Here is a 144,179-nt window from a genome sequence, read left to right as displayed (position 1 = left end):
CTTCCACCCACAGGAATGAGGTAGATATTCCCTCTGCTTTTGTTGCCACTTTCAAAAAAGCTTCCAGCTACATCCAAGTACATGCATCAGACTCTGATATGTGATACACCTTCTTTGTTTCAGATGCCTGTCATCATCCAGGTTGCTTCCTCTTCTTCATCTTTCTCTTTACCACCAGCTCTGCGTTAATATTCTGGGAATTCCAATGCCTGTCTAACACGTGATGACTTGGTTCATTGACATCCCACTCATCCTATGCTGTTCTTCTACCACAGCCGTAAACCAAGCTAAACTATGTAATGTTTCCCATATATGCCCCGTGTTTTCCAGTCAAGGAATAATTGCTTAAGCTCTTTGTGTCTGCCATGGAGCACTATCCTTTTCTTTTTCTATCTAGAAATTTTCTACTCATCATTCATTGGCTACCCTTAATAACATTTTCCTCATGCAGCTTTTCTTAATCATTTGGTTGTGAATTCTCTTTCCTTAAAATCTTGTGCCATTGTTATTAAAGTTAGTTTTTAATTATACTCTTTTGTACTCTTGCCTTATCTCCCTATGTCTTATACAGATGTTTGCTTTATAGTAAGCCCTTAGATGGGGCTTCCCTGGGCAGCACTAGTGATAAAGAAGCTGCTTGTCAATGCAGGAGACATAAGAGATGTGGGTTTGATCCCTAGGTTCAGGAAGATCCCTAGAGGAGGGCATGGCAGTCCCCTCCAGTATTCTTGCCTGGAAAATCCCATGGACAGAGGAGCCCAGTGGGCCACAGTCCATAGAGTCACAAAGAGTCAAATAAAACTGAAATAACTTAGCACACAGTCTTGCAAGCCCTTAGACAGTAGGAATTAGTTCTTACCCATGGTGGCATTACTTGATACACCTAATTCAAACATTTTCCTAAATATATGTTCAAGAACCCTTAATGATAGTTAATAACGTAAATGTTTTTTATCTTAATAAGCTGCTGGTTTCCATAAAGAAGATAGAGTCAGGAAAAGGCTAGAGTAGCATCTTTTTCAGATTCTGGTTGCCTACAACAGTGCTTTTATATTAAAACAACTTTTGCTGAATAAATGAATTGCTCTGTTTTCATAGCTCATGTTTTCCATGCACAATAAGCAAGACAGACCCATGCAAGAGGCAAACAATCTGCAAAAGTCTTGCAAGAAAAACAATAAACCTGAGTGAAAATAGTGGCAATTCTCTAAAATTATAATTCAAAACTTGATCAGTTATAAGAATCATTTTCACAATATGTAATGTCTACCAAAATGTAAATGTCTAAGCCCCAGACATACTAATTAAAATTTTAGCAAGTGAAACCACTGTTCAAATAACTTACAATCTGGGGCTGAGACAATTTTGGAAACATCTCCTGCAGGAGACATGACTGATAGCTGGTTGCATTTCCTACCAGTAGATATAATCTCTACACGCCATCCAAAGTAATTATATATAACATATCTTTTAAAAATCCGAGTGTTTGTAATCTGTGCATTAAGTAAACATCTAGGAAATATAATTGAGGCAGAATAATTAAATTTGCAGGTCAGTGATAATTACAAGTAAATACTTCAAAAATGAAAAATTTCATGTAGTTCTGCTTCATTTAAAATAGATTTAGATAATATTTTAAATGCTGGATGTCCTGGTGGTTCAGAATCTGCCCACCAATGAAGGGGCACAGGTTTGATTCCTGGTCTGGGAAGATCCCACAGGCCATGGAGCAACTAAGCCCACACACCACAACTCCTGAACCTGTGCTCTAGATCCAGCAAGCTGCAGCTACTGAGCCCGCGTGCCACCACGCCTGAAACCCGAGCACCCTAGAGCCTGTGCACCACAAAAAGAGACGCCCATGCACCTCAGCTAGAGAGTAGCCCCCACTCTCTGCTACTAGAGAAAGCCAAGCACAGCAACCAAGACCCAGTGCAGCCAAAAATAAATAAATATTTTTTAAAATGCAAATTTGGTATATGAGAGAAGATTTCCAACCTAGTGTTTTTCTGGAGATTTGCTGAATACAAAAAGACTAGGATATGTTAGTATGTATTTTATATTGTCTTTTCTTGGCTTGTCACGTATAATTGTGTCATGTGAACAAGTCCAAGCCAAGCAGAGATAATTTAGCAATGTAAAAGTAACATGACAGCTAAGGAAGATTATGTACAGTTACGTAAGACAGCCAATTGGAATTTCTGTTTTTCATCCGTGGAACTAATCACAGTGGAATAACACTAACTTTTACTTAGCTAATCCACATCTCCTCTAATTTCAGAGAAAACTGAGCACCACACCTTGTTCTCAGAAAAGATTTAATAACCGAGAACTGAAGTGAGGTTGAAATGTCAAGTTGTATTTCTCATATTAAAATTAAAAGCGGTTGGCAAGGAGCAAAAACACTGGACATTGTTGACTCAACTGATCTAAGTTCTTGTGCTAATTCTACCCCTGAATTGCCGCAGGGAAAATGAAAGCTGTTTCAAATACTGCCGATATATTTTTATTGAAATAGCAATTAATAATGATAATAAAGGCAAAAGTAAAACTTTGTTTCATATGTGATAGACATAGGAAACTCTGACCTACAAAGATAGAACAGAAGTCATTCACTCAACAAAGATAATTTGGGTATTAAATGATTGCAGTAGACACTCAGAAGACAAAAAAAAAAAAAAAAAAGATGACCCTCCAGCCCTTTGGATTCATGGTCTAACAGAGAAGAGATAAGCAATGAATATTTTATTAAACATCTATTGTGCAGTCATCTAACATGGGATGAGTTCTTGGTAGGCTTTTGTAGCCATAAAAAACTTGGACGGAAGAGAGCAAATTTAGCTAGGTTTGAATATTAAATGAAAAGATAATAAGGCATCAGAAAGTATTATAAAAAATGTTCTGAAGTAATAAACACCATATTTGCAATCACAAGACTTTGAGTTCATTGAGAGTCATGGGATTTTTAAAAGCCACTTCAGTTCAGTTCAGTTCAGTCGCTCAGTCATGTCCAACTCTTTGTAACCCCATGAATCGCAGCACGCCAGGCCTCCCTGTCCATCACCAACTCCCGGAGTTCACTCAGCATCACGTCCATCGAGTCAGTGATGCCATCCAGCCATCTCATCCTCTATCGTCCCCTTCTCCTCCTGCCCCCAATCCCTCCCAGCTTCAGAGTCTTTTCCAATGAGTCAGTTCTTTGCATGAGGTGGCCAAAGTACTGGAGTTTCAGCTTCAGCATCATTCTCTCCAAAGAAATCCCAGGGCGGATCTCCTTCAGAATGGACTTAGCCTTTCTAAAACTCTGGTTTCTCGTGTTAGAAGTGGGGAAAATAATATCTACCTATCTCTCATGATTATTGGAAGGATTGATAATACCTGCAGAAGTGCTGTGAAAGATGCAAAGAGCCATGAATAGGCTTTGGGTTCTTTTAGTTGGGGAAATGATGTAACTGGAAGACCCAGAGTCCCTGGGAGCCAAATGTTTGGAAGATGGAAATGGACAGTAAGAAACTCAACTTGGTTGAAGTGAAGACTTTTTGGAAGTAATGTAAAGTCAAGTCAGATAGACAGAATTAGGGTCAAATTATTTTGTTTGCAATCTTGAAAAGCTGTCGGGAGTTGTTTTAGTAAGCAATGTTAAAGCACTCTAAGCCCTTGAAGTTGAGGGGAAAGGGGGCAAGTCCAACCTGAATTATTTTCTCACAAAGCTATGCAGATGGCTCAAAAGAAGGAAAACATATCAAATAGTGAAAGACTGCCACATTTTAGAAATGATTTCTTTGTGATCTGTGCTAGAATATTGTCTCTGATAATGGAAAAGAAGAGCTGCGTAATGACAGAATCAACTTGGCAGAGTAGCTGACATGTTGTAAAAGTGTGATATTCCAATAGGATACCCAAGATTCCATACTGTTGTTGGATCATGAATACAAGTGGAATATAGAACAATAAAATCACTTTAAACGTTTAAGGGCATAGAGAAACAGACAGGCAAGGGACTGCCAAAATGACAAAGTGTGTTTTAATCACACTGATATACTGTTAAAAATGAATGCAAAATTTGAGTATAATAGGAACATGGAAATCATGAGTATAGAGTTGATAATGGAAATGCTAAGAAATTTGATTCATATGTATGATGGAGAAGAGCATAGGATATTCATATGTATCAGGGAGTTGGTAAAAATGAGAATGCTTAAGAACTAACAAGAAACAAGAGACAGCAAGTAAAGGTTACAACTCTTTTAGTTATTTTAGCAATTTAAAAATATTCATATTAAAATTATTAAAATACTAATAATTAATAAAACCGTTAGCGGTATTAGGACAACAAATTGTAATGCTATTGAGCATATTTGCAGACAAAGTGGAAACAGGAAATTAAAGAAGTTCCCAAGAGGGACTGCAAGATGAGACCAATTTTTCCATTTTGTTTAGATATAAACACTTCCTATTCCTTTCTCTCTTTCCTTCTAAGTAATGTTTATGTTTTCATAGTGGTGCCATATGAGGGGGCATTTGAGGAAGGGAAAAAACAGGCATTGCCACCCTCTTTAGCAGAGTGGGACAAATCTCCAATAAGCATGGGGAGCATTGCTGATTGTGGAGGTCAGAAGACCTGAGGAACTTGGTGAGGTGGAACTCCAAACTGTTTTATAGAGGATCAGGCAGTTAAGTAGGAAGGAAACTAATTTTTATAGAATGCTTATTAGATAGCCAGAGTCATTCTAACTGTTTTCCATATTCTTGCGCTGCCCTTGTGGCTCAACTGGTAAAGAATCTGCCTGCAGTGTGGAAGACCCGGGTTCAGTCCCCGGGTTGGGAAGATCCCCTGGAGAAGGGAAAGGCGACCCACTCCAGTATTCTGGCCTGGAGAATTCCAGAACTATACAGTCCATGGGGTCGCAAATAGTCGGACACAACTGAGCGACCTTCACTTTCACTTTCAGTGAGCCAGACAGTGCTATTCTCATTCACAGAATAGCCTCACAGAAGTCAATTTTCCAAAAACCAAGTATCAAGTAAGTGGCAAACATAGGCAGAGAAGGCAATGGCACCCTACTCCAGTACTCTTGCCTGGAAAATCCCATGGACGGAGGAGCCTGGTAGGCTGCAGCCCATGGGGTCGCTAAGAGTCGGACACGACTGAGTGACTTCACTTTCACTTTTCACTTTCATGCACTGGAGAAGAAAATGGCCACCCACTCCAGTGTTCTTGCCTGGAGAATCCCAGGGATGGGGGAGCCTGGTGAGCTGCCGTCTATGGGGTTGCACAGAGTCGGACACAACTGAAGCGACTTAGCAGCAGCAGCAAGCATAGGGATTTAAATGTGATCAAGTCTGACTCCAAAGCTTGTTACCACTCTCTCTATTCCACTTTCTCTTTATCCATAAGAGGAAATTACTGGACTAGATACTCTCTAAGGCCTCTTCCAATTCTAACATTCTCTGCATTTCCATCGCGTAACCACTTCACTGGACAACTCACTTTATTTTTTCCTTGCTGGCAAAGCGAGGTTTTAAAATTAGTCCTTTGACTGATACTATGAGGGTGTGAGGGCTTCCCAGGTGGCTCTAGTGATAAAGAACTCGCCTCCAATGCATAAGAGACATGGGTTTGATCCCTGCTTCAGGAAGATCCCCTGGAAGAGGACACAGCAACTCACTCCAGTATTCTTGCCTGGAGAATCCCATGGACAGAGCAGCTTGACAGGCTACAGTCCATAGGGTGCCAAAGAGTCAGACAGGACTAAAGAGAGAGCACACATGCCTGAGTGCCTGATCTTCCTTAACTTGCGTTTCTTTCATTTAAAAATGCATCCTTTATTTAGTATATGAAAGAAAGTGTTGGTCACTCCGTCATTTCCGACTCTTTGCAACCCCATAGACTGTAGCCTGTCAGGTTCCTCTATCCAAGGAATTCTCCAGGCCAGAATATTAGAGTGGATTGCCATTCCCTTCTCCAGGGGATCTTCCTGACTCAGGGATCGAACCCGGATCTTCTGCATTGCAGACAGATTCTTTACCACCCAATTCACCAGGGAAGCCCTATTTAGTATCTATGTCATATTTAATTTGTAAAAATTCCCTATCTGAATCTTTGCCTGCTCTTTGAAAAGTACTAGCAGGTTAGACATTACACGAGAAATGATTCAGATGGTAACAAATATATGTTGGGAAATTCAGGTGATATTTTCTCTTTTATTTACTCCATTGATGTAGAATACTCAAAGTGTGCTTTAAGAGTTCTGCATTCTGCAGCAAAATTTCTAAAACATCTACAGAAATGTGGAGTTTGAATGAAGTTGAGATTCTACCTTAATCATTTCATTTTATAGGTGGAATAACCAAGGCCCAGAAACATAAAAGCAATAGAGTATTCCGTAAACACATGGGCTTCGGAATGACACAGCTAAGACTAAATCTTGGCTCCCAATAGCTATGGTTTCTCGGACTCAGTCTCGGTCTGATTCTCATATAATTATCTAGAAAATGAGGATAATTTTACTATCTACCTGATAGAGTAGTTGAGATGATTACATAATTTAATATATATAAAGCCATAGTGCCTGACCTAGGATAACTGCTCAATTAAAAGTTTTTGTTATTCCTACTATCACCTTCATTATCAACAACACTGTCAGTATCCGCAGCAGCAGCCTTGTTATTCAGGGCTGCTGCTGCTAATCGCTTCAGTCGTGTCCGACCCTGTGCGACCCCAGAGATGGCAGCCCACCAGGCTCCCCCGTCCCTGGGATTCTCCAGGCAAGAACACTGGAGTGGGCTGCCATTTCCTTCTCCAATGCATGAAAGTGAAAAGTGAAAGAAGTCGCTCAGTCGTGTCCGACTCTGCAACCCCATGGACTGCAGGCTCCTCCATCCATGGGATTTTCCAAGAAAGAGTACTGGAATGGGGTGCCATTGCCTTCTCCGTATTCAGGGCTAGTCAGAGGCAAAGCTCGAACCTAGGTCTCATGAGTCCTATCTCAGTATTCTTTCACTTGAGTTTCAAGATACTCCACAGAATTGTAAGTTAATAATATTGCATAAAACTGCTTAAAAAATGCCTTCTTCTTGGATACCTCTCTCAAAACTAGCAATTCTGTTTCAGTAAACATCACCACATATGTACTTTCCCCAAGCCTGCCCTGACCATAGCCAATTAGGATGAATGTCCTGATAAAAAGCAATAACAAATAAATCTTCATTACAAGTGCAAATAGCAATATTAGAGAGCTGAGACAATGAAAGGCATAATCACTGAGTGACAACATGAAGTTGACATTTTTGATCAGTCTGGCTGTCTGTGGCACAACTCTTCCCTAATTGTCCCACATTCTTCAGACGGTAGAATCTTTGCATAGAGCTATACAGTTTTTAGAAAAGTTTTCAACTCATATCTTCCCATTTGAGTCTCATTATTCCATTTTACAAGTGAGGATAGTGAAGCTAAGAAGTGACTTGCTGTATATTACCATATGTGAAATAGGTGACCAGTCCAAGTTCGATGCATGAAACAGGGCACTCAAAGCTGGTGCACTGGGATGACCCTGAGGGATGCAATGGGGAGGGAGATGGGAGAGGGGTTCAGGATGGGGGACACATGTACACCCAGAGCTGATCCATGTCAATGTATGGCAAAAACCACACAATATTGTAAAGTAATTAGCCTTCAATTAAAATAAATAAATATTTAAAAAAAAAAAAAACGTGACTTGTTCTAGGTGATCCAGTTGGTAAGCAGCTGAGCCTTCACTGAAACCCTGAAATTCTGACCACAAGTGCATATATGCCCTTCAATTAGAAAGTACTCTCCCTTTAGCTCGATCTCTTACATAGACAATTATCTACCAGACCATCAAAATGAGAGGCTTCCCCAGTGGCTCAGCAGTAAAGAATCTGCCAGCAGTGCAGGAGCCACCAGAGACATGGGTGTGATCCCTGTGATGGAAAGACTCCCTGGAGAAGGAAATGGCAGCCCACTCCAGTATTCTTGCCTGGAGAATCCCATGGACAGAGGAGCCTGGCAGGCTACAGTCTGTGGGGTCTCAAAGAGTTGAACATGACTGAAGCAACTTAGCACGCACACAAAATGGGATTTCTATTTTCAGACCAGGTCTCAAGTACAGAGTTGCCAAGTGCATTCTTAGAGTAACTGAAAGATACTAGCATCCTACAAAATAAGTTAGTCTTAAACAGACAGAAATATTAGTATGGTTTTCTGAGGGGTTCGTAGCTGTACTCCTTCCAGACAGAACTAGATACCTATGAAGATAAAGCTATGAATCTTTCTTTAAAGCCTGGAAACATACATAGTAACATTTCCAATGGAAAAAAAAGAAAACAAACTTAAAAGAGCAAGCAAGCAATGGCCATCTTTCTAAGTTGTTATCAAGACTTCTGTGCAACATCTGATTCTGCACTCTGTCATTGCCTAAAGCCAAGAAATAAAGAGACAGTGGGAGTCAAGTCCTTTGTAGAAATTAGTGGAGCTGTTGGGGGCTTTGTTCCCTTCCTTCTGCCAAATGGGATGGGACTCTGGCAGCAAAACTTTATAAATCGTGAAAACAGTTCTAAGGGCCAAGAAATTACTTCATAAGGGAGAGGGGAGGCAATGGAGAAGGAGATGCTGGATCCCTGGAGCATCAACTTACGTGCTGCGATATGAAGTTTGATTATCTCTATCTGATTTTTATTACTTCAAATGCTATTGGTCACCAAACACCTTGTATTTTTAGGATCTCTGATTCACTTTTTAACCTGGTGACCTGTCTCTACAACCTGGGTATGTGTTCAGTTTTTCCCAAGAAGTTCAGTTTGCAATACCTCCACACTCCCTGAGGGTATTATCTTGTCTTTTGTTGACTGGCATTGGTTTTCATTTTTTATTCTTTGATTCTAATTCATTTTTCAATATGAAGCTAAAATAATCACAGCAGGTTACCATGGGGAAAATGCTGAATTTAATGTAGGGAGGCTTGAATTGAGGTCCTGGTTTTGTCATTAATTGTATGACTGTATTAAGCTTAATTGTATCAAGCTATTGTTAACCCTTAGGAGCTCAGTTTTCTCCTTCATTCAGAAAAAAAAAAAAGTTTCTTTCTACTTTCTAAGGCATTAGTACATTCTATAATTCTACAAATTACTGAGTTCCAAACAATCCATAGAAATTCCTATGTAGCCAAACACTGAGGCAGTATTTCTAAGTAAAATACACTCTCCTCCCACTCCAGTAGGAGACTAGAATTTATAGGCTACAGCACACATAGCTAAGGCCACATTTTATTCCAAAATATTTCTGTCTAGTCAAATTAAATAAGCAGATACAAAAGCAGTTAAGATTTTATGTATTTGTTCATATCTTGTTTTAATTTGTAACTTTAAAATATATATAATAATATGGAAATATTAACACTGAAGAATTAAGGAAAATTCAAGTTGAATAGAAGATCATGACCATAATGGTAGACAGAAAACAGTGTGTGTGGATTGACAAGGCCTTTAATTGTTATTAACATTGATCTTCATGTCAATCCTCACTCTATGTTTTCCCCTTGCTTCAAGATCACAAACTTTTTTATGGGGCAACAAAGTCAACGTTTATTATTTCTGAAGTCAAGTATATTTAAATATTTGTGGTCTTTCCTTACAAAATATCTATCTCATTCTGAAAAAACTCTGTCTCACACCATATTTCATAGGTCCCAGATCATATCTAAAGCACTCAGGATTGGACAATTTTACATGAAATTTACATATTATGAAAATAATGTGTTCTCTATGCTTTTTACAGCATATATATCTGATCCATAATTAAATAGGTTTTAAATCCAAGGTCTGGATCTTTATTGAAATGGTTTTCAAGATATACCTCCCAGTTATATATTACTATTTGATTCTTTCAACCCCACTGTCAACCCAGAAGACACACACGAAGTAAAAGCTTGATGACCATCTGGTGGGGATCTTACAAAGAGTGTTCATGTTTAGGGGCAGAGCCTGGCTTCTTTTCATAAAAGCTGGTGAAAACTGAGTGTGGACTTCAAGCCTGTGGACCAGTTCTCAGGAATGAGATAGAATCTTGGAGGCCTGGCTAGAAGAGATGTGTTTTGCAGAGTACTGGACAGCAGATATAAACCAAGGAGTAAGCACTAGTTTTATCACAAGGATTATCAGTCACTATTGGAAGAATTTTATTAAACAGAAGATCCAAGAAACAAATGTAAAGACATAGACAAGAAATAAGGCAAAACTCAGGACCTAAAGAGATTGTGAGCAAGTCTGAAATCAGAGTGAATGCTGTCATATAGTGACATGTTTATGATAAATGCTATCTTGTCCACAAACAAATGAAGCAAGGCTGCCAGGACCTTTTTTGGGAGGGAGAGTGGTACAGGGGATGTCTAATGGTAAATAGATTAGTCAGCTTAAAAGAGCATTATGTTGGATATATACGTCCACCTCCCCCAACCCCCCACAGCTACCCAGTAGAGAAGACAAAAGTGTCAAACTCTCTTCAAACATTCTGGACCCTCCGCAGCCACCGTAGCACCATTTGCCCTGGGAAACTAAATGTAATTAGCCTCTCAGATCACTCAATAATTTAAGTGCAAGATATCTAGAGGATAAGCATGTTTTTGTCAAATTTTATTTGAGGAGAGAGTTCTCCTTAAGCCTCTTCCATTCTTCCACATCTTGGGAGCAGAGGTAGTTTCTATCGTTCTTACAGACCATCTTTTCAAGGATATTTGTATAACAAAGAGCCTTTGGAAAATAAAGACAGGTTACACACCAGAGCAAAGAGCAGATCTGTCTTTTGTCCCATATAATAAAAAGTATGTCCCTTTCCAGACTAAAGAGCAAGAATGATAACTGTCCATTATAAAAGATTCAGGTTTCCTAATTTCAGGACCTTTCTCCTTTAATACAACTCACTGCATGGACAAGTATTACCTAATCTTTTGTACTGTCCAATAAGAATAGGGTGTGGGGAAACAGCACGAGAAAAGGCTTGGTACTCTGGCTTTGGTGTTGTTGATAATAAGGTCCTTTGTCTCAGAAGCAGGAGTCCTGTGTCATCTGCCAGCATCTATGAAAGTATGACAGGTTAGCTTAATTTGCAAGGAGTACAAAATCTCATACAGAATAAAGATTAATTTTAAATAACTTGCTTATAAAAGAATTATCTCTGTTAACTGCCTCCAGGTGAAAAGTGATTCTTTACCATAAACGCTGAAGAGTTTGAAAGCTTAAACTAACCACTGTATGTACCTTATGTGGTAGTTGTCTATTATATTTTATACACCAAAAATACTGGCTTTATATAACTTTACTTCAAGAGGCCTATGCATAACTACTGAAAAGAAACCCATTTATACCTAAAGAAACATTGAGTACATTCTCTCTAACATACTAAATGAGATTTCCTCTTAATTGATAAAACTTGGATTTAGAAAGAGGCTTACCTGGTGGCTCAGATGGTGAAGAATCTGCCTGCAATGCAGGAGACCTGGGTTCAATCCCTGGGTTGCCAAGATGCCCTGGAGAAAAGAATGGCAACCTACTCCAGTATTCTTGCTTAAAGAATTCCACGGAAAGAAGAGCCCAAATCCTATGACTTTCCCCCCTTGAGCTTCACCTCAGTTTTTCTTGATCTCTACTCCAATTTGCACTGAATCTTTATTTATGTCTTTGATATATTCAGTACATTTGCAGGGCGTGAATGGTAATCATTTATAATTATACCAACCGGTTGTTTTCCAGTTATCACATCTACAACATTCATTGGTCCAGGTCAGTACTGTAAGCCTTTCATTAAAAACTGGAGGAAAAATGAACTATATTTACATGGTACTCCTTTTTTTTTTTTTCTTTTAACATGGTACTGTTTACAAAGGTCTCTTGGAATTTTTTAACTCGTTTTTTATATGTTATTGGCATTATGGCTAGATTGGGTCAGTCATCCTAGAATATAGTTGGAGAAAGATGCAGTGCAACCAGAGAGAATGAAGGATCATACTATATACATAGAAAGGAAGAAACAAAATGTAGAGAATTACACTGAGTTTGAGTCAGAGAGGTCAGTAAATTCAAAAGGAGTCCAGGAGGGGAGGAGATAGAAGGAACGGAGGTGACGGGACAGGCTGTGTCCTAAGGCAAACATGCTAGTGCATCCCAAGCTTAGATTATTTTGTTTTATCACTTCCTTGTCCCAAACAATTCCATCCATACAAATGTACCACCCTATTCACTTCAGCAAAGCTTGCCAACACTCAGTAAGTTTCAGTTTAAACACATCACACAGATGTTTACATTCAGCAGAGAAATTTGAGAATTTTCATCAGGATATACAAAAATTGAGTCTGGAAGTCTGTGGTCTAACAAGTCCTCCTACTTAAAGGCATTATGGCTAAAAAGGCTGTTGATGAGGGGACAGAGGACTGAGAGGTTTTACAGACCACGGGAAATATCACACTCATCCCAGCTAATTTGTGTTATGAATCAAGTCATCTTTCTGGCCACACCAAATTATCCAAGACCAGATTTCTGTGTTTCCTCGATTTAGTGTCATAAAAAAAGGGGAGCTGTTTATTTCAAACACTACACAATGGAATTCATGGTTTTGGTTTTTTCAGGAATGCATGCTAGGACCCTGAGTAAGCGGGTCTCTTATTTCTATCAGTGGAAGTTTTCCCCTAGAATGTAAGTTCTAAATTGTCATTTCCCTTTTAGTCTCTCATTTTTCACTTTCTGCTATTTATGCAATAAAAGTCATTGATGACCTACTATATTAAAAGCATTTCACTCAGCACAGAGTACCCAATGATGAATAAAACAAAATCTTTGCCCTTAAGGAACTTAAAGTAGACAGTTATCTTTGGAAACAGACCATCATAGAAACAAACACATACTGCCATGCCAACAAAAATATTTAGGTTGTGAGTTGGTTTAACTTGCCGCATTTATTAAGTGATCTCACCTATCAGAATAAAATATATTATATATATTTACATGTATATAAAATTGTTACTATACTTTTAGAAAGTTGGAAGTGGTGCAAAATCACAAGTGGCTAGGCTCATTCTTGTCATGCATTTCCATTAAATATTAAAGTAGCAAAGGCACCCCACTCCAGTACTCTTGCCTAGAAAATCCCATGGACAGAGGAGCCTGGTAGGCTGCAGTCCATGAGGTCGCGAAGAGTCAGAAACGACTGAGTGACTTCACTTTCACTTTTCGCTTTCATGCATTGGAGAAGGAAATGTCAACCCACTCCAGTGTTCTTGCCTGGTGAATCCGAGGGACGGGGGAGCCTGGTGGGCTGCCGTCTGTGGGGTCACATGGAGTCGGACACGACTGAAGTGACTTAGCAGCAGCAGCAGCAGAAATATAAAAACTAGCTTGAATTAAAATATAGTAACTATAATGACTTGTGGTTTTTCTATACAAAAACCACTACGATCCCCAGTCTGCAGTCATGCCTCGGCACTGGGTCACTCTTTCTCACCTTGTAAAGGAGCAGCTGGGTCATTCTTATCTTATTGTGAATTCACTGCCATCATGAGGGTTGTTTTTTTTTGTTAAGTAAGTCCAAAGAAAGTAATTCAAGGAAAGTTTCAGATAGCATGCTCAGGACAGAGATAATACAGGCATTGAAGACCCATCCTATAGCCATCAATCAGCATCACATAGTCATCTGATAAACTTACTGTTTGGGTTTAGCCTTTCAGCAGCCACCTCTGCTTTAGCACACAAGACAATTATTACATTGACATCTATGGGCTTCCCAGGTGGCTCGGTGCTAAAAAGTCCACTTGCCAATGCAGGAAGTGCAGGTTCAATCCCTGGGTCAGAAAGATCCCCTGGAGGAAGAAATGGCAACCCACTCCAGGATTCTGGCCTGGAGAATAACATGGACAGAGGAGCCTGGTGGGCTGCTGTCCATAGGGTCACAAAGAGTTGGACACAACTGAGAGACTCACCACGCACACAGAGGCTGTACAGAAACTGCAGCTAAGAAATCTGTATCAGATCTACTAGGAAATAAGGATAAAAATTGAATAATCATGTTTTCCAATGTCCTTCTATCCTAACACCCTCTGCATCAGAGAGTAAAGCCACCTTATGTTCAGTCATATATGGTCTGCACTTAATATTTGGAGAAGCAGCCCTAGGGGAGGAGGGAATAAGCAAATAAAATCTAAATACAAACGTCTGCACTATTGATACCATGTACAAAATAGGTAACTAATGACAACCTACTGTATAGTTTAGGGAACCCTACTCAATGCTCCGTGGTGACTTAAATGGGAAGGAAATCCAAAAAAGAGGGGATATACACATATAGCTGATCCACTTTGCTGTACAGTAGAAATTCAACGAAGGCTTCCCCAGTCGCTCAGCAGTTAAGAATCCACCGGTGGTGCACAGCCCTCTTCTCTGTAATCTTCTTATGAATGTTCCAGTTTTGTCATTTTGGGTTAAAACTGTGAATGTATCCTACTGATTCTTCTTTCTTCCTCAACCTCACTTCCTATCAATGCTCCTGCCATGGTGATACCAGAGCAATGTTTCTAAAACATATATAGGTAATTCAGTATGAAAGGGCTAGAAGTCTGATAAATCTCGCCACTCACCATTCAGTTCAGTCACTCAGTCATGTCCAACTCTTTGTGACCCCATGAATTGCAGCACGCCAGGCCTCCCTGTCCATCACCAACTCCCAGAGCTTGCTCAGACTCATGTCCATCACGTCAGTGATGCCATCTGACCATTTCATCCTCTGTCGTTCCCTTTCCTCCTGCCTTTCCCAGCATCTGGGTTTTTTCAAATGAGTCACTTCTTCACATCAGGTGGCCAAAATATTGATGTTTCAGCTTCAGTATCCTTCCAATGAATATTCTGGACTGATTTCCTTTAGGATTGATTGGTTGGATCTCCTTGCAGTCTAAGGGACTCTCAAGAGTCTTCTCCAAAACCACAGTTCAAAAGTATCAGTTCTTCTGCACTCAGCTTTCTTTATAGTCCAACTCTCACATCCATACATGGCTACTGGAAAAACTATAGCTTTGACTAGACAGATCTTTGTTGGCAAAGTAATGTCTCTGCTTTTGAATATGCTGTCTAGGCTGGTCATAGCTTTTCTTCCAAGGAGCAAGTGTCTTTTAATTTCGTGGCTGCAGTCAGTCACCAACTGCAGTGATTTTGGAGCCCAAAAAATACAGTCTTTCACTGTTTCCACTGTTTCTCCATCTATTTGCCATGAAGTGATGGTATTGGATGCCATGATCTTAGTTTTCTGAGTGTTGAGCTTTAAGCCAACTTTTTCACTCTCCTCTTTCATTTTCATCAAGAAGCTCTTCAGTTCCTCTTCACTTTCTGCCATAAAGGTGGTGTCATCTGCATGTCTGAGGTTATTGATATTTCTCCCAGCAATCTTGATTCCAGCTTGTGCTTCATCCATCCTGGCATTTTGCATGATGTACTCGTCATATAAGTTAAATAAGCAGGGAGACAAAATACAGCCTTGATGTACTCTTTTCCCGATTTGGAACCAGTCTGCTGTTCCATGTCCAGTTCTAACTGTTGGTTCTTGACCTGCATACAGATTTCTCATGCTTTCTCATACAGATTTCTTATGTTGAGTACCTACCATGTGTCAAATCATCTAGTGGGTCTTTAGACAGTAATTCAATTCATCACAATCCACTGGATGTGAAGTGTACCATCCAGAAGGAAGACCTAAATATCCCTGGTGGTGTGTGCTAAGTTGCTTCCATCCTGTTGACTCTTTGTAACCCCCTGGACTGTAGCCCCACCAGGCTCCTCTGTCCACGCTATTCTCCAGGCAAGAATACTGAGGTGGGTTGCCGTGCCCTCCTCCAGGGGATCTTTCTGACCCAGGGATCAAAACCGCATCTCTCATGTCTCCTGGAAGGGAGGTTCTTTACCACTAGCCCCACTTGGGAAGCCCATCCCTGATGGTAGGTGCAGGTTTTTGAAGCAGGCAAGGGGCTTCTTCCCACTTCCACTTCCCAAATCACCAGAGACCTCCCTTTCTACATCTTGGTCTAATCCCGCAAACTCTAGAAAAGCTGGGTAGGGATAGAATGTAAACACAGTAGTAATGGCATATTTATTTCTAGAAAAGATAATTCTTACAAATAAGATATTTTTACATTTCAGACATAGTTACAGACAAGAGCATATTAAAAAGCAGAGACATTAGTTTGTCAACAAAGGTCCATCTAGTCAGGGCTATGGTTTTTCCAGTAGCCATGTATGGATGTGAGAGTTGGACTATAAAGAAAGCTGAGTGCTGAAGAATTGATGGTTTTGAACTGTGTTTTGGAGAAGACTCTTGAGAGTCCCTTGGACTGCAAGGAGATCCAACCAGTCTATCCTAAAGAAGATCAGTCCTGGGTGTTCATTGGAAGGACTGATGCTGAAGCTGAAACTCCAATACTTTGGCCACCTGATGTGAAGAGCTGACTCATTGGAAAAGACCCTGAAGCTAGGAAAGATTGAGGGCAGGAGGAAAAGGGGACAATAGAGGATGAGATGGTTGGATGGCATCACCGACTCCATGGACATGGGTTTTGGTAGACCCTGGCAGTTGGTGATGGACAGGGAGGTCTGGCATGCTGCGGTTCATGAGGACGCAAAGAGTCGGACACGACTGATCGACTGAACTGAACTGAACTGAACAGACAAGATTTGTGGAGTATATTAAAGATTGTAGTTTTTAATGTCCTTCCTTATGTGTTCAAAATGACATACAACAGGCAGTGGAATATAAAGACAGATCAAATTTTTTATAGTGACACTAGATAAACAGTTGCAGTTAGTGAAAATTGAGAAAGAATTCCCTGTATTAACCAGCCATTAAGGCCAGAAGTCTGAGAGGTAGACTTAACCATCACTAAAGTAAATCGACTCTGAAGCCCAAGGGCAATGCACACAGCCAATGTGTTAGCAAATACCAAGAGTAAATAAATAGAAAAATAAAACAAAAATAAAGAAAGCAAACTGGACTTCTGGAGAAAAATAAAAAGCAATGACAACCTGGGAGAAGTTACATCAAGTTTAAGGCCCAGTGAAAGAAAGACAACTTTGAAAAAATATATTTAAGATGTGCATATTTGGTGTTTTATTTTAGACTCAAGGACTTAGAACATTTATGAAACAGAGGAGAAACCCATAAGGGAGAGATGGAAAACCAGCAGAATATGAAAAACAAGGAAATAGGTAAGAAGAGATCACTTTCTTAAACTAAAATGTAATAACAGAATTTAAATTCACCTTGGAAGACATACATTATTATATTAGCACTGTGAGAAATCAAATCAGTGATGTAATATACATACCTGAAGCAGTCTTCCAAAATACTTTGAAAAAAGAAAAGACTAAATGGTGGTGTGTAAGCAAAGCAATAAATATCTAAAACATGCAGAGAAACTTTCAAAGCACTTGACATGCATCCCACTTTCTCAGTTCTGCCAGCAATCCATTCCATATTTATAGATTTAGCAACTGAGGGAAACAGTGACTAGCCCAAGATCACCAAGCAAACAGGGAAAGACTTACAACTGAGGCCATTTGACATAAAAGTCTGCTAATTATTAGTTGGTATGGACTTCCCTGGTGGCTCAGATGGTAAAGCATCTGTCTACAATGCGGGAGACCCGGGTTCGATCCCTGGGTTGGGAAGATCCCCTGGAGAAGGAAATGGCAACCCACTCCAGGACTATTGCCTGGAAAATCCCATGGACAGAGGAGCCTGGTAGGCTACAGTCCATGGGGTCGCAAAGAGTCGGACACGACTGAGCGACTTCACTTCATGCAATAATATCCAGGGGAAAAAAAGTCACATAAAAAAGAGAATTTAACTGATAAGGGATTTGAAAAGTTATATGTGGATTTATTACCCATAAAGATAAACCTAGACAAGAAATTTACATGATGACTATAAACAAAAGGAATAGCTGATATAAATTTTTTTTTCTGTAACAATAACTGGCAAAAAGATCTAAGGGTAAACTTCTTGTCCCAATAATTTAATATTCAGACAAGTTAGTATTCATCTGTGAAAGCAACTTAAGCCATTCAAAGGTTCAGAAGCATACCTTCCTTGTAACACTTATCAAAAAATATATTGACATGTTTAACAAATGTTTACATCATACAATTGTGGAAAAGTAAATTATAAAATAACAGGTATTATATGTCATTTTTAAATATATATATCATTATATCTTAAAAGTTATATAACAAATATTAACATATATGAAAGTGTTTTTTATCCTTGTGAATTTCCATATTTGTAGTTTATAATTGCTTGTGTCATAAAGTAATAATAAAAGTTAAAGTTTAAAAAGATTTCTGAAAGCTAAAAATCAAAACTTCATAAGTAATCATATTATTTAGAAAGATTATAAGTGCTGAACTCTGTTAAGGATAGGCAGGAAGTTAGCTGAGAGCAGCAAGAGTTGGCCCCTTCAGCTAACTGTCCAAGAGCTACCTAATCCCACCAAGCAATTTGCAAGCCCCACCCTTAACATGCCCTTGTCAGCACTCCAAAAATAGTCAGAGGAGGCATGAAAACCACCCCCAACATCTTCACTGGCAAGACTTTCCCTACTCTAACACATGAGCAAACCTCACACTATTCTGTACTAAAGTAACCTTTGGTGGCCATTGGACTCATTAACTGCTCACAATTATTCCATGAGTACATACATCTAGTTATAATAGACTGAATTATGGGAAGGACAGCCATAGTAGAGCATCTTGTTATATAACCTGCAGCGGTCAATCAAGGCTGTCAATCAAGGCTGTCAATCAACAACCCCCTGGATTATGCAAATAACCTTGCCTTAAAAACTCTGTACCCCAGCCCTCCAGCGCCATTTGACTACCTTGGCGTGGTCCACCTCTCTCTTGCAGTGTTCTCTTTGTTCTTTCTCTGTGTCTGCTCAGTCACTTGGTCCCGTCCAACTTTTTGCAAGCTATTCTTTCTTTCCTTATTGTTAATGAACTTACTTGCAAGGGCTAAGACCTTAGATTCTTCTTTGTGTCCTAAACAGGAACTGATGCCAGCAGGAGGGAGGGTCTTCAGACTCTCCTTCTGCTAACAGAATCAAACTGAAATATTTGATAATAAAACCTAATGAGAAACTATATGAAAAAATAAGTATTTGCTAATAATCTTACATAAAAGTCAGTATTTATGAAAAATAAGTACCTCAGTAGCAGGAAAGGCTGAAGAGTGAAATATTCCATAACAGTTCATAACACATGTGGGCCCAAAAGCTATCATGAGGAAAGAATAAAAGCAGGCACTTTTAGAAGAAGCAATTTTAATGGCTGGGGAAACATGGGAAGCTATTTGTCCTCTTTAATTAGGCAAATATAAATTAAAACAACAATGAAATTTTTTTCACATATGGGCTTGGCATAAAGATTTATATTATCCAGCGCTGTTGAGTTTGAAAATTGTTGAAGTTGATCACAGTAAAAATATGTGCAGATGATGGAAGATGTGGGATTTGGGAGTAACAAGTAAAATTTACAATGTGCATGACATTCATCTCCAGCAATCTCACTCAGAACTTCTGTATCCCTGAGAAATATGTGAACATGGACACATAGCACATAGAAGCACCTGCAAAATTTTTATTGCAACATTATGTGTACCAGCAAAAAATTGGAAGCATGTAAACACAAGTTAAAAGGGAATGGCTTAGACCTTTAGGTTCATCCATACTGTGGAATACTGTGTTTAAAAGAATGATATAGAACACGATGTACTGGCATACAACAATGTCCAAAAATCATGGCTTTACGAAAAGACCAAATCTCAGGAAAATGTATACAAGATAATTTCATTTCTTACAAAACTCCACAGAGAAAAAAATATATATATATGTATATATATATATATATATATATATATATATATATATATATGTATTACCATCTGTCCTAAGTATATGAAAATGTTTACTAAAAGTCTGGAAAAGCAAAGCTTCCTTGATGGCTCAGTGGTAAAGAATCCACCTACCAATGCAGGAGACACCTAGTCAACCCCTGATTCGGGAAGATCCCACATGCCTCTGAGTAACTAAGCCCCAGCACCATGACTACTGAGCCTGTGCTCTAGAGCCCGTGAATGGCTGTTACTGAGCCCACACATGGCAACTACTGAAGCCCACGGGCCCTAGAGCTCATGCTCCACTACAGGAGAGACCACCACAGTGAGAAGTCCCACAGCAAAACCAGAGAGTGCCCCCTGCTCACCACCACTAGGCAAAAGCCTGCACAGCAACAAAGACTCAGGACAGACAAAAACAAGTAAATAAGCAAACAAAAAATATTTTTTTAACTAAATGTTAAAAAAAGAAAGAACCCTTACAACTCAGTAATAGAATAAATAGCCCAATTTTTTTTTAATCTAGAAAGTGAAAAAAAATAGGAATTATTTTTTTAATTCCTACATTTTATATTTCAATATAGGGCTTAACTTAAAACAAATATATATCTGTCAAAACCAAGATTTCCTATAAACAGAGGCTAAGTTAAAGATTAAATCTTAATAGCTTCACTTGGGAAAAGAATGCAATCAGTGGCTATAAGAATGAATGAGAGAAACCAGCAGATGAGACAAGGAAGCAAGGAAGCAAAAACAACATGGGACTGGCACAGCTTCACAGGAAAGTGTGGCTGGGGCCATGTCCTGGCAGGCCACATGGAACATCCGTTCGCACGCTGCAATAGTTGGGGATGAGATGAGAGTGAACTAGAGAATCAGCTCTCTCTCATCTCCTATTCCTCACTGGTCAACTATCCCTTCACAAGTTAACTCCTCTGTCCTGCCGGGTTGTATTAGTCATCACATCTGAAGAGTCTTTGGGAAAGGCATATCTCATGCCCACTGCTCAGCACTCAGCGGAAAGCAGAACCAGTGGGAAGAGGGAAGCTTGTCGTGCGTTTAGCCCAGTTGAGCCTGCTTTACCTGCTGCTGAAGCTCTCCGCCATCAGGTGCAGTAAAATCTGCCGTCTTGCCAGGGGAATATGAGACAAAAGTGATATTTGGGAACGAGGCAACACTATAGTGTAATGGTCAAAGAGCTCCACTGAGCAAACAGCCAAGACCCCAGAAGCACATGGCATCAGGTGAATGTGAGAAGATACATGAGTGTTTAATTCTACCACAGATATATTAATTATGTAAATATAGTAATTACAAAAATAAAAATAAGTAACCTGAACAAATGAGTTATTAATATATGTTTACCTCCAATATAAGAGACACTAATAAACGAAAGCATTTTTGAAAGTATTTTAATTCTACTAGCTAAGCAGGAGTAAAATTTAAAATGGGATGCTTACTTTCCAAATCCCTAGACAAGTCAAAACCAAAATATAACTCATCACTAATAAAAGGAGACTCCAAGGGAGCACAAAATCAGGAAACATCAGACAGAATACTAAAAAAGAAAGATTTAAATTATGCTCCATGGTCAACCTCCCTATTAAAAGGCAAAAATACACAGTATTAAAGCAAACAAATCAATACCCAAATATTTATTGGAAAAACATTCCTCATCAGTTCTGAGACCTCTCAGAGCACACAAATGAGGAGCTATTAATTTTATTTAATGTAAAACATCTCCAACTGTCAATAGAAAAAGTTAGTCCCCAAATGAGTAGATGAATACAGATGTCTATGCATAAAAATCTAATGGCCAGAGCTAATTTGGAAGTTTGAATCTAAATGCTTCACTTAATTATTTTTAATGGAATGCATCTTGTCTATAGTAGTAGAAACATGGCTATATTTCCTTGTTTTCTAATATGAAAAAAATTGTCATTTTATAAATCGTGGAAACCACAGTGGCGTGGAGATGTTTTGATGGGGTGAGGAGAGACAAAGCACAGGGGAGTGCGAATCCTCAGGCTTACGGAGAAGATCCTTCGAGAGCTTTACTTCCCTATATGTTTTGCATTTTTTAAAGTCTTGGCATGAAACTGAACAGAAGTATAAAGGCAACAAGAGAAATCCACCAGTAATAATTCAGATAAGGTTTTAAGAGAGCTCATTACGATTAAGACAAGTCCCTTATTTCTGTGCCTCTGCTGCAACATAACTTTTTTCCCAATAAATATTTTACATATTTTTCTGCATTATTGTAAATGAAACTTAATCTTTTTTCTTCCCAACTTCAAAGACATTTAGTGGGTTTCCCAAAGCCATATCTAAATGTTTGAGATAATTGTTGCACCACAGAAATTTACATATGTTGTCGAAGTCCTAACCACTTACCCTCAGGAAATTTTGCAGTTAAAAGGTAGTTTTTTCTGTGTCATCATTGCTATCCTTGATATAAGCTGCACCCCAAAACATAAAATATGAAGGATAAAAAACCATATAGGCAGGATAAAAGCAAAGACTTATGACTCTAAGTAATGCATAGGTTACTATGAAGACTACTCTTCGGACACTAATTTTTTCCCAAGGAATGATCTTGGCACTGCCTGTTTATATATCTTTATAGATAAACACATTAGCTATGATCTGTTTAGTTCTAGATTCTGAACATTTTTATGACATTAGTGTCTTTCTTTCAAGATATTCAAGCACTAGTTTTATCAGTCATTCATTTTAAGAGTTTCAAAAAAGACTTGGGTCCAGTACACATGAACACATCAGTTTGTCAGTTAATCTATACTTTCCAGCCATTAAAAAGAAATGAAGAAGGAATAAAAGAAAGAAGGGAGATGATAACACAAATCTACAATCCTGAAATATTGAGAGCAGTTCAATGCTATGGAAACATCATAAAATTTATTCACTTTATCAATATTGGCCATATATATGTTATACTTTACCAGCAACTTATATCATTATCAATAGCATGAAGTGCCAGCCTGAAATCCAAGCCAGCTCTGAAACCAAGAGAAGAGAAAGACACCAACCACTTTATGAGGGCAGAGAACCAGCTGCTCCTTAGTAGAGTCACAATGGCTTTAATACTCAAAATATTCCTCTATCATTTAAAGGCATACCTTAAACTGCAAAAGGAATCATCAAAGAAGACACAGAAACTAAGCCTCTAAAATCATAGATGATACTATCTCTATTATGAAATTCTGTTCAGATTTTTGATGTAAAGGATAAAAATATGTTTTGTTTTCTGCCATATCAATAGTTTGCTTCTTAAATGAAAACATCTTCCTTCTACAAGGAAAACCTAGAAATTAACCTGGATTATAAGTTATCACAAAGTCTCTGCAATCTATGTTAGATATTGCACACTCCACACTGCTCAGCCTTCTGGAACACCAAAAAAAATCAGTTGAACAAAACATCAACCCAAGGGACAGAACTCAAATACAGAGTGCTATGAACTCCTACCAGAGCTCATCTTTGCAAATGGCATTTATCCCTCTTTAATGCTGTTAGGGGAAGCACACTGATTGAAACTGCCCACCCTGGCCAGGCACCATAGTAACCATGTGCATGAGTTATTTTATGACAGGAGATCCTGATAAAGAATACAGAACTAATAAGCCACCACCAACCGGAAGAGTTCGGGAAAGGTCTAAAGGAGACACCGCGTGTCGGTCTACTTCCCAGAATCCCTCTCGCTAGCATCCATCTTGGCTGAGAGATGCGTGCATCACCAGGAAAAACTCTGAATTAGAATAATTGGCCAAAGACCACCCAGAAACTAATCCCATCACCATAAAACCCGAGACTGCGAGCCACACGGCAGAGCAGTTCTCCTGGGTTCCCTTACCCTACTGCCCTCCACCTGGGTGCCCTTTCCCAATAAAATCTCTTGCTTTGTCAACACATGTGTCTCCTTGGACAATTCATTTCTGAGTGTTAGACAAGAGCCCAGTATCGGGCCCTGGAAGGGGTCCCTCTTCCTACAACAATACTGTTTCAACCTGGCCTTTAACATCAACCTTTTCGACACTTCTGATTCTAGTATATGATACAATGATTAATATAAGATGTAATTTTCTAAAATATATATTTAAGTGGAGATAAAGTTTTCTTACCCTGGTCATCACACCAGTCCAGAAGAGGCACAAAGAACTGTGGCGGAAGGATGAGATAGAAATTAAAAAGAATGGATCAGAACTCTGCCTTCAGCCCTGCACTGAGCTCAGAGGTGAGGAGGCCTAAGTGAAAGAGATTCAACATCAGGGTAGAAGGAATAACACTCTGCCACACCCACTGATAAAGCCTTAAATGTTCATGGTATGATAACGTGAAGGACATGATGAGGCACAAGGCCCTCAGGTCCAGAAATCTCAACCCTGCCACTCAATATTTTATCATCAGGGACTTATGCCTTTGCAATACCAAGGGAGGGTATCCCACAGTGTAAGCTAATGGCCAACAGGAATGAAATGGTAGCCACTTGAAGAAAGAAATACAGAAGAGCTAAAATACAGGATGAAAAGTTTGTGATGAAAAAGGCCACTAAGAAGGCAGGTAATTTTGCAAGTTATCAAAAAAAAAAAAAGAAAAGAAAGATAAATTCTACATGCATCACTCGTTTCCCTGGATAAAATTCCACTCCCTCATAGAGGAAAATGACTAGGAAGAATCAAAACAAATAAAACATGTATTGAAAACCTAGCATATAAATGTCTTGTCATAGCTGTGGGCTGTAAGGAAGAAACAAAATGTGGAAATCGAAACAGGAGGAAAAGACAGAAGCATAATAACCGAAATCAAAGTTGCAATGATTAAGAAACTGTGAAGCAAAAGTCTATACACATTTTGTACTAAATATAAGAATTTCTAATTTCACGTCCAGTTCTACTTGGAGATGTGAGCCTGTTGTGGTATGGAAATAAATTGGTATCTGATGAGAAAAATGCTGGCTACCCCTCATCCCCAAGGGCTACATTTACAAGAATGAACTATATGAAAATGTTCTGCAGATCTTAAAAGCATTCACTCAAAATCTGCTTTGAGTAATACCAACTTATAGCTGCCAGAGAATAAAATCGAAACTATAATTTCTTAGAAATAAATATGTAAAGTACACCAGAAAAAGATATTCAAAATAATTTTTCCTCCCTTGATCCCTAAAGAGAAAATTTCCTAAAACTATTTCCTCAAAAAATGTAGGAGCTGTCTCAGCATTCGAAGAGGAAACGTGAAGAATTGCAATTACTGATGCTAAAACGAACTCCTTGTCTCCTTAAATAAGTTTCTAAAACTAGGTGTTTTTTTTTTTTTATTCAGTAGCATTCTTTTATTCATGTTTGAGTAAATATTTGAGCATTTTCTATGAGCCAGTCATGCTACTTAAAATGAAGAATATAATCAGATCTACACTTAAGGAGCTTTAAGATGTGCTGAAGATCCCTGGATAGGGAAGATCCCATGGACTAGGAAATGGCACCTCACCCCACTATTCTTGCCTGGAAAATCCCACGGACAGAGCATCCTGGTGGGCTATAGTCCACATGACCACAAAGAGTCGGACACGACTGAGCACGAAGAGGTAAGCCACGTCCAAAAAACAATTATGAGGCAAGATAAAAAATGATAATGCCAGAAGAAAAATGAAAGCAAAATGCCAAGAAAGTTCAGAGGAAGCAGAAATCATTCCCATAATGTTGGAAGGCACAAGGTGTTTTTCATGGAGCACACATCAGCTGAGTAGGGCCTTGAAGAACACACAGGATTTCTATAGTTGCAGAGAGCAGCTGGAGGAATTCCAGATTAAAAAGAAAAAAAGGCATAAAAGGAGCAAAGAGCCCAATAAGTGTTTAGGAGAAGAACATGTAGTCCAGTTATGTACGTTCAGTGATGGTCCAAGTATTTTAAGAACAAAACACTGGACATCCACAATTTATCTAGAAGTTCCTGGCTCATTCTCAGATTTTCAAGGCAGGCTTTTATACGAATGGTAAACTATCTTCTGTTGAAATAATATCATAAAATTTAGATCTGGATCATTGAAAACTGACTTTTGAAGAGGATAATAGCATTTCCAACTTCATACAGCTAATTAATGGCAATGTTAAGACTCATAGTGGAGCTTATATTTTTATCTGGAAGGAAGAATTTCCCTGATTCATAAATACATTCTCACTCCACTCGTTACCTACCCATTCATGCCAAAACATGCATCGGTTCACAGGCTGACCCATGCAGTCTGTAACGAAGGACAGGATATTTTCTCTGTAAGATGCTACCTGGTTCATATAGGGAGTCAGTCCCCACTTTGGGCTCCTTAGCTCCAGGTTCTCATCACCTCCTGGACTGGACCTTTATTAACTAAGAGGGCCAAACAACGATGTCACCAAAAAAAGGAATTTCTAAAAAGAACCAATAGCAGTTGAAATGCAGGAAGTATAACTTTCTTAGATTTGACTCCCTCTAGAGTATGTTGGAGGAAAAGACTTGATCTAGTGAATTCTTTTTCAGGACACATTTTAAAGCAGGAAAAGCTCTTGATACAATATTCTCCCCTTCCCCCACAAAATCTACAAAGTTTCTTAAAGAAGAAAAGCCATAACAATTCGGTTATTCTTAATGGATAGAGCTAAAATGTTTCTGCCGAGTAAACTATTGATTTATATCTCTAACCTGCTGGTACCAGGACAAGAGATCTCTAAAGTCAAGTCATTAAATACTGGCTTTGTGATTTACAGTATTAAAATTCCAAATTCCCAATAATACCTTTAGTGTGAGGCAGCTAGTGGTTTTTTCCAATGGGCTAGCATTTAATAAATGCTATCAAGTAAACCTACCTTGAAGCCTTTATTTCTACAAATTAAAGTTCACTAACCAAATTCAAATATATTCAGCTTTTTCACATGTATAATGAACATACAGTTACTTGTAAATGTGAAAATGTTATGCATTTTATTATGGCAAGATATATATGTATTAGTTCCATACTGCAAAAACAAAAATCAGGGAGTTGCTTAATTCTCCTAATATCTTAACATTTGGATACCTTTAAGAGATTTCTTTCACCTGTTTTGCATTTTCAATGTCAAGTAGGCTTGTTAAAGAGAGAAATTTTCTCAAGGTCATTGAAACATTAAGTATCATACATTGATAACAATCGATGTAACTATGAAACCCCTCAAAGGAATAATACTTATGCTAGGATAATCAAATTGCATCTAACCATTTTTGTTCTTTACAGCAGGAACCCTACATAAAGTACGTCTATATATGTGTGCGTGTGTACTTAGTCTCTGCACTCGTGTCCGACTCTTTGCGACCCCATGGACTGTAGGCTCCTCTGTCCATAGGATTCTCCAGGCAAGAGTGCTGGAGTGGTTGCCATTTCCTTTTCCAGGGCATCTTCCTGATTCACGGATCGAACCCAGTCTCCTGCATTGCCAGACTGATTCTTTAACACTGACCCACCAAGGAAGCCCATTTATGGATATAGATAGATATTTTAGTGACCTGTTTAGTGAACTTCTGCTATTCTAGGTTGGTAAATGCTATTTTAATGTTATTTTATTATCTACCACCCCAAAATTTAAATAGTGCATTTGAGGGGGCAGGAGGCGGTGGTGTGGGGGAGCGTGTGTGCCGCTTGCCAAACCTTAGTTCCCGGACCAGTGATCAAACCCAGGCCCTGGTAGTGAAAGCATGGGGTTCCAAGCACTGGACTGCCAGGGAATTCCTGAAGAAACCATAAAATCTTAATTTGAAAATGCTTTAATACTCATCCGAATTTACGTAGGAATTCTACTCTACAGGAAAACATATTCCACTTTAGGCAACTCTTTTGGTCCAAAGCAACCCTTATGTTCTCTCTCAACAAAGCTCCTATCAGTAAAGAAATCTCTCTTTAGGCCTTGGGTCTCTGGCTACTAGTTAGTAAAGTACTTTGGCCTGTCAACTAATATTAATAATTAACTTGATTGACTAATATACATTAAAGAGGCAGAGGAAAGGCATGCTGGTGAGAACCTGTACGAATTGGTTATTTATTTGAACACTACGGTACATTACGAGTTCATTTTGACTTCATTGCATACGGCAAAGCAGATGACTGCTCACTTTCTGCAGGATTTAGAGGAGGAAAAAAACTTTTTCATAAGTTGCAAAATGCAGTGACTAATCTTTATTGTATTATATTACACAGTTGTATGATCACTCATGATGTCAATAGACCATTTCCCATTCCACAGACTGGACTCACTTGACTTTCTGTTTATTTAAGTGACACTTTTGTTTGAAATTCTGGGTGCTTCTTATCCCTTTGAGTCACACACCACGTCTGGGAGCCTCTGCTCTGGCACTTTTAGCACCTCATTAATTACTAATTGTAGCAAAGTCCTGCTGTTTTGCAACTCCTCTGTCTTTGTTGGGAAATCACTACCCCTTGCTGGAAGGAGAAGGCAGGACAATAGTTATCTGCCAAATGTCCAGTTTGGAAGCATATTACAACGGCTAATTATCTTAAGGTCTTGTAACTTCCCTAGGTATTCAAGTTTAGCAAGATAACTCATTGTGTCTCTGAAGTACCTTTAAACTTAGCGCCAGAGACACACCTAAGAAACCTTTGCATTCAGCTAATTGTTTTTAAGAGAAGTTAAACAATTATTAAAGCTCTAAGTGAGAAAATGTGATGAAATAGAATAAGTCTCTGAGTTCACACAGACATCTTTTAGAGAGAGAAGCCCAAAGCATAATATCCACAAGCGTCAGAGAACCCCCAGCTTCTTTAGCACTTGTCTGAATCTCCCATTTGGCTTTCAATATGTGCTCTGCTTCGCAGCTGTTTAGGTTTTCGTGCACACAAGCTCTGACCCTCCCACTCCCCCCACTTCCAGTGAATTTTAAGCCCTTCAGAGGCAGGGGTGGTATCCTTTAATATTCTTCCCATCTTCAGCACCTAGCAGAGTACTCTGCACATTTCTCTATGTAGGTATTTAAAGTACACAGTATTTTCCTACTACAAAAATAAAACAAATAAAATCTAAATTGTTCTATAAATGGGTACAAGGTCTTGAATGACAACTAACAATCCTATGAAGGATTCATCTTAGATACCAGTTTGGTGCTGTACGTCAAGATGGTTGATGTATTGAATGAATGCAAGGATCATATCCACACCAGTGTTAGAAAAGTATTGTTGCCCTTTGTGTCAGCAATAAAAAAACTACACACTTTTGAAGTCAGTATTCCTCAACTTGGTGACAAAATAGTAAAAGAAATCCACAGAATAGCTTTCCACAGTACTGAAGAACACCTATTCATTCCTTTCCTATTGAATCCAAAGACTCTCAATCACATTATCCATTCTGATTTGCTCTCTGTCTTCCTCTAAATACTCCGGTTATCTTCTCTGAAATGTTACCTTCAACACCACCCCTTTCCCAAACAAAGAGATTCAGAGTTGTTGAAAATCATTCACTGATCTAGGTGCAGCAATGACTCTTGATTAAGATAAGGGGATGCAAACTGATTTGAGCCCCACCCACCTCCACCTCTGCTTCAGTTCAGTTCAGTCAGTCCTGTCCAACTCTTTGTGACCCTATGGACTGCAGCACGCCAGGCTTCTCTATCCATCACCAACTCCCAGAGCTTGCTCAATCTCATGTCCATTGAATTGGTGATGCCATCCAATGATCTCATCCTCTGTTGTCCCCTTCTCCTCCTGCCTTCAATCTTTCCCAGCATCAGGGTCTTTTCCAGTGAGTCAGTTCTTTGCATCAGGTGGCCAAATTATTGGAGTTTCAGCTTCAACATCAGTCCTTCCAATGAATATTCAGGACTGATTTCCTTTAGGATGGACTGGTTGGATCTCCTTGCAGTCCAAGAGACTCTCAACAGTCCTCTCCAACACCACAGTTCAAAAGCATCAGTTCTTCGCTGCTCAGCCTTCTTTATAGTCCAACTCTCACATCCATACATGACTACTGGAAAAACCATAGCTTTGATTAGATGGACCTTTGTTGGCAAAGTAATATCTCTGCTTTTCAATAGGCTGTCTAGGTTGGTCATAGCTTTTCTTCCAAGGAGCAAGCTTCCTTTAATTTCATGGCTGCAGTCACCATCTGCAGTGATTCTGGAGCACAAGAAAATAAAGTATCTCACTGTTTCCATTGTTTCCCCATCTATTTGCCATAAAATGATGGGACTGGATGTCATGATCTTAGTTTTCTGAATGCTGAGTTTTAGCCCCGCTTTTTCACTCTCCTCTTTCACTTTCATCAAGAGGCTCTTTAGTCCTTCTTCACTTTCTGCCATAAGGGTGGTGTCATCTGCACATCTGAGGTTATTGATATTTCTCCCGGCAATCTTGATTCCAGCTTGGCCTTCATCCAGCCCAACATGTTGCATGACGTACTTTGCATATAAGTTAAATAAGCAGGGTGACAGTATATAGCCTTGACTGACTTCCCCAATTTGGAACCAGCCTGTTGTCCCATGTACAGTACTAACTGTTGCTTCTTGACATGCATACAGATTTCTCAGGAGGCAGGTCAGGTGGTCTAGTATTCCCAACTCTTGAAGAATTATCCACAGTTTGTTGTGATCCACACAGTCAAAGTCTTTGGCATAGTCAATAAAGCAAAAGTAGATGTTTTTCTGGAACTCTCTTGCTTTTTCAATGATTCAACAGACGTTGGCAATTTGATCTCTGGTTCCTTTGCCTTTTCTAAATCCAGCTTGAATGTCTGGAAGTTCACAGGTCACGTACTGCTAAAGCCTGGCTCAGAGAATTTTGAGCATGACTTTGCTAGCATGTGAGATGAGCACAATTGTGTGATAGTTTGAACATTCTTTGGCATTGCCTTTCTTTGGGATTGGAATGAAAACTGACCTTTTCTAGTCCTGTGGTCACCGCTGAGTTTTCCAAATTTGCTGGCATACTGAGTGCAGCACTTTCACAGCATCATCTTTTAGGATTTGAAATAGCTCAACTGGAACTCCATCACCTCCACTAGCTTTGTTGGGATGCTTTGTAGTGATGCTTCCTAAGGCCCACTTGACTTCTCATTCCAGGATATCTGGTTCTAGGTGAGTGATCACACCATCATGGTTATCTGGGTCATGAAGATCTTTTTTGTATACCTCTGCTTAGACCCTATCAGATATTTTGAAACATATATCTTATCCCATATTCTCTCTTTCCCATGTTTACCTCCCTGCTTTGTGGGTCTATTCTGTCTTATCATCTGGTAAAAGGATACAGGGGCATTGACTAGAAGAAGGGCAATGCCAAAGAATGTTTGAACTACCACACAATTGTACTCATTTTGCATGCTAGCAGGATAACACTCAACGTCCTTCCAGCTAAGCTTCAGCAGTACATGAACCAAGAACTTACAGAGGTAGCAGCTAGGTTTAGAAAAGACAGACGAACCAGAGATCAAATTGCCAACATTTGTTGGATCTTGGAGGGAATTCCAGAAAAATACCAACTTGTGCTTTATTGACTGCACAAAAAAAAATCTTCAGAAAATTCTTAAAGAGATAGGAATACCAGATCACTTTACTTGTCTCCAGTCAGTTGTTCCATATCTGGTTCTAACTGTATACGGGTCAAGAAGCAACAGTTAGAACTGGACATGGAACAACTAACTGGTTCCAAATTGGGAAAGGAGTACGTCAAGGCTGTATATTGTTATCCAGCTTGTTTAACTTCTATGCAGAATACATCATGTGAAATGTTGGGCTGGATGAAGCACAAGCTGGAATCAAGATTGCCAAGAGAAATATCAAAAACCTCAGATATGCAGATGATACCACTCTAATGGCAGAAAGTGAAGAGGAACTAAAGAACCTCTTGATGACAGTGAAAGAGGAGGGTGAAAAAGCTGGCTTAAAACTAAACATTCAAAAAACTACGATCATGGCAGCCAGTCCCATCACTTTATGGCAAGCAGAAGGAGAAAAAGTGGAAGTAGTGACAGATCTTATTTTCTTGGGCTCCAAAATAACTGCAGATGTGACTGCGGCCATGAAGTTAAAAGACGCTTGCTCCTTGGAAGAAAAGCTAGACAAACCTAGACAGCGTATTAAAAAGCAGAGATGTTACTCTTTCTTCACAGTCAAGGCTGTGGTTTTTCCAGTAGTCATGTACAGATGTGAGAGTTGACCATAAAGAAGAGGAGACCATAGAGAAGAATTGATGCCTTTGAATTGTGCGTTTGAATTGTGGTGCTGGAGAAGACTCTTGAGGATTCCTTGGACTGCAAGGAAATCAAACCAGTCAATCCTAAAGGAAATCAACTTTGAATATTCACTGGAAGGACTGATGCTGAAGCTTCAATACTTTGGCCACCTGTTGTGACGAGCCGACTCATTGGAAAAGACCCTGACACTGGGCAAGATTGAAGGCAAAAGAACAGGGGAGCAGAGGATGAGATTGTTAGATAGCATCACCGACTCAATGGACACGAATTTGAGCAAAGTTCGAGAGATAGTGACCGTAGTGCCTGGTGTACTGCAGTCCATGGGGTCACAAAGAGCTGGACATGACTTAGCAACTGAACAAGAAGAAGAAGCACTGACTAGAACCTCCCGGGAAATGTTTCAATCATACAGATGCCCAGTCACCAGAGATTCTGATTTAACTATGTTGAAATAGAGCCCACTAATTAGTACTTTGAAAGTGTGTTAGTTGCTCAGTCACGTCTGACTCTTGGTGACCCCAGATACTGGAGCTTACCAGGCTCCTCTGTCCATGGATTCTTCTGGCAAGAATACTTGAGTGTGTTGACATTCCCTTCTCCAGGAGACCTTCCCAACACAGGGATAGAACTCAGGTTTCCTGGATTGAAGGCTGATTCTTTACCGTCTGAGCTACCAGAGAAGTACCTTGAAAAGCTCCTGTAAATGACTATATTGGGAAGCAGCTTCTCAACCCTGAATGTTCATGCAAATCACCTAGGAAAATGGTTGAACTGATTCAGTAGACTGCTTCAGCACATCTCGGGCGGGGCCTGAGATTTGGCATTTCTAATAAGGTGGTCTCTGGGGTGGTGCTCTGTGGACCACATGTGAGCAGCAAGGCCTATTAAATTGACATCTTCAGGAACAGAGCGAGAGCTAGAGCTAAGGCTTAGCCACCCGCCTCTCCTTCCCTTCTCCCTCTCCCCTACACACATCACTTATATGTTTAGATTCCAGTGGTGGGTAAGACTAATAGCATGGAGGGGGAGATTGAGAATAACCTGCCAACCTGCCTCGATGGAAAAACAATTAGGTGAACGAATGGGACAACATGCCAGAGCGCTTTACATAGTCGGTGGAACTGAGCTCTCAGGAATTGCTGCTGAAAAAGAACCTGAATGTTCTAAAGGAGCAGGTGCACAGACTGGGTCATTCAGTTAGTCTCAAAGGAGAGACAGAAAAATTCGAGCCCAAGAGTTCCCTTTGAACAGTGAGAACTTCAGCACCTGAACTACCCTCTCCCTATATCTTCCTCAGATTTGCTTCAAAATCTGGCTTAACACCCAAATCTTCAAACACTGACACCTTGACTGACTGACCTAGTTCTTCTCATTTCTCTGTAGTCTAAAGAGTAAACTTTTTCTAGGGATAAGAATATATCCAGAGCATCAGATTTTCATGGTTCTTATATTTCTTTATGTCTTCTTTATAACTAAATTATGAGTTCCTGGGGACCTAGGTCCATCATTTCTTTGGTATAATTTTCACAAGAGTAATAAATTCATGTTTATTGCTCACCAGGCAGACACAGTATTCTCACTAATCAGCAGTGGGAAAGCAGAATCCAAGTGACTTTTTTATACATGGAACTAATTTGAAAATAAATGACAATTTCATCAGTACAAGTATAGGGTAATACATGGAATAAACACATGGCCTTATTTAACTGTGGACGTTATACTTTTTTTTCCCTTAAGTGCAACTGAAAAAACAGGGCCACTTGTATAGCAAATTCATATTAGAATCTTATATTATAAAAACAAATATGGGCCTCAGGAAAATAAAAACAGAAATATTAGATCTCCCTTCTATTATATTCGGAATTCATCTGACCCTAGATTTTGCAAAGTCTATGAAGAAATATTCAAAGAATCAGAATTAAAGTGTTAAACCCAACGGAATTGGTAAATTCGTACTATTTTCTGTATGACGAGTTCTTCCTTTGAAAGTAGTAATGAGGATCAATACAATTTCCAAAGAAGGGAGTAAAGGAGCATTGGATAAATGGAAGTACACACAAAAAGGAAACTAGTTAATGAATGCGCTGTTCTAACCCTAGTGACGTGAAACAAAAGGATACAAATTTCTAAACCAGTGATGAACACTGAATGCTGAATGAAACTACATGCAGAATCTTGGTGTGGTCAAAAACATCCTAGAAATGAGAGGGGATGGGCTTTAGCCTCAGCTTTGCCAGTGGGATTTTGGGCAGGTCATCTAATCTTTCAGGCCTCAGTTTCCTCATCTACAAAACAAAATAATATATACTGGGTGATCTCTAAGAGCGCTTCCAGTTCTAGAACGCCATGTATTTTGCAAGTCAAATTAAACAAACATTTTCATTAAGGACTGGAAGTTTTACCAGCTTCTGGGCAGGTTTTGGTTTGTCTTTGAAATTTCAATTCAGGACAGAAGCCTCATGCTGGTGTAAGTGGCGTTAGTGTCAGTTGCTCCGTCGTATCCGGCTCTTTGCGACCCCATGGACCGCAGGCCTCCGGGCTCCCCTATCCACGGGATTTTCCAGGCAAGAAATCTCGAGTGGGTGGCCATTTCCTCCTCCAGGGGATCATCCCACCCAGGGATCTAACTTACCTCTCTTATGTCTCCTACACCAGGAGGTGGATTCTTTACCACTAGCACCACCCAGGAAGCCCATAAGCTGCATTAGAGTGAAATAAAATTTGTTCTGAACTTTTTTAAGCTTGCAAAGAAGACTGGAAATCCCTCCCACCAAGGTCTTTAACAACAGTGCAGTCTCAGGGAATCCTTAAGCATTCTGCCTCAGGTTCTAGTGCCAACAGGTTTCTCTATTGTATCCCAGCTCCCATCTAATGGCAGTCACAGCATGGTGCCCTGTATACACAGGAATCCTGAAGCCCCTTAGGGCTTGGTGTTCCAAAGTGCCACAAGCACAGTCAAGGCGTGCACTTCAGAGGGCGGGAGTTATAGAATTAGAGCGAAATATTTGCCAATGTGAAAAATTAGAGTAACTACCAGACCCTTCAAATTCTCTAAAACGTGTATACAGCAAACATAGCCTACTCCAGGGAATCAGCTATGCAATCTTTCAGTCAATTTTGCCCATTATCAGTAAGAAACTATTGAATCTTACCTTGTAAAAGATCCATTATTATTATTTTTATCGAAATTGTCTATTTTAATTCTCTAATTTATTCTCCTTCTGCACACTTATTTTCATTCACATATGCTAGGACCTATGTTGACTGAAGGAATCAAAATCCGACTGTAGGGAAATCTGAGTAGCCCACTAACTACAAAGGTTTGTTTCTCACTCCTGCTGCATGTCCAACACAGCCATCAACAGGTAGGGAGAAAGAGAGCTGGCCACCATAGTCCGCCAGGGACCTCGTCTGATGAAGGCTTCATTTTGTCAAAATTATTTTTAGGACAATCCATTGTTTAATCTTTGACACAATCTTCTCCTGTGGTAAGGGGATTGCAAGAAGGCATCTAACTTAAATTTTCATTAACGCTTCCTTTGCTCACCTCTAGAAAACTAAGTTCATCCTTGAAACAGTCACATCTCCCCTTCTGCTGCTTTTTCTTGCAGCTTCTGTTTCTGTCCTTACTTTTCAACCTCCCATAGCCACTGAGCATCCTTATTAGACATGCCTCCCACATACTCACATTTCATAATGCCCTGCACACGCTGATCTTCCCTTGCCACATGTCAGAGATCTGTTAAGAAAAAACAACCTAATTAAAATAGTTTACTTGTTCTTAACTTTCTTGGGGGTATGTGCATTTAAAATTAATTTTTAATTATGATGATTTCAAGTAGTATACATAATGTTGTGAACAATTTCAGCAATGGGATTAAACAGGTGAAAAAAATATATAGTCATGAGCACACATAAGGTAAAGCAAGCTATATATACTATATAATTACTTGAGGGAGACATCCTCAGGTTATTACTTATCTATTAGAAGCTGAGCTGGCATCAAATTTCTAACTACTATACCACATCTTTAACAAAAACATGGAAGACACCATATTTTACATAAATTATGATGTTACTAAAAATATTAATTCTTATGACCACAGATGATAAAAATTCACCATGAAGTCAGGCAAAATCACCGTGCCATTCTTAAGTCAGAGAATCAATGAACACCGAGGGAGTAAAGATCGTGGCTTCACCTTATTAAATTCCTTACGTTCCTGTGCACGAACATAAGTCTATTTGTTAGTGTTAGCAGGCAAAAGGAAGGCTCTCAGGAAGAAGGCATTTAAACAGTGGTTCTTTTTAATGAGGGGCTTCCCCTGGTGGCTTAGAGGGTAAAGCGTCTGCCTCCAGTGCAGGAGACCTGGGTTCGATCCCTGAGTCAGGAAGATCCCCTGGAGAAGGAAATGGTAACCCACTCCAGTATTCTTGCCTGGAGAATCCCGTAGACAGAGAAGCCTGGTAGGCTACAGTCTACGGGGTCGCAAAGAGTCAGATATGACTGAGCGACTTCACTTCACTTCTTTTTAATGAAGAGCTCTCTAGGCTGCATTCACAAATCTTAAGAAACACTTATCTTAGCCCGTGAGACAAGAAAGAAAGGTAGGAAAATAACAGGCTCGAGTTACCTCCATATAGGGAAGTTCTTATGACTCCTCCCAAGACTACAATGTCCCAACAAGTTTTTCCTCCATGAGTTCCAAATGATAACAGCTCTCTACTTATAGACTTAAGTCCAAACTTTTATCCTACAAGTGTCCTGGAACTCTGTTGCTGTTGTTAGGTGGCTAGGTCGTGTCCAACTCTTTGCAACCCCATGGACGGCACCATGCCAGGCTTCCCCGTCCTCCACTATCTCCCCCACCTGCCAAATGGGAAAAAGTCAAAAGCAGGCTAGCATCCACATGCCAGAACCACCAGCAAACCGGAAACTTTTCTATTCGTTATACAGGTTTTAAAATCCCTATATCTGGGGCATACCCCCCAGACCAATGTGAAATCAAAATCTGTTTCTAGAAAGAAAGGCTTCTGTGAGGGAAGAGAAGAAGGGGACAGTGGCAGAGCTAAGTCAATTCTTGATCACTAATGTGTCAATTAGACTTAGGTTTCAGAGTAGGGTGCTTCTGAAGCAGGGGAGGGTTAGAGCAGCCAGTGGATGAGACTCAGCAGGGGATGTTTGGGCAAAGCTGGGTGACCGAAACACCGTCTGAGAGAACATGTTGCAAAGAAATACTTGAATGTGTATGGAATGGTGGAACGTGGGGGTGGGGCAGGAGAATGAGAGCAGCCAGACCCCAAGGAAGACTGACTTTCATTTGTTGTTGGTGGTGATTATTATAAATATATTCAAAATACTTATAAGAAACTGGAGAAATGAAATGTCATTTTTCTCACATGAGTGAAATCCACCCACAGTGCAGCTTTAATAAACTGGTCAAATCATTAACCCACAAAGACCCCTGCATAGGTATCAGCCATTAACAGCACTCCCACACCGTCAATACTGAGCCACATTGAATTGCTGGAAGAGGAGGAGGCCTGATACCACTCCAGGAGCATGGCCTCCTCCCTAGCAAGCAGGCAGCCAACCTTGACCACCGACCTTCACAGAGCAAAATAGAAGGAGAGCTTATCCCTCCACCTCTGAGTTAGGGCCAGTCTAAGCAAGGGAAGGAATCCTTCCTTATCTGCATTAAGATTCACTATTAGTCCTTTAAATGTTGCCCATCTTAGGCACAGAGCTTATCACACCCCACCTTCCCCCAAAGCATTGTTTCTCTTTCCTCTTCCCACAACACGCCACCAGCCTTATCACACAGCATTTATCTCCTGGAAGCTTTCATGGTGTGTGTGGCTCTCTCCCTCACTGAGGGACTTCCTGGTGGCTCAGTAGAAAAGAATCTGCCTGCAAAGCAGGGAACTGCAGGAGACAGCGGCTCAAGTTTGATCCCTGGGTCAGGAAGATCCCCTGGAGAAAGGCATGGCAACCCACTCCAGTACTCTTGCCTGGAGAATCCCATGGGCAGAGGAGCCTGGTGGGCTACAGTCCCTGGGGTCGCAAAGAGTCAGACACAACTGAAGCAACTTAGCACACAGGCTCCTTCACCGAGTGTTCTCTACTTGAGGGCAAGGTCCTAGTGTTCAGAGTTTTGTATCTCTAGAGCCTAGAGTGGTGCTTACCCTATGTTCAATGAATGCTGAAATAAGGGTGACCAGTTGACCAAAATCAGCTACCTAATTGTATTGGTTAACAACTAATGTAAACCAGAAGCAACAGGTAAATATATAGATGGAGAGAGATTGTTTTTGTTATGTTGTTTTGCTTTTTAATAGAGCTGCTTGGATGAGACATTTCCTTAAAGCTTGTTGAACATGCCCTTATGTGTCTCTCCATGTCATTTTATTTCTGTCATAAACCATCACATTGTTTTTAACCCAAATGCCAATACAACCTACACGGTCATCACTTCCACATTCTGTCTTAAAGACCATGCATGAATCTCTGTCTCCTTGTCCAGCCCGCTGTCCTTCACAGGAGGCACGATCAACATACACTTGTGGAACAAATGAGTACCTGATTTACCTTTCCTGTGTAATCATCTTACTTCTGATGCCCAGTATAATTTTGTACATGAATTTCACTTTGCTCATTGCCATTCTGATTCTAGTTATTCACTCTGGTTTAACCCACAACTTTGCTCCAAAATCTGTTGTATGCCTGCTTGTTTACATCAGAAGCCTTCCTGGCTTGGAAACCTGCAACTTCCCCTATTATCCGCCCCTTTACCCACCTCAGTTTTAATCAGAGTACGTTCCTCTGGATAGGGCTGATGACATGGTAGAAAAAGCACTGACTAAGTCAGATGACCTAGTTTCCAGTCTCAGTTCTGACACTTATGTGTCACTTGGGGAGGGACCTTTGCAAGAATTTTTGAATAGGTGGTGTTTTTGTTTTTTGTTTCTTTTTTTAAAAAAAGATTATTTGTTTGACTGCACCAGGTCTTAGTCATGGCATGCAGGAGCTTTTAGTCACATCAGGTGAACTCTTAGTTGCAGTATGTGGGGTCTAGTTCCCTGACCAGGGATCGAACCTGGGCCCCCAGCATTGGGAGCACAGAGTCTCAACCACTGGACCACGAGGGAAGTCTGGAACCCCATAAGAATTTTTGGAACATACTTTTACAAAAAGGACTATTTATGATAGCACAAATGAAGGGAAACAGCAGGCGATGTTAAGGCACCCAGGAACTAGCCATTTTCACTCCTAGGTAAAGAGGCAGGGAGAGTCAATGGTGTTATTGAAACCTGGTTAAGAACTAGGGCCATAGAAATGGGGCTGCTTGACAGAGCTGTGGTCACCCCTATGGATACAGCCTCTTCTAGAATGATGCTGAAGCTGAGAAGGAGCAGACTCACTCTTTCCTCCCATATTCTGATCTCCTCCTGGTGGTCCCATTGACCGAACTGAATCAGGAACCAGAGGAGGAAAGTTCTGGTCCATAGAAAGTCCATAGAAATCAACAACCTCGGGGTCAGGGAGAGCAGAGAACATAGCTCTTGAGGGTGACATAACCAAAGAGTGTCTATATAAGTTTTAGCGAACAACTTTATCTTTCTGACTTATGTTGTCTCATCTATGAAATCATGTGCTTTGAGGCTGCTTTGAGATAACACATGCAAGAGCAACTGCAAAAAAGTTGTTCATTTAAATTATCATGTGGCCTTGCCCACGACATATTATAGGATTTGAATGTCATTGACAATAATCCTTCCACCTAAATCTGTGACCACAGCCACTCAAGCTTCACCGTTGACTTCCTGGAGCATTTCCTGGGACAAAAGAGACATGGATATCAGTCCTCATCCGAAGACAGGAGTAGGAAAAAGAAAGGAATAACACAGAATAAAAGGAAAGACCACACACTCAGTGAAATCCGTGTGCCTTCCCCACTTACAATTCCTAAAAACAAAAAGAGATTGAGTAGTATCTCCATGAGGCATAGAAGTCCTTTTCCCTAATCTCTCCGGGCATGTGCCCAGAATCCAGGATTAAAATGTGTTCCTCTTTGTCCCCACGTCTAGAGACATCTAGACAGATGAAGCTAGTCCTGGATCTGACTTGCCCAGGCCAGTCATCTAGGATTCTTGTAAGAGCTTAGGCATTTCCAGAAAATCAACACAATTACAGGCAGATTTCTAAATCTGGACCTATTCAGTTCAACATAATTCTGTAAGTGAAAGCTGTGATGTCACATAACTAGAAATAGCGTTGACATTTGCAGTTACAAGCATGTCTTTCTTTTTTGGATATATTGCCATTATATTCAGAGCTAAAAGGGACTCTGCAGATGATTGGATTCCCTCATTTTTCAGATAAAGAAACCTGAAACACAACAACAAATCCAGAACAAGGGACTCACCTTGATCCCGAGATTTCTTGCCCTTCTTATCACAACACACAGCCTCTTTCTATTGATATTCTGCAGTCAAACAAAATTTTCTGAGGCAGTAAATAATTTATATTAAGTACTACCAGACATTCACTATTTCAGCGAGCCCAGTAATCAACTGATTTGTGAAGGTGTTTTAAAAACAGGCACACCAGACAGTGCATGTGCCCTCAATTGTGTCTGATTCTTTGCAGCCTCAGGGGACTGTAGCCCACCAGCCTCCACTGTCCATGGAATTTTCCAGGCAAGAATACTGGAGGAGCATTGCCATTTCCTACTCCAGGGGATCTTTCTGACCCAGGGGTCGAACTGGAGTCTCATGCATCTCCTGCACTGGCAGGCAGGTTATTTACCACTGTGCCACCTGGGAAGGCCTTACACCAGATGGGGCTCACCAGAGCTTTCTAAGTGTCTCCTAACTTCATCTGGGAGGAAGAACATTCTTTCTCATTGACAGAAAGTAATTCATCATGGGTCTTGATTTTCTCATGTTCTTAATGCTATATAACCATTTAATCATTTTTTAAATTGCTATAATAATTCTGTCTCCTCTGTCTCTCTAAAAATAGTCGTTTCCTTCATCTACTCATTTCAATGGCTTTTAAATACTGCTGTCTGCTCTCTGTTTCAGGAGTGACTTCCAGCTGCATCAGTTACACAGACCCCACCCGCAGTACCCTGCTTGACTTAACTCACTCAGATGCCTCCAGATCTGAGTAACTGGAGAGCTGAGCGTTTTCAGGGTCTGCATGTTAGCTTTGTGGTATAATGACTGATGTCAGCCCGAACTTTGCCAAACATCTCTCATCACTACCAGTGATGTCCCATTCCAAACTCTTGGGCTTGCTCTCTCTTTCTGGAGCACGCCTCCACCACCGTCGCCACTGCACCACCACCCCCGCCCCCCTTCACATATTTGCAGTATGGATTCAACAATATGACAATCATTTTCTTTCCTTAAAGTGCCACTGCTGCAAGGGACAAAAATAACTTGTTACTGTTGTCACTGCCTGGTGGGGGAAGTAAAGAAAGGAGAGATGAGAAGTTGCAGTAACTAGTCTGGATGTGTTTAACCCTCTATCTTTGTCCAAAACTCTTCTGTCCTCATGGTCTGACTCAAACTCCTGGTTATCTAAACTCCCTGGAACTTTAATGTTTTCTGGAAAAAAACAGACAGCAAGCAAAAGTTGACTTCTAGGCTAAGTCTGTGGCTTTTAACTTGTTTTAGGCTTGGGCCCTAGAATACATCAGCAGCCACATGCTTTTGTGAGCATCGTTTTCTTGATTTAAAAAAAAAAAGGACTGTGTTGCACAAAATAGGCCATGGCAAGCTTTCCATAAGCTGCAAGGACAGTGGAGGGGACGTAAGACTCAGCCAGGAAAGAAAATACGCATTTAATAGTATGATAACATGGATCAGGAAAAAGTTATTCTAACACATAGCGTCAAGAGAGAAAGAATACACTCGCCATTTATTTAATGTTTTCCTTATGTTTCCTCAGAGCAGCACTTACTCCTTGACAAGCTTTTCCTGCGCACTGCATCTTTTCTGGGATGGCTCAGGAACTGTAGCTTCTCACTGTGTTTGTTTATTTATTGACAGGGCCATTCCTGCCCTCATCCAAATGAACGTATGTCTGCACAACACACAGTGAAAAGTAAATGTCTTTCTTCGTATTTATTTCCCTGAACTTGTTCGCCAAATTGCTTTTTTACATCCCCTTTTTGCAACCTCACCCCATCCGGCTCAAGTATCTAGGATTAGAAAAGCCCTCTCTGGAGTCCTTTTCAAAGGGAGCCTCCCACAGCCTTTAAATCCCCACGTTTTATGGTGCAGATATTTAGGATCTGAGGCATTAAGGAAGAAGGAAAGCAAGGCTGGCCCAGAGGGGCACAGAAAACTTGGAGTAGCTTCTTCCTTGGACAATCAGTATTGGAATTGTCCTGTTATCTGCAACTTTTTTGGTTCAAAGTAATAGACTCAGTCATTTGGAACAGGACATTATGCAACAGATTAAGGAAGGGAGTGTGTGTGTGTGATGTATAGAAAATACAGCTCCACCATAGAAAGAGAAATGTTGCAAATGACAATCTTTAAAATAAATCCCAAAGGACAATCTTGATGGGTTGTTGTTTTCTGCAGAATAAAGAACCTAAAGAAAACTCTTTCTACCTTCAAAATTCCCATACAGGTATGTAAAGTAATAGATGATATTTAATTAAGGAATTCACAAGGAAAGGCCAGTCTCTCAGATTCTAATTTTTAGCACCTTCACAGCAGTGTTTATTTCATGTTCCCTTCCTATTGCTTCCAGGCCATTTCATCTCCTCACTTTGGGAATGAATAACAGCTACATCTTCATGGACACACAACAATTTGAATGAAGCATTGCAAGCTTGCAGAATGGGATGGATAGAAGCAATCACTTTTTTTTTCCTCCTCTCATTCATCAACATATAAATTAAGGCAATCCACTAAGAAGGATTACAAATGGATAAAAGAAGGGAAAAGACAGATCTTACTGTTTTTCTGCAAGGCTTTAGCTATTTTCTAAACCTAAATTTTTGAGCATAAGCATTAGCAAGCTGTCCATGAATCAGGGACTTTTTCAAAGCCACCTCTAAGAAGCCTGGGGCTGTGTGAAGTTGTAAGGCCATAGAGCAGAACCCTGGAGACAGTCTGAGTAATACAGCACAGAGGACACATTTACATTAAAATCACTTTGGGGGCTTGTGACTTTCAGTTTCTTCAGTAAGTACTCTTCCGACTTGTGGTACTGGAGAAAAGAGATGGGAAGCTACCACGGATTAATAAGAGCCTGAGTGTACCCTGCTCAACTTTCCCACCTCGGATGGAGGGGGGGCGTGGGAGGGGGGCGAAGGCGCGGGAGAACAACGAACCTTATTTTCTGCTGCCAAGGACCCCTGCTTGCCCTGGGAACGGGAATAGGGACCTTCTCCTCCTCCCCCTGCCCGAGCTGGGAAAATCTTTCCCAAGATCATTCCCAGTCCCCCAGATGAGAAACCAAATTGCACACGAGATCTTCTCGAGAAGACTGAGAGAGAGAGAGAGAACGGCGCAGAGCGAGGGCGAGCTGACTGCCGAGGGAACTGCCCGAGGGGAGGAGGAATCTTCCAGAGCCCCGGCAAAGACTCCCTTTGGGAGAAAGTCGCAGCACAGTTGAACTTCCAAACGGTGTGTGAGAGCACACACCTCTGAGTCCGACCCGCGTCGGGCAGGTAACGGGCGGTCAGGGTGACCGCGAGTGTCCACCGAAATTCCTCCGGACCACCCGCCCTGCGCCGGACCAACTGCAGCGACTTTTATTGAAAAGAAAGAAAGGAAAGGAGAGAAACAAGAGGAGGGGCTCGAGAAGACGGGGAAAGCGTCCGTAGCCTGAAACCCTCCAGCGATCTGCGCCGGAGGGCGAGGAGCGAGCTGCTGTGGGGCCGGGCTTGCGCGCGGGCTCCGGGAGCCGAGGCGCGAGGGAGCCGGGACGCTCAGCCCCCGGCAGGAGCGGAGCGCGCCCGGCCTCTGGCGGCGGAGACCCGCCCAACTCGGGAGTCGGCCCCGGGGGGCGGGGAGGGGGGACGAGGGGCGGGGTGGTCTCGCGGCCGCTGGACCTTCCACCTCCACACTCGCAGCCGGAGCGCGCCCACCTCTCCCCGAGAGAGCCGCCCTTCGGAGGGGTTCCACTGCGCCCGCAGTGCCTCCTCGGCTCCCCCCCGCCCCGGGCTCTCGTTCTCCCGCCTTCTTCGCCGCGTCCAGAGATGCTCCGCCGCAGACCCGGGACCCCTTAGGCGCCTCTTCCCGTGCCTCTGCCAAATCGCGACGCCTGTACTTTTCCAGCTCCCTCTTTCACTCTTGAAATTGAAAGTTATTGAGGTCGCTCGGGGTTGTTGCTCCAGCAGCTTCCTTCCCCGCCCCCAAGCTCCCCCCGCCCCCCGCAGCCGTCCCCCTCCCCCTCCCTCGCCCTGTCCCTCCCTCGCGGCCTCCCTCCTTCCCTCGCTCCACCAGTGGAGCCGCTCCTGCTTGCGAACGGCAGAAGCAGCTCGGGGTCTCTCCGCCGGCCCTTGGCCATGGCCGCGGTGCCCACGGCGCCCGCTCCCCTCCGCTCCCGGGACCCCTGCCGCTGCCTCCGCCACCTCTAAAGCCCGAGGGGCCGCCGCCGTCGCCACCGCCCGCCCGGATCCCGCGCAGCCGCGGCGCACCATGCTACCTGCGGCCACCCTGGCGAGGCCGCTCGCTGCTTCTGGAACCCTCACTCGCGGCATTGACAGCCACCGCACGGGAGCCCCCGCAGCTCAGGGCTCGGACAGTTTGAAAGTACAATAGTTGGTTTCCCTGACCACCCGACCCCACTGCGTTTGCCATCCCGGCTCGCCTGTCGGATCTGAGTGGAGAAGTTGTCCGCAGCTGGGGTTAGCGCTTGCTCTCTCCATACGCCTAACACCTACGTGTATTTCTGAAACAGTCAATCTTAATTAACAATCAAAAGAAAAAAAAAAAAAAGGAGCAAAGGAAGGGAAACATTATTGGGTTACTATGCACTTGCGACTGATTTCTTGGTTTTTTATCATTTTGAACTTTATGGAATACATCGGCAGCCAAAACGCCTCCCGGGGAAGGCGCCAGCGAAGAAGTAAGTGCAGGCTTTTTTACGCATTTGCTCCCTCCCGCCGCGTTCACCTGTCGGGTCGCTTTTCCTTGACTTGAGTCGGCTCACAGCGGCGGCAGTCCTCCCACCCACACCCCACGCCTGGAGAGGAGGTAACAGTTTAGGGTCCGGTGGTTCACGCCTTCCTTTCGGCCGCTCCTCTCTTGCCCCGCATCTTCCTGGGTGCCATAGTCCGGCGGACCCGGCGCTCCTGTGCTTCCGGCGCCCGCATAACCGCAGGTTAGCGGAAAAGTTCGCTCCTTCGTTAAGACCAGCTCAGGGGAAGTGTGCTTTCCTCGCAAGACTGGGACAGGAGCCTCCAGCCCCCAGGCGTCGCGGACGCCCGGCTGGCGGGATGCCCCTGACCCTCTGAGTGCCCGCCGAGGGAGGCGCGGCCGCGGCGCCCGCTCACCTTGCGTCGCCGCCTCGCGTGGGGAGACCTCGCGGGGTCCTCCCTCGGCGCAGGGGTCGCGAAGAGCTCTCCCGCCCCTCGGGAGAGCAAGAGCCAGCGCCTGCGCTGCCGCTACCCTCAACCACGCGCGAGTGGAACTGTAGGGTGCGCCGGGCGCTCTGGGTTCGCTTGCCTGCGCGCTGGCGGAGCCGCTCGGCGTACGCCTCGGGGGATCGCGAGAGATGCGGAGCCAGCCACTGGGAGCCAAGGGTGCCAGGTTTCCAGTGACAATCTTGCCTGTCACCCGGGAGGGCTTTTACCGTCTCAGGCCCTTTCAAGTGGGTTCCCGGGGGGCAGACACATACCGAGGATGGGGTTCCCCTAAAGACTCTGGCTCGCCTCCTCGCTTCCCCTTATCCTGACTCCAGTTACTCGGAAAGGTTGGCTGGTGTAGCCTTCCTAGGACTGTGCTATAGCTGGGATGAAACGGGTATCCCTAAGGGCACCTCCATCGCGGCTTGGTCTGTTTCAAGGTGGAGTTTTCCATAGATGAGACAAACCCGAGAAAGGCACTTCTTGCTCTCGGGAAGCCTGGCGCGCTGGGCGCTCTGGCTTCTGTGCAGAAGTGGGGAGTCCCTTCGCAGTTAGAGCCGGAGCGACCCGAGCTCCAGTGTAGGGAGCGCTGGCGGGGACCCGGAGGGAGAAAGCTTCCCGGGGCGCAGAGAACGAGGCTATTGCCTTGACCAACTCAGACCTCCGCCGCCCGGGAGTCAATGACGCTTGGCGGCGCCTGCTCCGGTGCGCAGAGCCAGCTCCCAGCGCTGGCCGCGAAGCCCCTCGGGATAAGCGTGGGTAACAGCGCAGAAGACACAGCATGGGCTTGTGTGAGATGGAGATTTAGTAATCGCTTCTCGGCCGCTACTTGTGCCCTGTCCCTGGATGTGAGGGTCCCCTGAAAGCCCCCTTTGTGCCGCTTGCCTAAAGCAGACAAGGTCTGATTCACCTGAAAATTGTCTTTAAAAAACATAGCTGAGCCAAAGCTCCAGGGGCTCCTGCCCAGCCTCACTGCCTCTAGGATCGCGTAGCAAGGGGCAGGAGGGCCTAATCTAAACATGTCAGGGCATCCGATTTATTTTTCTTGGCCTCTGAATGGTTGTAGTCTTCAAAATTCTTCCACCTACTCTTCCACTCGAGCCTTGCGGCTGCCTCACGAAACAAATGGCTTGGGACTCGAGCCTTGCCCTAGTTCCTGGCAGTGCCCAGGTCCCCTTCTTGCAGAGTCCTGCTCGAGGGCACTGAGTCTCTCCCGCAGGTCGATGGCGAGAAAGAGAGATGCTAGGCGCAAGTGCAGCCTCCTGCCTTCCCATCCCATCTTCCAGCCAGTACCCCACCTGGGGTCCATGGCTCACACCCTTTTTCACCCTACCGAGGATCCCAAGGCCAGGAGCCCCACAATTGCAAGGGAAGGACAGGGTCTTGCGTGTCAGAGTTGTCTCCGATTCCGGGGTGGGGGCGGGGGAGGGCTGTTTGCTATGAAAGGCACGGGCAAGAAAGCTGACCACCCATTGGTTCTCACTTCCCCAGCGAGGATAGCGGTGCAGGAAGCTGCCCAGTGGTGCTGCCCCAAGCCTTCTGAGAGCAGAGGGGGATGATGCACCTCTGGGCTTAAACTGGAGAGGATTTACAGAGTCTAAAGACGAGCTGCTTTTTGATCTGCCTTCATCGTCTCAAGGCCAAGTCAAAGGCGCCCTCTTGTTGTGCAGCGGGGATGAGAGACGAAGTGGGTGGAACTGTGTTGAAATTCCGATTGTGCTGTGGGTGTGGGGCCGGGAGAGAATTCCCCTAGCAGGGGATGCTCCTTGCTCCTTCACGCTTGAGTCTTGCCTTTGCTACTGGGGTTTGCTGGTGCAATTATGGGAGAGGGGCGACCCCTTGCGTTCTTTGAGGAGACAGATTCTCTTGGCAGGTGTAGCATGGGGCTTGTCCGGTTATTTTGAGAATGGGGAAAGGGTAAGAGGGTAAAGAGAGAGATTTGTTAAAAAATCCAGAAATTCGGGGTCAGATTGCATGTTCACATACTCATTGTTTGGAAAATCTCTGGGGAAAAAAGTTTTCTCAAGTAGAGACTGGGAAAAAGTTGTTTAAATGAAAAATAAGGTAGTAAAGGTATTCTAGAAAGAAACAGTCTTTCCTCTTTATTCTTCAAGAGACAATTAAAGTATTTAAGGGTATCCATTTTGTCCTTAGAGTTAAATAGCTTCACTATCCTAAACTTTAAAATCTTAACCAATGATAGAAAATTGAGGTCCAAGAACTATTTTTCAAAAATTTTAAAGCGGTCTCTTGAATGTTTTGGTGGAAAAGTTTCCTGCAAAAAAGAAATTCATTTGCAGTGTTAAATATTATCAAATATAAGGAGCCATGACTAATCCTCAGATAATGGAGATAAAGGTGAAGGTGAAGTCGCTCAGCGACCCCGTGGACTGTAGCCTACCAGGCTCCTCCGTCCAGGGGATTCTCCAGGTAAGAATACTGGAGTGGGTTGCCATTTCCTTCTCCAGGGGATCTTCCCGACCCAGGGATCGAACCCAGGTCTCCCGCATTGGAGGCAGATGCTTTAACCTCTGAGCCACCAGCGAAGCAGCTGTATCAATAATCCCGGTTTCCCTCAGGCAACTGGTATACCGTTTATCTCTACTTTGTTGTAAACTAGTTTCTTGTTTCCTTTTATAAAAGAAACATTTTAAACAGGAGTTTAAAAAATACTTATTGCGTTATGGATAAGGATCTGCCTGCAATGCAGGAGATGTGGGTTCCAGCAGGGGTCAGGAAGGTCCCCTGAAGAAGGAAATGGCAACCCACTACAGTATTCTTGCCTGGAAAATCCCATAGACAGAGGAGCCCGATGGGCTACAGTCCATAACATGACAAGAGTCAGACACAACTTAGCAACTGAACCACCACCGCCATGGCGTTATGGATGAAAAAATACCCATTAACTTTATTATCTACTTGGATTCATATACAGCTCCTAGAGTTGGCTAAGTTGAATTTACTTAAGATAAACATGGAATGCAATCCTCATTCAACCGTCCTCAACCAGAAATGTTTTCAGAGGATGTTACATAAAGAATCCTCAATCCAGTTTTAAAATCATTTCCCACTCAGCCTTTGCTACTTGATAGAGTTAGCTTCTGAATTCTAGATTATCTGCTAACAAAAGTAAAGGTTGTGTTTGCCATAATAACCGCAGTATCTTACAATTGCACCACACTTTTAACTTGAGTTACTTGCTGGGGACCCTATATAGCCTCTTGAGGTATAGAGGCCGGTATTAATCTACTCATTTTACAGGGAAAGAACCCAAGAAACAGAGGCTAAGTAATCTATACAAAGCTGTAAGATACTGAATGGAACTTGTCTCCTGCTATTATGCTATATGCTAATCCATGTCTGAGAGTAGATGTCAGGAGTATTAGATAATAAATCTGATTATCTCCAAACCATCATTTATCCCGTGTTTGGAGAAATAAGCTCTTATGGTTGACTGGACATTTTTGAACTGTTCTTTCTATATATTATACATTAATGATCGGTGTCAAAGAGTTAAATACCTGATAGTTTGCTAAGTATAATATATTATTTGGTTATTAGGAAGACATTGTAGGTTCATATTATGCCAGAATACTATTGTGAGAAACAACAGATGCCATTATGGTGTCCTTTTTATTTGATGCCATCTATTAATTCATTTTTAATTGCTTAGATTCCAGGTAGATCCAGATTTTGACAAGCCATTGTATGCATAATAATTACCAAGCTCCCACTGCACAATCTATAAAATTTTTTTAAATATTTCATAAAGATGTTTGAAATAAAGGAGTAAGAACACAAGAAAAATTATTTTAATGGTGACAAACTGAAAAATGATGAATACAGTGGCCATTGCTCATGATATCTTGGTTGTTGAGCCATTCTCTGAAATTATGATACACTCTTGATGATTATATAACTAACTGGGAAAGTAACAGGCTAACTGTAAGACAGAAAAATTGTTCATTCTACTATACATTTTGTGATATTAATTTTGGATGAAAGTGTGTCTGGTTTGGATGTTGACTACAGTGCATTTTTTCACTTGTCTACTTTTGTTACCAGTCTACCTTGTTTTTGAGAGAAACACTGTTTAATGGATAGAGAGATGAGTAACATTTGCTAGAGAAAATATATTCTGCAACATATCGTATGATATCTTCATAAATCAAAGCCCCAAATTCTTAAGTAAGCAGTGATGGCAACATCTAAATATAAGCAAAGATCTATTTTTGTGAATTCTAATTTAATCATTATTACACTATCAAAATTGTTTCTTAAAATATCTCTTTGTCGTACTATTTTAATCCTTCATCACTTCAATAGAATGATTTTACTAAGAGTATTAAGTATGATAGTTTTTAAATATTGTCTTTTTAGTCCCAAGTTATTCTATGTAAAGTCATTGACAATATAATAGGCATAAAATTGATCAATGTCATTACTTCAGTATTTTCTAAGCATGAAATACGAACAGCCTTTTAGCTTGTAAGTAAATAAGTTTTGTTCAATCGTTTCTCCATTAAATATTTCCTGGAATTTAATATTTTACAAGTTAGGTCCCCAGAAAGTGATGAATGGGAAATTACAATATGTAGTTAATTTTGATTTTCAAATTATGGAGAAACTCTCACCACACTACTGCAAAACAAGTTTATTAGTCATCTGATCACTTGAGGCTATTTCAATCTGAACAGAGATCTCCAGGTTGCTACTATTTCAAATATTTCTAGTTAAATGGTTAATCTTTCCTTTTAAAAAAATGCAATCATTCTTTTAAATTCTATGTATTATTGACAGAATACTGTATGCTGTCAGATCCCTATGTAGAGGTAAGATGACATGACCCCTCTGCAATTACGAGAATAAACTGTCAAAAAATAAAACTATTCCACATAAAACAGTTTTCTAAATCATCTTCCCCCTGCTTTATCTCTATCCAAATGTTTCATTTTGGACATTGTCCTAACCTCTCTTCCCACTTCCTTACTATTCACTCTCCCCAGCCCCCAAAACATTTTTTTCCAAGTAGTGAATTCTTGAAATGCCATCAGAGTGGGTATTATGTTTCACGAAATGTAAGAATCAACTTTGGTTACCATTAGGAAAACATCATTCAGTTTTGAGAGCATGGTAAGGATCATGTAAGACAGTGTGTTGAAATTATATGTTTTACTTGGTTAGGACTTTTTCTTCTCTGAACAGTGCATTGTACACTGGCATTTTTTTGAGAATGATCATTTGTAAAAGCATTGCATCATAAATTATATAGATTTTTTTTTTGCCTTGCTTTTGATTTTGAGGAAAGATGTGGGTTGCTTTTTTAATTGTGAATTTTTTCTTAAGGTTTAAAATGATTGGATTTATCTTAAATTTACCATATGTTGGCCAACCTAGTAAGTTTGAAATGCTTTGTAGCTATATCTTAGCAAACATATAGCAGAGAAACATATAAAGTATAAAATACATATCTGTAAAAGATGCTGTCCATTTTTTCTATTTATTTAGTTCTGTCCATTGATCTTTCCATTCAGGGTTATTACTAGTATTCTGATTAAAGTAGTTATCCAACACTGCTGAAAAGAATGGAATGTTCCATTCTCAAGGATGGTAGAGGTGCTGACGATACCACTGAGTATTAAGAAATCCCACTGTCTGCTCTGAGGGTATTTCAACAACATGAAACTTTTAAGCAAAAGGCCTGAATTCTTTTTACCTAACTTCTCTTCCCACTTCCTCACTATTCACAATTATTCAAACCATAAAAAGCTTGAATAATTTCAAAAACTCATTTTAAAAAAGACATGTTTGCAGGTGCCTCTTATCTGATAAGAATGTTTCTGCCTTATTTGTAATCTTGGCAAGGGCGATAGTTACCATCTGCTGTCACTAAAATTCTTCTGAAAGTTTTTAAAGAAAATTTAATGGTACTAAAGGATATGATTGCCTAATTAAATACATATTTAATAGCCTTTAACTCTCTTTATGCTTTATGCCTTATGCAAGTATCCAACCCAGTCTTCAAATTGCTACTTTATTAGGCTTCCCTCTGACCTGAATAATTTGATGGATAACAGCAAACATACATAAATCCATGGTAGAGACGGAGACCTAAGACATTACTGAGGGAGAATAAGACTGAGAAGTAGAAGACCTGGGTCCTAGGTCCAGCGCTGCATGTAATATCTGAATATCCCAGGCAAGCCCTTATACCACACAAAGCTTCAGCTCCTCATCTGTGAAGTGAGGGGGTTGGTTAAAAATTTAGAGCTAAATGATTCTTATAGTCTCTTCAACCTTTAATCTTTTGGTATAAGAGCATGAAGCATGAGCAGAAGTGGGGAGTTATTTCTTCTAAACTTAGCTATCTTATTTAACTAAGTTTAGTAGATGACGAATATAAATGAATATAAGAAGTATTCATTTGATTTCAGTTCAGTTCAGTCGCTCAGTCGTGTCCAACTCTTTGTGACCCCATGAATCACCGCTCACCAGGCCTCCCTGTCCATCACCAACTCCCGGAGTTCACTCAGACTCACGCCCATCGAGTCAGTGATGCCATCCAGCCATCTCATCCTCTGTCATCCCCTTCTCATCCTGCCCCCAATCCCTCCCAGCATCAAAGTCTTTTCCAATGAGTCAACTCTTTGCATGAGGTAGCCAAAGTACTGGAGTTTCAGCTTTAGCATCATTCCTTCCAAAGAAATCCCAGGGCTGATCTCCTTCAGAATGGACTGGTTGGATCTCCTTGCAGTCCAAGGGACTCTCAAGAGTCTTCTCCAACACCACAGTTCAAAAGCATCAATTCTTCAGCACTCAGCCTTCTTCACGGTCCAACTCTCACATCCATACATGACCACAGTCCAACTCTCACATCCATGACATGGCCACTGGAAAAGCCTATCTATGTAGCACATGAACTGCTTCTGCAACATGCCCACCGAGTAATTGTCTAGCCTCAGTAACAACCAGTTAGGTTGTCCATCCTTGACTAGATGGACCTCTGTTGGCAAAGTAATATCTCTGCTTTTCAATATGCTATCTAGGTTGGTCATAACTCTTCTTCCAAGGAGTAAGTGTCTTTTAATTTCATGGCTGAAGTCACCATCTGCAGTGATTTTGTAAATTCATCATATAAAGATTAATAAGTAACTTATCAACATAGAGACTGAATTAATTATGATATCCCACACTTCCCCCGCCCCCATCACAATTTCTAGTGCCAGAAGACTATGACCGTAGCATCAGTCCACACACTCCATCTTCAGCAAATTCATTTTGTCCTTAGACATAAGAGTCACAGGGAACTGATTTGGAATCCCAACCAGAGAGATGCTTCAGAACTCCCTTACATGTCAGGCTTTTAGAAGTGGCCTGTGCTGGGGGTGGAAGTGGCAATTACAGTGACCCAGGTTTAAGTGATAAGACCCTGTGTTATGACAGTGACTGAGCAGAGTGCGTATGAAGGGAAAAGAGGAAGAGAGCCTTGTTTGTCACCACACTTTGGAGTAAAAGGACTCAGATCTGGTGAGAAGCAAGGCACTTCATCTGGGCTTCCCTCGTGGCTCAGCTGGTAAGGAATCTGCCTGCAATACGGGAGACCTGGGTTTTATTCATGGGTTGGGAAGATCTCCTGGATAAGGGAACGCTACCCACTTCAGTATTCTGGCCTGGAGAATTCCATGGACTGTATAGTCCATGGGGTTGCAAAGAGTCAGACACAACTGAGCCACTTTCACTCACTTCACTTCATCTGTTTTAAGGGGCCTGATATATCATTCTCAACATATGTGCCCTTTTTGTGCACATAAGAGAGCGGTCACTGGTATCAGGAGCTTTAATTTTACATTGCCAAGACTTCTAACTGAAAATCATACTTGAAAGTCTCATCAACTGTGGCACTGTATTAGTTTGCCACAGATCTTAGGGGACCAAAAAAAGTTTATAGTAAGGGAAGATGTTTCCTTAAAGAGTAAAAGAGATTTTTTTATATCGTTCCACTTGGATCTAGCATCTACTCATAGTATTCTACTTTCAAGCAGATTTTTCAAAGTACACTCTCTTAAAATAATAAATTCTGCAGTGGGGAAGAAGGGAGGGAAGGATAGTTAGGGACTTTGGGATGGTCATGTACACACTGCTCTATTTAAGATGGGTAACCAACAAGGACCTACTGTATAGCACATGGAATTCTGCTCAATGTTACGTGGCAGCCTAGATGGAAGGGGAGTCTGGGGGAAAATGGATACATGTATATGTATGGCTGAATTCCTTCACTGTTCACCTGAAACTATCACAGCAGTGTTAATCGATTATATCCCAATAAAAAGTTTAAAAATAAAATTAAAAAAACACAAATTCTCAGAATGGATTGAAACTTGAAGAAATTCAGTCCATCTATGTAGCACATGAACTGCTTCTGCAACACGCCCACCAAGTAATTGTCTAGCCTCAGTAACAACCAGTTAGAGCTTCTCTGGTGGCTCAGACGGCGAAGAATCTGCCTGCAATGCAGGAGACCTGGATTCGATCCTTGGATTGGGAAGATCCCCTAGAGAAAGGAATGGCAACCCACTCCGGTGTTCTTGCCTGGAGAATCCCAAGGACGGAGGAGCTTGGTTGGCTCCATGGGGTCGCAGAGTTGGACATGACTGAGTGACTAACACTACTCCTCAGTAACAACCAGGTCCCATGCCTTTGCTTGCTTCTCCTAGTCAAGTTGGGTCTTCTGTATCAGGAAGCAGGATATATTTTCTAGCATGCCTGTTCTTCTGAGTAACTGACAGGGGCATGAGATTGAGATTTAGTTACCTTAAAACTTCTTTCTAAAATGAATACACAATAATTCAATGCACCCTATTCACTCCCAAAAATTGCCCTTAGAAAACTAGCTGGTAAGCACATTTATAATTATACCCCAATACAAAGCACATTCCTGAGAGTAAGTGGTAAAGCAGCCCCCATTTTATAACCACATAATACAAGCCACCACCACACAATATAAAATCACATAATTTGTGAAATGCTTATTTTAGAACACCCTTTTCTTAAAATATGCTTGATTAGCTGGTAAGAAAAAAGAGCAGCTATTTTCCCATTGTTATGTACCCTCATACAATGGGACTGCACATATGTGAACACGGTCATCTCGTCAAAGGCTGTCCTGTAAGAAGAGGCAGAGTCAGTCACATTTAGATAAGAAGAGGTGAAATGTTATGACAAAGTGTGTATAGATACCTTGTGGCAGCTATGGTTTTATAGTTCTCAGAACCACTGTTATATTCACATGCATTCTGTCTGAATGTGCATTTGTATTTATTTATTAAAGTGAGTAATGTGACGATGATGATTTTAATAGGTGCTGTGTTTTAACCACGTGTGGGTGCCAGACTCTGTCCTTGATGTTTTTGCAAATATTATCTCACTGAGTGCTCACACTTAACCTGTAAGACAGGTGCCAATAGTCTCATATCAGTTGCCTGAGGTCACTTGAGTAAGATGTGGTACCGGGGATTCCAGCCCAGGACTGACTTCAAAGCTCATGGCCTTCCTTGATTTTTCCATGTCACTTCAGCAGTTGGGATTGGTGTACTTGAAGCAATCATGGCAGGGGATGGGACGGGGGCTCTCAAACCCTACCCTACTTTTTTTCTTTCCCTTACTCTCATTGCTTAGTATCTCTTCCTCCTCATTTAACAAACCACAAGCCTTCTTCAGACTTTTACTCCAGAGGTTGCTTCTGGTATTCTAATACTCTTTCCCGCATCTCTTTCCTTTCTTGGTTGTTTTTCCTCTCCTTTCTTAAACCTGCCCTACTGATAGTTTTTAAACATAGAAAGTTGCCTAGAAGCAATAGAATAGCACAGTTTATATGAAGTACTTGAAGATTATTCTTCCCATCTATGGTGTGCAATTCAAGAGAAGACTAACTAAGGCATGAGAATGTGGGCAAAGTCTGTAATTTTGCAGTTAAATATCAAAATCGTTCTATGTAATTTATAACCACAATAGATATTTCACTGGCTAGTGTTTGTTATCCAGAAAAGTTATCTTTATGGTGCTTCATAAAATCTCTTATTTATATTCCTTTTACCATGAGCATTAACAGTAACCTCCACCCTGAATTCTTGCTTTATGGGCCTTGGTACAGTGATTTTCTACCCTAACTTCAAATTAGAATCACCTGGGGAATCTAAAAAAAAAAAACACGTCAGGCTCCACCCTAGACCAGATACAACCATCTCTGGGGATGGGACCTGGACATCTGCACTTTCAAAAGCAATCCTGGTGATGCTAAGATGCAGTCAAAACTGAAAAGTTCTATGGAAACCTTCATCTGAGGATAACATTGACAGCTCAACAGTTTGAAAACAATGCCCGTTTCTTGAGAGCTAGACAAACAAAATAGACTTGTAGGGATTATGTTAAGAGATGAGATCTGTGTCACGGAACAGATAGTAGTTTTAAAATGTAAAGCATTTGTTTATCTGATAGCCCCAGATTGTTAATCAGGTGAGTCCTGTTTAAACTTGTGGCACTGACTGGTGCAGCCAAGATCATGTGATTTAGAATTGTCTTGTTCAGAGAGTCGAAGGAGAGATAGCAGAGTGCACACAGTGGGGCCTGATGGAGGGCATAACAGACACTGCTGTTGGTTTCCCTGACGGGAGCCTTGCTGCCAGGAGAAGTGGATTCAGGAGTCAGGGTGCTTGCTGGTGAACTACAGCAGGGGTGAGGGAGGCAGTTAATAGGATGGAAGATGAGGCATCAGCCATACCAAAGATGTTTTTTCAGAGCTACAGAATCATAAACAACTGTTTTCATGTATTACCAGATGATTGTGCCCTAGAGTCCTCTTTGTTTTCAGGAAAAGCGAAATGGTTAGGAAATAGCCTCTAATAAGAAATAAACATCTTTTTCTTTTATGATTTCTACAATTCCTGACTAACTTTAGATTGACTACTACTGGTGATCAATGAAACTACTATAAACTGCACAGTTTTAACTCCATCTTAGTGGGTGAAGTTTTGCAGTAAGTTGTTTATTCTTGAATTTGCTGTTCTTACTTCCCCCCTAATGTGCTCTTCTTCAAGTGGTTATCTTCATTAAATCTTGTTTATTATTCTTTTCTAGCCCATGAACGACGTTCAGACCTTGCCATAAACCAGGGAAAACTCCATGTAAAAGTGAAGTGGAAGTCTGGGCTTCCTGTCAGACTTAATTCTGCTTGTTAAGGGGGCTCCTTGGGAGAATTTGGGTTCCAGGGAGTCACTAGGCCAAATCCCAATAACCACAATTGCCAAAAGCAATTAGACTGAGGAAAGCCAGGCTTTGGGGGCAGAGGGTCATCACAGCACGCTTGAGCCATTGCTCCGTGGTCAGACCTAGTTACTTGTCCCTGGGGATTGGGAGCAATCATGAGTTACAGGCAGCAGGAAGCCCACCAGAAAACAATGCTTTTCCACCAATTTTTTTCCTCAATAGGTTATTCACGCTACGCATGCACGAGATGGAAACATGCCGCCAGTATACGTGCCCAGTGCAAATCACGGTCATCTTATAAACCACCTTCTGCCTGCATGAGGGCAAACCACACATACAGAGCTCCAGCTGCCACCACTGCAAGCTCTCCTCCTCCCTTCCGGAGTAGATAAAAAGAACTCAAGGAATGCCGCCTGAGTCTTTGTGCAAGAGGTGTCCGATTAGGATGGGGAGGGAAGGGAAAGGAGCTTTGTAAACATCCTAAGGTCAATTTAGATATAACATTACTGAAGTAATATTTGGAAATAAGAAAATAGAAGTACATTACACAGGATAGGAGCTCTAAAACCTCTAGAGCTAGGAAAAGACCAAGAGCAAACTTAGGATTTCTTTTACTGAAAACAATACCATGTTGAGGTGTGGCGCTGTCAGTAGTTAAGTCAAAATTATTAAGAGCTAAGTGGTGCTCTAATTTTAAGCTCTCAATATGTTAGAAAGTAGAAGTTCTAAAGAACTGGTAAAGAACCTTCTAAGTGGTAAAGAACCTTCCTGTCAATGCAGAAGATATAAGAGAAGTTGGTTTGATCCCTGGGTTGGGAAGATCCCCTGGAGGAGGGCATGGAAACCCACTCCAGTACTCCTGCCTGGAGAACCCCATGAACAAAGGCGCCTGGAGGGCTAGAGTCCACAGGGTCACAAAGAGTCAGGCGTGCCTGAAGCAACTTAGCATGGGAGAAGATTGTTAAACCTTGCTATAGGAAAATATTCAAGTAGCACATATATATCTATCCTGAATCATCTCAGTGAAAGTTCACCTTTGAAACTATTGGCATTGCCTCAAATACCCGGAAAGATTATTCTGTCACCTCAAGCGGATCTTTAGTTGAACAAAGATACAGAGTCCCCACTGATCAGTGTCCTAAATGTGATAAGTCTGACATTCTTTTATGATTCAGAATGACGTCAGTATACATCAGTACTCCTGTAATCTTAAACCTTAGACTCCTGTGACCTGAATCTCTCTTTGTTTAAACATGTGGATGGGTGATATTGCTTTTTTTAAATCCACAGAAAGGCAGAAAGTCAGATTGTTATTCTTGCCAGCCTTCTGTGGCAACTGGCAATCTCCAGGTAACACTGGGCAAGTAAACTCTGACCTTATGCCCTTTGCCAAAGAGTTATCATGATCTGCTATCAATATGATAGCAGTTTAGTGAAATCATGTATTTTATTTTCTTTGGTCTGAAATTTGACCATGAGCTGATTTAAGAATGGAAGAATCTTAACTTTTGGAAATTTAGCAGCAAAATGTGCTTACTTGTATCATACCTTTTGATGACATGTAGTTTCTGCCATTAAATACAAAAGATACAGACTAATATTGCCTGACTCTTGAGAGTCTTGAGAGACTCTTGAGAGTCCCTTGGACTGCAAGGAGATCCAACCAGTCCATCCTAAAGGAGATCAGTCCTGAGTGTTCATTGGAAGGACTGATGTTGAAGTTAAAACTCCAATACTTTGGCCACCTGATGCAAGAGCTGACTCCTTGGAAAAGACCCTGATGCTGGGAAAGATTGAAGGCAGGAGGAGAAGGGGCCGACAGAGGATGAGATGGTTGGATGGCATTACTGACTCAATGGACATGAGTTTGAGTAAACTCTGGGAGTTGATGATGGACAGGGAGGCCTGACGTGCTCCAGTCCATGGAGTCGCAAAGAGTTAGACACAACTGAGCGACTGAACTGAAACTGAACCTGAATGTTGCCTGGCCACAAACTAAAGGACCACATATTGAGCCGCTTCCCTGGTGGCTCAGACAGTAAAGAATCTGCCTGCAATGTGGGAGACTTGGGTTCAGTCCCTGGGTCAAGAAGACCCCCTGGAGAAGAGAATGGCCACCTGCTCCAGTATTCTTGCCTGGAGAACCCTGTGGACAGAGGAGCCTGGTGGGCTACAGTCCATGGGGTCGCAAAGAGTCGGACACAACTAAGCAACTAACAGTTTGACTTTTCATTGAGTCCCTGAAGATTTGTCTCTTACAGATTTCAGTCATATTTTCCAGTGTATGACCTATTTGTTGATCTCAGTTTAAAAGGACCCTCATTACTATTAGGTAACAAGAAGTAAAGCCCAAAGGTAGTGTCCTTAAGCCCCTCTGGTCTCAATTCACACTCAATTGATGCCAATATTAAGATGTTAACTTGTAGCCCCCTCCACAAAGACTAAGGTAATTTAAAATAGGCAGTGTCTCCTGTAGCATATTTCTAAGACATCCATCCAGCATTCCAGTTCTGTCCAGAGCTTGATGTAAATCCAAGCTTTTAACATAGATCAGTGGGATTCCCTTGGAAGCCAGCTAGACTTGCAGGATCATGTCGATGCATTCTTGGCCCTAGTACAATCAATGGCATGCACCGTTCTCCCGAGCATGGAGCCTCCAGGAGCCGGCCCTAATTCGAATGTGTTTGCAGACTTGTGAGCATTATGTGCCCATACCTCAACATTTAATTTCCAATAGAATCAGGGAGATTTCCAGCAAGAGTAGCTCTAGACTGTCTCAGGCTGGTTCTACTGTTTTCAGTACCCACATGAACATCTCACTGACTTTCTCGAATTCATTGTCAACTGTTTGCCTTTGAACTTAATAAACTGCCCATACTATAATGGCATGCTTACAAACCTAGAAACCTTTGTGGAATCATTTTTTAACCAAACTACTTCATTCATAGACTTTGGGGGCAGAAATACCATCATTCACCAGATAAGAACACATTTCAAGTGAAAATTTCTGAGATTTTCCTGTGCAGGATATTTTCTCTGCCCTTTCTAGCCCAAACTTACTTCCTCATCCACTCCTTAAATTCTAAACCATCACTAAGATGAGTTGAATAGCCTTAATTTTAGGCTCTTCCAAAGAAAAAACAAACACACAGACAGCGGAGTTAATTTATAAAACACTGCTACATTTATCTTGGCAGGTTTCACTTCTCTCCTGTCTAACTCTTGCATGCTGACTCTCTCGCCTAGCAATTCATGGAGGGAACAAGACATTTCTATATATTAAAGCACCTTAAGGGCCATTGCATAAAATGATTTCAGTGTTTCTTCACACTTCCTGTACAAGATTCTTTCGTCATACACGTTTTTTTTGTTTTTTTTTTTTTTGCTGTGTCTCTGAAACTTAAACCGTCCCTTTTACTTTAAACCTAAAGCCAATGGAGAACCATTTTTACAAGAGCAATAAATGAAAGTGGCTGTTCAGATACTTCACTTGAATTGGTCTACACACTGAAGTACCTTTTTGTTAATACAAACCCCTCATGTTCCAGCAAGAAGCTTCCTGAAAATCTAGGACTGCTTAGGATTAGACAACCAAGGACCAGGAATCTCCCCTCCCCCTAACACCAGCTCCCTGCTCCTGGGAGTATGCCAGCAATTTTGCAGGATTCATTCTGACAACTGTTCTGGTGTAAATATTTAGAGAAATCCTTTCCATTAGAGATGAAACAAAGTGTAAGTAAGTGTTCCTGAATGATAGATCTTATTAATGTTTGCAACAACAAGCCTTATGCTATCTGATGCACAGATTCCAATATGGGACACTAGAGAAAAAGGTGAAGGGGGGAAAAAAAAAATCAAGACAAGAGTTAGATTGAACTGTATGTAACCTGAGCTGCAAAATATTATTTGAAGTTATCTCCAGAGAGATGACATGTTTTAATGTACACAGAATGTAGGGGAAATGAGTTCGATTAAATTGAGAATAGTAAAACTTGGCTACTGGTGTTTTTAATAAAAAAGTGAGGGGCAATTACAGATTTTTTGATCAACCCTGTATTTTTTGATCAAATACAGTTCTTAGCTATTTCTCCATATTCCCAACAAAATTAAGTCATACATCTGAGATCCTATCTGATGTAAGTTCTCATTTCTATATTATTGAAGAACTACTAAAAAGGATAATGGCTAAGCTCTAATGCTTATATCAAATATCACTTGTTAAAACAGGGTGATACCCTAGCCTCAATGGGTGGAAGAGCACTAGTGCGCTTCTGTGCTTTCCTATTTGCATGGCATGTTTAAGTGTTTTATATACTAGGGGATTACCCAGCTAAGTAATTGAAAGCATTGGAGGCTTCACTGACTAAATTTTAAATTAATTCCACTATATTGATGATTACTGCGATACTTGATTAGAACCTTTATACCAGTTGTTGCCACCTTCCCTTGATGATTTAAGGCCTACATTAAAACATAAAAAGCAAAGAATTTTAATTCAGTTTCTATACTGATAAGTCACAATCTAAGATTTCTTATTAGTATATGTAATTTTTTCTTCTTTATAGAAGTAGGATTTTTCTTCACTTTCGATAGGATTTTTTTTCTGCTGAAAATCATTTTAGAAAAGCAATGCTCTATAAAGAATATTATTAAAATATCTACAGTGAGATTTTACTCCTCCTTGTTTTGAGTCTAACTTATTATGACAACCATTTGATGCTGAGTCTCCAGTTGGATCCCACTTGAATCCTGTATTTGTTGATGATTTAGCAAAGAAAATAAAAAGAGATTTAAGGAAGATGAAATGGAAACTTGATAAACTTCATTGAAGGAAAATATCTTTTTCCTTGGCTTTTTAGAATCTTGATCTTTGTGAGTCTGGACTATGGTTAGAGAAATGCCACAGTGGAGGGTGGGTGAATTGACTTCTGATTAACACTCTGCTGTATAATTTAGACAAATCATTTAGTCTGTGATTCACTTGCAGCCATTATAAAATCTGATTTTTAATCTTTCTTTTATTTGAAAGCAGGAGACTGATCTTGAAGTCCCTGTGACAGTAAGATCAAAGAACTTTCCCTTTCCTCTTTGTAGCATTCTCTAAACTTGGCAACTATTCATCAAAACTTCCAGAATATGGAGTTAGGGCTTGAATGGAGCATAGGTTTCTCTTAGTACCTTCATGGGGTTGCTTAGATCATATTTTTAAAAAGCAACAAATGGAAAAGAAGTTCTATTGGGGGAAAAGTTGAAATTAAACTTCGCCTGTATTAAAACAGCATAAATGTATTCGTTTGTTCATTCAACAGTTATTTATTGAACATTTAGTATGTGCTGAGGTTACAAAAGTGAGCAAACCACACGTGAAACCTGCCTTCGTAGCACATCACAGCGGTTAAGGAAAAAAGAAACATGAAGCCAGAATTAAACAATATTTGGCTTACAGTAAATGAGAACTGTTAAGCACTCTAAGCTGTATAACTTTTCTTTTTTAAGGCTTGCACAAATATAACTGGAAATCAAATTGTTTACAAATAAGCCTAATGAGCATCCAGGTTTTTCTCTGCAAAATAAGGATAGTAGACATACCGTAAGGAAAACACAGGAAAGTAGAAGACAGATCAACAGAAAACACTGGAATTTATTGAGTCTCCTGGTATTTTCTTGTTTGAAAATTTATGACCGATGAATAGGAGTCATCATTTAGCATGACCTTTGTGACAATCATAGGAAGTTTGCCATGCAAACCATAAAAGTGGTTGGCATTGTTAGGTAAAGCTTGTAATGGAGCAGCGTGGTTTAGCTGAGTGAATTTCTTTTTTTGGCACTGAACAATTTCTATAGTTGAACTTTCACACTAGTTCATTAACTGGAATCACTTTTCTCAAACAAACATTAAAATATTGTGTATTTAAACATAGTGCATTTTTGCTCATATCTCAGAGGCATTTTCCAAACCTTTTATGGTAACCTTTGACCACTACATGGACCATACAATTGGCTGTATTAATACTTAAGGCACCAGTGTGGCAAATGCATGTCAACAAGTTATTTGGATTTCTATGTGAGTCTGTTAGTGATCTTTCCTAACATCAATTGATAGCTTTAAGTCTATCAGTTGCCAGAATTCAGATTCCCGAAAATCACACGGCCCACTTCTTTTCTGTGTGTTATTACTAACCTGTGAAGGATTTTGAGTAAAGAGAGGTGACCCTCAGGCATTTTATATGTGTTATCTCATGTAACCTTCACCCCAGTCTTATGCAATATCAATATATAGTTAACTATTTTAGAAATGAAGGAACTGAGGCTTAAACTAATTAGGAAACAGATCAAAATGACATAGTCAGCAAGGGTAGAACTAAGTGTGTACCCAGATCTTCTAAACTGAAGCACTGTTTTCTCCATTACACTCTGCTTTTCATTAAGTCCATTAACCAAGAAGGTCAGAAGAGGCTGAAGTGAGGGAAATTCTCTTTCTGCTACTGAGACAGAACTACTAACGCCTTCTTAGACAGGTGAGGTTGAAAGAGTAAACTGGGCTAACTGGCAGAAATGGTTACTTGGGAAGTAGAATAGAAGCCTTTAAACTGTTGTTACAGCAGGGGCCTGATAAGATCACAGCTGCTCTTCTGAAAAGTCCTCTGTCACTGCTCAACAGGAGTAAAAGTGGTGGCAGGGAATGGGAAGATGTGAGCTCTGCTCAGAGCGAAGGGATTGAGACGAGACTGGGGAGGGTGCTTGGCTCGGCTCTAGCCAGTGGGTGGAACCATTTACTGAAACTGAGAATGCTAGAGAAAGAGCCATGCGGATTAGGTGTACAACATGCTTTAAGAGCTAGGAAGATTGGGGGAAGTTATGTCTCTGGCATAATTCCCTTATGTAACTTAAGAGGGAAAAGAAAGGCCAGAGACGTGAATTACTTGACCAAACCCACTTTGCAGTGGAGCCAAGAGGAGAAACAACTCCTGTGGCCATTCTGTAACACCAAACACCGCACAGCAGATGGTTCCAAGGACTGATATTCCAGAGAAGTGCTCTGTGGATCTTCCAGCAATCTGATTTCCTATTTGTTTAATTAATGGTCATTTCAAAGAAAATCATCTGTTCACTGGCTGTTTATTTCACAATCTCTTCATTTTCTTACTCCAAGATCTAAACCTTAAAAAGTCCCTAGTGTAACAAGACTCACAAGAGGACACAATTAAAAAAAAAATAACTCAATTATACATATTCCCATAAAATAAAGTTGTCAGTTTTCTCATCAAATGTATTCTTATTCTATTCCTGGGAATGGTAAGTTCAAATCTGGCCCTGAGATGGTAGAGTACCATCATGCCCATTATTAACAATAACATATCAATATATTAGCTTGGCCAAAAATTTCATTCCGGGTTTTCCGTACGATGTTATGGAACATCTTACATCTTATGGAAAAACCGACACGAACTTTTGGCCAACCTAATAATTTTGTATAACTTATAAGCACTTTTTCATATTTGTCTTGATTTTTTCAATACCCTATGAAATGAGCAGAGCAGGTTTTACTGTCCTTTACAGATAACTCTCAAAGATGTTAAGTGATTTGTATAAACATCATAAAGGTGGTAAGTGGCAAACCTCAGCTTCAGGTTTCTTACAGGGGAATATGTCTTTTGTTTTACTACAAGTTTATAGCCTTTCCTGCATTGGCAGAATCCTCTTTTATCTTCCTGTGAAATTACTACTATTAATAAAATTTTCTTTGAGTCTGACAACAAAGTCATATGAATTAGGGGAAATCTTTGTTATGGATGAGATTGTTCTTACTGATTGATAAGGTGAATTGGTGGTTCTTTAAGGTCATTTCCCATTGTAATACCCAAGCGTGAGCTCATCCTGGAAGGGGGGATGTGGGGCAATTCTGAGGGAAAAGGATACCCCAAAAGGGGGACCATTTTAAAGAATGAACAAAAATGCTTTTAAATCTAAGAATAAAATTCTAAACCCATGACTCCCTCAATAGTCCTTATAAGCTAAAAGAAACTAAAGATTCATAGTAATATATTAATTTATAAAATTATTAAAGATAAAATGCTTTCCTATTTTGTTATTTCATTGTCTATAATAATTTACTTTTGGTGTATATAAGATCATGAATTAGGACCTTGAGATTAGCTTCCTGATTAAAATTGACTGAGAGCTTTCTGATGATACAGTATCCAAAGTAACATGCTTATTGGGGGCATGATGGAAAATGAACCAATTTGGATCTCTTTTTGTTACTAAAGATTTTGGCTCTATACTCTCAATGGAGAGTGATCACTTGTCATGGACCACAGGAACATCTCTTTCATCCAGTGAGGAAGATAGAATATCAGAGGTATAACAGTCAAGTGTCTGTGCTCCTACTCTGGGCAATATTAAAGTAATGCTCAAAATTCTCCAAGGCAGGCTTTAGCAATATGTGAACCGTGAACTTCCTGATGTTCAGTTGGTTTTAGAAAAGGCAGAGGAACCAGAGATCAAATTGCCAACATTCTCTAGATCATGGAAAAAGCAAGAGAGTTCCAGAAAAACATCTATTTCTGCTTTATTGACTATGCCAAAGCCTTTGACTGTGTCGATCACAAGAAACCGTGGAAAATTCTGAAAGAGATTGGAATACCAGACCACCTGATCTGCCTCTTGAGAAATCTGTATGCAGGTCAGGAAGCAACAGTTAGAACTGGACATGGAACAACAGACTGGTTCCAAACAGGAAAAGGAGTACGTCAAGGCTATATATTGTCATCCTGCTTATTTAACTTCTATGCAGAGTACATCATGAGAAACGCTGGACTGGAAGAAACACAAGCTGGAATCAAGATTGCCGGGAGAAATATCAATCACCTCAGATATGCAGATGACACCACCCTTGTGGCAGAAAGTGAAGAGGAACTAAAAAGACTTTTGATGAAAGTGAAAGAGGAGAGTGAAAAAGTTGGCTTAAACTCAAAATTCAGAAAATGGAGATCATGGCATCCGGTCCCATCACGCCATGGGAAATAGATGGGAAAACAGTGGAAACAGTGTCAGACTTTATTTTGGGGGGCTCCAAAATCACTGCAGATGGTGATTGCAGCCATGAAATTAAAAGACACTTACTCCTTGGAAGGAAAGTTATGACCAACCTAGACAGCATATTCAAAAGCAGAGACATTACTTTGCCGACTAAGGTCCACCTAGCCAAGGCTCTGGTTTTTCCTGTGGTCATGTATGGATGTGAGAGTTGGACTGTGAAGAAGGCTGAGCGACCAAGAATTGATGCTTTTGAACTGTGGTGTTGGAGAAGACTCTCGAGGGTCCCTTGGACTGCAAGGAGATCCAACCAGTCCATTGTGAAGGAGATCAGCCCTGGGATTTCCTTGAGAGGAATGATGCTAAAGCTGAAACTCCAGTACTTTGGCCACCTCATGCGAAGAGTTGACTCATTGGAAAAGACTCTGATGCTGGGAGGAATTGGGGGCAGGAGGAGAAGGGGATGACAGAGGATGAGATGGCTGGATGGCATCACGGACTCGATGGACCTGAGTCTGAGTGAACTCTGGGAGTTGGTGATGACAGGGAGGCCTGGCGTGCTGCGATTCATGGGGTCACAAAGAGTCAGACACGACTGAGCGACTGAACTGAACTGAACTGAACTTTCTAAGACCTGTCTCCACAATGACTAATCACAGGGAAATGAATATCAGGGAATGATCTCAAACACTGGAAAATGTAATGAGATATTGATCCTGTAAGAAATTACACTTAGTGTCAGCATTTCAGCTCTCTTTGGTTTTGGAGAACTCTTAGCTTCCATTCCTAAGTTCTCACATGCTCAGGTGTAATGATTGAACTGCTGGATCACAAGCACTGTGATTCCCAGCCTTGTGTTCTGAACTCATATAATGCAAGAACCACTTTTCCTAAAGTCCCATCACCTTTCAAAACCATGATGTATCCTTGTTATCGTCATGGTCAACTCCTTGGCCTGCTTCCTATGTTTAGTCTTAACTGTCTCTCCCCTCTATTTCTCTCCATAAATTTTACATTCCAGTCAAAGCAAAAAAGAAAAAGAAAAAAAAAAACCCCGAAGAGTGCCACTAATGCTAGGAGATCCTTGTCAAGACACCAAACTCCATAAACCTCAGCTTTTGCTCTTTGGGGTTTGAATTTTCTTTTTAATGAAATGAAGAGGGTTAGAGTATTATTCTTTATGGTATCTTGTGAACCTGTTAATATGCCTTGTCCTGTGCTATGGCTTTGGGATACACAAAGAGAAATAAAACAAGTCCAAGCCCCAGGACCTCAAAATAAAACAATCATTTTTACTTACTTTTCTCCCTCCCTCACCACCTGTCCTTCTGGCTTGATATCTGAATTCCCATATCTCAGCTACCACATCGTTTTATGCCTGGCCTCCCAAGTTAGAAACCCCCAACTCAACATGTATTACTCCTTCATTTGCCCATTGAAAACTGATTGTCAGATCCCATCAGTCCTGCCCATCTTCACTGGCAATAACTTTAAGATCTGTGCTTTCTTTTTAACATCTTATTAATCCTGCACTAACTGAGCTGACAGCAGTACCAGATACAGAACAGAACATCCTACTGACTCCCTCAACTTGAGTCTCCCTTCTCCAGTGCATCTCTTCTTCACCATCAGAGAGGATTCACTTAGAACCAAATTAGAGCATGTCTTGGATTTGGCCATAAACAGTTCATGCAGATTACATTTACAATTAAATTCAACCCCCCACCCCCACCCCATTTCTCCTTATTTCTCAAAATCCAGCTCAAATGTAATGTCTGCCAACTAGGTGTTTGCTTTCTGCGTGATTTGTACACAGAGTTTACCATGCTGGCTTAACCTAGTTTGTAATCTCTAGCCATACTGGAAACTCCTAGGTCTTATCTATCTTTCCATCCTGCTGCTGCTGCTGCTGCTAAATCGCTTCAGTTGTGTCCGACTCTGTGCAATCCCATAGACGGCAGCCCACCAGGCTTCCCCATCCCTGGGATTCTCTAGGTAAGAACACTGGAGTGGGTTGCCATTTCCTTCTCCAGTGCATGAAAGTGAGAAGTGAAAGTGAAGTTGCTCAGTCGTGGCTGACTCTTAGCAACCCCGTGGACTGCAGCCTACCATCCTAGGCACCAGTCTGACAAACTGTCTTAAGGAAAACAGAAAGCATATAGAGTGTGGTCTATGATATTAGGTTGGTGCAAAAGTAATTTTGGTTTTGTCTTGTTGAACTTTGCCATTTGATATTGGAATACATTCTTAAAATGTGGTTATGTTCTACATCATTTTAATGTGCATTTCTTGCTTTATGTTTTTTGCTAATGAATTATTACTTGCTGTTTATTTTATATGTATTTTAGACTATGGAAATGGTGTTAGACAAAGCAAATTTCAGCAGTTTTCTTATTTGAGTTCAAAATGGATTCATAAAGCAGCAGAGACAACTTGCAACATCAGCAATTCAGTTGGCCCCAAAGCTGCTACTTAACATACAGTACAGAGGTGGGTCAAGAAGTTTTGCAAAGGAGATTAGAGCCTTGAAGATGAGGAGTGCAGTGGCCGGCCATTGAAAGTTGATTAAGACCAATTGAGAGGATCATCGAAGCTGATCCTCTTAAAACTGCACCAGAAATTGCCAAAGAACTCAGTGTCAACCATTCTACAGTTCTTTAGCATTTGAAGCAAATTGGAAAGGTGAAAAAGCTCAATAAGTGGGTGCCCCATGAGCTGACCACAAATCAAACCAATACTTGTTTTGAGGTGTCATCTTCTCTTATTCTACACAACAACAATGAGCCATTTCTCAGTTGGATTGTGACATGTGACAAAAAGTGAATTTTGATGACCAGTTCAGTGGTTGGACTGATAAGAAGCTCTAAGGCACTTCCTAAAGCCAAACTTGCACCAAAAAAGTTCGTGGTCACTGTTGGGTAGTCCGCTGCTTCTCTGATCCACTACAGCTTTCTGAATCCCAGTGAAACCATCACATCTGAGAAGTATGCTCAGCACATCAATGAGATGCACTGAAAACTGCAGTACCTGAGTTTGGCATTGGTCAACAGAAAGGGCCCAATTCTTCTCTACAGCAACAGCTGGCTGCATGTCACACAACCAGTGCTTCAAAAGTTGAATGAGTTGGGCTACCAAGTTTTACCTCTTCCACCATATTCACCTGACCTCTTGCCAGCTGACTACCACTTCAAGCATCTCGACAACTTTTTGCAAGGAAAATGCTTCCACAACCAACAGGACTCAGAAAACGCTTTCCAAGAGTTCATCGAATCCCAAAGCATGGATTTTTATGCTATAGGAATAAACAAACTTATTTCCCATTGGCAAAAATGTGTTGATTGTAATGGTTCCTATTTTGATTAATAAAAATGTTTGAGCCTAGTTATAATGATTTAAAATTCAGGGTCCAGAACCATAATTACTTTTGCTCCAACCTAATAGTATGCTTCAAAGGGCCCCTAAAACACCTCAAAGAAAGATATTTAACTAATTAAGTTCATTTGGTATGTTGGATTACTTGAGAAGTATTGTCAAATGAGGGCTTCCCTGGTAGCTCAGATGGTAAAGAATCTGCCTGCAATGCAGGAGACCCAGCTTCAATCCCTGATTCAGGAAGACCCCCTGGAGAAGAGAATGACAACCCACTCCAATATTCTTGCTGGGAAAATCCTACGGACAGAGGAGCCTGGTGGGCTCTAGTCCATGGAGTCACAAAGAGCTGGGCACTGCTGAGCAGCTAAGCACGTGAACTTTGTGAAAGACAGATTTACGTTCACTGTGGGGAGATGTTTTAATATGTTCAATATGATGGGATGCTGTAAAATAATTATATTGTTTGCCCCCAGATATCATAAGATTTGTTTTACTAAACATGATTAAATAGACTCTTCTGGGAGAGCGGCTTGAACTAAATCCCTCTAAAGTTCCAAAGGTTTATGATTCTATCAGCTGGAAGCTGGTTAACTTTATGGATGTCAGTGTTCTCATTTGAAATTTAAGAGAGAAGGAAGAGCTCTAAGATCCCCTTAAAATTCCACAGCTTTATATTCACCATTGTCCCAAATATTCTTTTTATCTTCCTGTTATGAACACTTCTGTTCATAACATTCCTTCTCTTTCCATTTGCCTAAGTTCTTCTCTTCCCTCAAGTCCCATATTCCTAATTGCTCTCTGCAATCTTCAAATACCTCAACCATCAGTAATTGCGCCTACCTTTTAATGTCTGCTTACTTCATTTCTAAACTATATATTTATAGCCCTCAGAATATAAACAGACTATTTTACTATGGTATTATAGAATTCTTGAGCCAGGGACCATGTTTTGTCTCTCAGTCCCTAGTAGAGAATTTCCAGTAATCACTGAATAAGTACCTAGTTGGGAGGATGGCCATGATGCGATCCTGAGAGTATGATATTAGTATCATCTGCATGACATTCACCTAGAGGGCCTGTTATAAATGGAGCTACCTAAGCCCGCCTCTTCATTCCCCAAATCAAAGAGTTTTGGAGTAAAACCTACGCATCTGCATTATTAACAAGTTCTCCAGGTCGTTTTCACACATAGCGAATTTAGTCTAGACATGAGTCTGGACGTACTCTAGAACCTTCAGGTTCTCTGTTATCATTCTGGTACCACTTCCATGGCATGCCTGAAATCTTTCCATCTGTTTAAGCAGGTTCTTGTCTTCAGTGGGTTGCTAGAGTCCCGGAGGACTTCTTGCTCAGAATGTTGTGTAAGAGCATCTTGGATATTCGTTAAAAGCTGTGGCTGCAGTCCTGAAAAAGTAGCCCCTCTCTATGACTGTTAGTGAATCCTTGGCTCTTAAAGGTTCCCCAAATCTCCTGTCTCCTTGCTTTGAGGCTTTTGAAGAGTTATTATTGACCAAAGCTCCCAGGTGCCTTGAATAAGAGTGGACATAATACACGAATGTGGTTGGTACTTCTCAGGTAAAACAAAATGTCTTACACTTACTGATCTGTAATAAGTACCTAAAAGAGTGGGCTTCCTAGGTGGTACTAGTGGTAAAGAAACTCTGCCAATGTAGGAGACATAAGAGATGTGGCTTCCACCACTGGGTCGGGAAGATCCCCTGGAGGAGGGCATGGCAAGTCACTCCAGTATTCTTGCCTGGAGAAGCCCATGGACAGAGGAGCCTGGTGGGCTACAGTCCATAGGGTTGCAAAGAGTGGGACACGACTGAAGCAACTTAGCACGTACGCACACACACCTGTAACAGTGCTAGGTGCTTCCAAATGCTCTCACTTAATTCCCTCCCCGCCACTCCCACCATGTCCATCAGGTAGATATTCTCAGGTTGCAGGTAAGGAAGCTTAGGTTCAGAGAGGTTACGCATCTGTTGTCTATCTAAATAAATAATCAGACTGTGAACTCTTCGACACAAATTATTGGTTTTCTTCATCTTTGCATGTTCACCAACTCGCCCCATGTCTGGATGTTTAGAAAACTCAGTCGTTTAAATGAATACGTAGTTGAAGACGTCCGTTCTGGTTTTCCAGCTAGTAAATGTCAACTCTGTTTAAGTCCAAAGCCAGTTCTCCTCCTCCCAGTCCCTGTGCTCCTCTAGGAACTGCGGAAGCCCCTTTTCTGACTGAGGCAGTGCCACGGTGAGTGGTGCTGCTGCTGCTGCTGCTGCTAAGTCGCTGCAGTCGTGTTTGACTCTGTGCGACCCCATAGACGGCAGCCCAACAGGCTCCGCCGTCCCTGGGATTCTCCAGGCAAGAACACTGGAGTGGGTTGCCATGTCCCTCTCCAGTGCATGAAAGTGAAAAGTGAAAGTGAAGTCGCGCAGTCGTGTCGACTCCTAGCGACCCCATGGACTGCAGCCCACCAGGCTCCTCCATCCGTGGGATTTTCCAGGCAAGAGTACTGGAGTGGGGTGCCATTGCCTTCTCCAACTGAGTGGTGCACATAAGTACAAAAACACATTCTACTCACAAAGGTGCGTATCTGCACCTTCTGTTGTGTCAGCAATTTTGTGAACATAGGAAAAAAAAATCCACTTTTTTTTTCTCTGTTCAGGATTTCAGATGTCACACATAAAGCTGGATTTATTTAATGGTATACCGACTATTTGCACATCTTCTTGTGCCTGTTAAAATACCACAAGTCCCTTGCCTGCTGTTTGCTTATGCTAAGACTTCAGCATGAGATATGCTGCTTGAGCATGCTATGTGGTGAGAAGATCCAAGTTTATTCCTAATATAACAAAGTGGAGTTTGTTTTTAGCACAAACTGAAGTTTGTTTCATTCAAGAATGCAAACTTAGTAGTTATGGAATCACACCCATGCAGATTCATTACCATTAAACTATCACATTTTCTGTTTATGTTGATTTCTAATTAATTCTCTCCTAAAAAAAAAAAGGAATCGCTCAGCCAGACCAGAGCACATAATGATTCCCACTGTTGGATGAACACTGTTGGATCTGTCTCATGAAAAACGCTGCTATTACCACCCACTAACTCATCAACAGGTCCTAGCTCTCTACAGAATCTGGGTCTCCGTTACCCCCATCCAGGCCGTCTTGTCCTCTATTCACCTCCATTGGGAACATAGCCAGTTGGAGAAGGGGAAGCTCTCCCGCTCTTAGCAACAGCTGGAGATGATGATTCAGTACCTTATGTATTACACCCATAGCAGAGTGCATTAACTTTATGACAGATTTTCTACTTGTAGTTAAGGAGAAAAAAATTCCACTATTTTGATTCTACAAATGCTTTTTGTTGCAGTTTCAGCATCAACTACAGCTATTGGTAGGTCACATGAAAACTAATATGGTTTTCACTGCATTTGAAGAATCAACTTTGGAATTAGCCCTTAGGTTATTTAATTCATAATAATAGTGGGATTCTAAAAGGAAGGTTAGACCGTAAGTGAAAACGATAATGTTGTTGTTCTAAATTAGACTGTGTCAGTATGTGTCACTAATGGCAAGAACTCAGAAAAACACACAAAAAAAGATTATATGCAAGGTTGCAGAATGTTTTACTTTTTTAGAGTTTGATTTTATGGCATCTTATATATTTCATAACATTTTTGTTTCTCCTCACCACTACCAAGGCCCCCTCCCCTTCCCCCCACACACACTCTAGTACAGTAGAATGAAAATGTAAAACCCCAAAGAAAACTAAAGTTACTGCTATAGAGAGACGGGAGAAACAAAAAGGAAATAAATCTTCCCAAGAGCAAAGTACAGGTAGAACAATGTACGGGAGATTGGAATCTGAGTGTAAATTCCCAAGTTACGTCCAGTTAGAACATTATCCTTTAATATAAAACTTAATAAGAAAACCTGTGTTTGTGGAATACAAGGTGTTGGTTCTGTTCTATAGCCTATAAAATTAGCAAAAAATTAAAGTGGATGACTAAATCAGGCAAAAATGTGTTCTTTCCTTTCCTTCTGATATCTGCTTAGCAATGCACAGTCTAAAGGGTCTTGGTAGACAATCCGAGCTGCTTACTTTGGTCATTAAGGGTGTGTAGGATCTGGCTTTAACCTCCTTTCCTAGGCTCGTCTCATGCCAGTCACAGCACTGCAGCCTGTTTGGTTTCCCCTTGGCTATTCCTTGTGCCCTGTTCTTGCCCACAGCTTTTGTGCTGACTAAGGTTCCACCTGGGGTACTGGCCCTCAGGTTTTCAGGGCTGAGTCCTTCTCATCCTCCCGGTTTACTAAAGGGTAAACTTCTTAAAGAGGCCTTTCCTGAACACCGTATTTAAAGTAGATTCCCAGAGTTATTTTCTGCTTTATCCACCTGTTTACTTCCTTCACAACACTCATCACAATCTTTGACCATTTAATTTCTTTGTTGACTTGCTTATTAACTGATTAACATCATGAGATTGGGAACCAGATGTCTTATTCGCGCCTGTTTTCTGCACCATGTGTAGTGTTGGGCACATAGAAGTTATCCGAAAATTTTGTTAAAACCCTTAACACTGATCTCCACTATATACATGTGTATATAATAGCAGATATATGTATATATTATCTATAATAACACATACATATGATATATAATGCATATATAGCATATGCAATGTTATATGTAATATTTTATGTAGTACATATGTATTACATGTACTACTATATATACATATACACACACGATGTAACCTACTTTCATCTTTCACTTCTAGTTCTGATTCTATGGCCTGTGGATAGACAAAGCTCAGTCATTGGCCACCAACCTGGCATATAGTTCCAAATATTCATCATATCTTAGATTTCGGGAAATCTATATCTGCCATCACTTGCTAGCCATGTTCTTAATATTTTGAGCTGGCTTGATTTTAGTGGAAAGTCTAGCTAATTGCTACTTAATGTTAGGTCTGTTTTATTGCTGTGGTTTTATTTTAAAGTATTTATAGAATATAAATATTAGAGTCCCTTCAGGAAATTATTATTCAGTAAGAGAAAGAGAAAGATCTTCCAAGTTTTCAAAGAAATAGTTTCCATTAAAAACAGTATGTTTCCCACATAATAATGGTGGAGTCCTCACTGGGCTATATTCAGCAGCTGGTGAATACATTCCTCTCTGAGATTGCTAGGAATTTTTTGAACCCATTGGTCTGGGCACAGACTTTCAGAGTATCAGAAGTTGATTCACTGGGATAAAAGATGTGGCAGACTCGATTATTTTAACTGCTTCATGTCAGTTAATGTCTGTAATATTGATTTAATAAAAGACCAAATAGGATGTGTGAGTGTCATGTGTCTAACACAAAAACAAGTGTACATTTGTATATTTACATACCATAGGTGAATTTTAATTCATTTAATGATTTAAACATTGGTATACAAAAACATTAAAATCATCAGATGATACATAGTATTTCAACAATAGAATATATATGTGTGTATATATAACCATGTCACTCTTTCAACAAATTATTAGTCAAAAATAACAATGGGTGACTATGCTAGACCTCTGTTCATCCAGATATCATTATTTAAGAATGTATACAAGTACGTATGCAAATATTGTATGTATACAATTGTATACATTGTAAGCATACAAGTATTTATGTATACAAGTATTGTACTTATATGTACAATAAGTAATCATATTTATTCAAGCAACTTTTGATATTTTGATGTTATACCCAATAGTCCCAAGTTGCCCAAATGGTTCTAGAGATCTTAACTATAGTCACTTCTGCCCTAAAAGATTTAACTTAGGAATAAATAAGAAACATTGACTTTCAATATTTTCTGGGGTTGAATCAATAAAATTTGAAAGAGACTGCCAAGTTATTCAAATTTTTAGCATTCGACTTTTCTTAAAGTGAATATTGCCAAACATTCCAGAGGAACCACGGAACTTCTTTTTCTGTGACCAAAACATTGCATTAAACTTAAAAATGATTCTATAACAATCAAGTCTCAAGATATGATAGAAATTTGCTGTTCTTACTTAGGCAGGAAAAAAGTCTGCATTTTCTCTAAGTGAACTGATAACTGAAGTAAATGGCACCTAGAAAACTTAGTGTGTGTGTGTGTGTGTGTGTGTGTGTGTGTGTGTGTGTGAGTGTGTGTGAGAGAGACTGAGCCTTGTAGCATGCCAGATCCTAGTTTCCCAACTGGGGATCAAACCCATGCCCACTGCACTGGGAATGCCAAGTCTTAAGCAGCAGACCACCAGGGAAGTCCCCTAGGGAAGCATTTATTATATTATTTTGAATGATTTATTTCATAATTAATGAAGCATCCTCAGAATGTATGTGATATAAAATCTGATCTCTTTACTATATGTTCATAGCTGCAGTTCATCTAAAATCAATTATTGGGCTTCCCTAGTGGCTCAGATGGTAAAGAATCTGCCTGCAATGCAGGACACCTGGGTTCAATCCCTGGGTTGGGAAGATCCCCTGGAGAAGGGCAAGGCAACTCTCTCCAGGCTTCAGCAGCATGTGAACTGAGAACTTCCAGATGTACAAGCTGGATTTAGAAATGGCAGAGAAACCAGAGATCAAATTGCCAACATTTGTTGGATCATAAAAAAGCAAGAGAATTCCAGAAAAATATTGGCTTCATTGACTATGTCAAAGTATTTGACTATGTGGATCACAACAAACTATGGAAAATTCTTAAAGAGATGGAAATACCAGACCACCTTACCTACCACCTGAGAAACCTGTATGCAGATCAAGAAAAAACAGTTAGAACCAAACATGGAAAACAGACTGGTTCAAAATTGGGAAAGGAGTGAGTCAAGGCTGTATATTGTCACTCTGCTTATTTAACTTACATGCAGAGTACATCATATGAAGTGCTGGGCTGGATGACTCACAAGCTGGAATCAAGATTGCTGGGAGAAATATCAATAACCTCAGATATGCAGATGACACCACCCTTATGGCAGAAAGTTAAGAGGAACTAAAGAGCCGCTTGATGAAGGTAAAAAAGGAGAGGGAAAAAGCTGACTTACAACTCAGCATTCAAAAAATGAAGATCATGGCCTCTGGTTCCATTACTTCATGGCATATCAGTTCAGTTCAGTCGCTCAGTCTTGTCCAACTCTGCTACCCCATGGACTGCAGCACACCAGGCCTCCCTGTCCATCACCAACTCCCGGAGTTTATGAAACTCATGTCCATTGAGTCGGTGATGCCATCCAACCATCTCATCCTCCGTTGTCCCTTTCTCCTCCTGCCCTCAATCATTCCCAGCATCAGGGTCTTTTCAAATGAGTCAGCTCTTCTCATCAGGTGGCCAAAGTTTTGGAGTTTCAACTTCAACATCAGTCCTTCCAATGAATATTCAGGACTGATTTCCTTTAGGATGGACTAGCTGGATCTCCTTGCAGTCCAAGGGACTCTCAAGAGTCTTCTCCAACACCACAGTTCAAAAACATCAATTATTCGGTGCTCAGCTTTCTTTATAGTCCAACTCTCACATCCACACGTGACTATTTGAAAAACCATAGCCTTGACTAGATGGACCTTTGTTGACAAAGTAATGTCTCTGCTTTTCAATATGCTGTCTAGGGTGGTCATAACTTTTCTTCCAAGGAGTAAACATCTTTTAATTTCATGGCTGTAGTCATCATCTGCAGTGATTTTCAAGCCCTCATGGCATATAGAGGGCAAAAAAATGGAAACAGTGAAAGACTGTTTTCTTGGGCTCCAAAATCACTATGAATGGTGACTGCAACCATGAAATTCAGACACTTGCTCCTTGGAGGAAAAGCTATGACAAACCTTGACAGCATATTAAAAAACAGAGACATTACTTTACCAACAAAGGTCTGTCTAGTCAAAGGTATAGTTTTTCCAGTAATCATGTATGGATGTGAGAGTTGGACCATAAAGAAGGCTGAGCACTGAAGAATTGATGCTTTTGAACTGTGGTGCTGGAGAAGACTCTTGAGAGTCCCTTGGACTGCAAGGAGATCCAACCAGTCCGTCCTAAAGGAAATCAACTCTGAATATTCATTGGAAGGACTGATGCTGAAGCTCTAATACTTTGGCCACCTTATACGAAAAGCCTACTCATTAGAAAAGACCCTGATGCTGCAAAAGATAGAAGGCAGGAAGAGAAGGGGATGACAGAGGACCAGATGATTGGATGACATCAGCAACTCAATGAACATGAGTTTGAGCAAACTCTGGGTGATGGTGAAGTACAGGAATACCTTGCATGCTGCAGTCCATGGGGTTGCAAAGTCAGACAGGACTGAGTAACTGGACATGAACAACAACAATAATGGATTCCTTCTGCATAACAATTACAGTAGATTCCTTCTGCATAACAAATACAGATTAGTATTTGCATTGGGGCTTTAGAAGGGAATTAAAGTAAGGCAAGGGCTTCCATGGTGGCTCAGCAGTAAATAATCCCCCTGCAATGCAGGAGTTTCAGGAGACACAGGTTCAGATCCCTGGGTTGGGAAGATCCCCTGGAGGAAGGTATGGCAACTCATTCCAGTATTCTTGCCTAGAGAACCCCATGGACAGAGGAGGCTGGCGGGCTACAGTCCATAGGGTCATGGAAAGTTGGGCACAACTAACGCTACTTAGCATGAACACACAAAGTTGGAAAAATCGTTGACTTACACTTAAACGGTTAAAGAAACAAACTTAGATTCCAATGCTGAAGTTGGTTTTGTATATCATAAACACTAATATAAAGTGTGTATTTTTCAAATGCACAGTACTGTTTAAAACTCCATGTTCTGGATATTTTATTTAAAAAGTTGAATTGGCTCTCATGACAAGAGCCTTTAGGAATGGTTGCATCAGTTATGCATCGTAAGTTTATCAAACCAAGAAACAGTAGGAAGGTTTGTTTAACAGCTAGAGAAATTGAAGTCACTTACACAGATAGTGTGGACAGTTCAGACACTGAAAATTGGTCTGTTATGCATTAAGATATATTCGTCATAGTTAACTTTCATAAAGAAGTTAAGAAAAGATACTTTCTTCTTTCCCAATTTCAGGAAAAGTCATACAAATTTCACCATGTATTTGATGCATCATAACCAGAAGGTCCCAATTTAGAGTTTCCATGAATTCTGCCCATTTTTCACTTTATATTTATCCACATTACACATCTAAAGTTTGCTTATATGTACATAGGTTGGTTTGCTGTTGTTTAGTCTCTGAGTCATGTCCAACTCTTTTGCAACCACAGGGACTGTAGCCCACAGGCTCCTCTGTCCATGGGATTTCCCAGGCAAAAATACTAGAGTGGGTTACCATTTCACTTCTCCAGGGGATCTTCCCAACCTAGGGATCGAACCCACGTCTCTTGTGTCTCCTGCATTAGCAAGTGGATTCTTCACCACTGTGCCACCTGAGAAGTCCTAAATAGATTGGTGTCAGGTATCAAGGAGCTAAGATCTACTCTTGGATCTAAACTATTTGTCCAGTAGCTTACAGCATTTCATTGAGTTCTTAGTCTGGGGTTCCAAAATAAGTAATTGTAATAACTTCTGTCCTTACTAACAGTAGTGTCCATGCTTGTATTATCTGTTTATTTACTGATTGCACTGAGTCTTTGTTGCAGTGTCCAGGCTTCTCTAGTTGTGGCGTGTGGGCTCAGTAGTTCCTCAACCAGTGATCAAACTCAAGTCCCTTGCTTTGGAAGGCAGATTCTTAACCACTGGACCAGCTAGGGAGTCCCTCCGTGGCTAATTTAGCCTTCTGAGATGCATGCTTTGAAAGCAAAAGTGATATAGAAATACAAAGTATTACTGAAATTGTTGTTGTTTAGTAGCTAAGTTGTGTCCAACTCTTTGCAATCCCATGGACTGTAGCCCACCAGGCTCTTCTGTCCATGGGATTTCCCAGGCAAGAATAATGGAGTGGGTTGCCATGTCCTCCTCCAGGGGATTTTCCTGACCCAGGGATTGAACCCACATCTCCTGTATTGACAGGCAGATTCTTTTCCACCGAGCCACCAGGGAATCCCTATTACTAAAATTAGCTGATTATACATCTTTTTCTCGTCCTTATTTGGACTACTATTCCTTCTTTTGGCATCTTTGGCAACCTCCCCCTTTCAAGATGTCTTCTCTAATTAGATGACTCCCACATTCATCTGTAGGAACCATCACAACATTAAGCTCCATCTACTAAGCATGGCTATTTGGATATTTCACAAAATCTGCAAAATCAAAGACCCCCAACCATGTTTATATTTGTAGACCTTCTTATTCTGTGTACCTTGCCCTTCCCTCTAACTGCAGGCTTTTATTTAGTAGTCCCCTTCCATTCTGTTTACTGGCGAAAATGCAAAACACAAGTTATTTTATGTATTCAGTCCACATTCTGTTGCTCAATATATTTGATTGATGCCGCCTCCCAAGTATCCTTGGAATATGAATCCCTCCCTCACCACATTGCACGACTTCTGCTGTATTTTAAGCTTTCATCTGTCTTTTTACCTTGATCATTGCTTTAGTCTTCTAGTTTCCATGCCTGCCAGGGAAATTTCCCCTCTATAATAATACAGATGTGGTTATATCACTCACCAGGTGTAAGTCCTCCAAGTCTACAGAATAATTTCCTTGGGAGCGCCCACAAGGGGTTTTGTAACCTAGATCTATCCTGTGCTTCAAAATTGTCTTGATATGCCTTATACCTCCATTCACTACTAGTTCAGCATCAGTTGCATGAAACTCGTGCCAGTCTCCTTGATGGGAATTAATGTGGTGTTCCCATCTCCGGCCCCACCATGGCCTCTTACATACTGCTAACTTCGATACATTTTCTAAGATTAAGTTCAAACGTTAGATATTCTTTGAAACTTCACCACCACCAATCCCTCCAGTGCTCATATAAAATAATAATATAAAACATTGTTTGAAAAGAAATGATTCAGAAGTAGAAAATGAAGGTATTACAAGAGTGGGGGGGAAATGAACAGCATGACAAGTAGAGTTCTATTTTCTCTCTTAGTATTATAAGATTTTAAGGCTGAAAGGGTTGTTACTGTCAATCCAGACCAAAGTTTTCTGTGGTTTCCATATAAAAAGTAAAAACTCTTCCCTTAAGATGAAGTTTGGGAAATTTGTATCCAGTTGTGTAATACTAACTGCATAACTTGAGTGATCCTTATACAGGGTTCAAGAAAGCAAAATGCCATGATACTCAACTATAAAAGAATCTAGAATCATAGAATCTGAACTTTGTAGTCTCGATTTTTTTCTTACTTTCCACAGCATGATACTTAACCCCTCCTGAATAAGTAAAGTTTGCCATTATTTGTAGCTGCCCATGTTCAAAATTCTCTGATTGAAAACAAACAGGTATTTTCTTTGCCAGTTAGAACAATTACATCTTTGATTTTTCAAAACTATGTTGTCAGAACCTTGCAAAAGCAGATCAAAGTTGTAGGTATTAAACCTCATAATTAGAAAATATCCTAAATGGCTTCGCCAAAGTAATTAACACAGTGTGATAGTGGAGTGAAGAAAATTGGGGGAAAGAATGCTATTTTGTCAAAAGCTTTTGTCTCAAAAAAGCAAAATATGGGGAAAAAAGAGTAATTGTAGTACCATCTGTGAGTCGAATGTGCTACAGTTCATCAGTAAAAGTTTTAAAGAGGGGGTTGAGCGAGATCACTGTAGCACATTTCATAATTTGGGGCTAAATTGTTAATCCTGGGATGCATACAGAGATCTCTCTTCCAGAAGTTTCCAGACATTCAAAACCCAAATTTTTAAATAAAATTTATTTCAAGGTATATCCATTTTTGAGGCTCAGATCATGTAAATCATGTTTATTTTTTGTAACTACTTAACCTTATAATTGACAAAAGTTTCAAGGGGCTTAAACTTAACACTTGTGTTCCTTCAAGCAACTGTGTCTCGGAGACAGAGAGACACATTGACGTGGACCAGTCCAGTCCATCTTCATTGAAACACAGTCACTTGCTTCCCTGAGCTTGAAATAACTTTCTTTCAAACTGAAGGTCTATTTTTCCAGGGATAATTTTTATGAAAGGTTTTACAGGTTTTTACCTACAACTATCACTTTTTGAAATGGATCAGTTTGATTCCAAACACATGGAGTTTTCACCCCCTTTCTTTTTTAGGGTCTTTCCCTGATTAAAATATGTACATATTTTCTGTAAGTCTCCAATACTGGAGATACTGGCATGAAAAATGACTCTGTTCCTTGGAAGGCAGTATTCGCTTACAAGTCCCCCAGGTCCTGTAATGTCTAAACCTCCTGTGCCACTTTATATGTCCGCCCCACCCCATGGAGGAGCATGTACAGGAAAAGCAGACTTCCCTTCCCCCACACATTTCCTCAGTTTATTTACAAAATGTCTTGGAATGAGAATGAGCTGCTTGTGGTTCCTGTGGCTGATTCAGGGATGGTTTCCTCCAGGCAGAGGATGCTGGTCAACTGAATGACCTCTCAGCAGCTAACCCGTGCACCCCTGTGGTAAGGCTGATTGGGTTTATGCATACCCCTTCTAACTAAGCCTGATGGGATTTGTTTTTGCAGTAAAGGACTTTGCAATAATCAAACATCACTGTGAAGACAGAGTTAATAATTGAAGGTCCCTCCCACCACCAACAAAAGGGAGAGAGACACAGGGATGCCTTTGCACTCTTGTGCATCAGCCCTACTTCTCTTAGGGTCAGGATGATTCCCTTCTGCACTCCTAAAGGGACAGTAAAGACGTTAATATTGTATTTGAGTAGAGAATACATTAGAAGAAAAAAATCATCCCAAACACTAGCTACATGAGAGATGCCCCTCAGTCAGCAAATTCCATCTGCTCACACACAGTGTCTATAACTAGTTAATAGTCATTAAAAAAAGGTTTAAAGTTATGAAGATCTCAAGTAAACATGAATCTTCCAAATGTTTGTTTATATTTGTTCAGACTTGCTAATGAATTGTCTCACCACGTATGTTGGTGACTCTCAGAAATCTTGGAATTCTCAGGAACATGTGTAGTAGCAGCCCTTAGAGTGGACTGGTCATGTCCTCACCAAATGTAGATTTCACTTAAGTAAATGAAAGATGAGGGCCCCAAAACTATGACTTCTCTCCTAACAGATCAAATATTGAACACAACTTATAATAAATATTACTCAGTATTATAAATACTGAGTATGATCCACGTGGAACTACTGGTAAGGTAAATCATTTTCACCATTATATAAATTTCAGCTGGTAAATATCATATGAGCAGAAATGATTCAGGAAAGCATTGGCAAGGAGTGAGGTGCTAAATCGCTACAGAGCTTCAGAGTCAATTTGCTTTGAATCAAAGAGTAAAATTGTGCTTTCTAATACACCAGAGTTTGAAAAAGATATACTAGAAAGTAATGTTCCTTCTCCAGTTAAGTCCCAATCTATGTTGTCATCCTTATTTGAAGACATTAGATACATCCACCACATACATGAAAAGCAAAACTAATATGTACTGATTTCAATGAAAGAGCACAAAATTCTCATCTCTAATCTACTGGGACACTAGTTCAGTAAGCATACTTCCACTTGATTTATATTATCTATAAATATTTTGAGGCAGTATATTCTTATTTTTCAAATGCTCACATTTTTAAAACTTTGAAAGTAAATACAATGTATGTATCTATTCAAGGGAAACACCAGATCACAGAAAGGAGAGGGAAAAATTCTGAACTCATTCACCCATTACCACCAAATTGCAAGCTAATAAGAGAACATGTGTATCCTGCCCAGAGAACGTCATTGAACTTCTATATTTATGATTTAACTGTTATTTTTGTCTTTCTACATTTGTCCCCCCAGTGCATCCTAACGTCAGTCAAGGCTGCCAAGGAGGCTGTGCAACGTGTTCAGATTACAATGGCTGTTTGTCATGTAAGCCCAAACTATTTTTTGTTCTGGAAAGAATTGGCATGAAGCAGATTGGAGTGTGTCTCTCTTCATGTCCAAGTGGATATTATGGAACCCGATATCCAGATATAAATAAGTGTACAAGTAAGTGCCTAAACAAAATTATGTTTTTATCTCATCCTTGGGGGATGGCATCACTGACTCGATGGACATGAGTTTGAGCAAGCTCTGGGAGTAGGTGATGGACAGGGAAGCCTGGCGTGCTGCAGTCCACAGGGTCGCAAAGAGTCAGACAGGACTGAGCAACTGAACTGAACTGACTGGGGGTACTTTCCAGATATGAAACGGCCTCTAACATTTTTGTAATATTCAATGTTAAGTAAATAATAGTCTTTACCTGACAATTAGACTAAACCATACTTGAATTTAGCCTTCAGGGCAGGAAAATTTTCACTACTCTAAAAAATATTCCAGTTTTGAGAGGTGTTTTTTGTTGTTGGTTTTTTTTTTTTTTCATTGTAAAAAACAAAACTGAGAATGTGATGATTATTCATTGAACCTGTATAAGAATATGGCAAGGACCAATGCCATCTGGGTTCCCACTGCTATCATGGAATCCAAGTATTTAATGAAGAAGTAATTTAGCTATTCTTGCTTCAAGAAGGATTCCATTACAACAACTGAAATATTGACTTATCAGTTGGAATTAAGTGTTGGAAACACTCTCAGATCACCTCTCTTGGAGACCCTGAAAGTCTTCTCTCCACACTGTAGACTGAGGAACCTTTCAAAACATAAATTAGCGCATGGCACTTCTCCAGCATACACTGCATATGGCCCTGTTTTTCCTCTCCAAATTCCCTCCTATGACTGCCCCTCAATCACTTTGCACAAACTTCACCGACCTGCTTGCAGGATTTTCTCACCTCAAGGCTTTTGAAATCATTGTTCTACACTCCCTGTCTGGTAGTTTGGAAAGCTCTTTGCCCACACCTTCACTTGGCTGGCTCTCTCCTTTCATTTAAGATGCTGCTCAGATGTCATCTTCTGAGAGAGGCGTTCCATGACTATCTTATCCAAAATAATCAACCTCTTCCCCTTACCAGTCATTTTTCGTATCTTCTTCCTACCTTTTATGTTTGTCTTAATTTTTTTTTCTAGAGCACTTGTCACTCTGGAAGAAGTCTGAAACAGACTGCCTAGTTTCAAAGACCACTGTGTTCCATGGTCTTGAGTTAATGACACAACCTTTTTGAGCCGTAGTTCCCTTATCTGTAAAATGAGAGAATAGGGGCTACCTCACTGGGCTGTTGTAAGGTTTAAATGACTTAATATTGTAAAATACTTGTAGCAGTGTGTGACCCACGGTAATCACCATGTAAGGGTCAACTATCATTATTGATCTCCTCTCCCTTCTTAGAATATAAGCATCATGGAGAATAGACTTTCCCTCTCTTTTATTTGCTGCCATCAACCTGTATCTAGAATGGTGCCTGGCACACAATGGGCAATCAAATATTTGGTGAATGAACAAAGAAATCTCAAGAGCAGCGTGAAGGCAATATCATAGAACATTCCATGAAAGTTCTAATAAAACATTTTTACTATCATTTAGTAGAAGTAGACATGCAGTCTTATAAGCATTCTTGTCAAAAAATTTTTTCACAAGGCAATAAGAACAACAATTTTGAAATCAATGACTGATGTACATCAACTAAATGATTATGGAGGAATCCTGAATTCTGTTTGGCAAAATAGTTTTGAGGCTGTGTGTTTAACACACAAGTTGCAGGTGCCAGCGTTGTAAGCATACAGAACTGGAGCCACAAAATAAAATAGTTAACTCACAATAATGGAAGTGTATTTCTCTTTTCTTTTTTTGTTTTCAGAATGCAAAGCTGACTGTGATACCTGTTTCAACAAAAATTTCTGCACAAAGTGTAAAAGTGGATTTTACTTACACCTTGGAAAGTGCCTTGACAATTGCCCAGAAGGGTTGGAAGCCAATAACCACACCATGGAGTGCGTCAGTATTGGTGAGGACTTAGGAGATTTGAGAAACATCAGAGCCGATAGCATCAGTCTCCATGGAAGTGCTGCTCAGAATCCTGCCTCACAAGAACCCGAGGGGTTCCTCTTAGAGGTTCACTCCCTCCTGTACAAAGATAACATCCTAACGGGCCTTACTCAACATGTATTACAGTAAATTTAACACCTGTGGGTGCCCCATTATTTGTTAGGAACTGTCGACAACTCTTTCAACTATTGTGATATAGACTTATTTTGTATCATTATTTAATGAAGTTTTACTTATAGCAGTTTATAAGTATACACACACATACTTCCATATATATGTGTGTGTGTGTGTGTGTGTGTGTGTGTTACAAATTTAATCTTGAACTACATGTCCACCTTAGGTTAAGAGTTTCCACCTGGGTCTAATGTCAACCAGTGACCAAAGTTATTTTCCAAAAGGAGGACACATATTCTCTGGATCCAGCCCATTAATACTCAGTAAATGGATCAAAGATTTAAAGAACTGGATATGATAAAGCACATTTTTAAAAATCACACTTTTTTCTCTCACACTACTTTGCTGAAATTCTCTGCTTGCACAGGTATTCAGAGACAAGAAGAGGATTTGGGGCTTACTCAAACTGACAGACGGACACAGTCCCAGGGTCTGATTAATTGCAGGCTGAGTTTCTTGGAGGGGAGGTTCCTCAGACAAGTTGTTTGTCTAAATAACGGATCACTGTCAGGCTATATTTTCCCTCTTTTAAATGGTGGGCAGCTACTACAGCTACAAGTTTGATGAACAGTTGGGGAGCAGATGCTCAACCAAATGGGGAAACAGCATACTAAATCTCAAAATCCCCTGGGCAAGGGCTGCAAGAACCTTTGATGCTGCAGCGGTGTTGGCATATGCACGCCAATGTCCCCTTGATTCAGTACAAGACAGTCTCCAGGACACCCCTGGGGTCCCCACAGACAGATCCATTAGAATCTAAAGTACTGGAGTAATAACTCTAAAGTAGCGCTTTAACCATTTCAGATCCATAGGAGACTTTTATTTCTAAACAAAGTTTGTGTGAGAATGAAACAAACAGATGATATTTTAAAGATAATTTCAGAAGCATCTGGGAAACAACTTTCCTGAAACAGCTCGTGGCTCAATTTGGTTGGATCTTTATTTTTTTCCCTCTAGTCAATAAAAACAGTAAAATAACTTAGAAATTGAGTAAAAGGTACATGAGAATGCACTTCACATTCATCTCTCTGTAGGTCCTGAGGGCTGATGATTAGAGGTAATAACTTCCAAACTGTGGAGAAAATAGGAAACAGTTCTGTGGAATATTCAAGGACAGAAATTCCGAATGAGTTTTGGAAAGTTAGTGGTGTTGCTCCACCTAGGAAAGGGGTAAATGTTTAGACTTTATCAGTTGTAGAAGGTGTAGCATCAGTCCTTCAAAGGCCATTCATCTTAAATCTGTTAATGCTTTCCTATCAGAGAGAGCATTTAACATCTGACTGTGGGATTAGCTGTTAAAGCTTCCTGGTAATTTATGCAAAGTAATTTACATAAAGATTGGTAACACAATTAAATTTAAGAAATGTATATATTTTAGAATAGGGGTTAGCAATCTAATGGCAACCCACTCCAGTACTCTTGCCTGGAGAATCCCATGGAGGGAGGAGCCTGGTAGGCTACAGTCCATGGGGTCACAAAGAGTTGGACACAACTGAGTGACTTCACTTCACTTAGCAATCTAAAAGCCATCTGGTGAATCTGGCTCCTTGAATAGATCGGTATAAATCAGGGGTCCCCAGTTTCTGGGGTCTAATGCCTGATGATCTGAGGTGGCACTGATGTAATAATAATAGGAATAAAGAGAAAAAAAAAAAAAAAAGTAATGCACTTGAATCATCCCCAAACCATTCCCTAACCCCTGGTCCATGGGAAAATCGTCTTTTGTGAAATAGATCCCTGGTGCCAAAAAGGTTGGGGACTGCTGGAATTGACCTCTGACATAGGAATAGGCAAATCAGCTGCTTTAGTCCTCAGCTGGCTTTTGTTGCTTGCTCCCTAAGGGATGCCTCCCATTGCATGGTATCTGGCCTACAAGCAGTGTGTTGGCCGTGCCCATGCGTTTACCTCAGAATTTCATGAAAAATGGTAACCTGCTTGATGATCCCAAAGAGCTGTTAAAGGCTGTTCCTTTAACAAGTCTGAAGACTAGAACCCAGCGAGCTAAAGCAGTGATCCCGAGGACGCAATGCGAATCACTGTCATGGCTATAATCAGTACCTTGACTCTGGCTCTCTAGGACAGAGGTTGAGGGGTGTGTCTCGTCTCTCCCTTTGCTAAAATCTACACCGTATGACTTGTGTCTCACGTAGATTTTAAATTGAGAGAGCACGTCATAAACCGAGAAAACACTACCCTTATACAGAGCTAGGGTGAAAGACTTACGTCATAACATATCCGCTTCTCGTGGATGGCAGGTCAAATTAAGCAAAAATGTCAAATGAACCCAATCTTTCAGTAGGCCTATTACTTACACTTTGTGCTCCAAATATTTGCCTCTTTTCTGCACTGTCATTCTGCCACTGGCATCGCTCTTCTTAGACAGCTGGTGTTCAAGTAGGCATAGAAGGAAAGCACCTAGCTCCAAACAGTGAGCAGTGAAGGATATGGCCTTGCTGCATTCCCTCTGGAGCTATGGAGTCAGACAACAAGAATGAGAAGTGCATAATGTTGTAAGACCATTACTAGTGAAACATTCAGTTGAACTTTTCTCCGTTTCAAGAATCCTTTTTACAGCATTCCAGGCTGATGATTCAACCACACCATGACCACTTCCGGGGACAAGGAGCTAATTACATTTTTGAGACACTTGTTTCATTAGTGAACAGTTAAACGTTTCCAATGTTAAGATTATTATTAATGGAGAATATAGAAGAAAGGCAGAGTTGAGCAGTCCTGTTTTTTTCCTTAATTACCTCTTAACCAAATAGTGCCCCAGACCTACACTGTTCATTTAATGACCTGAATATTACTTAAATCACCCTTTTTGTTGTCTTTACATGTTCAACAAAGTTGCTGTTTTTTCCAAAAATACTTTTTGCACACAAACATTAAAGGCTCATTTCTTATTCTCTCAATATTTTTTAACTATCTTATTGTATTAGAGCCCTTTATTGTCTGAACTCGTTAGTTATGAATATTTTTCCTCCTCCTTCTTCAATGGAATAATATAAGGCTGTCAGTAAAATTTCACTTTTAGAACCATTCATCATCTGGCTGAAGCTACCTATGTTGTAATTTTTAAAATCTGTTTCTCTGAAGTCTAGATATGCTTTTTCCTAGAGCATCTTTGCTCTTATACAAAAGCACTACAGTTTGGGTCATTTCCACATCATATAATTTTTTTTTCTAATTTAGTACCCATAGTTCTGGCGTTAAATGAACACTGGACACAGTTACAGCTCACAAACTGGATTTTTTTTTCCATTTACTTTCTTGGAGGTATCTTTATTGGTGTATACTAAAGCTTCCCTATGTTTTAATGAGTAATATTGGGATCAGAGATATGACCTTAACTGGCAAGAGATTACGATGTCATTAAATGATTTGGTTGCTCTATTCTTTAGCCAATATTATAACAGTATAGCTGAGCATGCAGACTCTTTTGAAAGTGGCTCAGTAAAGTTCATTTAAGTTCATAGAAACTTAAATTCACATCCATTTCCACTCAACTCTGTGTTGCACTCAGATATCTGAAAGTAACTGAAAAAAGCATGTGAAAAAAAATGTATTATGAATGGTTTTAAATTTCTGAAACATTTAAGTTATATTTCTTGAGATTGTGCAAAAAAATAGTATTCTGCTCTGAAATAAGGATTCTTTACATCAGAAGCCAGCAAAAAAGGTTACTGGGAATTTGTTTTTGTAGAAAGAGACTCTTATATCATCTGAAAGGGTTACTGTTGCAAGTCATTTCAGTTGTTGTAAGTCAGGAAGTTTTATGAACATAAATATAAGAATATCACCTGGCAGGTACATATTTTTATAAGTGCAAAAATATGTTATAGGAAAGACCTTGGAAAGCCAAGATTGAAAAGATTGATACATACAGAAAAAGGGAAAAAATTCTACAAAAGAAGCTTTAGAAAAAGGATATCAATTCATCCTAGAAACAAGCCAGTCAAGTGAATTCTAGAAGCAGTTTATCAGCTGAAATTGACCTGGAATTCACTTAAAATAGACACTGCTATGCCTGATCTATACTAATTAATAATTGGCAATATTACAGTATTGTAGCACTATAGCAAAGGCAGTGAGTTGTAGGCCAAAGACCTGGATTCATCTTTAGCTTAACCACTGTCTCGTACAGAAATTCTCAAAGTGTGTTCTCAGTACCTGCAAATCTGTATCACCTGTATCATAAAAAATGCAAATTCCCAGACCCCACCCAAGACAATTGAATCAGAAACTCAGGGTTCGGACAGGTCCAACATTGTCTGTTTTAGCAAGCCCTCACTGAAGGTGATCCTGTTGCACAATGAACTTTGAGAATCAATTCTTGAGAATGACTAACCTAGCAAGCTATGGTCAGTCAGTTCAGTTCAGTTGCTCAGTCGTATCTGACTATGTAACCCTATGGACTGCAGCACACCAGGCTTCCCAGTCCATCACCAACTCCTGGAGCTTGCTCAAACTCATGTCCATCGAGTCGGTGATGCCATCCAGCCATCTAATCCTCTGTCATCCCCTTCTCCTCCTGCCTTGAATCTTTCCCAGCATCAGGGTCTTTTCCAAAGTCAGTTCTTCTCATCATGTGGCCAAAGTATTGGAGTTTCAGCTTCAGCATCAGTCCTTCCAATGAATATTCAGGGTTGATTTCCTTTAGGATTGTCTGGTTGGATCTCCTTGCAGTCCAAGGGACTCTCAAGAGTTTTCTTCAACACCACAGTTCAAAAGCATTGATTCTTTGGTGCCCAGCTTTGTTTATAGTCCAACTCTCACATCCATACATGACTACTGAAAAAAACCATAGCTTTGACTAGACAGACCTTTGTTGGCAAAGTAATGTCTCTGCTTTTTAATATGCTGTCTAGGTTGATCATGGCTTTTCTTTCAAGGAGCAAGCATCTTTTAATTTCTTGGCTGCAGTCATCATCTGGTCAGGATCAGTCAGTAGTTGTAGCAGGGCTTCCCTGGTTGCTCAGTGGTAAAGAGTCTTCCTACCAATGCAGGACACACAGGTTTGATCCCTGATCCAGGAAGATCCCATGTACCATGGAGCAACTAAACCCATGTGTCACAACTATTGAGCCTGTATCCTAGAGCCAGGAGCTGCAATTACTGAGTCCTCGTGCCACAACTACTGAAGCCCGTGTGCCCTTAGAGCCCATGCTCCACAGCTAGAGTAGCTCCAGCTTGCCGAGACAAAAGAGAAAGCCCCCAAGCATCAACGAAGACCCAGCATAGCCATACACAAATAAATAAATTGTAGCAGTGCTCCAGAAATTATAAAGCACTGGTTACTTGTAATTACATTAATGCCTGAGTTAAAATCTACAGTGAAAAGTAAGCCCAATGCAAGAGTGAGTTTACCTGATAATATGAGGATTAAAAAGGGGGAAGCATTCTACTCCTGCCTTTCCCTTTTCCCTTAAGTCGTCTTGCCCAGTTTCGTTCTGCAGGATTTCTGCTCAGAATTTGGGCAAGCACTGATGGAAGCAAGCCTTTTTGTTTATTTAACAATTGTGAAACTGTGTGTGAGTGAACTGAGGCTGTTTCTGGTGTTCTGTTTCAGTGCACTGTGAGGCCAGTGAATGGAGCCCTTGGAGTCCATGCACAAAGAAAGGAAAAACATGCGGCTTCAAAAGAGGAACTGAAACACGGGTCCGAGAAATAATACAGCATCCGTCAGCAAAGGGTAACCTGTGTCCCCCCACCAGTGAGGCAAGGAAGTGTACAGTGCAAAGGAAGAAATGTCCGAAGGGAGAACGAGGTACAGTCATACTAACAACATGTGCTCAGTTAGATCCACAGGATTTGATGCAAATTTCACTATTTCTTAGGAAACGTTTAGTATGATCACTCATGTCTAAAATGTGTACCAAACAATATGTAGGCTGTAAAGCTCAGAATCTTGAGGTGGTGATTCTTAAAAATGAAGCTTGATATCAGAACTTTACACACAAGTGTGCTAAATGAATCCTGGAGAAGGAGCTGCCTTATAATGCATCAATGTCTGTATCTTCCTTTGGGGCCACTATCTTTCCTATCACGCATTTTCCTAGTACGTGGCAAACTCATGGGAAGCCTCAGAAATGCAAAATCTAACAGCATTTGGTACACACATGAGAATGGTAAACACCAGCCATCCACTTACTCCTTTTTTCATTTCCTACACATCAAAGTAGTGCAATTAGGTGTTAAGCTTTTATAGCAAAACATGTTTTAAAAGTTGTATATTTTATTAGCATAATACAAGCATTAATGACAATTTATTCCCAGATTTTTTCATATTCAGTTCAGTTCAGTTCAGTCGCTCAGTCGTGTCCGACTCTTTGCGACCCCATGAATCGCAGCACGCCAGGCCTCCCTGTCCATCACCAACTCCTAGAGTTCACTCAGACTCACGTCCATCAAGTCGGTGATGCCATCCAGCCATCTCATCCTCTGTCGTCCCCTTCTCCTCCTGCCCCCAATCCCTTCCAGCATCAGAGTCTTTTCCAATGAGTCAACCCTTCGCATGAGGTGGCCAAAGTACTGGAGTTTCAGCTTTAGCATCATTCCTTCCAAAGAAATCCCAGGGCTGATCTCCTTCAGAATGGATTGGTTGGATTTCCTTGCAGTCCAAGGAACTCTCAGGAGTCTTCTCCAACACCACAGTTCAAAACCGTCAATTCTTCGGCACTCAGCCTTCTTCACAGTCCAACTCTCACATCCATACATGACTACTGGAAAAACCATAGCCTTGACTAGACGGACCTTAGTCGGCAAAGTAATGTCTCTGCTTTTGAATATACTATCTAGGTTGGTCACAACTTTTCTTCCAAGGAGTAAGTGTCTATTAATTTCATGGCTGCAGTCACCATCTGCAGTATATCAGATTATAGAGCCTACCAAATCCATATTAAATAACTCTGTGTAAGGGCTTGTTCTGAAGTCTTGTTAGAGCCAAAGAAAACTCATTTATCATTTAATATGATGCTTTCTGGTGATTAAACATCTATCTAGAAGATTTGCAGTTGTTGACCTTTAAAATATAATTTTTCCATCTTTCTTGCTTATCCCCAGCACCACTGCCTACAAATATGCTATGTACCTATTGGTAGTAATCTGCTGAGTCTACAAATGATCCTTTCAATTAACTAATTGAAAAAATTAATGTAGCCAAGCTATAGCTTGGCTGACTCTATAGTTGAACTTCCTTTGCTTATTTCATTCATTCATCATTTTATTGAATTTTTCCTTTATAGCCACACGTAGTGCTAAGCACTTGGGATTCTCAACTAAAAAGGGTACCATCTCTATTCTGATGTTACACTCAGAGTCCAGTGGAGGTTTGAGATAAGTTTAAGCAGATAATCATAGTATCATATGTGAAGGGAGACTTGGTGTGTGAAAAAACTCAATGGAAACACAGACTTTAACTTTGCTCACACAAGAAAGAACTTGGGTCACCCATCCTTTGCAGTGTCCTCACTGTACCAAAAGACCAAGCTGCCCATCACCAGGATGGGTACAGCCTGCCGTTGCCATTAGTAATCAAATAGTTACTGGGACAAACTTCTTGAATACATGGATCATTTTAAAGGAAATTTCAAACTTTTGTAAATTTATAGGAGGTTTTGATTAAAATTAGGTTTTAGGAATGAAAGTTGGCTAGTGAAAAAGGTCTTTCTGACATTTGTTACCAATTAATTTAAAACATCTTAGATTTTAAAAGTTGGATTTGGAAATCAAATATTTCATCACTCTTACTTGTTGGTAAGCTCCCATAGCCGTACATTTACTTATGTTTACTAAATTTTCTTGAAATTTAATGATTCACAGGTGGTTTTTGTTCCTATTATTCTTTCCACAAAGATTCTACATTACTAATCAGTATTTAGTGTACTTTGCTTTTAAAATATAAGTGAAGAAAACCTCATCCAATAGATAAATTAGATACTAATTATATTTTATTTCTTTTATTTGAGAAAATAGTCTTCTAATATATTTTGCTAGCACTGACTTAAACATTAACATTGAAAAATGTTAGGTTTTAGACTAGCAGCAAGTAAAATAAATGCCATAAGAAGTTTAAAATAATAACCTGTAACATAAGCTTGACTTAAAGTTTCTTTCTGGTCTTTTTCTTCCCTTCTAAGTAGGATATAATGACATTTTATGTTTACAATGAGAACTTTATACAACTAGAAAATTTTAGGTTCTTTATTCTTTTCCAAATTTGATAATCAATAGAATACCAAGTAGGAAGTGTGGATTACATGTATAATTAAATTCAAGATTCAGTTCCATTTTTATTTAATTTTCACTCATCTTTTTATATGTCTGTCAAAAGTATTTTCTCAGGTAGCCTATCTAAAAATTTAACATAGGAAAGAAACCACTTTTCTTTCCTTAACTTCTCTAATCTATTGATTTTCTTAACTTCTCTTAATAATAACTCAAATGTCAAATAAATATCTATTTGAATATGAAGAAACCAAATCAAAAAGTAATTATGACTTCTGAACTTGCCACTCTAGCAAAAATCACATCAAAATCATACTACTACCCAGAGCCTTCTCATTTATATTGTATATCTCAGAGCTATACAATAAAATGATAAATATAAACACAATAAAGTGATGAAGATATGATTTATCCTACCGGTAGAATAGTTGTTGCTTGAGCTGTACCTAAATGCCTGTAGATGTACAAAATAACATCTCCTAGGTTCATGGCTGAGCATTTCCAAATGAGTAAGCTAAAAGATAAGGTTTTACAAAACAAAATTTAGCCTGAAAATCTTGAATTTAAATTTACATCTATCACCCCTGCCTAAGAGGTTAACAAGAGACAGAGGTAGATAATTCTTATTTGGAAAAGGTATGGAGCATGTGTTCAGGATTTTTCCTGCTGTGCTGTAATTGCCAAAGGCAAGGTCTCCAGGGAAGAATGATAAGATCCAGAAATGACTTTTCAAAATGTACACAAAGAAGAAGCTGAATAAGAACTAGATTTTAGTAACAGAATGGATTACTCAGGTTGTAAGATGGATATTTATACAGATGAAATTTTCACATATATATATGAAAAGTTGGTTGCAAAATCTTACACATATATACATTTTTCTTACTGATATTCTTCTCATGCTTAGAATAATTATCATAAGTTAATCCGAGATGGTAAATGTCTTTTTTGTAGCCCCAAATTTAAACTTTTGTCTGATATACTACTTGCTTGCACATTTAGGATTATTTCCTTTTACCTGACATGCAGCATTTTAATCACTCTTAACTTCTCCATCAATTATAATTTTTTATAAGATGTTATTACTATTGCAGTAGTTTCTAGTTGAGTATAGCTCAATTAAATTATATATATCTGAAGTGTCACAGATAAGTAACATGTGTTTTAAGAGATTATGAGGGCTAACATAACATATACTAGTATCACATATGCCTTAAAACAATATATTTGAAATAGAAATAAGCAAGGAGAAAATGCACTTTTAATGGTTTCCAAATTATACTTATTAACTCTTTTGATATATTGGGTGTAACCATCGTAGATAAGGGAAGTGAAACAGAGCAGGGAAGTATATATATGTTTGCATTTGATGCAAAACAGTGATTTTTTTTGTTTGTTTGCAGTGGAAGGTAGATGCAAAGAAGGGAAGATCACCAAAATGTTTCCCAATCATATGTAGATTCCTTTAATTAACTGAAGAGAATTTCTGATAGATACTGGGTTTTGAACAAATTTACAAAGAATGAAAGAAATTTTGTCCTTTGGTGAATTGTGTGAACAAGATCCTAATTAATTACATGTAGTACTCGATCTTGGGATAGAAAGGAGAGAGAACAGAGTCATGGAAAAAATGGGGACAGGGTCTACGTTCTTGGTGTAAAGAAAGAAATAGCATCCTTCTTGGCAGAGAAGGAGAAAAGGAATCCATTAAGATATAAATAAATGAAAATATCCAGACATTTCCAGGGAAGAAACAAGCACGGGAATTATTGCATTATTTGAACGTACTGTAGGTCACCTTATGTGCCTTCCCAAAATTAAGCCCAGTTGTAAAATTCTACTAGGTTTTACATAGAAGAAAAGTTTTGTAAGTTAACTTACAAATTGTTATAATCATGTTTTTAAATACCAATATTATACACATGCATTATATTTATCATAAGCACTATATTTAAAATTACAGCATATTTAGTTTTTTAAAAAGAAAGCAAATAAAAAGTGAATCTACTTTGTTCCCAGGCTTGCGCCTCTGTCCTCTGGTTTACTTCTTAAAATATTTGTAACAACCACTCCAGTGATGAAGAGTTGAGTTTTCTACAGGAAGGATTCATATTAAAAATTCATTCAAATTCAAAACAAGACATTAAGCCAAAATTTTTGGAACCGTTCACAAAATCCAAATAGAAGGCTTCATTAGCTCAAAATTGTAGGATGCCAACTGGCTTAGAGAATTTCGGTGATGTCCTCTCACCACCTTCACCTCATGGAGGAAGACCAGCTGGCCTGCAGACACTCATCCTGTTTAAGCATTGGAGGGTGGGTGCCCTCTGCTCTTTCCCTGCACACAGTCAGTACACTGGCCCTTTGACATGGCAGAGAAAATTCCACAAAATAGAGAGCTGAGAAAAGGATGGCATTAAAGACTGGTTTACAGCCAGTTGTGAGTCTGCTCCCCAGTGTATACATCTTCCTGTCACAGTTAAAGGAGGAGGATGTTACAGGCACCTAGTGGGGCAAGGCTGCTAAATATCTTACAATGCACAAGACAGCCCCCCACATCAAAAATTCAGTCCTGGGTATTCATTGGAAGGACTGATGTTGAAGCTGAAACTCCAATACTTTGGCCACCTGATACGAAGAGCTGACTCATTTGAAAAGACCCTAATGCTGGGAAAGATTGAGGGCAGGAGGAGAAGGGGACAACAGAGGATGAGATGGTTGGATGGCATCACTGACTCAATAGACATGGGTTTGGGTGGACTCCGGGAGTTGATGATGGACAGGGAGGCCTGGTGTGCTGCGGTTCATGGGATCACAAAGAGTTGGACACAACTGAGCAACTGAACTGAACTGAACTGAACTGTGCCAAAGAGGAGAAACCCTGGTGTAAACTCAATAGTTTCTCTTTGTGATCCTTCTTTAGGGTCTAGTCAGCCCCTTACCTAAATGGTTTTTTGAGATTGTGTGAAGAACAAATGTAAGTTTTCATTCAACCAAGGCAAGATTTCATTGCCACCAATGGAAACCTGTGCATGGTGCAAACCTTTGGTAACAAGAACAATTTGGTGGAACAGAGGGGAAGTTTTTGCCACCCAATTTCCCTGGTGGCTCAGATAATAAAGAATCTGCCTGCAATGCAGAAGAGCCAGGTTCAATCCCTGGATTTTGAAGACCCTCTGGAAACGGGAATGGCAACTCGCTCCAGTATTCTTGCCTGGAGAATTCCATGGACAGAGGAGCCTGGTGAGCTACAAGTCCAAAGAGTCCAACACAACTGAGTGACTTTCACTTTGAATTTAAAATATTCCAGTACCATACAAAACTATTTAGCTGTGTTTAAAGCCTCTAAGAAAAGTAATCTATTGCAAATATATAATGCCTTTCACTCTGAGATATGGTACTTAATATAAATGTGTGGCCTTTCTCTTAAAGGCTAAACCCAGCTTTTCATTTAATGTCCCCAGTGGAGAGGCCTGTCATTTGTTTAGTAACTGTTTAGCTCTTTTTTTCTTTTTTTTGGCTGCACTGGGTCTTTGTTGCTACACACGGCTTTCTCCAGTTGCGGCGAGCGGGGGCTACTGTCTAGCTGCAGCGCACTGGCTTCCTGTTGCGGCGGCTTCCCTTCTTGCGGAGAGCAGGCCCTGGGTGCACAGGCTTCAGTGGTTGCAGCACGTGGGCTCTGGAGCTCCAGCTCAGTCGCTGTGGTGTGCGAGCTCAGGTGCCCCACGGCATTTGGCATCCTCCCAACTCAGGGATCAAACTCGTGTCCTATGCACTGGCAGAAGGATTCCCAACCACTGGACCACCAGTAAAGCCCCATAGCTCTCTCTTCACCAAGACTAATTATGTGACTATAGTCATCTCTGTTTTTTAATACTTTCCTGTCTAGTCGGTTTAACCATATGAAACTGCCATTTTCTTTCACATAAATGTGTGTATGTTAGTCATGTCCGACTCTTTGCAACTCCATGGACTATAGCCTGCCGGGCTTCTCTGTCCATGGGCTTCTCCGTCCATGGGCTTCTCCAGGCAAGAATACTGGAGTGGGTTGCCTTTCCCTTTTCCAGGGGCTCTTCCAGACCCAGGGATCAAACCCAGGTCTCCTGCATTCTTTATCATCTAAGCCACCAGGGACTAGCTCTTACTTTGCTTGTCAATAGTCAAATATTAACAATTTCATGGGCTTCCCTAGTGGCTCAGTTGGTAAAGAATCTGACTGCAATGCAGGAGACCTGGGTTCAATTCCCAGTTGGGAAAATCCCCTGGAGAAGGAAACGGCAACCCACTCCAGTACTCTTGCCTGGAGAATTCCAAGGACAGCGGAGCCAGGCAGTCCATGGGATCGCAAAGAGTCGGACATGACTGTGCGACTTTCACTTCCACTAGAGTTCAACCTAATACTTCAAAATCTTTTCTACAAATACTCAAATTAGACTTAGAGTACCATTGTTACTGACCAAAAGATTACAGTTTGTATATGTTATCACCAAATACAAATTTGGGGCTTTTAGTATTAATACAGGTGTGCTGCTGTTTCTGATCTCTAAAGACCCCATAAAAACATGGCTCATCTTCCAGCCCATTTCAGTCACATTCACTCATGGCCTATGCACTGATTTATTTGATTATGTATTTTTTCCTTCACTATATTACACAACTTTTATGCCTCTTTGTTTCTTTTCTGCCAATTCCAACCTAATCTTTGAAGCATCAAATCAACTTGCCAGTTCCACAGCCATGTGTCCAAATTTATTATCCATATGGTTAAAAGAGTGTTATTGCCTCTGTGATAGGCCCCAGTTTCTCTCATTGATTCCTCTGATGTTGACATTACAATGGCAGGATCTTTGCAGGCATTATCTGTTGCCCAGGTTTGTGGGGTGAAGACCATGCTAAGCTCCTTTATATATGTACAATTTACTCCCCTCTGTAATAATGGAACTGAAGGGTCACATCCAGCACCTAGACAGATTTTGAAAAAAAGTGAAATGACAGTTATTAGGTTTCTTGCTTTGAACACAATTCCATTGTATATTCTTAAACTCTGTTAATGAAAAAGTTGAATACAATTCCATTGTATATTCTTAAACTTCTGTTAACGCAAAAGTTCTGCAGAAGGTAAGATGCCTTTCATTTCATGTTTTGCAATCCCAGGTACTGTACTATTTTTTATAATTTAGCCAAGTTATTATCTCATTAAAATTAATACCAAGTTTGTACCATTCCATTTTTGTAGGTTCTCTAAGATTTGAGGGCTATTCATAGTGGTCAAAAGTCACAATGGACATGATTCACAGTGTGAAATACTTAAGTATCACTATTATCTGTGCAGTCTCTGCTGGTAGAAGAATCATTTTTAGGCTTCACCAGTGTGTTGGAACATACACTGCAGCATCTCTATTCTAAAATGGTTTTTATACTAACTCTTTATAACAAATTAATTTTGCAAATGCCTATATTTTCTGAGATTTCTTTTTTGTGATTTTTATAAATATCTAATGCTTTCAACCCATTGGTATATGTGACATAGTGCACATTGGTCAGGATGTTGAATCGAGTACTAGTTATAGTATACAAAGCATTCTTCAGCCCCAACAAGGCAATGATCTTGCCATTGTTTACATCCTGTGTGTTGGGATGAAACTGTTTCAGTTCATTTTTGCTGCATAAGAAATAACTCCCAAACATATAGGCTTAAAACAATAAATGTGGATGGGCAGTGTGGGCTGGGATCCACTGTGCAATTCTGGCTGGTTCCCTAATGTGGTAGACTGGTTGAGCACAGAGGAAACTGCTATTTCTATCATCCTCAGGGTGGCCAAGAATTCTATAATGTTCTAAGAGGAAGAGAAGCAGTCCTGTTGAGTATGTGCTGAGAATTGGCACAATTTTATTTCCACCGTGTTTTGTTAGTCTATGCAAGTTACAAGGCCAATCCTGATTCAAGAGTTAAAGAAACAGATATCCCCTCTTGCAGGGAGAAGTCCCCAGAGTTACTTTGTGATTTGGTATGCATATACAGGGATGGGTAGAGAACTGTAACCGTTTTTGTCCATCTGCCACAGGGGTCGTTCTCTTGTTCGCAGTTAGATGAGTGTGACTGCTCTTTTATTCAGTATTCTCTTCCTGTCTAAGGTAATGTCTCTTCCTTTGTAAAAACACACTCAACAGTTGATACAGGGGATAGTATGTAGGAGATTATTTCTATTGTACTTTCCAGTTTGTAAAGGGAAGAATAGGAATATTAATAATGATTTTTTAAAAGGCCAGTCAAGAAACCCTCATACACTCAACACATATCTATTAAAGCACCAGCTTTATGCTAGGCACTTTAAGCACTTTTGGGGTTGGCCAAAAAGTTCATTCAGGTTTTTCCACACAAGCTTATAGAAAAACCTGAAAGAATGTTTTGGCCAACCCAATAGCAGTGGACAGGAAAGACAGAAGTCCCGGCTATTATGAATCTCTTATTCTATTAAGTGTTTATGTGTGTGTGCTAAGTCGCTTCAGTCATGTCCTACTCTTTGCAACCTCGTGGACTGTAGCCCGCCAGGCTTCTCTGCCCATGGGATTCTCCAGGCAAGAATACTGGAGTCGGTTGCCATTTCCTCCTCCAGGGGATCTTCCCACCCAGGGATCGAACCCATGTCTCTTAACGTTTCCTCCACAGGAAGGTAGGGGGTTCTTTACCACTGAACCACTGGGGAAGCCCGCCATGGTTTATATTGGGCCACAGAGCAAAGATCATCAGTGATCAGCTCGCTTGTAGCATCCACTTGTGTGGACAGTTTTCATCGTGATTTGTTCTGTCAGTAGCTGCAGTTTCATTAGTTTGCATTTACAAAAACATTTGTTTATGCTGGCAAAAACAAACTATCTCTGCCTGCTTTTCTTTTTGGTCTGCAGGCAAATCTTTTTCTTTGTGACCACCGTGTCGATGTGCTAATGTGTGTTTGTGAGATGAGTGAGTAGGGTTAAAGGTACAGCTTGTAGTTGTGGAACAGAGCTGAGTTAACGGGCCCTTTGGAGAAATGACCCCGAGACCTTGGCTTCGTGTGCAGCCTGTTCTAGCCAGCTGAGATCCCTGCCAATGAGGAGGGCTCCCTAGAGAGAACCTCAGAGAGCATCAGCATAAATTTAAATTCTGGACCCCCAAGTATAGTTTCCAAAAGGGCCTTCTTGTCCTTTGCTAATTACAAAGTAAACATTTCTCCAGCAAAAAAGACACTTCCTCCTTTCATGCTCCTGTCCTCCTTCCCACCTCCCAAACAGTCACTCCTTGAAACTGCTGGTGTTGCTGAAACCTCTTTGGCAAAGAAATCACCTCACATTTGAAGGCACAAACAAATTATTATTTCCATAGATTATTATCTTGTTTTCTTTTTTTATCTACTCCGGTAACTTCATAGAAGCGTTACAGACTAAGTTTGTAGATTGCTAACAGCCTGACAGAAAAGACTAGTTACCTCCATCCACCCGCCTCCCAAGAGGCCAATACAACCAAGGTTACAACACCAAGCCAATACAACTATATTACAATGAAATTCCCTGACCTCACTGAAACAGAAACATTCTCAAACTTGTTTACATTAAAACCCTATCATTTTTAGCATCATGAAAGATCACTTGAATGGTTTCATTCTCATACATCGCTGTCAAAGCAGACCCCAAATAGATTATGGTGTACTTTTGTACTAATGGACAAACCCAAGCATAAAATTCTAGTGCAGTGGCTGGCACCAGTGGGCTATTATCAGTAACATGTGCAAAATGAGTATAAATTCTTCAAAACCCATTATTCTACTAAGTTTCTGCTCTCCTTCACATGTACTTCACTTTCCATTTTATTTTCTATTTGATTCGTTTTTCCTTTTGCTTAAAGCACCTCATTCTTCATGTCCTAAATCAGAAATGTTTTCTATCACTTTTCTTACTGTTTTTAAGTTTCTTTAAAAAATTATTTGCAAATGTTGTCATTATTAAGAGTAAAACAGTTTATGTCAGAGTATTTTATCCTTCATTGATAGTCCTTTTTCACCAAGCACTGTTACCCTCTGTGTACTCACTAGGATATTTAAAAATGACAGATGTTAAATTAACTTAAGCAAAAAGGAACCTATTGGCTGAAAACACAGCTTGCTCTAAGTGCTCAACAATATCATTGGATACATCTTCTTTCCTCCTTCTTGCCATTGCAATTCATCCTGCCTCTGTTTGTGTTTGTTTATTGGCATTGGTCTCCCCTGCTACAGGGAGTCTGTCTCTACTCACAGGGAAAGCTTGGCTGGGGAAGCCCTAAGTCTACATCCAGGTTGCTCTCAGTCCAAAAGGACAGTAAGCTCTCTTTCAGCGTCCATTCATCCAATCACATGGAAGATGCAAACTGACCCTGCTTGACTCATGTGTCTCCCCTTGAGCCCCTCACTGTAGCAGAGGAAATGGAGTGCTGTGATTGGTCCACCTCAGTCACATGCCCACTGTTGAAGCCAAGGGACACATGGGCCATGTTGAGTGGCAGTTCTATGTAGAAATGAGTGCTAGGCTGAAGAAACAACAGATGCACATGATACTCTTCCAAAAAAAAAGCTCAAAATTAAGAAGCTTTTTACTCTCCTATAGGGTAAAAAAAAAAAATATTAGTCACTCAGCCGTGTCTGACTCTTTGCAACCCAATGGACTCTAGCCCTCCAGGCTCCTCGGCCCATGGAATTCTCCAGGCAAGAATACTGGAGTCAGTAGCCATTCCCTTCTCCAAGGGATCTTCCTGACCCAGAGCTCGAACCCAGATCTCTTACACTGCAAGCAGATTCTTAACCATCTGAGCAACCAGGGAAGCCCAAAATTAAAAAGCTTGTACTCTTCTATAGGGTAATCCCTATCCAATATTATTTATGGGAAAAAAAAAAACATTTAAGTAAAAAAGTGTAACCAAAGCTTTGCTTCATCTGTTTTAGACTAGACAAGCATGCCCAGCATAATGCTAATATTTTAATTGATTTTTTTTCTGATTTTTCTGGTTTGCTATAAACCTTTCTTGGTGAATAAATGGGCTCTCAAATGAATAGAAAAAGACTCCACTATTCATATGAATGGTTTCTGGAATTGATTTGTGCAGACTAAAGTAAAGACATGTCCATTTCCATTTCTAGCAGCTGAGTGTTCTGTGTGAAATGTACCAGTATGGGTAATGACCTTTTGCTTGATTATGCACCAGGCCACTGGAACTTTAAGATTAACTCAAACTTAATTACTGAACTCTTGTGTTTATACTGTGTATACACCACCCGGTCATAACTCTATCCTTTGTGAGCCCAAGCTGCCATAATTGAAAAATATGTTTTGTAAAAGCTTGTTTTGTTTATTTGTTGTTTCTGCTGGAAAAGCCAACTTTTGTAATTTTTGCAAGAGATCAAATTTAGGAAATGGTTTGTGAACAGAGTCCAATTATGTTTTCTATCTCAATGCAAAATGTACATTTGAAAATGAGATATCCCTTTTACTCTTGTCTTATGTGAAAACTAATGGCTGGAAACATGGTGGCACTCATTTCTCATTGATTTTTAAACATTAATTATTTTTTTTATTTCTTTTTGGCTACCCTGGGTCTTCATTGCTACAGGCGGGCTTTCTCTAGTTGCAGAGACTAGGGGTTACTCTCTAGTTGTGATGCGTGGGCTTCTCACTGCAGTGGCTTCTCTCGTTAAAGCACCCAGGCTCTCGGTGCACAGGCTTCAGTAGCTGCAGTTCATGGGCTCTGAAGTTCAGGCTCAGTAATGGTGGTGCACGGACTTAGTTGCCTAGTAACAAGTGGAATCTTCCCAGACCAGGGATTGAACCCGTGTCCCCTGCCTTGGCAGGCAGATACTTAACGACTGGACCACCAGGAAATACCTCACTGATTTTTTTCTTTTAAATAATATCACATTTTAGGCAAGGAAATATCAGTATACTGAATTCACACTTGGAAAATATGAGTAGTTGATAAATCTGAAAATGAGTCATAGAAATGTATACATATCTAATTAATTACAACCTGTGAGCAAAAACGATTATCCTAATTTATAGGAGAATGCTAATTAGATAGCTTTTTTTTTTTATGGACTGTAGACATATAAAATAGTGAAATATTCCTCGAAGTAATAAGTACAAAACTGTTAATCTCTGATATTATGCTCCTCTGTTTTCCAACCAACACTAAGCTCATAAAGGAATTTTGTTTTGTTTCAGATTGGTTTGTTTCAATAGTTAAGATGCAGGTGACTAAAGTATTTCTTGGACAAACTGGTGGTGGATGCACACTTGTCCAGTTTTTCTAATTTTTCTTTGAAATGTGTAGGAAAAGGGAGTTTTTCTGTTTAATTCCTCTCCCTAGGACCTTTGGCTCCCTCCCCTCTTTCACGCCCTTAGTGTCCCTCCTCTTGCTTTGTGTCCTGCCTTATCACCCTTTCCTTCCATTCATGCAGGTTTCCTCCATTTTCAAAGGATTCTCTGTTCATAGAATCATCATTTCTTCTTCTGTTCACAGTTGTCAGAGTAGTTTAATACACACAGTGTCAACCTACTGAAGTAAAAGACTGCTGAACTAGTTTGACAACCAAAACATCTCAGTTCAACTCTGGATTTGCTGTTTCTTTCTTGTCGTTGGTTAATTTTCACAAAAGGATTATTTTTAATGTCAGTAAGTGTATACATGATATGGCGTATATAGATACCAGAATGGCATACTACCAATATACCATAATAGTATACATAGATAGCAAAACGTTTTCCTCTTTTTTGCTCTTAGTACTACAACAAAAATCTCTGTAGTGTTAATGAACTGATGCACTCATTTTCTACCAGAGGTTAAAGAGGTGATCAGTGCAGTCGCTCCGTCGTGTCCGACTCTTTGCGACCCCATGGACTGCAGTACATCAGGCTTCCCTGTCCATCATCAACTCCTGGAGCTTACTCAAACACATGTCCATCAAGTCAGTGATGCCATCCAACCATCTCATCCTCTGTCACCCTCTTCTCCTCCCACCTTCAATCTTTCCCAGCATTAGGGCCTTTTCAAATGAGTCAGTTCTTCCCATCAGGTGGCCAAAGTATTGGAGCTTCAGCTTCAGCCTCAGTCCTTCCAATGAATATTCAGGACTGATTTCCTTTAGGATGGACTGGTTGGATCTTCTTGCAGTCAAGGGACTCTTAAGAGTCTTCTCCAACACCACAGTTTAAAAGCATCAATTCTTCAGCGCTCAGCTTTCTTCATAGTCCAGATCCATACATGACTACTGGGAAAATCATAGCTTTGACTAGACAGACCTTCGTTTACAAAGTAACATTTCTGGTTTTTAATAGGCTGTCTAGGTTGGTCATAGCTTTTCTTCTACGGAGCAAGTGTCTTTTATTTTCATGGCTGCAGCCACCATCTGCAGTGATTTTGGAGCCCAAAAAGATAAAGTCTCTCACTGTTTCCATTGTTTCCCTACCTATTTGCCATGAAGTGATGGGACCAGATGCCATGATCTTAGTTTTCTGAATGTAGAGTTTTAAAACAACTTTTTCACTCTCCTCTTTCACTTTCATCAAGAAGCTCTTTAGTTCTTCTTCCCTTTCTGCCATAAGGGTGGTGTCATCTGCATATCTGAGATTATTGCTATTTCTCCCGGCAATCTTGATTCCAGCTTGTGCTTCATCCAGCCTGGCATTTCGCATGATGTACTCTGCATGTAAGATAAATAAGAGAGTGACAATATGCAGCCTTGACGTACTCCTTTCCCGATTTGGAACCAGTCTGTTGTTCCATGTACAGTTCTAACTGTTGCTTCTTGACATGCATACAGATTTCTCAGGAGGCAGGTCAGCTGGTCTGGTATTCCCATCTCTTGAAGAACTGTCCAGTTTTATTGTGATCCACACAGTCAAAGGCTTTTGCATAGTCAATAAAGCCAAAGTAGATCCAGCAGATGTTGGCAATTTGATCTCTGGTTCCTATGCTTTTTCTAAATCCAGCTTGAACATCTGGAAGTTCACAGTTCATGTACTGTTGAAGTTTGGCTTGGAGAATTTTGAGCATTACTTTGCTAGCATGTGAGATGAGTGCAATTTTGCGGCAGTTTGAACACTCTTTGGCATTGCCTTTCTTTGGGATTGGAATGAAAACTGCCCTTTTTCAGCCCTGTGGCCACTGCTGAGTTTTCCAGATTTCCTGGCATACTGAGTGCAGCACTTTCACAGCATCATCTTTCAGGATTTGAAATAGCTCAACTGGAATTCTATCACCTTCACTAACTTTGTTCGTAATGATGCTTCCTAAGGCCCACTTGACTTCACATTTCAGGATGTCTGGCTCTAGGTGAGGGATCACACCATCGTGGTTATCTGGGTCATGAAGACTATCTTCTGCTTCTGTTAGGTCCATACCATTTCTGTCCTTTATCAAGCCCATCTTTGCATGAAATGTCCCCTTGGTATCTCTAATTTTCTTGAAGAGATCTCTAGTCTTTCCCATTCTGTTGTTTTCCTCTATTTCTTGACATTGATCACTGAGGAAGGCTTTCTTATCTCTCCTTGCTATTCTTTGGAACTCTGCATTCAAATGGGTATATCTTTCCTTTTCTCCTTTGCTTTTCACTTCTCTTCTTTTCACAGCTATTTGTAAGGCCTCCTCAGACAACCATTTTGCCTTTTTGCATTTCTTTTTCTCAGGGATGGTCATTACCCCTGCCTCCTGTACAATGTCACAGACCTCTGTCCATAGTTCTTCAGGCACTCTATCAAATCTAATCCTTTGAATCTATTTGCCAGTTCCCCTGAATAATCAGAAGGGATTTGATTTAGGTCACACCTGAATGGTCTAGTTGTTTTCCCTACTTTCTTCAAGTCTGAATTTGGCAATAAGGAGTTCATGATCTGAGCCGCAGTCAGCTCCTGGTCTTGTTTTTGCTGACTGTATAGAGCTTCTCCATCTTCAACAGCAAAGAATATAATCAGTCTGATTCTGGTATTGACCACCTGGTGATTTCCATGTGTAGAGTCTTCTCTTGTGTTGTTGGAAGAGGGTGTTTGCTATGACCAGTTATTTGTCCCTTGTTATATGTCCCAGGACATATTCTTGTTATTTGTTCCACCTAATCCCCTAGCACAATGCTTTTTTTCAGGTTTTTTGTTATTTATTTCTCCTTTTTTTAATTGCTAGATGCAGAATTGAAAACACTAGGTTACAAACCAGCTTTAAATTGGCTAGGAGCTTAGGAGAACTACTCTGAACACTTTTTATATAAACTCTAAGGAGGTCAGATGTAGAAAAATCTCAGCTGCTGTACTTGGATCCCATGAGCCACTGACCATTTATAATTAATATTAATAAATGGCAGATGACAGATGCTTATTGCTTAACTAAAAATGTGTGTGCAATACTAAATTTAAAAAAATAAGTTAGTTTAAGACCCAAAGGACTTGAATATATGTATTTGGAATATTGAAAAGAATAAAACTACCAACACATGATCCAGAATCTTCTAACTGCAAAAACCCAAAGTTCCATAGGAAACATAAAACTGTCTTTAATTCATGATATTAGATATTGGATTTGCCATGAAACTCTGTTCCTTTAAACTAAAAGGCCTTTTCACAAACCTACATTTCTCTCGAAAGGAGACTTATGAATCATTAATAAACCCTTAATTATTGATATTACAGTCTAAAACCAGGTTGTTTAACATACTTAACCTTTTATAGTCGATTTTTTATTTAAAAAATTCAAATTCTGAGTTGGTTTAAATCTTAATATTCCATGGAGCCCCACTAAATTGCACAACAACTGGAAGAGAATTTTCTCACTGCTGGACACTAAGGGGTGAGGTGGAGTAGTTCTGTTTCCTAGTTTCATTATTCCTGGGAACTTGATAAAATGATTAAAATGGAGATGAGACTTCTAGTTATTAAAGAAGTAATAATGGTTTTCCAGGGTAATTATGCTGCTGCTGCTGCTGCTAAGTTGCTTCATTCGTGTCCAACTCTGTGCAACCCCATAGACGGCAGCCCACCAGGCTCCCCCATCGCTGGGATTCTCCAGGCAAGAATACTGGTTGCCATGTCCTTTTCCAGTGCATGAAAGTGAAAAGTGAAAGTGAAGTCACTCAGTCTGTCCTACTCTTAGCGACCCCATGGACTGCAGCCTACCAGGCTCCTCCATCCATGGGATTTTCCAGTAATTATAGTGGACCAGAAATTACCTTTTTCAAAGAGCCAAAGAAAATAATTTGCTTGGGTTGTATCCTTGCCTGCATGCATGCTAAGTCGCTCCAGTCGTGTCCAACTCTTTGAGACCCTAAGGACTATGACCCATCAGGTTCCTCTGTCCATGGATTCTCCCGGCAAGAAAGCTAGAAAATAATTTGGTTAGGTTGTATATCCTTGCTGTGTATCTTTTACTCAAACCCAATAACCATATCCACTGACATATATTCTTCCTGGTGGGGTTGTGATTTAACAATATGATTTGTCCAAATCTTGGCAGTTTTGCATAATTATCTCATGTAGTTCTTTTAACTATTGCAGGTACCTCTGCATTTCTATTATCAACTCCATTTTAAAAATGAGGATATTGAGACTTTGCATTTGAGTGCTTAGTCGCTCAATTGTGTCTGACTCTTTTGACCCTTTGGACTGTAGCCCACCAGGTTCCTCTGTCCATGGGATTATTCAGGCAAGAATACTGGAGTGGGTTGCATTTCCTTCTCCAGGGGATCTTCCCAATCCAGGGACTGAAACTGAGTCTTCTGAACCTCCTTCATTGCAGGCAGATTCTTTACCCACTGAGCCACCTGGGTGCATGTGAGTCAGTTCAGTTCAGTTCAGTAGCTCAGTCGTGTCCGACTCTTTGCGACCCCATGAATCACAGCATGCCAGGCCTCCCTGTCCATCACCAACTCCTGGAGTTCACTCAGACTCACGTCCATCGAGTCAGTGATGCCATCCAGCCATCTCATCCTCTGTCGTCCCCTTCTCCTCCTGCCCCCAATCCCTCCCAGCATCAGAGTCTTTTCCAATGAGTCAACTCTTCGCATGAGGTGGCCGAAGTACTGGAGTTTCAGCTTTAGCATCATTCCCTCCAAAGAAATCCCAGGGGTGATCTCCTTCAGAATGGACTGGTTGGATCTCCTTGCAGTCCAAGACACTCTCAAGAGTCTTCTCCAACACCACAGTTCAAAAGCATCAATTCTTCAGCACTCAGCTTTCTTCACAGTCCAACTCTCACATCCATACATGACTACTGGAAAAACCATAGCCTTGACTAGACGGACCTTTGTTGGCAAACTAATGTCTCTGCTTTTGAATGTGCTATCTAGGTTGGTCATAACTTTCCTTCCAAGGAGTAAGTGTCTTTTAATTTCATGGCTGCAATCACCATCCACAGTGATTTAGGAGCCCCAAAAAATAAAGTCTGACACTGTTTCCACTGTTTCCCCATCTATTTCCCATGAAGTGATGGGACCAGATGCATGTGAGTAGGTGACTATAAATCACACATATTAAGCTATAGACATAGAACTCAAACTCAGACCTGACTCCAAGATCAGTGACATTTCAAGTAACTGAGGCTGAAAAAAGTTTATAACAACCTTAAGAGTGTTAGCTAGTAAATAGATGATTCAGGACTAGAATGTGGATATTTTGTCTGTTAATCCAATCTTCTTTCTACGCTATGTCTTTCAACATTTTTGCCACATGTTCAAGACGACCATTTATTTATATTTTTCTGACCTTTTAAAATTATACACACCCCACATGTGGTTGGCATTAGCTATTATTTCTTATTGTCATTTTATTGCTGGTGAAATTGAGAACCTTCTATTTCTACCACGAAATCTGCTAAATCTTTCCTGTTTTATAATCATTCTGTTGTTCAAAGAACAAACTTGAACTTAATGAGCAAATTGGCCTTTTGCCTCAAATCACACTGCTGTTTTAAAGCCAAATGGTTTTCACAAATTGCTAACATCGTATTCAAATGGAGTTTGCAGCGTCACACTGTCTAAACAAAGACACTGTCTGTCAATAGTGTGTTACCTTCAGGCTCTAAATGCCTTAGATGCCATTTCCACTGGGTTGTGTTTAAATATGGAACCTAATAAAGATCCTCATTTGGGTTTTTAAAAGGTTATGAAAAATAATGCCTCATCCAACTACTATAAAATAACAAGACAAAATGAAATTCACAAAAGCAATAATATATTTCAGAGGTTCAGATTTGCAACTCGGTTTACAAAATATATATGTCTCCTAAGTGTCATGTGAACCAGTGAATATGCCAGACGTGGAGCAAAGTTCCCAACCCAGGAGGCTTCCAAGCCTGAAGCAAGCTATACGAGGACAGAGTTCCAAGAGAGAACACAGTGGGCATGTAGGAATAAAGCAGATGCAGCTTGACTTTTGGTTTGTTCTTTGGGAACTCACGACTGTATGGAAAAATCACATGCTGCTCTCAATTGCTCTAGACATCTGCTGAAGGCACGTGAGATTGAGGGTAGGGCTATGGTGTAAAATTCCTCCTAGAATATAGTAGCTTAACTTTGAAACTGACTGTTACAGAAGAAGAGTTTATTTCTAACATTATAATTATATATATAGCATGTTCCTCCAGGTAGGGAAAAAGAGGGCAGGAAGCTGTTTGTTTGCAAAAAGATGGGAGCATATATTTCCTCTAGTAGCTTTATTAGGTATCTATTTACAGACTTTAGTTTGGGCTGTCAAAGACCAGCCCACTTCTAATGGTGTGCATGGTTGCGATACCTTGCTCTTGGCAAAAGCTTAACAATTTAAAGAGGCTTTTAAATATTTTTTAGACATGAAATTGAGCTCACAAAATAAGCTTAATGGCAAGTTAGTCAGAAACACATGGAATATGTTTCCTTTCAATTATATACAGATTTTCAGAATGAAGATGCGGTAAAACCTACTAGTGATCTATTAAGCCTTCTAGAGCACATGAAACATAATTAGACATCTTCGAATTCAAGGATGGCCTCATGGAAATAAGAACAAATTGGTGCTTGCCATTTTGGCCTTGCCCGTGTGTTTTTACAAACACTTCATTTGATCTCATTTTTGAATGGTGGATATGCTCCCATCAGGAAAACAACAAGACCTGTGAAGAGAGCAAAGGAAACATGGGATGTTAAAAAAGCAGGGTAATAGATACTTTATGAAACTGCTCCTTTGCTGGATTTTATTTTGTTGCTGCTGTCCTGTGGGAACATGAAGACCATGGCTTTACAACTTGACCTCACTCCCACCATAGGGCCTCCCAGGTAATGCTAGTGGTGAAGAGCCTGCCTGTCAATGCAGGAGATGCAAGTTTGATCCCTGGGTGGGGAAGATGCCCTGGAGAAGGAAATGGCAACCCACTCCCGTATTCTTGCCTGGAGAATCCCATGGACCGAGGAATCTGGCAGGCTACAGTCCATAGGGTCACAAAGAGTTGGATGCAACTTAGCGTGCGCACACACACACACATGCCACCATATTTTCTGGCACCATTAGAATGTAACTAGTCTTACTTCCTTCTCCTCAAAAGTTAAGTACGCATGTGCTAAAAAATAATTAAAATAATACATGTGGAGTCAAGAGAACTGGAAATGTAGTCACCAACTACGTTTTGTTTTTAACAAAGTCCATTGTTTGATCTATTTGTATTTATTATCAGCCATACAATAAAGTTTTTTTTTGAAGTACTCAGTAAAATTTTCCTAGACCAATTTGGAAGAATGTCTGATAGAAACAGTGTTTAGATTTACAAAGAAGCTTGCTCAGGGCAACTTTATCTTAACGTGTTAAACTAGCCGGGGAATCATTATGAGTAACTCCTTTGTATCCCTGACTTTAGGTACAACTGCATGAAACTTTTCAATTTTAAAACTCTTTAGTGAATAGATTTTGTAGCACATTTAAATACGAAAAGTAGTAATTTTCCCAGCTTACTGAAATGGCCTCACTCTCATTATGTTCTATAATTCATTTTTCCTCTAGCATTTATTTTCCTAGTATGAGTTATTTGTTGACTCTTGGTTTTATCCTTATAATTGACAGTGTCTCTTATCTTTGGGTATGCCTATTTGTTTTGGTTTGTTCATCTGTCTGACTTAGAAAATTGAGTCCTTTTACTGAAGATAAAGTCCCAAAGCACGGTATTTAGTTTTGTTGAGGTTAGTGGAGGGTGGGGCAGGGGTTGCATCTGCTAAATATTGAAACCTCAGAAAATCCAAGGAAATAGCTTTCCTGGTGTGAGTTACAGAACATGTTTGAACGATATGCAGTTGTGACACTTTCCTCAAATGCATGTGATTGACCTATTGTAGTCAAGTGGAAAATTGGTTAGGAGAGCTGCTTCAGTTATCAAATAATACTTCCTGGTAAGATGAATTTTTTTTTTTGTAAATGATATAAAAGACTGGAAAAGTTTATATTTTTTGATAATTTAAACACTTCTAAACCAACCATTGGTTTCAGTATTAATTTGCATAATAAATCCTCTTTCTCCCTAATGATACTGCAAAGGTCAATTTCAGCATATTTATCATAGTTTGTTCTGAACGTAGATTCCAAATTCACATAGTTAAGCTGAATTTTTTTTTATTACTTAATTTCTTTTATCTCCATGCTGGTCTCAGTCTGAAAACTAATAGGAACAGATCTAGTATTAAACCCTGAATATTCATAAATATGTTATTATTAAGACTGGCTTACCGAATTTTCTAATACTGGTGAGTGAAGACACTTCATTTTGAATGAATTAGCCATATTCCCTCCAAGATTCATCTTAAATTTTTTGTTTTAAGCAGTGTGTATTTATAATCAAAAAGATCACTATTATTTTAAAACACAAAGTGCCCATTTGAAAATGATATGCTGTTGGATGCTTCGTAATGTTAAACAGATGCAGACATAAAGACAAAAGCAAATTCCAGAGTATTTTTGCAGCCATGAAACCACCATAAAAAGCGTGTTTGTGACCCCAATGTTACCTTAACATTGTCTTCAGCATTTCATATTTAATTATAATAGATTACTCACCAATATAATAAATATAGATTTATGAGATACTTTAATGTTCCTAAAACAAATGAAAAACCACCCAAGAGGAGCCTCACCAACCCTGAGGTTGTCCAGATTGCATTGGCTAAGATTAAGTAGAAGACCATTCATCTCCAAGGGTCATGCAATTAATCTCAGAGTGGGAGTTAAAGCAATGACTTAGCAGAAAAAGAAGCTGAAGTGCAAGCCTGGAACAAAAGAAATTGACGCTCCAGTGTTAGGGAACTTGTTATTTCCTTTTTGTGTGTGTGAATAGACCTAAATGCTCACTCCTAACTATCAGCTTCTTTGAGTCCTGGAATCCCACTTGTTTTATATTAGGTCAGCCATTTTTCATGACTATTCTTAATATGGCCAAACACATGAGGGGAATAAGCCTTTAAAAGAACATAATGTGTTTTAATATCTAGGAAGGGGGGGTGGGGTGGAAAGCACTTTATCTTAGGAATCACCAGAAAGTAATTTAGGATGAATTTGTAATAATCCATGGTTTGAACAATGAAAAACCTCAAGATATGTTATAAAAGAAGAAATATTCTACTCTAGGATTTATATATATATTTAATTTCAAATAAAAGTCAAAGTTTCAGTTCAGTTCTGTAGCTCAGTAGTGTCCGACTCTTTGCGACCCCATGGAATGCAGCACACAAAAAAGTGTTCAAGTTTATCTTCATTTAACTCAAGTGACACTCGTTATAAGATATGAATTCCTTGTTGCTGAATTACAATACTCTTGATAACCCCTATGATTCTCCGTGGCAGCAAATTATTGCTTTTAACAAACACTACCTGTTTCCACCCGCTTCCACCCTACTAAGATTCTCAAACCTTGAATTTTAAACCAAGACTTCTTTTGAACTTGTTCTTTTCTTAATGGTAGAGCCTTCCTCTAACTGGAGAGAGTTCTGACCCAAAAACTGGCCTGTCTTGGGGGTTTTTAACGTGATGTGCCACGGCTGATGGCTCACAAAGTGACTGCTGAGTGTGCTGCTCACGTCAGTATTCCCACTGGATATTTTGCTCATTCTTTGGGAATTTAGAAGAATAACAAATAACCAACAAATCATCAAAAGCTATAACATGTTACCCAATTCTTGGGAATAAGCCAGTGAGACTAAAATCTGCTTAAATTATCACGAATGTGAATTATTCACGAATGTGAATTCCCAGGCTTTCAAACTACCAGATTGTACCAAATGCTCACCAACAACAATTCCATATCTCAGCTGTATAGAAGAGGCACATTCATCTGGTATCTATCAACCACGAGGTCCTGCCTCCTTCTTAAACCCAGCTGGCCATCCAGCAGGCAGGACCTGTATATTTGCTCCGAGCAGAAGATAGTGCCCTGTCAAAAAAGAGGACGTGGATACAAACATAACCTGAAATTAGTTTATGGTTGGCACCAATTATTCCATGCCAGTAATAAGTTCTAATCACAAGAACTGAACTCTATATTCTATTAGAATTTCTGATAAGGTGTGACTAGTAAGTCAAGAACTATAAAGATGAATAGTCAGAGTTGGGTGAACAACTAAACTGGTTAAGCAGGAACTGAAAAGGAGTTTTTTAAATGTAAATTAAGAAGATTTGCATCTACTTTCTCTCTCTTTTTTTCTAATAACTTGAGTGAGACAGATGAAAGACAACGGGAGAAAGGACTCACAGGAAGCCAAACTTTTTACAAATGTGTTTGTTTTTCCTCAAAAGTCAATTATTTAATGGGTGTCCAGGGAAAGGAGTGAGAGACAGCCAAATAGTGGTCTTAAAGTTTTGTTTTTGTTTCTTGGGGTTTTGCTGAGTTTTTTTCAGTGATTGAATAGAATAATAAGTTTTATTTCACTAGTATCAGCCTCATACTGTGGGTTACAGTCCTTTGACTCATTTCTGAAATAGAATGACGTGTTTAATGAATCTGGCATTCATAGAATATTAATAGGTATTTACCTAACTGTTTCTCTAGGACTTTACATTCTGTGAAAGAGTCTATAGTTATCTTTAATTCAAATATTGAAATGTTAACTAATTTTATTTCACTCTATGTATTTTTAAACAGTAGATTATACATTAAGTCGACAAGTAGTGACATTTTGTAGAATTTGGGTTGAACAACAACTTTAAATGTTACAAAAACTCTTTGAGATTCTCTAAGATATATACACATGCTTAGTTACTAAACTCAAAACAGAATGTATGTCTTAAGGCAGCTTAAATTTGAGCCCTGTTTTCTCACATAATAATAAAAATGAAAGACAAGTAACGTGATTAAATTTTGGGCAACTTAGTTTTTAGGTACCTCTTCAAAGATTTTCCTAAAATGATTGGAAGTCTAATAAATGAAAAATATTCTCCATGCTATAAATATGCTCAACTGTAAGTCAGAATAGGCTTCCCTGGTGGCTCAAACGGTAAAGAATCTGTCTACAATACAGGAGACCCAGGTTCAATCCGTGGATCAGGAAGATCCCTTGGAAAAGAGAATGACTACCCACTCCAGTATTCTTGCCTAGAAAATTTCATGGACAGAAGAGCCTGATGGGCTAGAGTCCATGGGGTCACAAAGAATCGGACATGACTAAGTGACTAACACTTCACATAAGTCAGAATAAACAGTAGAATATCTATTTCCTATGAATTTTCAAAGAAAGACATACTGGGTTAAGGGTCAACATCAACATGAAACAACATTTATTGCCTTGCATCACATATTATATATGATATAATCATATTATTATAAAATCTTAGACATTTCCAAAACATATTTGTCTTTAGTTAACTTATATAAATCAATAAAATATGTAGATATGCAAAATAGATATTGTTCTAGATTGCAACTAAATTTTTTCATAGTATGCTTCAAAAGTATGAAAATATTGCTGGGAAAGGAACATCTGTGACTTTTCACATCTAACTTTTCTTGATTATTTCTAAGAAAGCAGACTAAACATGCAGTTCTGACATAATGCAGCATCCCATTTTGATTTCTGGTTAGCTCAGAAGCCTTCACTGGCTGAAAAAAGTCTCTGAAAAGGGCAAAACTTTCTGACCTCAGGAGGTTCTGATAGGAAGAAGTAAAGCAATGAACACTGTGAGTTCAGAAAACATTGGAATAAATTCCCTGAAGCTCTATAACCACACTGGTGTGGGTGCTTGGAGGAAGGCATAATTTCATTCTTAAAGAATCTCCCTGTTTTTACATTCTTTCATTTCTCTTAAAGCTGGTCTTGCAGATGATATATTCCAGATGATTTTCTGCTTAATAGGAATCCTTGTTCACAAATTGATGCAGAAAATGTATTCACCATACATGTAAAAATAAGATGGAAAGGACCCATCTTGTTTTACAACTTTGTCTTAAAATTAATCAGATTGTTTTCAGGAGAAGCAAATTTTTGGTTCTCACAAGAACTGGATAAATATTAGAGGTTATGAACTTTTTAAGAAATTAGTATTTCTGACATTTGGCTGCTTTTGATCTACTATTTTTCACTTGATCATCAGTAAATTCAGTTTCTCCAAATGTCCAGAAAGAAAGTTGCCAGAATGAAACGTATGGTGCTTATGTTCTAAAAGTCTGTGGAGACAAGCGAGATGTTATTCAGAACCAAGATGATCCATTCAAGTTTCCTAGAGCATTTAAATAGCAAAACAATGGCCTTCAAAACCATTTTGGCATATATTTATGAGCTGAAATATAAGAAAATCATTACAAAGTTTGGGCTCATATTAGTTTTCTATCACTGCCAAAATTTAGTGTCTTAAACAACACAAAGTTATCATCTTACAATTCTCTTATGTCAGAAGACCAATACATGCCTAATCAGTTTAAAATCAGGGTGTCCAAGGGGCAGTATCTCTTTCTAGAAGTGCTAAGGGAGAATTCATTTTCTTGTCTTTCCCAGCTTGTATAGATTGCCCACATTTCTTGACTCATGGCCTCTTCCTCCATCTACAAAGCCACAAATGGCAGGTTGAGTCTTTAACCATACCATATCTCTTGACTCTCTCTTCTGCCTCTTCCTTTTAAGTTCTTTTAAGGACTCATGAGGCCTTCCCCAGTGGCTCAGCAGTAAAGAATCCACCTGCAAAGCAGGAGATCCAGGTTCAATCCCTGGGTTGGGAAGATCCCCTGGAGAAGGGCATGGTAACCCACTCTAGTATTCTTGCCTGGAGAATCCCATGGACAGTGAAGACCGGCAGGCTACAATCCTCAGGGTCATGAAGAGTCAGACATGACTGAAGCAACTGAACATGCATACACAAGGACTCGTGAAATTAGACTACGCTTACCTAGATAATCCCAGATATTCTACTCATCTCAAAGTCTCCTGAATAGCAACCTTAATTCCATCTACCTTGTAAAGCAGCATATTCATAGGCTCCAGCATTAGGACACGGACAGCTTTGGGAGGCTTTTATTCTGCTTTCCACTGAGCTGTTCCAGCAAAACAAGCCATGCTACTTATAAATTTGAAGCCCCCCCCCCAATTTACATAATGCTCTCTGAAGGGGCCCTGGATAAATGATTACCAAGCCAAGGACCAAACATTAACTGGCATTGCTCCTTTTTATGAAGTGAAGACTCACTGTGATGATTTCCTCCATAAGAAATTGTTGACAGATTCAGCTGTCTGTCCAGTTCTTTCATTACTCTATGTGTCCCCTCTGACTATCCTCACTGACTTAAAAGAGAAGTTAATCCTTCTCATAAACAGACTGTAGAAAATATGACTAAATCCATCATCTCTAACTCATCAGGCATGTGTTGTGCATATCAATCAGAGGACAAACTGAAGCCTAGAAAATTGAAAGTTGGATGTAACAGTACCATGAGTAAGCCTTGCTTCCAGCTGAAGTGACATGATGATGCCATTCCTCATATAGAACAGTTTTATTTACAGGACCACACCATCACCAAAAACAAAGATTCCTTTACCAAACACAATGTAAAGAAACTAACAAAGCAATATCATTGTGACAAAAGCAAAGTAAGTCTGAAAAATAAGCTTGATGTCCTATAAGAAAATCTGTTTTCATGACTGGAATTGTTTGCGGTATTACTGCTTGGCCAGCTTTGCAGGATTCTGTCACTGAACACTGCCTATTCATCCTTTCATTTGACTTTATGAGTTGAGTAACTACTGTATTCCAGAAACCATCCTAGGTCAAGAAGCGAAAATGACAAGGAGGATACATAAATCTGTATGAGACTTACTTGAGAGTTTACAATTTCTTGTGAGAGTTGGTTGTAAACAAATAATGGTAAAATAGACAGATGGGTTGGGTGTTCTGGAAACAGAGGAGATAAAGTATAATTGGTTCTTGAAGAACAAGTAGAATTTTTCCAGCTAAAGAAGCTTTCTATTAAGGACCAGCATCAAAGGCACAAAAGCAAGAAAGAATATGATGTGATCAGATAATCATGACACATGTGGTTTTAGCTAAATCAAAGGCGAATTGGGGGAAAAAATTACACTCTATAAAACAGACTGGGGTCAGATTCTGAAGGACCTTCTAAACCATATACTCCCAACTTTGGAAGTACAGGAACCAGGGAGATTAAAAAAACAAGAGACCAACGGGAAGGGCAGAGCAGCCCTCTATGCTCTAAGAAGGTAACCTGACAGCAAGGTGAGAAACATCTGAAAGCGGGAAAAAAAAAAAAAAAAAAAATGCAATGTCCCTAGTTGTACAAAATTATACTCTAGAGATGGTAAGAAGCTTGAACTAAATGAGAATGAAGAGACTGTAACAAGGTTGAGAGACATATAAGAAGTAAGATTTCTTTTTTTTAATTTTACTAAAGCACATGGACTTGAGTCATCGTCCTAGACAGCATATTAAAAAGCAGAGACATCACTTCGCTGACAAGGTCAATATAGTCAAAGCTATGGTTTTTCCAGTAGTCATGTACAGATGTGAGAATTGGACCGTAAAGATGAGTGCCAAAGAATTGATGCTTTTGAACTGTGATGATGGATAAGACTCTTGAGAGTTCCCTGGAGAGCAGGGAGATCCAACCAGTCAATCCTAAAGGAAATCAGTCCTGAATATTCATTGGAAGGACTGATGCTGAAGCTGAAACTCCAATACTGTGGCTATCTGATGCAAAGAGCTGACTCATTGGAAAAGACAGTGATGCTTGGAAAGATTGAGGGCAGGAGAAGGGGGTGACAGAGAATGAGATGGTTGGATGGCATCACCGACTCAATGGACATAAATTTGAGCAAACTCCAGGAGACAGTGAAAGACAGGGAAGCCTGATGTACTGCCATGCGTGGGGTCGCAAAGAGTCACACACAACTGGACGACTGAACAACAACATAGACTTGAGTGGGTTAAGGACGTCCACCAAAAGTCTTAAAAAATTAAGTGCCCCTGAAGTTTTATTTTAGTCATATTAGAGCTTTTCTATTTTCAAAGGTGACTTGGTTTACTCCACTGTTTTGTATTTTCATAGAGAGCACCACCACCATCATCATAATATTTTAGGACTTATAACTTTATAACTATAAATAACATATATAATTATAATTTTTTCAATTTGCTAAGTACTTGTTCCTCACATCTATCCCAACTAATGAGAAGAAGAGGAATTATCTGTTCATGTTTATAAATGAGGCAACTAAATTGCAGAAAGTGCTTCACTTAAGGTCACATAGCTGCTAAGGAACATAGCCAAATATAAAATGCACATTTTCTGATACCCATTTCACATGTTTGACATTTAATTTAATACCACACATATTTTTAAGCTCATACATATTTTTAAATGAGGTCTTGAGAGTTTAAGTAACATCCCCCAAGCATAGACAATGACTAAATGGTTTGGCAGGGAATCAGACTAGGATCTGTCTAACTTCAAAGTCCAAGGTCATACAAGCTAGACTTTACTGCATCCCTACTCACCTTCTGGAGAATAACTAGGGAAGACTTCATGGACAAAGCAGCCTTTGAAATGTATCTTGAAGGATGTCTATAGGCAAGGAGTGATTTTCAAAACACTTAACAACTAATACAGTAAAATATGTGATTAATCCAGGTGTGAATCAAAAATGTTAAATATATTAGCATACCTAAAGAACACAAGTAGTTGTTACGTGTTGTAAGCAATAGGGAAAATCATCTATTAGAGCATTTGATGAGCTCTGAAATATTTGCTGATTTTTAGAAATCACTGGTATTGTTTTCTGTTAGGACAGAATCATCACCCATACCCAGACCTATTCATACTCAGGGAAGGCTGCCCACAAGACAGCCTTTTGTGCTTCACTCCTCAAGGCTTCTGGAGCTAAAAGGGCCAATGAAGTTTGCAGGATCCAAAAATGTACTTGATTAAGGACGCCCAGGGCTTCCCTGGTGGCTCAGCAGTAAAGAATCTCCCTGCCAGTGCGGAAGACATGGATTCAGTCCCTGGACTGGGAAGATCCCCTGGAGAAGGAAATGGCAACCGACTCAGTATTCTTGCCTGGAGAATCCCATGGACCAAGGAGCCCGGTGGGCTACCGTCCATGGGGTCACAAAAGAGTCGGACACATCTTAATGACGAAACAACAGCAAAAGGATGTGATGGAAAAGGAAGGATTCTCCTTCCTGTCCCTCCAGGCCCTAGCCCAGCAGAGACAAATCTGCCAGCTTTACTCTTGCCTTCCTTAAATATTTTGACTCCTCAGCATTTTAAAAATTAGTTTTACTATTTTATTAACATCATTAATACTTATTAATATTATTAATACTTATTAATATCATTATTAATATTTATTGTTAATAATAATATTTTGACTGCACTGGGTCTTCTTTGCTGTATGCAGGCTTTCTCTAGCTGTGGTGAGCAGGGGCTACTCTCCAGTTGCAGGGCTCAGATTTCTCATTGAAGTGGCTTCTCTTGTTACAACGCGCAGGCTTTAGGCACTCAGGCTTCAGCAGTTGCTATGCATGGGCTTAGCTGCCCCGCAGCATGTGGAAACTTCCCAGAGCAAGGATTGAACCTGTGTCCCCTGCATCAGCAGGCAAACTCATCACTGGACCACCAGGGAAGTCCATATTCCTAGCATTTTCAATCACCTCCTGACCACTATCCTTTTTCCTAAAAATCCCCTGGAGATAAGACAAAGTTTTATATCAATCATTAGTCACATATTTCCCTTTATACTTTCAAGTGGTCTTCAGGGATACAAGAAGATTCTGTGTTTTTCTCAGAAAATAAAAAACCAAAACATGAGATATTAAAAACTGTTTATTCCTTTAAAACATTTTTTTTTTTTGCTATTTCATTCAGCCTTTTTATTTCCAAGACCTTCTTATTTGATTCTTAAATACTCAATTAAACAATAAATATTCATTTTCATGGAGATTGAGTAAGAGGGCGTTCGTTCCTTCAGAAACTGTCACGGTTTCTTTTATTTTCAGCTCATTTGGCTTAAGTCTTTCCAGGACTTTCTCTGGTTAATTGCATTACACGTGCCATTTGCCGCCCTTGCTACACCCTCTTCAATAGACAGTATCATCGTATTGTCAAATGGCCCTTTATTATAGTGGAATTCCACTGAATGCAGAATTTGGTGGATTACAACAAGAACCACAGTCATTCAAAACTCAAGAGGAAATCAAGATTCTGCGACTGTGTAGTACCAGCTCAAACGATTGGGCCCAAGACTGGGCTAAGATAAGCCAGGGTCATTTTTCATTATTTTAGAAGAAGACTACATTCCCATCTACACCAAATAACACATCATTTATGCCTGCTATAGAAGATAATTTGAAGAAAAAACTTATTTTGCCATCTTTCAACTTTTCACAGTCAGTTCCCTTCGCGTCCTCCTCTGTTTCCCCTCTCTGTCTCTCTCCCTAACCACCTCTTATTCTCCAGCCTCAGAAAACATTTTTGTTAGGCCCTGTTTCCAAGTTTGGGGCTGAGAGTTGGTCCACATTCCGAGTTTCAGTGAAACCTTAGAGCCTTCAAATCCCTAAAACTGTTCTGGAATTTAAGTTCCTCCTCACAGTAGAAGACAGTCGGATCCTCTGTAATCTCTCTGTGCACCCTGGACTTCTAAGGTCTCTTCTGAAGCAGCCTTGTGGATACTGCAGTTATTAATCGTCGGTTTGGTCCCAAAGATGATCTTTTAGAGCATGACAAATCAAAATTAGTTCCCTGCAACCATGATGTAGCTCTCTGGAGTGGGTTGTACTCACTTGAAACCAATACTGAAATGGAAGTGGCTAACTGGCAGAAAAGTGACAGGGTTAGTCACTCAGTCATGCCTGACTCTTGGGACCTCATGAACCGCAGCCTGCCAGGCTCCTCTGTCCATGGAATTTTCCAGGCAAGGATTCTAGAATGATTTGCCATTTGCTTCTCCAGGGGATCTTCCCGACCAGGGATCAAACCCAAGTCTCCTGTACTGCAAGCGGATTCTTTCCTGACTAAGCTACCAGGGAAGCCCCTAACTGGCAGAGGACTTCAAAATGTCGTTCATTAAGACAAGTTGTTCAAAATATTGGGTAATCACAGCATGCTTTGGAGAAGGAAATGGCAACCCACTCCAGTATTCTTGCCTGGAAAATCCCATGGACGGAGGAGCCTGGCAGGCTTACAGTCCATGGGGTCACAAAGAGTCAGACATGACTGAGTGACTTCATTCACTCACTCACAGCATGCTTGCGTATGTGAGAATAACACCAAAAGTATCTCTGTGCATGCCTGCCCTTCCCCATCTCTCCCTCAATAGAATGACAGGCATTAAATCAAGAAAAAAAGAGCATCATTCATATTTTCACTTAGTTTTTCAACAAATATGTATTGAGTCACTACTGTGCACAGGAGGCTTGTGACAAAGAGCAAGGCAAACTACCACATTCTTCAGAGCAATGGTAGCAGCGCTTACCTGTGTACCCAGGTATGGAGGCCTCCCTATGCCTCCAGGTTCTCTGTGCACAGAATTATGCAAATGGGTCAGGAACCCACTACTGGAAACCCCAACATTACCCACCCCACCCAAAATAACCCATTCTGTGACTTGTATTTTCTTTTCAAATATTTTTATAGGGAAGCAGAATTAAGGTTGAGTTTCTACAAAGATAAGTCCATCATATTTTCAGTTATTACTACTACAAAAAATATAAATATAATTATATATATATATGTACACAAAATATAACTACTTTTACCAGAAATAGAAATATAATTCAATATCATCATGTTGTATTACAAAAGGGCCTAGAAATATATAGGTCAGAATTCATTAGATTATATATATATAAAATACATATAATGTACACTTAGAAACCCGATCAAAACAATGGAAGGAAATGAACTAGTTAGTCATGAAGAAAGAAGAGGGAAATTGGGCTTCTCATGATAACGTCAACATTAGGAGAGAAAGTCCACGTGTAAAAGAGTATTTGAAGAATGAATATAATTCTTTAAATTTTCCTGCATTAATCAGATGCATATAAGGGCACCATATTCTATTTTCCCTAAAACATTTTGAAAGTTTTCAAAGAAAAAAAGAAAGGGTGCAAGTTAATTTAAGTTTAATTTAGCATATGGAAAATGTTTGATAAAAAAAAAGTCACGTATAATCTAGCAGAGTCTCTTAATTTTAAAGGTTTGAGTTTCTGAAGGATTCTTTTAATTGGCTAAATCCCCTTTTAGACTTACTGAAAATTAAATTGGAAAACAGGCTTTCTGTCTTGAATTGGTATTTTTAAATCCAGCAGAAAGATAGAACTTTTCCATCTGTAGTGGGAAAGGACCTATAAATAAATATGTGCATATAAATTCATATATATACAAAAACATACACACACATTTGTTGCACATGTGTCTCCCCTCCTGACTCTTTCCACCCTAACATGCATCAGTACAGTGAAAAAGGAAGCACCACGAAAAACTGTAAAGTGAGATGTGGTAAAATATTACTGTGAGTGAGTGAGTTAGTTGTCCAGTCATGTCCAACTGTAGCCCGTCAGGTTCCCCTGTCCATGAGATTCTCTAGGCAAGAATAGTGGAGTGGGTTGCCATTTCCTTCTCCAGGGGATCTTCCCAATGCAGTGATCAAACCCAGGTCTCAAATCTTGCTTAATTATTGGACTGATATTTCTAGATGAGTGAATACTCAACTGCTAAAAACTTAAAGAAATTAAATTGTTTGTATTCCATTCAAGTATATGTAACCACTGTTGATGAAATAATTACAAGGTGCTATCTTGTTGGTTATGAAAATGAATGTGAAAAGTATTTCTAATCAAAAACAGATCTTTGCGCCAACAGTGAGAGAAAAAGAACTGAAACAGCTTGCGTTATCTACTAAAGCTGAAATATGCCCCATATGATCTTATTTGCATGAATGAAGAAAATTTATTTCTTACACATTTTAATATAGTAAAGGCTACATGGGATTTTCTATGTTTTCCAAGCTAGTTAAGAAGTCAAGAGTTTAGCATCAAGTCTATAACAAAAAAGAAAAGTAAAAATATTTGAGGATGTACTGAAAGTGTATTAAAAAATTAGCTTTATGTAAGTAATCAATACATTTCTGAAAAGAGTAAATTATGACTATAAAAGAGTGTGACATCTTTACTAAAAATGTGGAGTAGCACATGCTAAATGAGACACTTGGTAGTTGTTTTCCCCCCTGTGATGTAATTCTGGATTAGAGTTACATTTTTCCCCCATAGAGCAGTAAAAAGCTTCAAAGGAAGGAAAGAGTGGGATGTGGTAGAATGAGAATTAGACAGCACAGTCAGCTGGTACATAAAATGATGAAAGAGACTAGAATAATGTCAACATCTTGTATAATCAATCACTGCAAATGTGTCACCAAGTATGAGGCCATCTCCAACTGTCAATGCAACCGTGTAGACAATCCGGGTAAGGGAGGAAGTATAGCAGAGTCAGACATGCCTATCAACACTTCTTTTTTTGTCTCAGAAGAACAAAATTCTGAGATGAGACAAGTTCTTGGAGCAAATGGAAATTTATCCAAATGAGAATCAAATGATAAATGCCAAGAGAATATTCTTTCTTTGGATTTATTTCAGTTCTTTAATTTAACCAGCTGGAATGAATTTTCAAGTAGCATTCTGTTCAGCCTTTTGAAATGGAGGACTTTCCTGTTAATTGGAAGGTTATATTTCATCAAAGATGAAGACAGTGCTCTTGGCTTAGAGATTCTCTTAAAAAAAAAAAAAAAGCATTTGGTGGATATTTACCATAAAAAGATTTCAGAACCTGTATTTCAAGTATGAAAAACTGAACTGTGAGCCTACACACCTAGCGGAAGAAAAAAAAGAAAATTCAAATACCAGTGTTATCCTGAGCTCTACGCAAAAATGCACTATCACTGTGTTCTCTCTCGAGAGGAATATGCAAGGATGTAAAACAGTTTAAAATATCAAGTGTTAATTTTCAGAATCAAATGTTGATATAACTGAGGTTTCTGATCTTCTGAGGTAAATGAATTGGGTAAGTCAACATATTGAAGCATTTTTAATTGTTACTTTAACATGTTTTATGGGGACTGAGATAACATGATTGTCAACTCAGAAAGATTTAAAGCAAGAAAATGAAAATTCACTAGGAAAAAACATTTTTAAGGCTCAGAGTTTCTAAGTGCTCTACACTTATTTTCAACTTATTGTTGACTAGTAACTTATTAAAATTGCTACATTTAAATTTTTAATTGACGCAAATTAAGAAAACTAATTTATCACAAAAGTGAAAAAAATTTAATTAAGTCTCATGAAGTATTAAAGAATTAATTGTTCATACTTCTTAAAGGAATCACTCAAAATATAGTCTGGATGATAATTGTGTGTTCTGCTCTAAAATAATTTTTAAAAAAAATTAAAAAATAAAATAAAATAAAATAATTTTGCAAGAAATCCTATCTGTAATACTATCTTACATACTTCAAGTTTGGCAATATGCATATGGTAGGAGCTTTCTAAGAGGCCATTCTACTGGGTGTTTTTTTCATATTTAAATGGCTGCACTCGATTTTTTTTAAGGATGATATGAACAAAAATTGATGAAAACATTCCATAGACTCACATATATTCTCTACCTTGCTATATGAGGTGGTAGGCTATCTAGCAGCCACCACGAGTTGAGGGTGGGCCCTGAGGGAAGCAAGGCAGAGAATGAGCGCTGCAACCAAGAGAAACACATCACTTCATCCCTGAGATAGTCATCAGTACTTTGAGAAGAAGGATCTCAACTGAAAATTTCAGGGAGGACGCTTGACAGTGCCACAAGGCAAGCTTCAACAGTTTTTGAAATAGCGGTACTAGCCACATCACTATCTAAATTTCTGAAGATAAGCAATATACACATATGCTCATAAATTCACAAACAGCATGTTAAACAATCCAAAACTAATATCCAGAGTCAATTTTTTCTAAGGAGAGCCATAATAGTAATTTTACAAACTAGTCATGAATTTCATGGTAGAAGTAATGAACCAAATTTAATTGATTTCAAACTGAAATTTACCAACACATTCTTTGACAGCAAATGAAAATCGGAATGTTTACGTGCTTATCCAATAGATAAAATTGTATAAGACCCAAGATCTAGTTCTAAACACATTATGCAAACATGCTTAGATCAAGAAACTTCTGACACATAAATTGTACATGATTTAGTTTTCAAGAATTTTGTAATCTAACCTAATGTGCTGGGTAGAATTTCAAAGTCAAGTTAAGAAATTTTGCACTTAAAAAAAAAAAATATTCAATGAAATCACTAATTTCAAATGAACTTTCAAACAAGAGTAGTTGATTCAAAAGAAATCAGCCCACATAAAAGAATATTAAATTTAAAATAGCTATATAATATAAATTGTCATGCCCTGTTATATTGTTTAAATATTATAAAATAAAATACAGGATACACTTTACTTTTATAATGGGTAAATTGTGCGTATTGCAAATAGTAACACATTTGAGGGTTCTTTTTTCTCCTTGTACTTTTTAACTATTTTTAATACTGATGATTTACAATAAGAGGGCATCATAGTATGCACTATTCAATATCTTTAACAGGCCCTTTTGGACTCTAAGTTAATGCCCCTTTTGAGTGCAAAAATTCTACAGGGTAGTATTCTGGGCAACAGAAGCACTTTGATAGACTGGAGTTACCTTGGGAGAAAGGCATAAGAAAAGTTCAGTTGGGACATGGAGCCAGAATTCAAAATTTCAGACCCTGTATCTTCAATGAGTAATGAAACTACTTAAACAACTGAAGGAGAGAAAAAAATCCATAAAGACCTATTGACAACAATCAATAAGAAATATACTTGCTTTGGCAAAAGCAAGTTCATCATGCTAAGATATTATGAATATATAGATTCTAAAAAGTTGTTAATATTACTATTTATGATATCTGCCATGAAATGAAGTTATTGATAATAGAACTGCCTTCAAACCTCAGTGGGATTTTGAAATTTGAATTCATACAGTTTTTCTTCCTCTTTATCTGATATTAAATGTTAGCTAAATATAAAAATTTCTGCTGAATTCTGTCAGAATGTTAAAAGTGTAATAGTAGTTTTAAAGGTCAAATGAAGTTTCTAAGTTACATATGAATGATGAAATATATAAATGATTTCCAAATTACACGTATACAATACGTCACCTCTAAATGATTGTGAGAGGGGTGGAAATAATGAAAACTGACTTGTAGCAATAAAACAGAAGCCTGTAACACACGGTGTAAATGAACGTGCTGACACAAAACATCTACTGCAAAGTACTCTTAGGTTCTTAAGAGCAACTGGGTGCTCAGGAAACTGGAATTTCAAGAGGTCAAAGAAGTATGTTCTCATCTTTACAAAACCTCTATGTTTTCTTGTGTTAGTTCACACCTGGACACTGTATTTTCTTTTTTTGTTTCTTTGTCCTCATCAGTTTCAGTGTAAATAAAACAAGAATACAAGGATGTCATGTCGCATTGTGTTCTGTCAAAATAGAATGTGAAGGCAGAGAAGCCCAGTGGTTTTCCTCATCTTTTTTCCTCACCTGAAAAGATGTTTTTCCTCATCTCTCCATGGAGGTGATAACAGAACTTATAGACACAGTACTTACTCTTAGGAGTATGGCTGGCACTTGGACATGTTCATTAAATTGTAGTCATCTATCATTACTCTTACTATTTCTAAAAATTGTTATTGTTTTTGTTTAGTTGCTAACTGGTGTTCAACTCTTTGAGACACTGTGGACTGCAGAATGCCAGGCTTCCCTGTCCTTCACTATCTCCCAGAGTTTGACAGTTTTCATGTCCATTGAGTCACTGATGCCATCCAACCATCTCATCCTCTGTCGCCCCTTTCTCTTCCTGCCCTCAGTCTTTCCCAGGATCAGGGTCTTTTAGAAAAAGCAAGGGACTTGCAGAGAAACATCTACTTCTGTTTCATTGACTACGCTAAAGTCTTTGACTGTGTTGATCACAACAAACAGTGGAAAATTCTTCAAGAGATGGGAATACCAAAGCACCTTACCTGCCTCCTGTGAAACCTATATGCAGGTCAAGAAGCAACAGTTAAAACCAGACATGGAACAACAGACTGGTTCAAAATTGGGAAAGGAGTACATCAAAGCTGTATATTGTCACTCTGCTTATTTAGCTTATATGCACAGTGTATCGTGTGAAATGCCGACTGGATGAATCACAAGCTGGAACCAAGATTGCCAGAAATATCAACAACTTCAGACATGTAGATGACACCACTCTAAAGGCAGAAAGTGAAGAGGAACTAAAGAGCCCCTTGATGAAGGTGAAAAAGGAGAGTTAAACAGGTGGCTTAAAATTCAACATTCAAAAAACTAAGATCATGGCATCCGGTCCCATCACTTCATGGCAAATAGATAGGCCAAAAGTAGAAAGAGTGGCAGATTGTATTTCTAAAAATAGACAGCCTAAGTCATCTTCATCTTGATTATTACAACAGGATTACTAATTGGGAGTTTAAGGAGCAAAGAGAAGAGAGACATAATTAATCCAGCAGAGGAAAAGATTACAAGAATGGGGAAGATTTTTCTGAAGGTGTGACATGTAAGCACTTAAGTCTGAGTTAGATCCAGGGATACTAGAGAATGCATTCTAGGGAAATGCATCAGTAGGATATGTAAGCATTGTGGGTTATGGTGAGTGATGTGCAGGGCTGACTGGCAAGAGCAGGATGAGGACTTCAAAGTTAATGACGACACAAGCAGGGTCACAGAGGATAAGTGCGCTGGGTGCCATGGTAGGAAGCTTGGGTTTATCTTCTTTAACCTCTGAAAATTTACGCTCAGTATCTATAAGTCAGGACAATCTTGTTTCAGAATCCCCAAAAGAATGGGGCATAAATAGATTTGTTGTTGTTGTTGTTTAGTCATGAAGTCATGCCCAACTCTTTCTGAACCCATGAACTGCAGCACGCCAGGCTCTTCTGCCCTCCTCTATCTCCCAGAGTTTGCTCAAATTCATGCCCATTGAGTTACTGATGCTATCTATCTCATCCTCTGCCACCCGCTTCTCCTTTTGCCTTCAATCTTTCCCAGCATCAGGGTCTTTTCCAGTTGAGTCAGCTCTTCACATCAGGTGGCCAAAGGATTGGAACTTCAGCTTCAGCATCAGTCCTTCCGATGAATATTCAGGATTGATTTCCTTTAGGATGGACTGGTTTGATTTCCTTACGGTCCAAGGGACTCTCAAGTCTTCTTTAGCACCATGGTTCAAAAGCATCAGTTCTTTGGCGCTCAGCTTTATGGTCCAACTCTCACATCTGTACATGACTACTGCAAAAACCATAGCTGTGGCAGACAGACCTTTGTTGGCAAAGTGATGTCTCTGCTTTTTAAGATGCTATCTAGCTTCATCTTAGATTCCCTTCCAAGGAGCAAATGTCTTTCAAGTTCATGACTGCAGTCACTATCTGCAGTGATTTTGGAGCCCAAGAAAAAAGTATGTCACGGCTTCCACTTTTTCCCTTCTGTTTGCCACAAAATGATGGATGCCATCATCTTAGTTTTTGGAATGTTGAGTTCCAAGCCATTTTTTTCACTCTCTTCTTTCACTCTCATCAAGAGGCTCTTTAGTTTCTCTTCATTTTCTTCCATTAACAATGGATGAACACCTCTTATATTAACCCTTTTCATTTGGTAGCCAAAATGTTGTTTCAGTCTTAATATCTTTGCAAAAATGGGCTCAAGATAATTTCTCAAATTACAGCATTTAGCAGAGTATGTAATGATACATCAAATTATTTTTCTGTAAATAATTACTCAGAAGCATCTTGGAAATTAAATGGAAATACAATTGAACTAATTCATGTGTTAAACAATGGTTGACAATTATACAACTCCAGAGGGTTAATCCAAGTATAATTTATAGTCACCCTCCATATCTGTGGTTCCCCTGCATCTGGGGATTTAACCAACCAGAAGCTGTAGTACTGTAGTATTATTGTTGAAAAATATCCATGTATAAGTCGATCTGTGCAGTTCAAACCTGTGTTGTTCAAGGATCAGCTATACAGAGTAGATAAAACAGGTAGCTTAAATTTCCATTTGGAGACATCGTCTGTCTATTTTAAGTATCCATTATACCATATTTGCACTGTATTTGAAATAAATTCCTAGGTTAAAATAATAGAAAGGAAATAAGTATTTCTGTTCTGTTAAACAACAAAAACCCAAAAGGTTTTAATGCATTTCTCAAGTCAATTCTACTTGGTAAAAATATAGCGGAGAAAGAATTTAGCCTTGCTGACTTTCAGCTCTGTTCTGCACCACTAGGTCAAGCCGTCCTGTGTTTATATAGCCCACAATTCAAAGACCTTTAAATATGTATTTACACAATAGATCGTATTTGCTGAAGAAGTCATACTGTAGCAATTTCCCCTCCTTTGTGAAATTTCTTCAGTGATGTCTTCACAAAAAAGGAAAAAATTGGAATTTTCATCCTCTATACATAAAATTCAGGTCCAACTCTAGGTCCAAAAATCATCAGATTAACTCCCTTTTCACATCATTTGCACTCTTTTGAAAGTATAAAGTCTTGGCTTCTCAAATGAATTTCCTTCTATACCCAATCGAATGAATTTCCTTCCATACCAAATTAAGAGAACTACCTAACAATGAATTTCGTACTTTTGATGAGATACTCATTTAACTGGCTTGATCGTAGATTCTGTGATATTTAGTCCTCAGTTCATAGAGTGTAGGATACATTTTTAGCCTTCTGAGAAAACTTAGTCTTGGAAGTTGAGCTACTTAAAGCTCAATAGCTCCCCTTAGTGGTACCTTGCAAGAAATTCACCAAGAAGCCACTTTTATGACGATCTATACACAGATATTTCTAAACACCCTGAAAATTGTGAACTGATATTCCTAATTTGAGTAATTCTCAATAAACAAATTCTATTTGTGATTCTAACGAGAACGATTCTTTTATTCATAACCCTATTACATTTAAAAAGATAACAGCATTTTCTGTGGTTTTTATTTTTACTTGGAACTTAAAGTATGTAATACATAATTTAGGAAATATTATTCAAGACCACTTATTTTGTTCTTTTTTAATGTATTTACTTTCAGTTCATACTTCTTTTTGAACATATTTTAAAAAGACAATCTGCAACTAATTTTTATCTTGTATATAGGTGCCTGTTCCAAATGTACCTAATTAGAAAACTTGACTTAAAAATTAATAGCTATAGTAAGTCAAAAAAACATACTGGATATCCATGGGAAAGTATAAGAAATTAAATGATCAATGCTGTGATATGAAATAAACTTTTTGAAAGCACATGTTTGAGAACATTGGACTTCTTTTGATCTCTAGTTATGGTTCTTAAATGTAGCTGCACAGAAGAATCAACTGGGAATGAACATGTTGTTAATTCCTGGGCACATCATAAAACTACTGACTCATAATCTCCAGGAGTGGCACTAGGAATCTATTTTTCAAAGTCATCTGTGCTTGGAAACCCGGTTTGCAGAAGGCCCTAGGAGATCTTTACATAAGTGGCAATACGCTATTGTATTCATGGGCTTCCCTGGTGTCTCAGACGGTAAAGAATCCACCTGCAATGCGGGAGACCTGGGGTTTGATCCCTGGGTTGGGCAGATCTCCTGGAGGAGGGCATGGAAACCCATTCCAGTATTGTATTTACAGAAAATAACTTCAGAATCTCAAAAATGTCACTGGCCTACTCAATTGTGATTTGCAACAAATATTGAATAATATGTGGCTATACGGTCTTCACAGAGATCTAGGCTAAATTTTAGCTACTCTTCAAAGTCAAGGCTCAAATGGTACATCACCATACTCACTTTATGGGTTCTTATTACTTTTAGAAGTTTCTGAAATAGGAAATCGCCTTTTCTAAACTAGTCACAGAAACACCCAAATTCTGCTTTGCTCTCAGATTCTGACACTTGCCCTTCTCCAGTTTTCAGTACCACTGGTCCTCAGAACAAACTCCCAAAATGGCAATCGAGTCCTGTCTGTCGTTCCAGCTTCTCTGGGTAATGTACTATATATAGGCTCTGATCAAACCAAGGAAGTCTACTTCAGTTCCCCAGATTCACCATGTCCTTGCATGCCTTCATGCCATTGACATACTGTTCACTGCCTGCTGTGCCCTTTTTCCCTCATCAGCCTGGCGGACTCTCATTAATTCTTTCAAGCTCAGCTTAAACATCACCCCGTCCGGGGAGTCTTTTTCGATCTCCATTGGCAGAGTTCAGTGCTTTCCTTGTTCTGCAGCCAATAGGTCTTGTGCATGCTACTATTTTTGCATTAGTGTGCGGCTTTATTTATTGTATCTGTCCCCATATCTCGCTTGTATCTCCAGGTTTTAACACACTCCTTGGCAGGGATAGAGGCTTAATTCCTGTCTGTGTAATGAGTTAATAACAGTAGCCTTCATTTCTCCCATGATTAATATGTACCATGTACTATGCTAAGTGCTTTACAAGCACCCTTAAAAAGTTCACCAAGTGGTAATGATTATCCCCATTCTAAATATCAGACAATTAATCCCAAGAGATATCAACTTGTCAAAAGTCACACAACTAGCTGGTGGCAGATCTAGAATTTGAACACCATGTTTTTCTGACTAATGTAGTGTTTAATGTTCTTAAACGTTACACTTCTGTGCTAGGACTAATTTCTTTTTGATGGTTTCTATCCAAACCCCGCCCTCATAGCTGGGACATGGAAGCATGATGAAGATTCTTTTAATCACTGGAGCACTCTACAACCCAATTCTGGAGCACGTGGGTGCATGCACACACATAATCAGTGAATGACAGAGCACAAATGTATATGTAAGACTGTGATAACTGGAATGCATAGTTTGCAAAATCACCAAAAAATGTATAAAATAACTCCTGCCCACATCAATGAAAAGTCAGCAGAATAGAAAAAGAAATCCCCTTTAATGAAAACCTGACAGGGTTTCCCAAATTGCATGTGATTTTTAATGAACTAGAGACACTCTTCTGCATTTTTATTTCTTGGACAAGAGGAAAACATATTACTTATGCAAAAGGATAGTTAGCATTTCCAACCACTAACACATGGCCTGTAAAAAATAATAATCTCATTTTTCCATTGTGCAATAGCCCTCTGTTAGGCAACAGCAACGTACAACATGCTAGTTTCCTGTCACTTTAGCAGAGCCTCCCCTTTCACTCACCACCCAGACTAAATAGTTATTCCTTGGATAATACAACTCTAATACTGGTTTCAAGCTACTTCCAAGAATGTTTCTGCCTGGGTTAAGAAACAATCATATCAGTTTGCTAATAAGCAGAAATGCACTGTAAGTTGAATACGTTGTCACATGTAGCTAGCAAACATATAAATCAATCCATGACCAAGAAAGAAACTATATATTTTTTATGGTTGGGATCACAGCTGTAAAATGTTGGACCATCATCAAGAGAACAATGTCAAACACTAAACTTTTGGATGATTTCCATAAAAATGACATTTTGTTTAGGGTCAGTAGTTTTTATGGAACTTTGGAATGATTTTCACTGACGATATTTTTAGAGATGAACTTGAACACTTCCAAAATGCTCTTCAAATGGAAGTATTATGTAATCTAACCTTTTCAGCCATGTTCTTTGGAAAATCAACCACATACCACAAAAACCAGCATCTCTCTCTTTCAGTTTGTACAGATTTATGAAAATTATAGTACACATGCAAGACAATCACTTAGCTTTTCAGTTTTCTCTTAGTTACTCAGTTACACTGAAAATGTGTAAAGCCAACATGAAAAAAAAGAAAACACCCTGAATTTCTTCTATAGAAATATTATCAATCCAGCAATAGTCTCTTAAGTGAAAAGAATGGTGAAATTCATGAATCTGTATACGACTAATCAGCCCTAGACGTAATGGTCAACTCTAATATTTTTTGTTCTCTACATATCCCAAATAATTTGCGTGATATTTGATTTACGTGGTCTGAATTCTTATTTTTGTTTCGTCTCCTTTTTAAAGTCCAAAATTTGGAGATTTTTATGTTGAGCCCAACAAGGCAAGTTTTCACAACATAACTGGAAGACTTAATAAATATAGTCTCAGACAAAGCTAGTTGTGGCATAAAATCGAAGGAGACTGTGTTGGCTGAGCATACATATACAGTACTAATAATGCTGGTTCCTAGAATTCCATAACCAGAGCTCAAGAAAAGGAAAGCCAAACCACTGAATTCAATATTTGCAGCCTATTTCAGGATGTGAAAATATTTTGGTTCTCCCATGCAAATAATTTCTCGAAAACACTTTTGTTCAAAATGACTTTTTGTAGACTGAAACTAATTTCAGATTCTACATGACTCAATATGTAGGGATACACCCAATCAGAATTTCTTCCATACCCAGGTATACTTGGTTCTTAGTTTTCACTTACTGTATCGATTTGAATCAGTAATTTTTCGCTGGGATATGTGTGTTAATGGAGATTGCTAAACCATGCCCCCAAAATTACTTTACAATGTAGGTTGTATGTGTAAAACGTTAACATAATAATAAAATATAGCTAATATACTAATTTGAAATTTAAAAACAATTCATCTAATGTGGTGCCAGACTCATGCACTTTGATCAAATTGCATGCTAAGTCATTTCAGTCTTGTCTGACTCTTTGTGACCCTGTGGACCATAGCCTGACAGGCTCCTCTGTCCATGGGGTTCTCCAGGCAAGAATACCAGAGTGGGTTGCCATGCCATCCTAAAGGGGATCATTCTGACCCAGAGATCAAACCTGCTTCTCTTATGTCTCCTGCATTGGCAGGTGGGTTCTTTACCACTAGCACCACCTGGGAAGCCCATTGATGAAATTACTCTCTCCTAAAACTGCCAACAGTTACCCAAGGCCAATAGAATGAAATTCATTTCTTCGTCCTGGCCCCAGTCTTTCTTTCACTATGCTTCCTGCATCAAAACCTTTAAAGTTGTATTGATTCCACTTTTTAAAATGTTTCACACTGTGTATCTGAATAAATCTGTGCTTCAAACCCTGTTCAAGGTCAAGATTCTCATGGAATCCAGTATATTTCAATAAACATCCACTTATTTGGTTGAGAGAGAGAAAGTTCCTGCCCTCATGGCTAATACCATAGGGTTATTAAGTCATAGTCATAGTCAAACATTTCTTTATAGTCCAACTCTCACATCCATACATGACTACTGGAAAAACCATAGCTTTGACTAGATGGACCTTTGTTGGGAAGAAATGTCTCTGCTTTTTAATATGCTGTCTAGGTTGGTCATAACTTTTCTTCCAAGGAGCAAGCGTCTTTTAATTTCGTGGCTGCACTCAGCATCTACAGTGATTTTGGAGCCCCAAAAAATAAAGTCTCTCTCTGTTTCCATTGTTTCCCCATCTATCTGCCATGAAGTGATGGGACTAGATGTCATCATCTTAGTTTTCTGAATGTTGAGTTTTAAGCCAACTTTTTCACTCTTCTTTTTCACTTTCACCAAGAGGCTCTTTAGTTCTTCACTTTCTGCCATAAGGGTGGTGTCATCTGCATATCTGAGGTTATTGATATTTCTTCTGGCAATCTTGATTCCAGCTTGTGCTTCATCCAGCCCAGCAGTTCTCATGATGTACTCTGCATATGAGTTCAATAAACAGGGTGACAATATACAGCTTTGACGCACTCCTTTCCCAATTTGGAACAAGTCTGTTGTTCCATGTCTGGTTTTAACTGTTGCTTCTTGACTTGGATACAGATTTCTCAGGAGGCAGGTCAGGTGGTCTGGTATTCCCATCTCTTGAAGAATTTTCTATGGTTTGTTGTGATACACACAATCAAAGGCTTTGGCGTAGTCAATAAAGCAAAAGTAGATGTTTTTCCTGGAACTTTCTTACTTTTTCAATGATCCAATGGATGCTGGCAATTTGATCTCTGCCCTTTCTAAATCCAGCTTGAACATCTGGATGTTCATGGTTCACGTACTGTTGAAGCATGGCTTGGAGAATTTTGAACATTACCTCGCTAGCGTGTGAGATGAGTGCAACTGTGCAGTAGTTTTAACCTTCTTTGACATTGCCTTTCTTTGGGACAGAATGCAAATAGGTAACTGCTACTTGGAAAATTTTGAAAACAAAATAGAACCTCTTAGAAGAGTCAGATAACATACACATTAGTAAGTTTCTTGAAAGAAGGTATTAATCTCTCAATTTTGTGTGACTCTTTACAACCCCATAGAGTGTAGCCGGCCATGCTCTTCTATCCATGGAATTCTCCAGGCAAGAATACTGGAGTGGGTTGCCATTCCCTTCTCCAGGGCATCTTCCTGACCTAGGGATAGAACCTGGGTCTTCTGCATTGCATGCAGATTCTGTCCCATCTGAGCCACCAGAAATCTATTCAAAAATTTATATTAATTATCCACCAATAGCTATCACGTAAAATTATACTCATACCAAACTGACAGCAATAGAACCTTCTGGAATTCAGAACTATCAAGTATTAATTATGTCATCACATGTGCATGTGTTTCATGTTTGCGTTCTTTAAGTAGAGTACAACAGCCTTCATAAAACTAACTGGATGAATGATTTAAATAGGGGATAATTTCGTATCTATGGGCATGGTATGCAACCTAAGAGAAATTCAACTTGTCTTTAAAAACTTTGAAAAATGAAACTGAACATGACTGAATGCTTTTTAAAAGGTGTCTCCTTTCATTTCAGGAAGAAAAGGAAGGGAGAGAAAGAGAAAAAAACCTAATAAAGAAGAAAGTAAAGATGCAATACCTGATAACAAAGGTCTGGAGCCCAGCAGGGAAACTCCAGAGCAACGAGAAAACAAACAGCAGCAGAAGAAACGAAAGGTCCAAGATAAACAACAGAAATCGGTATCCGTCAGCACTGTACACTAGAGGGTCCCGTGAGATTGTCGTAAACTCGTAATGCTGCTATCTCCACCAGATGCCCAGGACAGGTGCTCTAGCCGTTAGGACCACAAATGGACAACGTGTCAGTTACTGCTCAGTCTAAACAACATTCCAGATAGTCGCTATATTCTTCATACAAGCATAGTTAACAACAAAGAGCCAAAAGTCCAAAGAAGGGATGCTTTTGAATGGTTATCTTACGTGCTTCTGTGCATTTTTAAGAGACAAGGAATTTTGTACATAATCATCAATAGGCTAGAAGCTGTAACAACCTAATGATAACAGCTGGAGAAGCACCATCTTCTCCTTGTAAAGTCATGTTTTCAAGCTATTGCTTAAAGAAGCAAATGACAGTTCTGCAAACTGAAAGATGCTGTGTCCCTTCAAAAGAAACCAGAGATCAGAGGAGAGAAACACCTTTCAAAGGACAGTGTTGTTTTGTCCAGGAAATCTAGGGAGCGCTCAGATATTAGGGCCTGGCATTTGGAATCATAGGAATTATCACCACGGAAACAATTGTTTTAAGCTTGGTTCTCTTGCCCTCATTTGTCCTTCTGCAAGAAGCATGAGAGTGCACATATTTTCAGAATTGATATACTGTATGGGCTTGGAGGAAGGCAAAATGTGGACTAAACCATAGAGCTGGAGATGATTTTTGTGCTTTACAAAACTGTGAAGGGTTGTGATTACCTGGAACAGGTCTCCAGTCTATGTCCGCACTGTGTGGTTCAGCCTCTGCTACCCCTTGGGTTATATGTCTGTAAACATGTACCTGTAACTTACTTCCAAAAACAAAATCATACTTATTAGAAGAAAATTCTGATTTCATAGAAAACAAAAACTAGAGCAAGGAAAATATAACATGTTTGCAAAGTCATGTGTTTTCTTTCTCTCTCAACTGGGAGGGGGAAAAACAATCTTATTACCTGCTTAATTGTCCACATGGAACTAAAAGGGATACTACTTTCTAACAAAGTGTATCTAATAGGGGGGAAAGCCACCACAATAAATATATTTGTTGATAGTTTTTAAAGTTTTGTTCATTTTATTGTTTGTTTTATTAAAAAGTTGTTACTCTTAGAGATTCCTGAAATAAGAAAGAGGATTGTGTATCCTATGGAATTCAGAACATATTACATTTCTCAGTGTTTGCTTTTGGAGTCCAGCCTTATCTGAGCTGATGGAAATTTACTTATAAAGTATTAGAAGATATTTATCCCATTTTTCTTATTGTGGTTAAAAAAATTCTAGTTATAGCTACAGGGGCCTCTCTAAATGATCTCATTACTCCCCCGTTTTTGCTTCGAAATTTGTATCTTTTCTTGCATGTCGGTTCCTCCGGCATCTTGAGCATTTGGCCTTTTCTTCTGCATGTTTTTCAGTCTCTGGATCTCTCTGGGGAACTGAAGTCACCCTATCTGGAGGCTTCACCAGTATTTCAGAGAGGCCACAGCCAGCCTGGGGCAAGAGGAGACAGGTGCCACAGACTCTCATGACCCACCATAACCTTCCTGTTGCAGTGGAAGGACACACAGCTACCCATTCACCAGTCTTCCTAGCCCTCTAAAGAGCACTGCTTTCTGAAGAGCTGGCAATGAGTCTGGTTTCTAGCTGCCAATTTCTGGTCATTCTTTCTCCACACACTGTACTCTTCATGTGGACTGCTTGCCTTAATTCTCTTTTCCTCTTCCAAGATATAAAATTTCTGAGGGATGTGTTCCTGCTTCTTATTCTGTATTTTCTTTTCTGGTCCACGTGAAATGTGTTATGTATAAAAATAATCCAATCTTCAACTACAAAATTTATGTCACCAAGGAGAAACAAACATTTTCCTTACAGAGTTGTGTTAGGTGGAAGTATAGTCCCATCTGCTAGACCTTAGAGGTGGTTTCTATCACCATCTTTGTCCTCAGTCTTACCTAGTCAAGCCTATGTGGCCAAATAATTTTTGTGTACTCTCTGTGTTTATCATTGTCTTCATCCTTTCAACAAGCAATGACTGAGAAGGTCTACACCTGCATATGCAATGATGAGAAAAGGTGAAATAAACCAGGACACAACACTGTGGCAAATGATTATCATGTCTTCCCAGGTGTTTTGACTCCAGACTTTTACTCTGTGGCCCCCAGACAATGGCAGATAATCTAAATCTCTGATGCAGCGCATAATTACAAGTAGAATTATTACAAAGGAAAAAAAAAAAAAAGAAAACCAGCATTATAGTCACATATTGGGGGAAATGGGCTTCCCTGGTGGCTCAGAGGTTAAAGCATCTGCCTGCAATGCAGGAGACCTGGGTTCGATCCCTGGGTTGGGAAGATCCCCTGGAGAAGGAAATGGCAACCCACTCCAGTATTCTTGCCTGGAGAATCCCATGGACAGCGGAGCCTGGTGGGCTACAGTCCACGGGGTCGCAAAGAGTCGGACACGACTGAGCGACCTCACTTTCACTTTCACTTTCATTGGGTGAAATAGAAGTGAAGACAAAGAAAACATCAACTTTAACTGCAGTTCTTAATCCACACGTAATTAGATTTTAAAGCACATGAAATCATTATCATCTTCAAACTAGCAGCCTACTCAACTTTGGGAAAATCTCCTGCTTGACTTCTGATAAAATTCCTGTATTAGTCACTGAAGGCATTAACTTTCTGCTCTGATTCTGTCTCTAAGATCTGGTAAACTGTTAATGGTGACAGATGGCTGGTAAAGTCTAGATACAAAGAAAATGAAGGGAATGCAGCAATCTGCAGTAAATCTGTGTTTGATCCACATGCCTGTTCTGGTCTCCAAATTCTACTTTATAAGAGAAAGGAGGTCTTTTTTCTATCCAGTCATAGATAGCTGGCACTGCTTAACGACTGGCAAACTACTTAACTGCTCTGCGTCCTCATTTCTTATGTGTAGCATGAAAGAGGTGGTCTGGAGATGACCATTGGCAGGGAAGCCTTGTCCTTTGTGTTAGTTCAAGGTGATGTCCTTAATAACCCCTCATTAGTGACAGTGTCCTTCTGGGTTCCCCAACTTTGCTTTTCCAAAAAGTGGAAATGTACAGGCTCTTAGATGAGAATTAGAAGTTTCACCACTCAATATAATAATTATTCTGTACATAATAAATATCAAGAAAAATAACGAATCCCACAAGCCACACATATAAGTCCATTTTTGTCCTGATTAATATGTGATATTATCCATATAAGTGTGCTTAGTCCTTGAAATTATTACATTAATTTCTTATTCCTTGAAATTATTACATTAATTTCAAGGAATAAGTAATTCCTTGAAATTGTTACATTAACTTTCAGGAATAAGTAATTCCTTGAAATTGTTACATTAACTTCCAGGAATAAGTAATTCCTTGAAATTATTGCATCAAGGAATTACTTATCCCTGGAAATTAATGTAATAATTAATGTAATAATTAATGTAATTATTAATAATAATTAATGTAATAATTTCCAGGAATAAGTATATCTGTAGGATTCAGTGGAAATGAAATGAATATTAGTAACCAAAATGTAAACACAGGTGTTGTCTTGGATCTTGTTAAAATTAAGAAATCACATATTCTTAAAATTATGCATTTTTTAAAATAAATGAGCATAAAGACGCTGAGGAACTGACTAGACTCTATCTCAGTCCAGCTGCAACTATTTCTGGGCAAATTAGTGGGAGACAAGGCCTCTTTCTTAAGCTGATATGTTACTTCTTGTAACACAGAGTTAGTCTGGAAGCCAATATAAATTCATCCTCCTCTAAAGAATAAGATTACCTAAAGATGGCAGTTGGATCAACTGAGACTTTTTCTGTTGCAAACAATAACATTTCACCTGCTTTTTAACCTATTTATTTTTAATTGAAGCATAATTGCTAAACAGTATTGTGTTGGTTTTCACCAAACATCAACATGAATCAGCCATAGGTTTCCCCATGTCCCCTCCCACTTGAACATCCCTCTCACCTCCCTCCCAAACTAGGTTGTTACCAACCTAGTGACCAACCCCTCCAGGTTGTTCCCAAGCCACTAACTTAGTAGATGTGTGATCATTTTTATTATATTCTTACTTCTGGATTTATTAGAAAAAAGAAACAAATCCCCCAAATTGTCTGTACCTCCTTCATGCTAACCAGTTATCCTTTGACTGAATTATATTATGTAATTATCTCCAAAGCACAGTGAGCAGGTTATTGATATATTTGTTGCTAAAATGAGGAAACTAGAGCACAGAGAAGCACCCAAAGTCACAGAAGCAGTAATCAATAAGCCTGGAAGTCAGTTCAGCTCTGCTCCTGCTCCTTCCCCTGCCTCATAACTCTTTGGAATTCCCTGGTGATACAGTGGTTAAGACTCCATGCTTCCACTGCTGAGGGCATGTGTTCGATCCCTAATCAGGGAAGTTGCACGTGCTGTACAGTGTGACCAAAAAAAAAAAAAAAAAAATCATGTTCATTCTTAGTTCCAAAGAAGTCCATAAGCATATTATAGGAGTGTTTTCTTGTGATCTGAACTAGTAGCTCATAAAGAAGAAGCAGAGAAGTCAAACCACAGAAGCCTTAGCCCAGGATAAGACTCGACTCTGAATCTGAACTCAAATGTGACTATTTGTAGGTGTGTGTGTTGGGGGCGGCGGTGGGATGGGGGCTCCAAAGAGTCTATGGGCTGGCTAGTAGAAGATTTGATGGGAGGATTCAAGTGTGCTCAGAGGGAAATGGAAAAATGAGAACTATTTGCCCTCAGAAGAAGACCAGCATTCATATACAAAAGGAATGGCAAGTATGGCTCCTTGGGAAAGTCCTGGATTGCTATAGCCGTTCTTTATTACTGTGTAATGACTCTCAATCCGGTTCTCTTTCGGTGTAAGCAGGATATTGGCCAATTCTATTATCTTTCCCTTGAGTCCTTGTCAAGAGTTAAAATGACACAAGAATAAGCATCAGCAGATCTTTCTCACTATTGGAAATGCCAGAACAGCTTCCTTCAGATGGGTCCTCACTTTCCCCTAGCTACTTCAGACATTCAGTATTGCTGTTTCGGTTGCCACACGTCTTTTCTTGCCCATCCTGTCTCTCCAGTAATTCAAAGAGCAGCATATCCATCATATAAGTAGGTTTTAAGAAATGAAGAAAAGAAAGAAGAAATGAATGGAGGGAAGTAAAGACGGAGGCAAAAAGAGTAACCATAGCTTTATTCATAGTCATTATTTATTTATTTGGCCGCACCAAGTCTGCCGCATGTAGGATCTGGTCACCTGCCCAGGGATCAAACCTAGGTCCCCTGCACTGAGAGCACAGAGTCTTAGACACTGGACCACCAGGGAATTCCCCATAGTCGTAAAAATACACTTGTAAGAGAATCTCAACCAGTAAGAATATTTTATTAGCTGGAAAACTGGCAACATGATAATGGCAGAAGACTGAATTTAATGGCCATAAATAGTTTGAAAAATACCTTATACTTCTATATCTACAGTCTGTGCAATGAAAACTATTGTTCAAAATGATATTGAGCAATCAAAAATATTGAATAATCTATTAAAGACTAAGTTGTACTTTTAAAAATAGAAAATTAGCACATTCTTATTGGAAAGGTTTTTGTACCATTAACATCAGTTACTATTTTAGCTATCCCTATCAAATTTCCATATCACAAGTAGATTTGAAGCAAGAGATAGAGTTTTTCAACCCACTTAACAACCCATGAAAATTTTTGCAGAGACACCTACTTTTATAATAAAATAAGTGCTTTGAAATTACAAAGCACAGTAAATATACAGGCTACTATTGTTGCTAGCCAGTCACTAGCTAAAGCAACAGATTGCCTTTCTCCATTCCTCACACTGTTGAGACACTCAAGACTATTTTTAGAGGAAATTATCCATGTCCGTCCCAAGAAGGGATTAATAAAAGCACTCATTCCTGAGTTGACAGACCCCATATTTGAGAATGTAGCACGCAGTCTTCCTTCTGCCTTATTTTTCTGTTGGGGCTTCCCTGGTAGCACAGTCGGTAAAAAATGCCTGCCGTGCAGGAGACCCCAGTTGGATCCCTGGGTGGGGAAGATCCCCTGAAGAAGGAAATGGCAAACCACCCCAGTATCCTTCCCCAGAAATACCCGATGAAAAGAGGAGCCTGATGGGCTGCAGTCCATGGAGTCACAGAGAGTCAGACACTACTGAGCAACTTTCACTTTCACTCTGTTTTTCTTATAGCTGCTGTCATTGGAGCTCCATCAAAAATGGGGAAGGGGACACCACTTCATTTTGTCAAATTTGTGGTGCCTAGACACAGTAACATAAGTTCCCACTAAATCTTAATTTTATACTGGAGACGTTTTTGAGTGCATTGATGCTACCCTGTGTGCTCTCTGTCCCTGGATCATCCACACTCTTGCTGAGTTCCAACCTCCCAAGAGGCAGAAGGTTCTTTAACAGCTCACTCAACCATCTGGCCATGACAGCCTCAAGGTGTGAAAACAAGAAAATAGAAGAAAAGTTATGATTCCAAAAGAATGGGGGCCCTTAGCTCTACTCACAGACAGCTATGTACTACCTCACTGCTTCTCCCCAAGTGAAAGTAAAAGTTGCTCAGTCGTGTCTGACTCTTTGAGACCCCATGAACTATATAGTCCATGGAATTCTCCAGGCCAGAATACTGGAGTGGGTGGTCTATCCCTTCCCCAGCAAATCTTCCTGACCCAGGAGGCAAACCAGGGTTCCTTGCATTGCAGGTAGATTCTTTACCAGCTGAGCTATCAGCCCAAGAATGTTATCCAAAAAAAAAAAAAAGCCACATTCCTAGCCTTAGGGCATGGGGCACTGGGCTCTTCCTGATGGCAATGTCAGTCA

At 39.7% G+C, this 144,179-nt stretch overlaps 1 protein-coding gene across 1 annotated transcript; it reads left to right on the top strand.

The window, feature by feature from the left end:
• The first annotated feature begins 44,914 nt into the window (after window positions 1-44,914).
• RSPO3 (R-spondin 3) lies at window positions 44,915-138,320 on the top strand. Its single transcript, XM_068985282.1, has 5 exons — window positions 44,915-45,253; window positions 83,314-83,505; window positions 85,251-85,397; window positions 91,185-91,382; window positions 137,132-138,320. Exons 1-5 carry the CDS (start codon window positions 45,157-45,159, stop codon window positions 137,317-137,319), a joined length of 822 nt encoding a protein of 273 aa, XP_068841383.1. The 5' UTR covers window positions 44,915-45,156; the 3' UTR covers window positions 137,320-138,320.
• The last annotated feature ends 5,859 nt before the right edge of the window (window positions 138,321-144,179 follow it).

This window comes from Capricornis sumatraensis, chromosome 13, assembly GCF_032405125.1.
Source record: "Capricornis sumatraensis isolate serow.1 chromosome 13, serow.2, whole genome shotgun sequence".
In the NCBI taxonomy this organism is placed as follows: Eukaryota; Metazoa; Chordata; class Mammalia; order Artiodactyla; family Bovidae; genus Capricornis; species Capricornis sumatraensis.
The sequence above is the reverse complement of the archived record's forward strand: the minus strand, read 5'-3'. Positions and strand labels throughout refer to the sequence as shown.

Coding starts and splice junctions, on each gene's coding strand:
- RSPO3 (XM_068985282.1), top strand. CDS start 45,157: ATGCACTTGCGACTGATTTCTTGGTTTTTTATCATTTTGAACTTTATG. Junction 83,506..85,250: donor AGATATAAATAAGTGTACAA/GTAAGTGCCTAA, acceptor TTTTGTTTTCAG/AATGCAAAGCTGACTGTGAT. Junction 85,398..91,184: donor CATGGAGTGCGTCAGTATTG/GTGAGGACTTAG, acceptor GTTCTGTTTCAG/TGCACTGTGAGGCCAGTGAA.